The sequence below is a fragment of the Anopheles marshallii genome, chromosome 3 (genome assembly GCF_943734725.1).
Source record: "Anopheles marshallii chromosome 3, idAnoMarsDA_429_01, whole genome shotgun sequence".
NCBI classification, from domain to species: domain Eukaryota; kingdom Metazoa; phylum Arthropoda; class Insecta; order Diptera; family Culicidae; genus Anopheles; species Anopheles marshallii.
The window spans coordinates 1,174-136,436 of record NC_071327.1 but is presented as its reverse complement, the minus strand read 5'-3'; the positions used below and the strand labels follow the sequence as shown (position 1 = coordinate 136,436).

Sequence of the window (135,263 nt, the reverse complement as noted above, 5' to 3'; positions counted from 1 at the left end):
GACCACAGCGATCCCCACAGTGCGCATCAGGCGCACGTTGAAAAGTGCCAACGACTCACAAAAAGGAGCACGGAGAAGTTTTGTACCCTTGTTTCGCCTACCGTCGGTCTGATGCTTGTTGCTTGTGTGGCGGGAGCTACTCTGGCAGTGGTGTTTGCCACGAGTTCACGGTGCTGCGAATCGAGTTGACGCTTGTTTTGCTTCAATTTCCATCGCCAACCAATTATCCCGCCTGTCTGCTTGCCTTTTTTTCATGCACTTTCCAACCATCCTGCAACGGTTTATGCGCCCCTCCATCCCGCTTTCAACGCTATCACATAAAGCAAAAAAAGGACGATGCCAACGTCGCTTCTAATTCTCTCCCAACTCATCCCATACTTTCAAAACCCCAGCTTTACTGTATACTTGGCTAACCTTCAACACGAGCAACCGACGAAGCTCGGTCCGTGGTAGCGCTCGGTCTCGTCGGTTTCCTGCACGGATGATGATAATAATAATAAAGTGAAGAAAGTGTTGGTCCCGTTTCCCATCCACCAACTCCGCTTGGCTTTCTGCGTTCGGGCTCGAACGTACGGTCTGGCAGTCTTTTCCTTCCGGCACGCAATTCTGGGAAGACACAGACCGAACGCAAACCGTTTGCTCGGGAGCGTGGAAAATATATTATCACTACCTCTGCTTCCCAAGCGCACACGCGCGTTCCTTCCTGTCCACCCGACGGAGCAGCGCACATTTAGCTCGTCGTCGTCTTTCGGTTCTGAGTCATTTATATTCCTCCACCCTGGTTCACCTCGAGCTGGCAGGAAAACCGTTCCGGTGCCACTTTTGCGGCACGATACGAAAAGGATTCGCGTGTCCCGTCCCACCATTTGCAGCGTCCGTTGATGAGCGACCCTTCGGTACCCTGCACTCACTTCGGTGCCAGTCCTTCTCGGAGCACGCTTTATACTTGCTTGGGAGGAAAGCATTTTCCTGCGAAGAGAAAAAGTTGTGAATTGAAGCAAACAGTACTGCCGCAGGAAGCGGATGGCGCGCTGCAGATACTGCCGCTTCCGCGTCTTGTTGCTCGTTTTTCTTCGTCTGAAGGTTCCTTTTGCACGTTGGTGGGTTGGTTTGAAAAAAATCCAACCCGGCAAATGCCGTGAGGATGGTGCCGAGGTTGGTCGAATAATATGTTGCCAAGATCATGGCATTTTGATTGCGGCGTCTGGGATGCCTTGCGGGTGTGTGGTATTTACGGTGGCCTCAGCTTTCGAGCTACTTCCCAATTCCATAACCCCCCAAAACGAGCAGATTGGCTGTCGGAATTGGCCTGCATGCTTACCGCTGTTGGGTGGGGCAGAAAATTGAAATTTCACCTAACAAGTCGTATGCGAACGGGCGAAAAGTGTGGCCAGTATCATCGCTGTGCTCTGGATGAGTCAGAAGCACCATGCGAATGTTCATCGAGAGTGCAAATGGGTCCAGTAATTAGTTCATTGCTACTCGACTTGATGGAAGGAGTAAGAAACTAGAGAACAGTTTGTTGAAAGACTGATGAGAAACATGGAGGAACGTATAAGCGGTTTGCTGTAAAATGATTTGTATGCGAGCGAAATGAGATGAATGTGAGTAAGTTGTTTGTTGATAATACATTTAGCTGAATCTGGCGCATAGAATTAAAAAAAAAATCATGTTTTGCGACAAAAAAATTTTAGGTAATCCAATTAGCATATTCTTTAAACACTATTAGAACTGGCTCTAGAACATCGGTCCATAAACGGAAATGGTGCGCTGCAATTTTTTCCTTAGAGATGTTGTTTTGTTTTAATTTGGTTAAATTTCAATTTAATTTTTGTAGATAAAGCTCCAAATCTATTTCAAATGAAAGTTCCTTGAACAGCAGGAGATAAATAGCACTAAAGTCTGTTGAAACCAACTACTGTGCTTGGTTATCTCACAGTTTGCGTAGCTTTATGTTGTTGATGTTTACGTGTGACAAACTATCAATATGACTATTGCGGTAAGTTCAGATCCGTCCTACTTGTTGAAACGTTGAGGTTGAGGCATCACCTAAAAGCAACATCGTAAAATACCAACTGGTGGAATTTCTACTATACACAAAAAAAGAGAATAATTATCACTCACGTGCAAGGTAAGCGTGCAAACAAGCTGAGCAAGTAAAATGAACGCACCCATGTACCGTGACCAGCAAAACAGTTCACTAACAATATATCCACCGGGTTCACACTGACAGCGAGCCCGTTACAATGTCGTTCTTACGTGGCCTTTCGCCATTGTAAGCGTTGAAATAAATGGCAAAAATGACAATGAAATGTCAACGGCAATAAATTATCGCCTTCGTCGCTGGATAGAAGAACTCGACCGGCGTTTCTACCATTGGTACGGATGCGGTTTTTCGCATGACGTGGGAATCCTATAATCCAAGTGAAATGTCCCGTTAGGCGCCACCCCTCTTCGTCGCGAGATAAAAACCACAGCTGGATGTGGCCGAAGTGGCGCACGGCTGCCATGCGATCGAGACAGAAATGTATCACAATTTTATTGCTTTGGATATAAAAGTTCCATCGATGGGGGGATAGGAACTAGAACATTCGCTAGGGTGTGAATGGAAGAAGTAGAGAAAAAAAGCAATAGAGCCAAATTACGATTAGTGAAGGAGCACGAAGCGAAGTCTTCGTTCTTATCTACAACGATCGACCTAGCCCGGTAGCGGTTGACAGTAATCTTACTACATATCGTTTCGTTTCCTCGGGGACTATCCGTTAAATTGACGGTTGCAAAGGAAGTTGCAAATAATTTATTGAGCACCTGGGTAGGGTACACTAGTGAGGTAACATGGTGGAATCATTTGCCTGCAGGCTAAAGGGCATATCATATCCTTCCGAATGGAACGGAGCGAAAAAGGAAAATAAGTACAGGAAAAAAGAAAATTTATGGGAGACCGTGCGCCTCCATCGACCATGTGGTGAGACGCACGTGTGAAGGGACAAGCTGCACGAACGGCATCCCTTAACGACAGGGGTAACGAATTATTGTGGGTGAACGTATGATAAAGTGGGTTCGGATATTTTATGGATTGAGGTCTGGTTGTGGGTAGGAAGGAATATTTTTTTCTTTGCAAACATTTCCAGTTTTACACGTTATTTTTTAATCTAAGAAGAGAATAAAGAACAAAAAAAAAAACTGTTATGAAAATTAAACAAATTCTTCATGATTTAAGTCGGTATGTTTTAGGGCAGCCCTGTGGACTTCACAAGACAGGACCGGTCCAAAATCCCATCCGGATCAATCCTACGTACACAGTACTGACCATACGGCTACGGGTAAATAAAGTCAACGAAAGCCAGAAATGGCATGCCTAGACCTCTTGAGGTTGTTGTGCTGAAAACAATTGTTTTGTTTTGTTCTGGTACATGCAAGTCATGCTTTTATATAAATTATGTTATGGTCATGGTTTGATATTTTTATTACAAACCGGTTTGAATCGTAACATATTTTGTTGCGTAATGCCAATAGTTTTAATACGTTTCAGAAGCAAAACATGGCTAGGTTAATCAGGTTAGTATTTATAATAATATAGCAACTATAAGACAAATGGTGCCAGCTGGGCCAAGAAAGCAAATTTATTAGATTCACTCCTTACGCAAGCCGTGCGTTTTCCTGGTTTTTCGATCGACCAGTAATGGCTCTGCTATCCGCTTTTCCCCTTTCTCGCTATTGTTGTGATTTTTTTACAAAGTCCTAACCTTCTCCCACATTTGTAACCGTCATGGAGTGTAGGGTAACGTTGCGTAAATCGAAATTTAATCGATCAAAGAAGCATGATCGAGAAAGTCATCAGCCACCGAAATTTTCCCTACGGCAAACGTCGAAAGTCGTCTGTACTTCGTTTTGGTGAAGTGGTTTTTCATAGCAGATAGCGAACCTAACAGCAGAAACCAAAACAACATCAACGACAACAAAAAACTCTCTCGTCATCAACAGCCCGACGCGTATACACGTAACGCAAACACGCACACAGATACGTGTTTTCGACAGAAGTGTGCCGGTGCCGTTGGCCACCTGTTGCCGACCGAAAAACCGCATCGCGCATCAAAATGGAGGCATCATTTTCTCCGCACGTGTCAGTTGGCGATTGGAACAACGAGGATGGTAAAGCAAAAAAACGGCAAGGCTACAAACGGTAAACAAACACATAACGTGTGTGAGAGCGTGAAACAGAAGTGAGTGTGAGTATTCGGTAAGGGTGAATGACAGTGAATGGTACAGAAGGGTGAAAAAAGGTGGCTCATCAAACAAGAGTAGCGGAAAAGCCTCCTTGTGTGAGCCCACCAGAAGAGAAGTGTTAATGTGGAACCGTTTTTCATTGCATGCGTGCTAGGAATAAGAAAAATAGTAAATATGAAGGATTTGGATTATGGTTGGATTTGGTTCTAATTAGCTTTTTTTTTTACTTGATTTGGTAATTGGTGTCTCTTGATAAACTGAAGGTCCCCATGCGCTTGTGAACGTAATAATGACATGAAAAGTGAACATTCAACCATGCTCTAGAAGAGTGTAAGTTAATAATGTAAGTGAAGAGTGTGCAATAGGCTGAATGGGCTTTAATGGTAGTTTAATGGGCAAACCATTATTTTTAAAAACAGATGCAAGAAGATGCAGCGTTAATCTTCTACCGCTAAAAGCGCATGTTTAGTTTGTTTCATTTAATGATCAAATGTTTAGTTGAGAATTGTATGGCTACGTAAGTTTCGGGATTTATGATGTTCATATAATTTTTTTTTCGGACCTAAAAAATCCCGATTCTCTTCTCGTTTTCTTACCTATCTTCGCCTTACAACCATTCCGTGAAGATGTTTATCTTTGCACCATTGCCTAGACTTTCCAAAGGGTCGTCTTGTGATTGAGAGTTTAATATTTAATGAAGCGCATCGCGGTATCACACAAACTTCGGTCCGCTTCAGCGGGATCGTTACAGGGTTAGAGATGCGCCCCCTCGCAAAAAGCGTTGAAGTCGGTATGATATTTTGCTGGAAATGAACGGAATATGCCACGGCTAGAAAGTTAATCCTTCCTTCGCCGTTCAGATTCTTATTAGCATTTGGGGGGAAGAATTTGATGGTTGGTTTTTTGTTTTAGTCCCATAGCTCAATTTCTTGCTTTCATCCGTATCAAATTGTCTCACTTTTGGGATGGGTTTCTTTACAAAAGTTTTGGTTTTACGCTTTGCATCTTGAGTAGTTTTGTTGTTGTTATTATTATTCACCGCAAGTAGGTTTGTGGTTTTTGTATAACTTGGAAAAAAACATCTTACTTTACTTGGGAAGTTTTTATTCTCTATTTGATGTGTGCTACACGCGTCTCTAATCGAATTGAAGAGACTGCTGTAAAACAAAACAAAGGGAAATTTCTTGAGAAAGAAAGGAATCTAAGGGTTTTGAAATAGTAAGCAACAGTAAGCAGTTTTGAAATAGTAGTAACAAAATAGTAACATAAGAACAGGGTTTTGATTAAAGACTCTAGGGCCAAGAATACCTGGGGAGTAAGGTCCCCTTTCACGATTTGGCGGAGAAAATGTCTTCCAACCAGCTTGAATTTCAAAAACTAAACTGCTTAGTGAAAGGCAACGTTGCTAGACTATGGTGAGTAGCATACTTAATGAAGTAAAAAGAATTAAAAATCATAGTTCAATTGCATGCTTTAATAAAAAAAATCAAATATTCACTTTTACTAGGAATGACTCAATATGGCACATATACCAAAGTTGCTGCTTGATGCTCGTGAATTTTGGTTAATGGCTACGTCCAGGGTGTCGATGTGCTTTCAAAGGGATAAGACCATTCCCTAGCAAAGCCCTGAACTGGTCTGTGAAAAGGTACAGCAGTGACGGAAACTCTATACAAAATGAACAAAATAATAAAAAATGGTGAATAAAATCACAAACGAAGGGACAGATCGAACAGGGAGACTGAAATGTAGGAGGCATCAATCCCCGGATTGCTTGCCGACAGCAACGTGGGATGCCTTTTATGTAGTGCCCTTCTTCACTACTTCACAGGAGCTGTTTCCACTTTCAATTGCCTCAGGGAAGGATAAATACTTTAACCTTTTCTGAACCGTATCCTTCCTTCCGTCCGCTTTTTTATATTGTTCCAACATGAACCGTAGCAGGAAGGAACATAGGCAACAGTAAGGAAATAGGAGCGGTCTGTTTTCTGTTGTGTGTGTCCCTGGTCTCCCTGGCCTCCTTACTCGGTCATGCAACGGATGGCATAACTTTTCTTCATTTGGATCCCCGGTTACGGATGTTCGCCCCCTCGACAATCCTTCGATTGGCGTATATTTTTCTTGCCTTTCGTTTTTTCCTGTTTTCATTCAGCATCGATTCCGACGGAAGTGACGGAATGGTGCATCAGTACCATAGCTCAGAAGGTTTCTGTAACGACGAGAAAAAAGGAAAAGTGATGATACATGAAGGCAGTTGGAGTTGAGGAACGGAAGCATTCTCATTCCGAGAAGGTTGGTCGGCTATCGCATGCCAGCAAAAGGTGGCTTAAAGCAAATGGGTATAGATTGCTGCCAGAAGCACCACTACTATCACTGTGATGAAAAACTTTCTCCCTTTCTCGACGAGAGCCGGTCGAGTGTTACGTTGGTCGCTCTTTTTCTACATCCGCTTCTTGCCTTTGTTTTTGCACTGCTTCATTGCTTCCCGGGACCTATGACCGGGGCTCTAGAGTTTCTGTGCAGTGTGTCGAACTTTTTACCCCAACCGATGAAGCGTGCTACGGAACGAGCAGATGAGACACAGTGGAACTGATTTACGGTTTTGCTATCGCATGCCAACATTTGGAGTATAATGAGCAGAATAATTGAGAAAAATGTACTATTTCTTATCATTTTATTGGAAAGTTTTAGCTAGTTTTTCAATTTTTGAAAACGTTCGCAAATTATCAACTGGCAAAAACTATTTTGTTTACATATGATTTTGGTAAGAGTGTTGAAAGAAAAAACATACTGAATCAAAATGAATCAGTGTGTTATTGGATAGCTCTATTTGAAGTAATGTAGTGTAATCGTTTATTATTCCTTCATTACTTTTGACGCAAATATGCAAATACCGATGAAATTATGGTTATTCAAAAACAATATCATATCGTCAAAAATAACGATCAATAAATTGTACTGATTTCATGTGCAAATTTAAAAGAATTTTTAAGTATAAAATTCGTTTTTATACCATAAAATAACTTCATATCATTAGCTACAACACAACCGAAACAAAAATAGAACAAAAAAACACAACCCAGTAGAGACAAAAAACTGCTAACGATGTGCGTTGTTTATGAAGTTAAACTTTTGCCCGCACTACTTGCATTAATTACCCACAGTGGTTTCCGTTCCATGACGCGCGGACCCAGTACCAATGGTTCAATGTGCTGCGGGACGTGCGAATATCCGAACGCAAACAACGGTCGCTCACCATCACCAACAAACAGCCTGCAGCCTGTAGGGATGCCAGCTTCGGGTTAGGCAGCCGTAGCAAGTCATCGCATCAATATTTTTCCCTTCTCACAACGCACCCATTACGCCATCCAATTCCACCATCATCACTGAAGCCCATCTGTCATGCTCATGATTCTGGTCCCGACCGACGGTCCCTCGAGCACTATGGTTCGGTCGTCGTCGTCACCGTACGAAAAAAACAAAAAGAGCGTGGTGGTCCGTTTTCCTGGCGGAACGCTTTTGCCACACATATATCACTGGAGCGAACGAAGCAAGACGAGAAAGAATGAGATAGACAGATATGTGGGTAACAGCAACAACAACAAAATAGTAACCTTATACAACGAGAAAGGAGAGAAAAAAATCGACATTCCCTTCCTAGGCGAGGAAAAATAACTCGGGCCCAACCTTCACACAGTTGCTCGCTCAACAATCAACCCTGTCGTCCGTATCCTTCCCAACGTTTCCTAACCCCAACTCCGCATCAAACCGTGCGCCATCAATGACGGCTGGTTGCGATCGCTATCTACCCGCTCGATGCTTGAACCTTTTTCTTCCTTTAGTTCCTTTTTTTGGGTGGTAAAATGGTTCCCTTCTCAACCCGGCACTTGTTTTTCTTTTTACCACAAACCTCCACCACTAGCGACACTCCACTTTCCTCCTCCGGGGTCATGATGATGGGCGACCACCAGAAAGCATCACACCACACGCTCGCGTTGAGGCCCCAACAATCGCTCATTCGCATTCGACCAATCCTCTTTTTATGCTCGCTTTTTTCTATCTTTTTCTGTTTTCGGGCTTCGAGCACGCCACCACTGCCCTACGATCCGTTCGTGTTGCTCCTAGCGACACCTTGCTGCCCTTTCGCGTAGGCCAAACCTCCAACCTAGTCACCAGCAGTGCTGGCAGACAGTCCGCCCAGCCTAAGCTTGTCATCTGCACGATTCTCGTTCCCACCCGGAACTCCGAACGTTTTCTGTTACCCCCCCCCCCCCCCCCCTGTCCCCCCCCCCTCCCTTTCCACATGCCACATTAGTCTGCTGCTCCTTCCGGTCGTGCGAGTGTCCTGGACAAACTTCTCACTCGCTTTCCATCTTCTGCCGCTCCGTCCTATATATCGGTCGACACGATCCAACCGACAGTCAACCGCAATCCCTACCATTTCACTCGCATCCCCCCTCCGTCTCCTCCTCCGGTCGTATTCCTCACACCTTGAAAACTCTAACTTTCCCACTGGGACGAACTAATTCCCTCCCTGTTTTTCCACTCCATGGAAACCATTCGCTCTTGGCCGTACTCTGTTCGACGCAAAAAGGTTCGAGTTGTTTTTTTTTTGTTTCGTGCGTCCCTTTCTCATACCAGGACACTCTCTTATTTCCACAAATCGTCCTGCAAACCAAAACAGATCTAGCAGGACCCGACTTTTCCCAACACACCATCTATCAACGGACTGTTTTTGCTTTTCGTGCTCGCTCACTCTCTTTCTTTCTTTGTCTAGCTCACAGCTTTCTCTTTTTCGCTCTCGCTTCCAGGTCGATCTCTCGGTTGTGTGCCTATTTTTTCGAGCGTTCCGGTCCCTTTTGCGAACGATTTGCTTGATTTTTACCCACCCACCAACATTACCCCTCCCCATCTCCTCTCTCCTTAACCCTTACCTACCGCGTCCCTTCCATTCTTTTCCAAATTTTCCCCATCCCACCCATTATCATACTTCCGCCTCATGCTGGTTTCGTCCTCGTCGGTTTCTGCTCACCGAACCAGTTGGCGCGTGTGTTTTGCTTGCTGCTTTTATCATTGTGTGTGACGCTGTGCCTGTGTGGCGTTGTGTTGTGTTTGCTGCACGGGTGGAAATTGAATGTCCTTATCCGAAGCGTTGCGAACGTGCGCACAGGTTTTTTTTTTTTGGGTGAAGGTGTGGTGACGACATGTGGTGCCACGGGAAGGGAGTGAGAAAATTGACCCGAAGGGCTGGGGTGGAGGTGATTTGGGGTTTGGGAAAAGTTTGCGCTGCTTTCGGCACCGACTGCCGGCACTGGCAAGCAAAGAGGAGGTAACACAAAAAGACCAAGAGGAAGAGGAATTGGAGAGGGGGAAAACTCCACCAGGCTAAGCGGAAGCAGCAAAAAAAAAAAGGACAACCGACACCCGAAGGGCAAAAGAAACCAACACGTCGGTTAGAACGCAAAAGGAAAAGCGATTTGAGTGCGGGGTGAGGGGATTTTGGCAACTGACGTCGAATGCGAAACCGTGCCCGGATAAGGATGGCGTGCGACATCCGAAATGGAACGGAAAGCCAGACCCTGCTGGTGCCTTGCTTGCCGATAGAAACATAGAAGTGTAGTGGTGGGCGAGAAGGAAAAACGGATAGAGTTTGTGGGTCGTCCTGGGAGGATTTCAACTGTTGGGTGTTGAGCTGAGTTGTTTTTTTTCTGCCGGTGGTCTGTTCGTTTCATGCCACGCCACGTTTGCGTTCCTTTTTTCGTGGCAAGAATCCCACGGGGCGGAAATGGTTGGACTGTGAAAACTGTGTTCCACTCGTTTGTGTTCCCTTCTTTGCCATTCACCTTCCTGATTGCGTCTCTGCATGGGGGTGATTTTCCACGGCACGGCGCTGTCGCCGATGTGTTGTTGTGGGTGAACGTGAGATGACGCAGTTTTGCTCGAAGTTCAGTGCTGATACGCATTGACTGAAAAGTTTTTGGAATGGTACGAAAAGTAGTAACATATTGGATACTCATACCTAAAACGAGTGGTCAATTCTTATTATTCAAACTAGTGAAAACTAACTTGCGCCTTTTCTAACCAACTAGATATTAGAGTAATTGGTACTCGTTGCAGGGCTGGTCACATCATGAGAATGACACCGGACGACCCAACTCGTAAAATACTTTCAGGTCGTCGACAAAGACAGTAGAGGCTTGGCAGGCCCAAATTGAGCTCGAGTGACAACGTTGATGCGTCCGCCGGAAAGGCCGGGATAATAGTTCGACAGACTTCGGCGCTCACCCGTGAACAGTTTAGAGGACTCCTTTAAGCGGGCTAAAACCGAAAAGTGGTTATAGCGCCGGATAAGTAAGTAAGTAAAGGTGGTTGCTGGTTAAGTGCATTGCGGGTAGCCTACGAAAAGGTATTGAATAATAAACTATCAATTCTCTTAAATTTAACAAAAAAAAATTGAAATGATTATGAATTTGATCTTATGCATTTGTTTTTGCAATGGCTCGTGAGCTTCGAAATGGATTTTCTTTATGCGTTTTAATCAATCCTTCGTACAGGACAAGGAAGATGTAAATTCATTTGAGGGTTGGGTTGTTCTGTGTAATTCTTTTGGCATAACTATCCATGGCACAAAAAGAACTAAATATTGACGTTTGCCTCGTCATTCTTCTTTTGCTCATACAGAGAGGAAATAATTTTACTTTGTATATTTGTACATTAGGAGGAAACTAATAGATTTTAATAACCCTATTGACTTTTCTGATAAACTTATCATTTAATGCACGCTTGAAACACCTCCATACCTTTCGTAGTATAAACATTAAAAATGTAAGATGAAAAAGAAAACGGCTTCGGAACCGGTCGCTGCTTGCCGTGGCGACAATTTTATTTTTGCACCGAACGTTGGACCACGAAAAGCGAAGAGAACAATCAACAGAAAAAAAGAGAAGGAACAAACCGCGTACCATCGATGGCTGATGTGGCTGGAGTGGGTGGTTGGCTGGCTGGGTGCAATGCCAAGGCAGGCGGGAGGTAATGGTGTGGTAAACTTTTTCCTTCCAACTGGTCGCTTGCGGTGGTACGGAGTGCATGTGCCACTTCCCGGTATGAGAAGCTTTGTTTTGCTGGCTTTGCCGAAAGAAAAAAAGGGCATCGTAAGTAGCGAGAAAACCCGAGTGCCAACGATACGAACGCCAACCAAACACCGGTGCGCAAGATAAGAATAAAGCAGACGACAGTGGGTGGTCGTTGTGCTTACTGCCTCCCGGTGGAAATGAGACCCTCGGGCGCTGGCGATGTGAGATCTCACCCAACGTCAACACAAAGCAGAACTTCGCACGTGGCATACTCGTGGCATCGAGCGGAGATAAAAGGGATGCGAAACGAAGCAATCGGTATAAAGGGACTGAAATGCGCCAAAGTAGCTCTTCGTTCTTGCTGCCGTTACCCCTTATGCCAGATGGAGCAGAAACAGCACAGGCAGCAAACCTTTTTTCTATTGTTTTGTTTGTTTGTTCCCTCCACGAACAAACGCGCAAAGCGAAAGCCGAACGTTTGGCGCACCAAACGGGCGTTGATGGTTGAGATTCATCGCGAGTGTTTGGCGTACGCCCGCGGCCACTTTCGAACCGTAGCAGTGCAGAAGGTGAGCGCTTATATCGCGCCTGCATCGACCGGCTCCGGAGGTTGGGTTTTGATTCCACCTTCATTGTCTTCGTGGTTTTACGCACGCCTTGGCAGGATTTTCTATGTGCAATATTTTTTGTCCGCAATTTTACTACACGTTTGCTTCCGAACAGCGCATAGAGCAGTCAGGAAAGATGGATATGGAACGTGTCTGTATGTGTTACCTCGCGCTTTACTCATGCACCGTTCCAAATGCAAACTGACACAACTGAGCGGACTTTAAAAATGCGAAGCACGTGCGACATCGGGAGTACTTTTACGTTTTTATGCTTCTCGCAGCTACACAGATTTAAAGTGCAGAAGCACTTTTTAGGTGCCGTTTTTGTTTTGATTGTACGAAGTGTGAATGCGGTGTGAAATTTTTTGCATGCAGTTTTAGAACTTCCTAGGTTCAAAATAGCTGCGACAGTGCATCTGCTGTTGAGATTGCTGCATAAACCTACATATGAATTTTCTTTTATTACTTTTCCGTTTAGCTTTCAACTCATTCTGCCAGTCGGGTTTTAGTCGAGATTTTACCCCAAACCGGTCGTGTTGCTGATACACACATAACCATTGCTCTTCCACATTCCATTCGTTTTTGTACAGTTATCGATGGTCGTAGAAAGTAAGAAAATGAGACTGGGCAAACTTGAAAGTGCATTCGAAATGAGGCGATGAATAGATGTAGAGAAAACGACAAGAAAAAATAATCTTCGGAACAAAATCCTCGTTATATCGATGGTTTATGGTAGCCAGGTTAAACAAGACGGTGAGCTAAATGTTGCAGTGTGTGTGTCAGCGCATGATTACGAAAGGAAATAGGTAAAGAAACTGAACAAAACGGCAGGATTATACGAGCGGTAAAACATTCAAAGAAAAATGTCCCTCCTTTGCGGCTCTCCAACCGATCGACGATCTATTGAAAATTGGCACAAACCTCACTTGTGAATGTGAGTTGCCTCTGTTCAGTTCCTTCTCGTGTTCAACGACCTTCATTCCTTCCAAGCCACCAAGATGAAGTTTTTCTTTCTAACCGTGCAAAGGGTCTGCGTTTATTGGTTCAGATAGCACTTCCGAAGGGCTGAGGAATTTTTCAAAAGTTTTGTTCTATTTTCACCTTTCTCTTTGGTACTAAATTTTTCTCGCTTCGAAAAGCTTCGACGTTCCACACCGTTGCAGCCATGATTCGGCCTTTGGATTGGTGGTAGGGAGTAAAACGATAACAGGAAAAGGTCATCCATTTGCTACAATCGCCCTTTGCTTTTGCAGATCAGTGCGGAAGGGGTTTTTCCTTTTTGTCACTGGTAGTAAAACCCATTAGGTGCCTTCCTTTCGGTGAGTGCAGTGAAGGGCGTGCACGAGTGTCCTTACAACCATGGTGCCCCACATTCGCGCTGGCACGCCGCTTAGTTGCTATCGTGGGAAATCCATCTTATTCGATTAGAGCCAACCAGATAAAGGTGCGAGGCGTCGGACGAACAATGGATGGTTCTGTTGCGTGAAACGACACGGCAAACTTTTTCTTGGTTGATTTTTTACCTTTGAAAAAGGAAAGAGAAATTGTTTATGGTTTTTAGTATGTAAATCAGCCATTGTTCTTGGTGAGGTGTGGCGCTGTTTGTTTGCAGCTTTTAGCAGCTCCAAATTTTGGGATAAGATTTTGTCAATTTTTAAGAAAAAGTGTCTATATTTTTGTTTTTACTTTACTGCTGACAGATATTTGCCAACTGATTTCTAATATATAAGAAGAACAAACTTGGAGCAACACCAATTTCTTATTACTGCAAACGCTATCGATAAATTCGACCAGCTCGCATAAGCATTTCTATCGCCGGCGTGAAAAACAAACTGCTCCACAGTCTAACCACAGCAACCACAATCTGGCTGTGCAATCGATTCCCTTGCTCGGACGATACGCCTTTGTCCTCAAGCTGGTTGTCCACTGTCTTCTTTTTTCCTGGGATAGACGGACGGTGGTTGGACGAGTAATTTGTACAAAAACAAAATCAATGAAATTTACCATAGCAGCGGTCGTAGTCCCTAACAGCATTTCGATCAATTATGTTCCATCGACTATGGGAGAGTGAATGAGTGAACGGGGTGAGATTGCAATACGCACCCACACACTCACATACTCGCGCAACTCGCGTTCATAAACGTCAGCACGGGAATAGTGTCCATTTTCGCACTCCACCATGCTGGGTAGCCCATAATTTCCATCAATGAAAATGCACTGCCATCCCCTGCGGTATTGTAGTATCGTGAACGTGGGCAAGCTATAGCAAATTTGCATAAACGGTCGTACCGGTCGGTTGGTTCGTGAATTGGAACAGAATAACTAACACCCTTTTTTAGATTCGTGCTTCGCTCGGCAGGGTTTTTTGCGTACCGTTAACTAGTGAGGCGTGTCGTAGTTTTTATATTGCTACGTAAATTGATTCTGTCCGATCAGATAGATGATTCTATTAGTGTGCGATGCCAGGACAAACGGGTGATAATTTTATAATGAATCCTTTGCATCGTGTGCCTCATGTGCATGAACGAATGATGAATGGTTCGAATTTGTGTATGATGAATGTTCGAATTCGAATGGACGAGCTCGTATCTGTTCGTAGTTCGTATATACAACCGTTTCTCTTTTTAGTCAATCTTCCCGCATGCTTGTTGTATGAGTTAAAAGTAAAACGTTTGATTTTATTTACATTTTTCATTTTGTTACTTAAGGTGCCGCTTTGCCTATTATATGTATGTTTATGTTAATGTTTAATAACCGTCATTCATAAACTTATCCCTAATTTCATTTCAATTAGTGTTTTAAATGATGATCGTTCCTTCGGTAAAAATCTCATTGTTGCTAGATTCGATTTTTTATTCAATTGGCTACTTAATTACGTTAAATATGATAATATGTTCTCATAATTTTTGAAAAAATAAAGCACTGATCATGTCCATCAATCCCTTCTGTGGATATCAACTAAAAGGAGCAAAATAAATATTTGAAAAACCTTGCACCGATTTTATTTGTATTTACTATAGTTGATTTTTTGGCAATCCGTTGCATAAACAAACTGTGTCCAAAAGTGAAAAAAGAATAAAATGTACGGAGAAGAGAGAAGTATAAAAACGCACACACAAAAACAGACCGGAAATTTTCAACAACACGCCCCAATCGATAGCTACGCCGTGTGCTGGTATTATTTCATCCTTCTGTTACGATTTTCCACTCTACTGCTGGCTAGGACGCAACTACATATCGATTATAAAAACTGTTGACGATATTTTGGAGGGCTTTTTCCCCTCTCTCCAGGGTTGCTCTTACTCACACTATCTGATCCACTGTACCGTGTGCGGTTGTTTGCTGTTATACCGATCGCAATTTTTTATCATCCCAAGAGCCCTTCGGTTGCTTGACCAACGTGGTGTTCTCGGCAAAGGTTATTCCTTTTGTGACGGTATTGTTGTGGTATTGTGTTAAATGTTGGGTTTTTCTTTGGCCTTGATCAGACTAATTTTCTTTGCATGTTTTTCATGCGTCTTTGCCGTTCCGTGGTGTTGTTGGATATTGTTTTGAAGCTGCGATCTCATAGTCGTGATATAAGTTGTGAAAAAAGTCATATGAATTCATACCTTGTGTACCAATTCCGATTGTTGTTTCATTCTTCTCTAACGATGTGTTATGTGTGTTTTGTCCTTTTTCAAAATAATTTTCAATAGATACATAGAGGTTTTATCGGATCTCGGGCAAATCGGATCGGTAAAAGAGGTAAAAGGTAGACTGAACGCAACGATTTTGACTAATGAAGTCAACAGTACCACTGGGCGCATCATAAGCATAATTTTTATTCTTTTAAAAAAGGAATGACTTCCGATAAATTTTCTAAAAGGGATTTTCACCCAGGAAGTAGAGTTAAGATGTTTTCTTTTGCAGTTTGCCTCCAAACCATCTTTAAAAACTTCCTTTTACTCTCACCATTCTCTAAGAACTATCAAGCATACGGAATGTGCCTTGCTGTGAGTTATTTTTATGAGGTTGATTCCATTCGCATGCCCACAAACAACAAAAGCTACCAGCCATGCCGTCGAGTTTCCTTTTTTTTGGATAGATGGTTGTTTATGGGATGGGAATGATGGGAGAAGGGGATGAGTGAGAGAAAAATAGAAAATTCAGAATCACAACATCCACCATGCGGCTCCATCGCCTGTGATGCGGCAGCGAACCCGTTCGGGCGTTCGGTCTAGCCAATCAATCCTCACCCTCGCTCTTCCCCAGAAGCACGGAAACCTCTTTGCTCGCAAGAAACCATGATGAGCCGCAGGTGGTAACCCATTGCGATTTGGAGCGTGCTGGAAAAATAAATCCTTGTTCCATCGGGTTGGGTGGAAAAGGATCAGAAAAAATGTAGTCCCATTCGTACATTTTGCCATCAGGTTAGCTTGATTTTGTCGCTTCGTCCGGATTGGGCTTCATTCGTAGGCAGAATTTTGAACTAGGTGGAAAGCTACATTACGCCCTTACTGCCGAATGTGAGCCACGAAATGGTTAGAAGGCCGTTTTGGGTTGTTTTTTTCTCATATTTTTTTCTCCACATTTCAAGGGTTGCATTCCAACCGACCGGAACCCGGTGCCCAACGAACGGATTCTAAGCACGCAAGCACGGAATCGGTAAGGATTTAACACGAGGAATGGTAAAACTTATTGGATTGTGAGTGCAGAAAGGATAGAAAATGAAGGACTTTTTTCGACCTTTTCGATCTCCTTTCCGATTTCGACTATCCCTTGGTTCATCAAAGGATTTTTTGGGGAAAATTATAGCTATACACGCATACAGTAGCCATTAGAAGCGTGAATACTTAAAACTGCGTGAGGTGCGTGAATCTGAGTGTTATGTGTTTGTTGAGCTGAGAGTGCTGTGTGATTATGAGACTCGATATATATGGACTTAAAATAGGTGTCTATATTGTGCATATTTGCAATAGCAGTATATTTATTTAAAATATTAAAATTTATTATTGCCGTTAAGTGCATTGAAATTTAGAATCGCAATCAATGGGAGATAAATTATTTCTCAACAAAAGGAATCGCCAATGAATTCGATTTTTTCAATCCCATGGAATGCATTTTACAGACTGTAGTCAACATTATAAGAGGACTGACATACATGCACGGTGTTTCTCACTGATGTGCGTAAATCATTTACAGGACACCTGGCGCCTCCATTCCAAGTCCCATCACTACAGCAACAAAGTTCCATCCACCGAACAGCGGGAATTTTGGTCATTTGATTTATTTCACCTGTCACCAGCCGGGTACAGCATTGGCCGAGAATGGCAACGCGCAGACGGGTTGGCATGATGACTTCCGTTTCATTCGCGGAGACTGTGCATGTCCGATTACAGTGTGTTCCTCCTTCCGTTCCGTTCTGGCTTCCGTTGCTGTAAAGCGCGTCCAAACCGATCATGCTCCGTTCCTTCTCGACAGTACGTAGCGCATTCCATATTACCTGTGAAGAGTGCGATCAATTGATGGATTGTAGAATTAAGTGAGAAAAAATGGGTGGGGAAAGAGCAACCAGGTAGAAAACAAACCCGAATTCATACACATGATCGCAATATCGCATGACGAAAATTTTCATCCGTAGAGGAATTAGAAATGAATATTGTATTGCTTTGTGCTTGATTTTGTAGTTAGTGGTAGCTTCGTGAACTGCTCTTCTGGTACTGACTGATTTTTTGTTATTTCATAGGATCCGCTTCCACCTCCATGCACTCTGGCGACGGCATGCGGCATGCCAGTTGATGCGACTGCCAGAAAGGTGATAGAAAGGGGATAATGGATTGGCAGATGAAGGCCGGTCGAGCGCCGGTGAGCGGTTTAGAGGACTTTTGCAGCAGGCCAAGGCCGCGAAACGGTTGTAGCAGCGGATAAGTAAGTAAGCACTCTGACCACACAAATGCATTCCATTAATTGATAACACTTTGAGAAGTATAGCACCAAGTGTAGACTCTGTAGTTCCACGTTCGGAACACTATTTGCTTAATATACAGGAGCATTATGCACCTACTGATCAATACTTTTTAAATACAAACAGAAAATCGTTCACGAGCACGAGAAATAAGGCTTTCCTATGAGAAAGGCTTAACATCTGGAAATCTTTGCAACAGCGTTACTTAAGATTCGAGGGAGTCATTCCTTTCACCTCGTTTCTCTCGTCTATTGCCAAGTCGTGTGCCCCAAAATATGTTTCGAAAAGGTTCGTTAAGATGCATCTTAGCCACTGTCTTGGACCAAGCAGAACCTACCAGTTCCTGGTTCAAATGACGTTAGCGAGATATATCATAAACCGTAATCTTCGTTGGAGTACAGCATGAGTCTCTTCCTGCATGGTTCTCTTTATCCTGGGCGACGTAAGGCACAATGCGATGGCGTAGTCATTGAAGAGATTTTACCGGCATCCTTCTCATCGCTAGGATTGGGGTTGAGTGAACAAAGGGATTCCATTTTGCTGCCCACTAAGCATTGTGCAAACAACTGCACACATCGATGAAAAGGAGTGTCCGGCGCTTATACTTTGCTTGTCTTGAAACAAAACCTTTCGTCGCGTGTGTACCAATCCCCTTGGATGAAATTCTACGAAATCAGTTAGACTTGCCGCTTGAAAATTCCAGGAAATGAGACTTATTGTCTAGCTCCATTTATCCGTGTACGATTCTTCTTGTGTCTTTTCGGCTCCCTATGTCCATTGAACCTTGAAAGTCTGCTGCCATTTTCTTCGAGACGCTCCAGTCGGCTTAGACGTGTCGCAAGGTTTTCCTCTCGTAGCGTTGGCACATTCTTCGCAAGTGCAAACTTTCTCTTCCAACAATCATCGCACAAATCCTCGCCCCAGGGGCAAGGCATGCCGGCTAACGGCAAGCCGTTTGGCATGCCGCGTAGGTTGGCATCGTCGTGTCGGTTTCGGATTTCCCAGAAACTTTCCGAGCTGGCCTGAGGCAGAGTTTCTCGGTGGTGGTGGTGGTGAACGTGGATACTGGGGTTTAAATGTTTAATTAACTTGTGAGGCTTTTAGCACGTACCCGAGACCGTAATCAGGCTCCCATCCCGTCCCATTCTCTATCTTTCTTGCTTGCTCTGTGTCATGTCGTTTCACTCGATTTCGAACATTAGTCGCGTTTGCTTCTCGCGTCCTAACTACATCAGATGGGGCAATGGATGAACATGTTAGTATGGGCCAGAAATGAGGTGGGTTGGCTGGATTTAACTTTTGTCAGTTTGTGCCACACGCTGAAGGCGATATCGGTTCCCTTTTGGCGTAACGACTATCCCAACCGCTTGCTCCCATCTCCCCAACCATCCAATGAGTTGATGTTGGCGCAGCTTAATTAAAAATCATCTTTCAATTACGAAGGTTGGCATCGGGGACGAGATTTCAGTTCCTCATTTATTATAGTTATCATTCGATTGGTATTGTCACATTTTAAAACATGTTAATTTTTAAAGCTAAATTAAATTGAAAGAATAAAATCATTCATGAAAAAACAAAGAAAATGTAAATGTAATCGACGCAAGAAAAAATACCAAATTTCAAATACACACATGAACAAATATTCAAATACAACATTACAACATTCAAATACATTTTTTTCTTTATGTGACTACCTACTACTTACACAACCTACTGGTAGGCTTATTTTACCTCGCAGTCGGATAGTCAGCGTTTGCTACGGGGAATTGGTTCGAATGTAATTTTTGAACTGGTCCTGTCGTGAGAAGACTGCGGCCACTGCTAATACCGGCCAATCACGCAAGAATTTTTCAAGCTGTTTGAACGATGATCGTTATTAAACTGTGATGCTTGTTTTAACACGGTACCAAATATTACCAAAAACACAATACGACAACTAACTGGTTATGCTAACTACGCCATTAAACGTACTGCAGTTGAACATACAGTAGAGCAAAAGTTATTATTCGTGAAATATTTTAATTTATACTTTACTATCGTTATTTTTCCAATGCATGACTTTTCACTATTCTCGAATCATTTTTTCAAAATTTCGAGGTGACTAGACACTGATGCCCTCGGCGTATCCACGTTGACCCACGGCGACACATCAATCTCTACCTAACACTGACCTACCAAGGGAACAAAGGTGCATCGGGGGGCTTTATGTGCCCCACTGCTCATTTTCATGCAAATTGTTTCTGTGCTCCTTTTCCGTACGGCAGCACAGTCGTGTTCATTTTTTATCGTCACCTGCACCACCCGACGGTCACATTTATTCAATTTTATTTACCCATTAGTTTAAAAGCCAATTGAATTTCGCTTGCCAGCGCTCCCATTCCTGCGAGCGTAACTTTACCGGACATCGTTTGCCCAACGAGCACGAAACGGCGGTGGCTGGCGAGTGGATCATTTGGATCGTCGGAACGGCATTCGTACCGCTGGCTGGGCGCCTCCATCACTACCAATAAATTTCGCCACCATCGTGTTATGGTGGTTGTGGTGTGCGTGGGACGGGCGTGTGATTGTGTGGTCGTAGTCGTCGGGGCGATGAGCTCTGCCTCCCACCACCACTTCGATCGTTTGCGGACGATGGACAGTGCAATTTTACCCAGCGTCGTAGGTCGAGGCGTCATAAAACACCCTCCCCCCGACACGTTTGGCGAGCACCTTCCTCGTGTCGGTTCCCCTGGTTTTTCTCTTTTTTTCCGAATCTGTTTTCCCTCTTTTCAGTTTTTATCGCGCAACGAGCGTCATTCGTGGCGTGCTTTCGGTTTTTACCCTCGCAGGTCGCCACGCTTCTTTCATGTTGCGCTTGATGTCGTTATTATGTTCCGTCCACTGACAATCTTTTCCGGCGTTACTACCGGCTATCAGGCTACGAACTCTACGGATGGAGGCTGGAAAAAAGAGATGGTCTTCATGAAACCGTCTGCGGGGACATTTGAAAGCCCTGATTTGCTACTTTTTATAGCGGTTTGTTTTCCATTTATTTCACTCCCTCTCTCTCTCTCTCTCTATCGCTATTTTTCTTTTGCCCTCTCTTTCTTTCTCTCTTTCTCTCTCTCGCTCTTTCTATCTCTATCTGTCTCTGTTTCTCTTCATCTCTATCTCTCTCTATTTCGCACAACTGTTGGTGTGTTGGTGGACTGATGGTGTTGTAATCATCGCCGATCGTTACTGGTAACCGGTGACGTTTATCTCTTCTCGTCTTCTGCCCAGTCTGCACGCCGTTCTGTCGGCGGTTCGTTGGTTAACTGTCCCGATGAAGCAGTTCCGGCAATAATAATTGTAATAATATCCGATGCGACGTGTAGCACCTACATCAATGATCCCATCACGACCGTCTGTCGAACCATGAGAACATACATGCATGCCATGCACACAATGGTTGTCTGTTTTTTTTGTGAAATTAGTTTTAAATGGTTTACCTGGCAACATTACCGCTGCCTGCACGCCAAGCTACATTTAAAACAATATTCCTTGCTATTCATTGCTTGGGTGATGTGTGTGCAAAATAGGGAGATGAAAAGCCAAACCGTGGGCACGAGCTCCGAGCACAATTGTTAATGAAAAGATGTTTTTGTTTAGTAACATGCGTTCAGGCTTAATTAATGGTGGTAAAACACGAGCGTGTGTGGGTGCGTCTTTATGGCAAACTATTATCCACATGGAGTGTGATTATATGTTTTAAATTACTACTAAACATGTTCACAGGATAATTTAAGTATTGAGTACAATTGCTCTTTGGATGGAAAATGTTAATGCTGTATTGGTAATAATTCGGCATTGAATGGCTATAAAGTGGCTATAATATTGTATGTTATTAAAGATTTTTTATTTAAGGTTGTGAATATTTTTTCCTTTTGTGCAACAATGTAATGTATATAATATACGACAAATGCAAACGCATATCCTCATTCGTTGGAACAAAACATTGTCTGGCCGGAGGCAAAATGTAAATAGACACCCAAAACAGAGAAGCAGTTTGTTATTATAATACTCGTTTAACAAACCTTCACGATACTATGCAGTACGAGTGAACAAGGGTATGCAATAGATGAGGACAATGGGAAAAATGAAGTTAGTAAACCAACAGGGAATATTGTGGACACCAGGAGGGCAACAAACCAGCAAATCTGCACGCCCCATAGCATAAAAGAATGGACACAATGTCAGTTCTCTTTCGTTTTCTTAACTAGACTTTAAGCATCAGACGCTTGCCATGTGACGGTTATTGCATTATACTTTAAACGAATGATGAGAGTAGATGTATTTTAATTACTTATTTATAAAAATATATATCTATTAATTTAGTAACCATCTGGACAACGTTGAAGTAAGGGTTTCAGTTTAGTAAAAACAAACAATTTGTATAACCTTTTGAATCAATCTTTTCGTGCTCCGATCTGCTGTTCAAAATCGCACTAAATGCTTACCTGTCTAAAACCCTTCATGACATTCGTGACAAAACTTTGCGTGACAAAAATCATTTAAACGCTAACCCTCGTGGTGCAGTTTGAAACGCATCGTTGGTATCCCGTGCATCACCCATCGACCGAAAAGAGCATCTCTTTCCCGGTATGCGGGGAAAAACTTTTCCTCTCGAACCACACACTCGATCGATAACTTATTGACGGTCTAAAAATAAGTTTAACCACCCGACGCCAGGGATTGTCACCACGGTCGCGATGGTACCGCTGGGGCAAGCGGCGTAAATCAGCGAATAAAGGCACCATTGCACGCGTGCTGCACTTCGTGGAACGAGGGACGAAATTTCAAAGCAATGTAAGTGTCGCACACTACTCCATTTCGTGCTCGTGCTTCCGAGTAAAGGGTCCCTGTTTGGGGACCATAGGAAGCATCCTTCTTGCGGGAATAACAGTTGCCCGAGTCAACGGTTTTCATCGTACCGTGCGACAAGCTGTCAGTTAACTTTCGACAGCCACTCGCAGCCAATCGATAGCCGGCGAGGTTGAGGTTGACTCGACTCTTCCGTTGCCAAAAACTCCGCCAAAGCAACAGTACGTACGTATCAAACGTCAAGCGAACAGAGTGTCACAAATAAATCTTAAACTACACCTCATTGTCGAACCTCCAAACCGCACCGCACTGGATCGAGTCTGGCCAGCTGTTACGAATCGTACGAAAGTCTTTCGCTTAGCGACAGCCTGTGCAGTCCTGACTTCTGGTTCACTCCACCTTAGTGAACGGCTCACGGCTGCCGGAAACTTGCTTCTGGAACATAGTAAGCCCACCTGCCTTTGCGATTGTTTCCCATGTGCTCACACCAAAGCAGAAGTATCGGTCCGTAGTCCGTTTCAACTGGCGCAACGGTGTCGCTTTGGTCCTGCATTCATTCGCATCGGAGGCACAGCAATCGTTGGCACAAATTTTCTACTCAGTTGGGAAACCGGGCACACATACCCAACACACTGGTACCGGTTGGAAAGAGTATCTTGAGACGACACGTAGACCGGGACGAACCAACCATGCACATATACACACAAAACTGCACACGGAGCGTGTCATAGTCGCATACATAATTTATGCACTTTATCCTTCCAGTCTCTTTCGTCGCCGTCCTACTGACGTACGGCTCGCTGATGCTCTTGGTTTGGGCATCGTCGTGTGCCTTGTTGTTCATAGTTCGAACAGTGAAGGTTGTTTCTTGTGCAAGATTCTAGAGTATTGGGGAAACGGTTGGCGGTGGTGATCTGCGCTGTTGATATTGTTGCCCGGTTTTGCTGATAGTCGGTCTCGAAGTTTATTCCAACACGCCATCGCCACTTATTCGAGCTTGATCAGGGAGCTTGAGACTGGCTACACCACGTAGATGTCGTCTCTTTTCTGCATTGTGGTAACAATGGGTCTTCGCCATCATTATGTTTGGTCACATCAGAGAGGATTGATAATTTCAAAAAAGGTAACAATGCATGCAAAAAATGTAATATGCAAAGATTGCACAGATGAAATACTTATACTGCGTTAACTGCGTTCTATGCTTCGTGTGTCTACACTAATCCAACATTTAAACCCTTAACTAATGTTTTAAAATATATATATCTACAAGAGCAATAGATTTTAGCTGGAAATGTGCTAATCACACCAAAGCTAGTCGAACGTTACTTGTCTGAACCAAGCCTCCAGTAACATTTGGCAAAAAGCGCAGTAGTTTTAATCATTCATTCGCAGACCTGATAAGTAAAGGAAAAGAATATACATTATCGAAAAGTAGACATTTTTAGTCTTGCCATAGTTTTTAGTCTTAGAACAATCTTGTTTGATGATTGTTATTTTAGATATTTGTAATAGTTTTCTAGCTTTACTTAGTTTTTAATTGTACAACTGTCATATTTGATGCAATATTAGTAAGTTGGTAATTGAATAAAGTTCAGTTTTGAGCATATTCCAAGTACAAAAATAACTGCTTAACGTTAACGAAATAGTAGTTTCGCTTCGATGTCACAAAAGCGCCAGCTTTCTAACACGACAAACCGTCAACCGTTCCAACGCGCAAACTATCTCCGTGGTAACGCACAGTGTATGCGGTCGTTACGTTGGATAGCTCTTGCGAGGGTTTCCTCAAAGCGTTGGGCTTGGCATTGCATACAGCTGAAAAACAATTCTTCTTCCTCGAGGAAAACTAAGGGGCCAGCATAGTGAAAAAGGAACAGCGACGAGGAACAGCTGTGGGATGGAATTCATAAACCGAAATGAAGGCACGAACGGACGGATACGGATCCGTACGGATGAAGCCTCATTTGTTGGATGCTTCCCGGATGTCCTACTCGGATGTTGCCTGATGTCGAGGACGCACAAGAGACGTTCAAGCACTCATCCCACGTCTCCGTTTATCTGCCATTCTGCTATCCGTGCCATGTGTGCCTCGAAGGCACGCATCTGGTACCACGAGAGGATTGCTAACCTCGGAAATAGGGCCGAGTCGGAGGACAAATGAGGTTAGAGAGCTCGACCAAGAAGTTCATTCTTGCAATCCGCAGGTATTACGGTTGCCCTCGGGTACGACCCGCTGGAAAAGGTGCTATGGAGTGGGCCATTTACGTCTTCGTTACGGACTAGCGTTGAAGCGGTTTTTGTTGACATGCCAAGCGAAGTGTATGTGTGTGTGTCTGTGGGAGGGAGGGGAATGGGGAGAGGGGCGGTGATTCTCTTCATCTGGAACTCATCCATCATAGTGGCAGAGCGACCGACACGACACAAAACGTGCGAATGTGGTTGCAATTGTTCGTCCTTCGTCCTCTACTCGTCACATCCCTACATCCCATAGCCCGTATGCAAGCTGTCCGATGGCATAGGCATAAATATTCGCACACATCACGGGGCGACCGTCTGTCAACGATGGAATGCACGGCCCGCTGAAACCTTCGCCACGGATGCGTGAGGCTGGAAATTATCGACGCACAGTCGCACAGCACTTCACTACATAGATAATGAGGCACGGCGATCTGGTGGCCACGGGAAAGGAGATGTGTACATAGAGATAGAAACCGACATCATGGAACGTGTCAGAATTAGAACGCTCTTGAGGCGACACACCGAGAGTTGGCATGATTTTATCCACCATCACCATTAACATCACCTATCCGGAAAGAGATCCGGACTACTTAGCCCCAACGCTAGTCTTCGGTAACCAATGGCATTTGCATTGCACCATACATGGTGTGGGCCACGGTTGATGGCTTCGCTTTCGTCACCAACCATTATCATGCCATACCTTGATTTATGCGATACGCCATCGTTAGTACGCCAATACCTGTACAGAGGAAGAATTTAAGCATCCAAGGATTCGTAATGTCTGGAAGATTTCTTGCTTGATTTGTCAAGAGAATAGTTTCCGGTCAACATGAAAAGCTTCCAAACTATGTGTTGTTTCGATTATATTTTACTTCATGTCAGTTGCCTTGGAGGGTCCGCATAGTTCATTATATTTGGCTTCAGATTGACAATTCCTGGGTAAAATCGATATCTACCATGTCGTGGACTCTTCCGATTAATTGACAGTTACAACGAGTTTCACTTGTCTTTTGGGCGGGTAGCTAGCATTTGGTCACGCTCAGATCAGTTCGTGGATCTTGAAGGTGCAAAGGGAATTATGAATTTATTGATTATTTTCAAGTAATACTATTTACCGATACTTGAGATAGACGAGGGAACGAAGATTTAAGTGATTCATGTGGTGCAAAAGGTACAAAAGGATTTATGAATTCAAGGAATTCATCTGCCACTTTCTGTTCCTTGAACAGGTTTTGCTATAAAATGATCATTATGATGGTGATAATATTGAAGCGGTAAATATGGAATACATTTTCTATGTGTTTCAAGCTTTAATTTGTGCTAGAAGTCATCGCCAAAACTATTATTCAAACACGAATAACCTCATTTTCCTTCGTCGGTAAATCCATTCGAAATATTTTCAAATGCTTTGACCGTTGATATCCGGGCACGTGTCAACCTGTCTTGTTAGCATTTCCCGACCGTTCTCAACGTTCCAATCCTTCTCGGTGAAAGAAGAGTTCTAGAAACTAACAATCATCAATAGCAATCGACCGATAGGAACCGATTATTCTTTCAAACCGACAGAAAAGAAACCAACACTAACACACACAGCATCGATACGGCACAGATTATTGGCCACAAAATTCTTAGCTATGCTCAGGAATCGGCGAGGAAACTACTTGTCTGACTGTCTGTGAGAATATTTGAGCCCCTTTTGCTTACAGGCCTGCAGACTGTTGTTAGCTTGCTTTTCACCAGCACGCTAAAGGCGCTGCGTGCGTCTCGATAGGTACTCCAACGTCCAATGGCAAGCGACAACGACGACAATAAGACCCAAAGCTGCTTAACTTCAGACTCGGGGTAAGTTTCCATTCCGTTCGCAGTTCGAATGTGCTGTAGGATACGCAACGGGGACCGTAACCGGAAGGTCAGCCCGGGGTCAGCAAGGGATAAAATGGGTGCAGGGAAATCTATAAGGATTTCCCACTCCATTCGTCGAAAACCGGAGCACGGTTGACGGTAGGTTGCGGTAGAAGGAACAGAAAAGCAGCAGCCTTTATTCCGGTCCGACCTTTAGCTCTCTCGCCAGGTCACCGGGTCGGTGCGGGTCGCATGTTGGAGCTCGTTTTTTATTCTTCTTGTCCGCTCGACGTGTGGTGGTGAGGAAATTCTTGGTGGGAAATTCAGCCGGAAGCAACAAACGGGATTGCGTGATGCGAACGCTCCACTATCCAAAAGCACGCTGAAAGGAGCCACAAATTTGACCGGTTGGGAAAAGGAAAATGAAGAAAGGGAAAGGGTCGGGGAAAACCACCCTTGCCGACATGAGCAGTGCCTCAGCATGGGTAGGAGGTTAACACGCTGATCGTGTAGAGAGTGAGCGAGAACCGATGATCCCGATGATAGCCTTGGGAAATGGAACGGGTTTCGGAAAAGTAGCTCCAACAGTGCCGTGTGTAAGGGAAAATCAACGGCAACCGGGATGAGTCGGGTACAGAAGTCAGTGGAAAAGTGTCGACGTAGCCTAACGCCGTCGTTGCCGTGCTGGTTGTCGGTTATGGTGGGATGTCATCGAGACGGGTGGAATTTACCCGGAAAAAGGTCGAGGGAAAACAGCAAACCAAACATACAACGTTCCCGAGAGCGTACGGATGCGGTGCCGGTGGTAAGCAAAAAAGAAATCTGCAGCCTGACGTTGCGCACGGAACTCCTAGCAGAACATGTGAAGAATTTCTCAGTGTAGATTAATATTATTTTCTGTTTTTATTATCATAGAATATTAAATACTTACGAATACGTTTTGAATGATATTCAAATAATGAGAAACTAAAGAAATATTGAGTGGAAGTTGCAAGCTTTTTAATGGTCGTACAACTCAAGTTAATTAGCTTGTTCACTACATATGTCCATGCTCTATAATACTAAAATAATACACTATAATAAGTACCGTTTCACATTCTAAAGTTTTACTTTTTATTTATTTAGCTTTATTTAAAAGTTTGATGTGGAATGAAAATACATTTTTACATTTCCAATGTAAAAGATACAGTGAGCATGCTCATATCTTAGCAAAATCGTGGTGTTAATAGTTTTACGCTTGAAATACTATACTATTCTTAAATACTATGATAATTTAATACAAACTATCAGAAGAAACCGATTACAATGATTTTCCATTGTGGCTACCGATGAACATTGGCGGAAAAACGTAAACACTAAACGAACAAACGTGCCTCGCAAACCACGAACCAGAAGATCTCACAGCATGGACCGGCACCGGAATGGAGCTAGTTGGACGTTTCCCAAGCAGCAGTAGCGCTCGGTTTCGAGCATCACACCATCGCTACGGTCGTCGGGTCATCCTTTTGCTACTGCTCCTACTTCCACCTCATGTCCTGGGTGAGCATTAGATCGTTCCGGATGCCACCATCCCTGTCGGCGTTGCTTGCTGGTGGGTGCTGAGCGACGACGTGCACGTTGTACGATATCCCCGGACTCAAACACGTGCACTTCACGAGCATATCTTCACCCAACCCCCAAGTGGCAAAGTGCTGGCAGCTTTATGCCGTTCGTTCACTTCCAAAGGGTATGTCCCGTACTGGCATTAGGGAATGAATCTGGTGTGCGGTTGTGATGGTTGTCCGTTCCAGAAATTGACTGACGCTGGTGCCACCCGACATGAACGACATTCGTCCCAGAAGGAAGGATCCCAAGAGTGGGAGAGAGAGGTAGAAGTAGAGGGAGGCATCCGACGCTCCCCTATTCATCGGTCGACGTTGTGTCTTTTTCCGTTGTTTCATCAGTCTTCGACGTCTACTGCCATGGGCGTTATGCGATGAAGGGGGCACCTCTGAACCTTCCGACGAGCCCGAAGCTTAATCCAGCAGGTCCAACACGTTAACGACATCAACGACTGGCCGTCGCAAGGACGAGCGTAGCCACGACACGAGGGCAGGCACCTGTCAACGTGCGAAGGAAACATCGCGGTACCGTTCTATTCGTCATTGGATCGTCCTGCTACTGGGCGTCCCTCATGCTGGCAGACTTACGACCATGGCCCGAAACACTTTGCCAATGGATCGTGGCAAGGATTTTTTTTCCATGCACTACATAGCCATAGAAAAGTTTGAACGGAAGCTACCTGCATCCGGAGCACTCACACTGGATGCTATCTGCCGGTAGTAGCCATCGGGACGCCCCGGAACGTCGGAAGGAATGAAATATAAGCACCACTAAAGTACGGCACCCTGGCACCGGATGGGTTAGCTCGGTGTTGTGTTTTCCCTCTTCCTTTCACTTCGTCCTCCTTAACGTTGCCTTGAGGTGGAAAAATGACCTTTCACAATATCCTATCCCGAGCTGGGTGGGGGAGGTGCAATTTTTCACTGCAGGTGGACGTCGCAGATCTTGACAGAGTTGTCCACCACCCAACAGTGCTCCATTTTCGTCCGATTTGGCAACGGGCATGAACGAAAGTCAATGAGTGTAAACGAGTGTGCGAGTAAATGCCACCTGGCCACCGTTTCCTGTGAAAAATTGTATGCTTTTACATGGAAAGATTTTTACATTTCTTTTTTCCATCATTTACCACTTATTTCTCCGGCAAGCCACTTGAACGGAATTTTCTCAATATCGAACCCCCGATCGAAACGTTCGCTTTCTCTCCTTTTTTTCTCTCCTTTTTTTCTCCTGTTGTTATTTTAGTCCATATCCTTATCGTATCGAGTCGTCCTTTACAATGGCGATGCTCTCGAAAATGTTCCTCAAACTGATTCGACAAACATACATGCACATAGATGCACCTATTTGCACACCATTTGAACAGTTCCTGTTCGATGGCGGGGTGGCCATTTTGCCTCGAGCTCGACTCCCCATCGTTGAGTCGGTAAACGGACAGATTTCCTCAATAATCAAATTAGTCTTGTGGAAAGCGATCGGTGCTGTGTCGTTGATGGTTACGTGCCCAGAAGAAAGGCCAGAAGAGAGGTGCATGTTTGAGTTAGATCGTTTCGTTAGCTGGCGAAACCATGCATTGAGGTTAATATGGTTATGGAGAACGTTTAAGCGAGTAAAGTTGTTTGTAAAGAGTTTGTAGAAACAAGGATGGTTTTTATATGAGTGTGGTAAGATTTCGAGCTGGGTGTCCTATCGGCGGTACGGTATAATACTTTCAGATAAATATTTAACAGCGATAGATTTTGAATCAAGAATTACACAAGAGAATGTAATTCCAAAAATATTGATAGGAAGCAATAAGTCCTTAAGTGTTGAAATAATGAAGGAAAATAGTAAGATAAAATAGACGCGGTTAAATGGAAGTATGGCGTTAGATTTAATCAACATAAGCAATGTTGACAGTAAAGCATACATTACATAAGGAATACATAACAGGCATAAGGAGTAACCATTGACTATTACTGGGAGATAAAAATCGTGTGTCTATTCACTTTACTGCCAAATATTTATGGCATGGACATTCTGCCGTAGAAATGACTAATGATTGTGCTTTAAGACGAAGATAAATCTGGCAAACAGCTTCCATATTCTGGTGTAATGTTTTTTCATTGTATTCACTTTTTAAACAACTTGTTCTTTCTCATCTACTTTCCTTCGTCATTATGCACCAATGGTTATCAATGGTCTGCATATTTGCCACACTCTGCACATAAACTACACCAAAAACATCAAAAATTGTATATTACTGACCGGTACACCTTTGATTGTTCTAAATTTAATCGAATTACTCATTTTAGCACCGAACCATCACAACTGCAAGCCGATGCAAACATTGAAACCTGCAATTTTATACAGCAAACCACTGCATCACCCTGGGGGAGGTGAACACCTCATCGAAAAAGAGAGGAAATTGGCCCCAAGATTGCAATTATTTCATCGCAAATTAATCATCCTAACGAGCACGGAAACCGTGCCGGTCGTAAATGCTACCGCAACACGGTAAGTGGTAATCATCATCCACAGTGCCATTCGGAAAGGTGAAGCGGTGAAGCTTCCCGGGACCAGGCCCACTTCCTTCGGAGTGCAAACTTGTTCCCGGTCCTTTATGTATGTGTATGTGCCTGTCGTCTTGGTTGCATGTTTCGCCCCGTAAACGTGGTAAAACCGTTTGGCATTCACGGACGGAGATGACAACGACATTGATGGTCGTGGGCGTTGCTTTGTCGCAGCCGCCCAGGATATCGAGTTTATTTTTGCACAACCGTAGCTGCAACCGTATCTTTCCAGTTCTGCATTAACAGCTACCATAGAAAAGTGTCGCGGGTAAAATGTTTTCTAATTATGCAAATCGATGCGACAAAAAGTTGAACTCTAGAGGAAAGTTTTGGTGGAATGGTAGATAGTGATGGTAGCACACTGTTCGAACCGCAAAGCATCAGCGCTAGTTGGCAGAAAATTGGTTCTTGGGTTTTCCACATCAATTGGAAGGCGTTCCCAAGGAAGAAAGTACAAAAAAACGCTCAAGCCGAAAGCGGAACACAAACGTTCGGCAGAAGGAAATACCATGTTCCATACGCTTTAGGGAAAGGGTAGTAGAAATATTGAATCCATTAACGCCAATAAAACGATCTCCCCAGCCTACGTTAGCGAATGATTCCTACGTAATTTGGCTTGGAATCGAAAGGGTCTCCTTATTCTGTCTCATTTCGCCCGAAGCGTTCGTATTGAAACGAATCGAGACCAGGTTAGCAAGCGGCGGTTTAGATTCATTGGTAAACTATTCCCGAGGATTGCACATTCTTGGGAGCTCGTGGGGATGTTTGAAATGAGTAGCAACAGTTGCAGGACCCATCGTGGGAAGGCAGAGTGACTAGCAGAGTGAGTACTGAACTCGGCCGGGTCAAAGGTTCATTAATTATGTAATGGAGGAACGGTTGGACAGCGGCAAAACCCCGGGAACCATACTGCCCGGAACATAATTAGAGTCCAAGGGAGCGTTTGCTTCGTGCTGTGCCTGGACGGAAGCGTTCATTTCCAGCTAAAGGACGAGCATGATACTCGCCAGCCGATAATCATCGGTCGGTCATGCCTTCATTCACTGTCGTGCTGGCCGGCGATACCATCACCACACTGGTGCAACTCCGGATAGCCATAACGCGTTTTGTAGGGAGTGTGCCACCCGGAAGTCGTGCACAGTTGATCAGCTGTTTAGATGGACGAGAAAAAGAAAATGTGGAAATAAGTGAAAAATCGAGCCAGGCATCATAAAAATTAACGAATCATCGGTGGATTGATTAAATGGCGCGATGAAACCAATGGCCAACCGGTTAGCAAGCTCCAGGGCTTCGCTCAAAAAAACCGATAAGCGTACGCAATGGAATTGGAGAAATGGACTGGATTTTAGCAAAGATACTCGTTTTTATACTCGTTTTGAAAGCAACACATTTTCGAAAAGCCTAAATTGGGCTGCATTTTGATCGACAAATATTCTACCAGGTGGTTTAGTGAAAGGTGCTTCAATATTCTCACGATAGCATCGGTATGAAATGTCGGATTAACTCAAAGAGAGCCATTAGTGGGTATTGTAAGGCCACAAAAAGTGACAAATTTTCCAAACATGAGTAACCTACTTCTTTTTGTATTGCTTTAGATAAGTAGTATAGAAAAAAAGTTCAACTTGCTTTAATGAACACTAACTGTGATTACCTGTAATAATAACTCGAATGAGTTGAACGGATGGTGTGAAATACCATTTAAATCCAATTACTACACGTTCTAATAGGACCAAAAATGAGACTTTTATCATGATATCCTTCATTACTTTTAAGCAAAGTCATCGATCGTTGATTCTCTACTGTTCAATCATTTAAAGCCACTCAGGCTTCTGTAAAAAACGCACATCATAGCCTTTTTAACGGTCCTTCGCTTATTGTCGGCGAATGTTTGCCTACCAATCACCAACGGTAAATGTTGAATTGAAACCCTAAATGAAGTGGAATGATCAGGGGGAAAAAAACAGCATAATATCCTGTAACCAAGGCCAACAAATCCCCACAGCTTCCCCGCAGCTGCGCGCAAATGTGTTGCAATGTGCTTTGTATGCACATCGGCTTAAAAAAACATACTGCATCATGCAAACATATTCTTGGTTGTGTGTGTATGTGCGTTTGCATCGTAACGAGAATACATAAAAATAAAATCAGGCACTCTGGGTAAAAGAAAAACATTTACAAAAGAAAAAAAAACAACACCAGCCCTGTCGCGAGCCTTACGCGCGGTGTCGGATGCACTTGCTGCAACCGGTTCAATTGCGTTTCAAACATATCATCAACCGATCGACCGCTACCACTAGACTCCCTTTTGCCCTTATCACAGCTCGATAGGCTAACAAGGCATCAAAAATGGGATGGAATTTCGCTTTCGTTCCTTTCCGACTACCCGGGGGCTATTTTACCGGTTCCATCCGGCTGCATCCTTCCACGTACATCCGAGGCTCCAATCAGTGTTTTCGTTTCCCTCGTTCGGTTTTTACCGCGAAAAAGGGAGCTGGTAAAAGTGGCAACTTCGCGTCAACGAATCAATCATCGTTTGCCCACGTCTCACGTGCTCGTTTCGGCCTTTTTTATTCTTGCGCCGCAACTACAACAACAACAAGCGCTCGTCGCTATCGATTTTGTTGTTACTGCCTCGCGGAAAAAGTACACAGCACAGCATCCTATCGCTCACATGCCGCGGTGCATAATTTATTAAGTTTAGGTCAAATTATTGCAAATGAGCTGCGCGTTCCCTGCAATTTGGTCCTTTTGAACCGACGACAACCGACAAGCGATCATACTTCTTTTCGCGTGTCTCTCGCGTTAGTGATTTGTGGCGTGCGGAATGCCACCAAAACGGTAGGGTGGAGATCTGCATCCGGCGGCTCTAATGCCTGTCCGTGTTGCTTTTTACACGCCAGCGATTGCAGAGCCCAGTCTCTCGGAGATATTATAATGGGGAAGTGCGAAAAGCGAATCATCGCGATCATTTGCTGTGCCAGTGGAAGGTAACGATAGGGGTCCGGTCGTTTCGATTATGTACGCTCCAGGTTGCTCCGGGTTTGGGTGCCGTATCATAAACAAGAGACAAACAAGCTCCCGTGTATGGCCGACAGCGGCACCTAAAAGGTGTCGGTAACGACTTGTAGTACGATCATTAGATTCGGGAAGCTCTGCACTGTACTTCGCGCAAGGATAGATGCAACTGTGGTACGAGAAATTGTGGTTGTCGAAAAGGTGGGTTGGGATTGGTCGTGAGTTGAAAATCAAGAAATACACTTGCTCTTTTCTGCTATAATACACGAACGTTGTCGTAGCTGAATGCACCACAGGATTGTTGAAATGATGGATGTTTACGCCTGTCTTTTGGACTGCAGTTGCGTTCAAAAAAGGAAGGAAATTTACAGTATTAAGTGAGTTGATGAGAATAACAAGGAACTCCTACACAAGATTGTAACCATAAGCTTAGTTCATTATTCGTTTGATAACAAATCAGCTAAGAAGCATCGTGGGTGAGCCACATCTTGCTAAAGCTATGCAATATGTTTGTTTTGAATATTTTTAATTAAATGTATTGTTTTTAATATATTACATATTTAAAAATATCTAAGAAAAACAAAAGTCGACAGATTTTAAGATGATGACATTCAATTGTTAACGACAACTAATGAAAGAGAGAGAGAGAGAGAGAGAGAGAGAGAGAGAGAGAGAGAGAACAGTGGTAAACAGCCCATATAAGAGTGGATTTGATTATTACACTGTGTTAGAATATGCTGAAGCCTTCCGCGTGTTCGACCGTCACCATAATTATTATCGTCATCTTCATCGATGCATCACACTCCATTCGTAACCTGATTCAAACGATGGAAAAAGGGCATTCAAAGGAGAATATAAGAAAATACCAGAATGCAACTACCGAAGCCTGTTCCGGGTACCCTTCCAAAACGACCCCACGGACACCATGGACTGCCTCGCTCATTGAACAGTAAATTATTTATTGATTAATCGCTACCGGCGTGCCCGTTTTTGCACACATTCTTCCTCATCGTATCGGTTTGCCGAATCCGAAGGATGTGCGTATCCGCTGTGAAAATTTGCGAGAAAAATCATCGTAATGCATGGTTTGTGCTTTGTCAGACACACACAACCATCATCTCGTGCGCTTTTAAGGAGATACATCTGTTCGGGCGATTTGTTCGTTTTCTTGCATTTTTATTGTTTTTCTCTGTCGAAAATCGGAACCTGTCCGGTAGGATCGCTTAGAGATACTTAGCGCTGTGATCTTTACGTACTGAATTTCAATCACAGGCACATCGGTCGTCCGCGTTACAGTTTAGGGCGCCTGAGCGGCTCTCTGTTGCTTTAACTCGTTGTGTGCAACGTTTAAGACCTTAGAACGCCGTAACTCGCAAGTGGTGCCATTTTGCTGAGGACAACGCGTGCTGCGGGGACCAATTTATAATGGGAATATCATTTTTTAAAAACGCATTATTACACATAATTGCCGGTGTAATAGACGTCATTTTGGATGGAACACGATTATTCTTCATTTTAGTCTAACGATCCGTTTTGCATCCTGCATCTTGCTTTTCGGTTAGGATGCTTCACCGTCTTTGGGATATCTGGATCCTCACACCAGGCAGTTGACTTTTGAAACATCTTTTGCGCAGTGCCACATACTTTCTCATTAACGTTGTGCAGATGTTTAGTTATTTAAGTAGATGTTTTATGCTCTTACTCTCGTCCGTTCATCATCCTAAAGTCATTTGGAGCGTTTGCATTAACACACAGCATCCATACGTGGTTGGTTTCTGCACCTGAACGTATCAAACGGCGTTTGCCGGATACTCATTAATAATTGATTAATGAGATTTGATTTCACAGCAATGGTACCGCCGGGTGGCGCGGGCAACCTACAAGCGTACGATAAATTCTGCCAAGTGCGTGATGTGAGGACATTTCCGTGCGAATGTGGTCTCAAGTGCGATCTTGTTACAGGTTACTGGTTCGGTTCGATGAGCGAAAAGGAAGTGATGAAGATCGGTAAATAAATTTGCGCGTAAACGTATTTTGGTGGAATGCGTAAAATAACAAGCCCTAAAATAACAAAAATTTGGTGAGCGCATGCACGCCTGAATAAAGACATTGGATTTATGATTATTTTTATTCCAGTTATTGCAAATGCATTTGTAATTTATTGCTCATATCGTATGTGCAAATAAAAAAAAAGAGCTAACATGCTTATGTACTTGCATGTTTTAATCGTGAATTTTCAGTGATCATTAAAAAAAAACGAAAAAATGACTTTCCAGATCATACTGAATTATTTTACACGATTGTTAAGTGTTGTAAATGAACTCGCTTTACTAGTGGTTGGTGTTGCTCGTTTTGGCTTCATACATAACAGGTACCATGCGGACAGCATCACAACCCTATCCAGTGTAACCGTTAGGTCTTCGCTGCTTCTTCCGGATACTTTTCACCAAGCAGTACATTCAGTAAAAAATGCACGCACACGCCCGGTTTGAGTGAGTTCAAATCTCAACTGTATTGGGCTATGGATAATCCAAGCTCAAAAGCAACAAAGACTGGGAATTAAGCTCAGCAAAAACAACTCAGCTTGCTGCTGTGTCAGAGCTCTCGCAGAAATTATTACACATCCGACTATTACCTGAAGATCGCAAGAAAGGCGCGTGCCGCTAGTGCATCCACCGACAATGGATTTGAAATATCTTTTTTTTTATTTTCCAGTAGGCTATGAAATATTCTCCAAACAAACTTTCATCGTATGCGATAGTAAATTAAAAATGTGTAATTATTACACCCGGAATCATTCAAGCCATCCATCAGTAGCAACGTTGAAGCGCAAGAGCATTTTAAGACGAAAAACTTTAAGGTTGATTCAAAACATTCCATTGTAGCTTAGGTTACCTCTTTATTGTTCATGAATTACACTAATTAATTTTTCATTTACAGAAATTGGATAAATGGTTCTTCCAAATTGCATCGTCTGTTAGAGCTCGAGAAACGTTTTCTCAAACAATTTATGATCTACTTCAATCTCTATCAACGCGGAATGAGTGTGCAGGAAATGAGGGACATGAAAATTGCTTTAGAAGATAGCCTTAATGTTAGAAGATTTTTTGCGTGTAGAAACGTAAAGGAAGAATGTTGGTGTGTTTGCCATGTGACGGCCAAATAAATTGAGCGTAACCAGGATTATTGCGCGGATATATATCTCAACGTAACGTATGCACGATGACACACAATGATTTTTTACACATTTGTTTTGCAAATCGTGGATAATTTTATTCAGTACATAAAGAAGAGATGATCACCTGCTAAAATTCGTAGTTTGAACACAAAATCCTTACTGTTTCCTCACTCAGTTCTCGAGGAAGGACACAAAGTCGGTCAATCTGTGCAATTGCGCTTCTGAGCTAACTACAATTGGTTTCTCATCGACGGTTCGCTTCGGTATTATTAATCGTGGATATGAGCCGGGCGTGATTTCCCAGTTTAGCGATTTGCAAGTGTCTTCAATCATGTCCGGCGTTTGGTTGGTCATTTCGGCAAACACATTTTCAAAGATGGAACTGTATGCTCGCCCGATGAGTGCGATCGTTTCCTGTTGGAATTTCTCTTTTAGCTCAAACATCAGTTCCGACACGTGTTTGGACCAATCGTGATTGATAGCCTTATAGAATCCTGCAGTATTGTTGTTCCACAGCGCTACATACACTTTGTACATCTGGTCGAGTTCCACATTCCCGGTTTTCATGTTCTGCGGGATCCGTTTCCATAAAAACCGAGCACTTGCACTGCAACCGAGGTGGGATGGGATTTCATTATCCTATTATAGGAGTTACAGAACGTTTTGAATAAAGTATACTTACAGATCATTTTGGTAAAGATAGGCAGCGAACAGTTCCGAATACAGCTGAATGGATACGATTCCACCCGGTGCCTAGAGCAAAGCAAACATCAATAGTTAATACGGTATGATCCACCCAGTCGCAGGTATACGCACCTCTAATTCATGTTTCTCTAGTACTAGGGTTAATTGTCTTATCTTTTCCGACAGCATTTTTGAACAATTCCTTTAATTACTAACTTATTTCCAAAAGATTTCTACAATATCCGGAGATAATTTTATTTGTTTGTTTACGTTCAGCGAAAGCGTTTCGATTTTGACAACTAATGTCAAACGTAGCCTATGCACCAAGACTGCAACGCTTCGTGTCGGCGGCTAATTGAATGCGATGGGAAATTCTATATTTGTCTACCCTGTTATTTCAGCATTGGTTGTAAAGAAATGAATTTAAAATCAATAAACCCTATGTCCATTTTCACGAAATCGGAATAAACTTTCAATTTCAAATGTTCGTATTTTTTCACTTTTTTATGCTGTCATTTCAGTGCAGGGCGAAAATCATCCAGGCGAAAATTAAACGTCATTGTGCGGCGTCTCGGTAGAGAACAGTGGTCAAAATTTATGGTCATAAAAACGTTCCAATTATTCCCCATAAAATCAATTCCGTTGGTTTAATTTGCTCTTTTAGTTGCTGATTTTATCCATAAAACTTAGCAACAAATTTTATATTGCTGATGCTTTCATTTACAGGCAAATTACCATACACTAGACTATTCGCAAATCGTGACACTTTGCAGTAATGGTTTGCCCATCACTACACACGGTCAACACAGCACTAGAAAAAAAACTTACAACACAAGAAAGCTTGTTCTGTTGAATTCAGAATTTTCTTTGGTAATTGCGATTGGATTCGCAAAACGTGCAGTTTTCCTTTTAAACTACAATTTGCCGCGTCGTTGGTGCAATAGAATGAACAATTGTGCTGGTGTAAAAGTGTGAAAAAGCTTAATAATAAAAGTTTGGTGCACAAGAAGAACGCATCCCCGGAGAGCATCACTGTTGTTGCCGCCGTCGCCGCCACCCTCAGTTGATGCTGTGGAAGAAGTTGGTGCAAAGAAAGCGAAAAGGAAATATTTCCTTTGAGCAAAGGACGCGTTTCTAATTGTAATCAACATTGCGGCTGTAGCAATTTTTCATACGTGCAATCGAACAAACGTGGGGAAGAAATAGACGAAAACCATTTGCAAAGCGTGTGCTTAGGTGGATGAGTAGGGAAGGGCTGTGGCGAGAAAGGGAGCATCAACAACCATGTCAACAAAAGCTAGTGAAGAGGAATCGTCCTCCCATCTGGACGAGAGTGATATTCCGGACGAGTTTATCGATGAAGTTAGTATTTGAATCATTGCGTCAGATGCACTAGCAAGTGCTGCATTACTTACCCTTTTCTGTTGATCGTTCCACAGGATACGGACAAATTGGGATACTTCCCGGGCAAAACGATCACACTGCAAATGTTGCTTGGAGCGAACGTTCTGCAGCCCGGCAAAGGTGCCATGACGATAGAGTATCTGGTATGGAATCTGAACACGGTGCATCAACCTGCAATACCTCCACCATTGTCGGTGTTTTATTTTCCTTTATTCACAGGGACAAAAGTTTGTCGGTGACCTAATGGCGGACGGAAAAATTAAATCCCAGGAAACGGAAACCATCTTCTGTTCACCGAGTGCCTGGGCCATCTACTGCAAGCGTATCATTAATCCGGATAAAAAGTCTGGCTGTGGATGGGCCTCGGTCAAGTACAAAGGCCGTAAGTTGGACGCGTACAAGGCGGCGTACTATAAAAAACAGCAGAAGGAGCGTGATCAGAAGGATGAAGTACCGAGTGATGGTGAGTGGCGTAGTATTTGATAACATACGGACTATATAGGGTTTCAAATATATTTTACATACAGACCCGGTGGAGGAGTTGGAGGAAGATAAAACGGCTATGGAGCCACCACCGGCTAGACGAAACATTGTTTCGCATAATACGATCAGCAATCGCAATATCATGCAGTAAGTGTGTTCTCTTACCCGTAAAATACTGCAAATTTATTGCATGAGTACTATTCTTAACTCCCAACAGTGACTCCAATACGCTCATTGAGGCGGTTCCATTTACCGCAATCGGTAAGATGCAACCGTTCCTAGTGACCGTGAGCACCTCGACGCTGCTCGTGATGGATTTTCATTGCCATCTAACCAACTACGAAGTGTGTGGATATCTCGGCGGAACTTGGGACATAAATGCGCACAATCTATCCATTACGCATGCCTTCCCGTGTCGGAACACGCGACATGATCGTGACAAGGCGGCTCTCTGTGAACTGCAAATCCAGAAATTGATGATAAAGAAAAACATCAATCTGGTCGGTTGGTACCATTCGCATCCACGCTTCCCGGTGCAGCCAACATTACGTGATTGTGATGCACAACTGGACTATCAGATACGAATGCGTGGGCCCACCGAAGCATCTTACATTCCCTGCATCGGATTTATCTGCTGTAAGTGGTTGGAATTGGTGACCAAAACCAGAATGCTTATTGATGTGAATTTCTCTTGCACATTGCAGCTCCGTATGATGACCAGAGTACTGCTCTAGAGTCGAATGTGATGTCGTTCTGGGTAATGCCGCCTCCCGAGAACCGTCCAGCAGAGTACGGTCGACCGATGCTGATGTCTTACACACTCGTACAGGATGAAACACTTTCCGAGGACGTAAAGGAAGAGATGATGCTTACCGTCGATTACTACAAACAGTTTAAGCGTGAACTGATCAACTTCCAATCGATCTACATCAACGATGTCCCGTATATCGAAAAGTTACGAAAATCTCTCGCGCCGCGCTTCCCACGCGATTCCACATCAGGTCACTTTTGGAACTGGATCCGAGAGTTGCTTGGGCTTGAACCGGAAGATATCCCGGAGGTGGTCATCATACCTGATCCTCAGCCACCTTCAGCAGTTTCTTTGTCGGGCTCGGAACTTCATCCGGATGGTTTGAAAGGAAACGACGATGTAACAATCGTCTCTACCACACCCGCCTCCATTGTGGCCCAACCCGTAGTAGTTAACCTGGTGCACAGTGCGGAGGAAAGTAGCATTACAACTGAGGCGAAAAATGACGACGATTTCGATGGTGCTTCAGAGATGGGAGATTCCGATGTGATCTCACTGAAGGACGATGATGGCAAACCGACCGGACCCTCGATCGTTGTTCCGAGCTTGCAAGCTCAGTTGAAACGTCCGTCCGGTTTAAATATGACACCTTCACCACTGTCCAGTTCGCTGGTAGTGCTCCCAACAAACCTAAGTCAAACCGGCAATAATAGTGGTCCGCCTGCTACCCAAACCACCGCCACAAATCTTACCATGAGCAGTGGTGCGGGTGTCGGTCTAGCGAACAATCACCATCACTCACAACAGCAGCATCCGTCAGGGCAGCCGGGACAGATGCTTCCGATGGGAGCCAACTCTCTGACTACCACCAACACTTCTTCGCCACGCGATAGTCCAATAACAATACCCTCGAACTCGGCAAGTCCGGCCAAGTTTGAAATGCCCGTCCGAGCTAGTCCGTCTCCGGCAAAATCGGACACTTCGTCGTGTCGCAGTCGCACGCGTAATTCTCCCGCTCCAAGCCCGGGTAAGCTTTCGATCGGTGACATTCTCGGTAGTGCGGCCGCTGTCGGAGGTAGTCGAGGAAGCCCTACTCTTAGTTCGCTTATCGGACCGGCTGGTGGTCCAGGTGGATCTGCCAGTATTGCAGCTGGTGTCGGTAACATTCACGATCTGTACGCAGCTACATTTGCTTCGCTCGGTAGTGCACTTCCTTCAAATTTATTGTCTCAGGACTATGCCGCACTGTTTGGACAGGCTTCGGGTGGACAGCAGGGTAGCAAGCAGCAGCGAGGAGACGAGTACGGACTGTCGGCTTTGACGGCACTAGCACAGGTAGCTGCAGCGTCCGGACTCTCCAATTCTCAGATCAACGAAACGTTGCTGCATAGTTTGAATCGTAGCATATCGTCGAAATCGGGAGGTGGCTCCAATGTTGCAACTTCCGCTGCGCAGGCGGCCTCTACCATCACATCTAACAGTAGCTCGTCTGCGGGCATGGGCGGCGGTGCTGGGGGTGCAAATTCCTCGTCTGGATTGCCTCCGATACCAAACATGAAAGAATTTATGCAGCAGCTCGAGAAAGGCAACCTTAGTCTGTTCATGCAATCACAATACGGTAATCCGCTGGTCGGTATGGCTGGGTTAACGTCCGGCGGTCCTGGCACCCCCGGAACCACCGGCACTGGAACTGGATCTGGTGCAAGTCCTAGCACAGGTAAATCGGGACGCTCCGGAGGAAAATCGCGCTCGAAGGCGAATCAACTACAACAGCAACAACAGGCAGCAGCGGCAGCAGCCGTAGCCGCCCAACAGCAATTACAGCAAGCTCAGCAAGCACTTCTACAGCACCAGTCGATGATGGAGTATGCCGATTTCTCGTCCAAATTTGATCAAGGTAAGCTGGCCGACCTGATGAAATCACCCGAATACTCCCAGATGTTGCTGCAGCAAGCGCAAGCTCTGGGGAATCTTGGTAGCGAAATTTCTATCATCAAGAAACCATCATCGGGCTCATCGAAAGGCAATTCAAATTCGAAAGATCACACCGGAGTCCAAATGGGTACGTGCACTAACTCGTCCGCTGGTTCGTCCCTGTCAACGCTAAATTCAGCCGCAAAGAAGGAGGCAGCGGCCAACGAACTTATCTCAAAGCTTCGGACTGTTTTCTCTACAGACGCCTATCTACCGCCCGTGCCGACCACGGCTGATATCAACCTGCTCGTAGAACAATCGCAAAAATATCCGGTGGTACAGCAGATCCTTAACTCCGGCAACGTGGACGATATTCAAGTGCTGCTCAAGGCCCAATCGCTCTCTAATAACCAGCTCGATTTTGCCGGCTTTTTGGGGCACAACACATCGGGTGGTTCGGGCACGAATGGGAACAGCGCATTGAGTCATGGTATGCTGGGTGGTGGTGGTGCGAGTGGTTCTTCCGATGGATCATCACCATCAGGTAAATCGTTGTCTTCTGGGACGAAAGGTGGAGGAACAGGTGCGGGAAGCGTTGCTGGTGGTCTAAAAGATGGTGATATGACAGCAGCAGCCACGATTAATCCGTACCTTGGCGTACCGAATTTGTCCGCCCTTTTCGAGCCGATTCAGCGCATGGGCGGTTCGGGTGGTGGGAAATCGGGCGGCAAAGGCGATAAAGCGTCGAAGGCAGCTGCTGCTGCAGCGGCAGCAGCGGCAGCGGCAGTTAGCAGTGGTTCCATCTCCAATCCGGCCGATATGCTTAACAGTCTGTTCGCGTCGGCGGTCGGAGTAGCTGGAGGCGCGCAACCTAGTGCTGCCGACATGAACGCATTGCTCTACAGCCAGGCGGCCGCAGCAGCCGCCGCCGCTGGTGGTAAGGGTGTGCCAGATTTGAATTTACTGTTCGGTGCTGGTGCTGGTGTCGGAATGCCTGGAGCTTCAGCTGCATCTTCATCGGGAGTCGGTGGTGGCTCGGGTACATCGGGACAAACTGGAACGAGTGGAACAGGTGGTTCTGTCGGGACTAATGCGAGTGGAAAATCTGCTTCATCAGCCGCCGCAGCTGCTGCAGCGGCCGGTCTGGACTATCTGTCCATGTTCCCGAACTTCTCAGCGGCTGCTGGTAAAATGCCTGACATGTCTGCTTTGTTTGCGCAGGATAAATACGAAATCCCGGACCCACTGTCGAAAGCAACACTCGAGGCAAACAACATGTATTTGGCACCATCTGCGTCGCTGCTAAAATTACACCAGGAAGCGTTCAACTCTATGCTGATGAAGCCACCTAAATCGTCCTCCTCGTCGACAGCTTCCTCGACCGGTAAAATTGAAACTCCACCACCGCCACCTCCACCTTCGGCGCAGGGCGCGGTAGCGTCGCTCATTCCGTCACCTGGGTCACGCCTAACACCGAGCAAGTCAGCTAGCAGCCGGGAAAGCCCATCACTCAACACCGGCGCAAGTGGTGGTGGTACTGGCGGAGGGGGTCAAAGTTCAAAATACAATTTTTCGGCCGTTGATCTGGCGGTTTCGAGTGTCGTACCGCTAGCAGCTAGCTCGCCCCTAGGTGCTGCAGCAGCAGATCTTTCACGGAAGTCGTCTTCCCAAACTCCACCGGTCGATATGTCACGATCATCACCGGCCATGCCGGGAACAACGGCGGGCAGTGGAACGGGAACGACATCACCCGGTAGTGGAAGTGGAAGCATGATATTGCCACCGTACAAGAAGCGTATGGAGTTCGCCTCAATTGCAGATCTCGTCGCAGCACCGCCTGCGAAGATACCGAAAATGTCTACCGAGAATCTGGACCCGTAATGTGGAACGAACCGTCAAAGCAGGGACGACATCTTTTAGCTGCAATCTCGAAAGAAGGACTCGATTGGTACACAATCCTGTTCCACACGAAAGGATCTTTGAAGGAGTCTCGTAGCCGCACGCTTCTCTCAAAAAACATTATTTATTACCCAGATTGGAAGGAAAGGCTTAGATGGGGTATGATTTTATATTATTTACTATTTTATCACAGAGACAAAGGCAGCGAACATCATGAATCGAAAGAGCAGAACGACGATACATCGTTACACATGCTTTCATGTTCGAAGTTTCAGTATGTCAGGATGATTAGTGGACGATGCAGCGGATGGTAAGATTCATACCGTTGAATGAAGCAATTTATTAGATGAAAGGAAAGGATGTGTGTCACTGATCTTGAATCTCATAGCGAAGAATAGCAATCATTTCGTGGCGAGTATTCAATCACACGTAGCGGTTAAACACAGATTTACTTGATATATAAGTAATTATATATTTAAAAAATCACACACTCACACACACACATTACATGTATTAGTAATATCAAGAAACAATGCAGTGGAAGAACGTGCGAAAGAAATTGATTTTGGAAAAACGGAACGGGAGTGCAGAGTAAAGGATAAGCATTACAAGTAGGTAGTCCCTGCAAGGGTCACATACAAACATACACACAAGTATATCTAGTAAGGAAAAAATGGTTCGGCTAGGGTTTGAAAACAATAATGTACGCTTCTTGAGGCAGTAGCGTATATTAGCGACAGGAGAAGTACCAGGGAATGATACTTTAACTTTTGACCTTTAAGTGAAAACACGTTCGAATGCAATTCCACCGTTGCCACCCAGCAGCCATCCGCTAGAGCGAAACAAGTATTAGAAGAATAACAATAAATACCTTAATAGTATTTTATGTGTGATCGTACATTTTGCAGGCGTTTTATCTGTTTCCTTGTTATGTGACATGAATAGTACGATTGGACAATTAGGTGTTACCGCTTGCTCTGGATGCTCCCCTCGTATTCGAAATTTGAAATCGGCTCGTTTGTATGGAGTTTCGCATCAGCCGGCGGGAAATCAGAGAGAGATGGAGGATGCTTTCCCTTTCATTTAGCTCACTGACACTAGCGATCGTACTCACGAGTTTGATAGTATGCGGTGGTGAAATTGCCCACCACTATCGTTTACTCTCAAACTATCACAAGATCTGCTATCACGCGCAATGATAACATGCGAGAGTGGTACAGCTACATGCACGCTGGAGGTGAGTCAATGTTTCCTCCTAGAAAGATGCTCTCCTAGTATCCGAAATCTGAAATCGGCTCGTTTGTATGGCGTTTCGCATCAGCCGACGGGAAATCAGAAAGAGATGGAGGATGCTTTCCCTTTCATCTAGCTTACTGACACTAGCGATCGTATTCACGAGTTTGATAGTATGCGGTGGTGAAATTGCCCACCACTATCGTTTACTCTCAAACTATCACAAGATCTGCTATCACGCGCAATGATAACATGCGAGAGTGGTACAGCTACATGCACGCTGGAGGTGAGTCAATGTTTCCTCCTAGAAAGATGCTCTCCTGGTATCCGAAATCTGAAATCGGCTCGTTTGTATGGCGTTTCGCATCAGCCGGCGGGAAATCAGAGAGAGATGGAGGATGCTTTCCCTTTCATCTAGCTTACTGACACTAGCGATCGTATTCACGAGTTTGATAGTATGCGGTGGTGAAATTGCCCACCACTATCGTTTACTCTCAAACTATCACAAGATCTGCTATCACGCGCAATGATAACATGCGAGAGTGGTACAGCTACATGCACGCTGGAGTTGAGTCAATGTTTCCTCCTAGAAAGATGCTCTCCTGGTATCCGAAATCTGAAATCGGCTCGTTTGTATGGCGTTTCGCATCAGCCGGCGGGAAATCAGAGAGAGAGATGGAGGATGCTTTCCCTTTCATCTAGCTTACTGACACTAGCGATTGTATTCACGAGTTTGATAGTATGCGGTGGTGAAATTGCCCACCACTATCGTTTACTCTCAAACTATCACAAGATCTGCTATCACGCGCAATGATAACATGCGAGAGTGGTACAGCTACATGCACGCTGGAGTTGAGTCAATGTTTCCTCCTAGAAAGATGCTCTCCTGGTATCCGAAATCTGAAATCGGCTCGTTTGTATGGCGTTTCGCATCAGCCGGCGGGAAATCAGAGAGAGAGATGGAGGATGCTTTCCCTTTCATCTAGCTTACTGACACTAGCGATTGTATTCACGAGTTTGATAGTATGCGGTGGTGAAATTGCCCACCACTATCGTTTACTCTCAAACTATCACAAGATCTGCTATCACGCGCAATGATAACATGCGAGAGTGGTACAGCTACATGCACGCTGGAGGTGAGTCAATGTTTCCTCCTAGAAAGATGCTCTCCTGGTATCCGAAATCTGAAATCGGCTCGTTTGTATGGCGTTTCGCATCAGCCGACAGGAAATCAGAGAGAGATGGAGAATGTTTTCCCTTTCATCTACACTAGCGATCGTATTCACGAGTTTGATAGTATGCGGTGGTGAAATTGCCCACCACTATCGTTTACTCTCAAACTATCACAAGATCTGCTATCACGCTCAATGATGGAAGCCGTGTGAATTTGATTGTCTCTAAAAAGAACGAACATACTTCAAAAGACGATCAAACACAATTAACGAGTTTCAACGAGGCCCTAATAAAACATTGTACATGCAAACTGAAAGGAAGGGAAGGGGAAACGGAAATGGAACAAAATTTGAACTAAAAAAATATACAGGCAGTCCCCGAGATAAGCGGTTCTTCTTATTATTCTGCTTGTTATATTGTTATTCTTATTATACTTCTTCTTTGCAATTATGAAAGCAATTATTAATTATTATTCAATTCAAATGCTTTCATAAGTTTACTGATCATCTGCATCTGGTGAATCTGCAATGCATGCAAAAACAAAATGCTCATAACGAAAGCTTTTGCATGGCTTCTTGATGGAAGCTTTGATGTGAGCTTTTGAAATTCTTTGAACCACGAACAGTCGATACCCGAGACACCCGAGATACCCGAGTTTCCTTTAAAACTTCGTTTATACGACGTATTAAGGGATCGAATACTTATTTCCACGTTACAAAGTACATCCAAAATTGTTATTTGTACGTTTATGTCAAGAATTATAATAAAATGTTATGAAATTTAAATTTCTATAATAATAAAATGTGGGACGGCCGGTGGTGCATTGGTAGCAGCGCCGGTTTTCACACGGCAGGACCGGTCCAAAATCCCATCCAGAGCAATCCCCCGAAGCAACAAGTTACTATCCTGATACGTGGTAAAATAAGGTCTACTGCGAAGATTTTAATGAAGTTTAAATCACGCCATATGCATTACTGTTTAGTCGTGGAAATCTACTCTGCTCAGATACATCATATTTATATAACGCATAGCGCAAAAGCCATATTTGAATATTAAAAGAAATATGTTCTCAAGCTTTTTAATACCAGATAGTCGAGTTTTTTCAGTTTGCTTAAGAACGACTGTTCATCAAACTAAAGCATATTGGGAATTTTTAACAGGAAAATATTATACACAGATATGGACAAATTTTTTTTATTTACTGTGACATGTTCATCGCATTCTCCATTACTGGCTATTGCTGAAATTCAAGTTAGGCGGATTGCTCTGGAATGCATTATCCGCGTAACTCCATGGAAAAAAACCCTGTACACATTATTGTCACGGTACGCATTTTCAATAAGGTTACCTGATTAGAATTTTAAACTTAAAACTCATCACATTGAACATATATATTCATAAAGATATTCATATAAACGAAATTCATATAAACTGATTTTTATAACTAATATTTCCGTTGACTATTTTCCAGAACAAATTATAACAATCATTAGATACCCATCATTTCCAATGAGGATTGCCTGATTCTTCATGACGAAGTCAAGCTATAAATCTTTAGGTTGATAGTACTATGATATGTTTTGATATTGAGAGACATGCGTTCAATGTACTGCACTTAATATGACACTTGCATTTTTGCGTTGTAGAAAAAATACAAACACACTCGCGTTAACTCAGTTAACAATATTGAACTATGCCTTAGTTGAGAAGTTGTTATTGAGCAAATTAAATGTTGCTTACCAGTGTCGAAAATATACCTATTTTAAAACATTATACGTCCGAGTAGACCCGGGATAAGGTTATCTTTCACTGTTTGGAGAAGGAAGGAATGTTTTCAAACCAATGTGGATTGTACCCTGGATTAAGTCACTCTTATACGCAATACTCTTGAATAAGAAAAAAAATCCGATGTAGCGAACGATAGTAATAGTAAGCTGTATATCCTTACTCACACAGAATACTCAAATTTTAAAACTAGCAATACATCAATAACAATACTGAATGATGCCCTAGATGAGAGGCTGGTATTGAGCAAATTAAATGTAGTTTAGCAGGGTCAAAAACATACGTATTTTTTAATCCTAATTTCTGATGGAATGAACGACAGGAATAGAAAACTCCATCTTACTTAAACATAATACACAAACGTTGACTAAAAATTTGGAAACTATGTACAAAATAACACTTAAACTACTTAAATTACTTAAATAGAATAGAATAAACAAACGCATGCTCAACTTTTGAAATTAAAAATACATCAATAACAATACTGAACGATGCACTAGATGAGAGGTTGATATTGAGCAAATTATTTGTTGTTTACCTGTAGCGAAAATATATATATTCTTCAATTTTCTAATTTCCGATGCAACGAACGACAGGAATAGAAAATTCCATATCCTTACTCAAACAGAATACACAAATGAGGGCTCGAATTCTGTAACTGTTTTGTACAAATTTTTACGAATTTTGTACAAATTAACATTTCGTGTAGTTAGGTTAGGCGAAGCACTGACGCAAGCATTATTAATGTATATATGACCAGTATGATGAATGCATGAACAACTAGCACAAACAATGGGAAGCACGCGTCACACAAATTATATATTACAGCTTCAATCTAATTCAGGCTCCATTTACTCTAGCAATCACTATGGTATTAGCTTTCATAGATTGCATCACTGTTTGCACTGTTATTTAATTTAGAGCACCTAAATGTCCGAAATGGGACAGCTCGGTGGTGTATTGGTAGCGACAACGGTCTTCACAGACATAACCAATCCAAATCCCATCCGGACCCATTCCCCGTACACAGGATTGACTATCCAGCTACAGGTAAATGAAGTCAATGAAAGTTAGAAATGGCAGGCAGGGTTAGACCTCTTGTGGTTGTTGTACCGATAAAGATAAAGAAAATGTCCGAATACACTGTTCCTATCGTCTAATGAGGTATATGGGTCTAATGAAGACACAGACGTACATATTTAAATTAGTACCGGTCGATTGATAAGAGCACCTTGTCTATCTGAAAGCTTCGTCCAGCAACTACTTCTTAAGGTTTAACTAAATAACTAAGTATCTGTGTAAGTGATTTAGCGTTAGGTTCTTGGTTTTGATGTTGTTGGTGGTAAGATAAAGCTTGTTGGTGGTAAATCCCTGGTTTCCAAACGGAGATGGCCCGCTACTGCAATCACGCTGATCATATCACTAAACGATGAATATGGTTGGTATCGAACACAAAATCATCGCCATTCGTGTCACTGCGATTCATCGATACGATACTTTCATTTTTGGTGTTCCGAGTTAGCTGACGCTTAGGCTAGTGCAAAAGGATGGAATACAAGGTATTGGTAGGTTAGGTTGTGCTTGGATGTATTGGAAAGTTATAAACTTACCTGTCCGTTTTTATTAATCATCTTGCCTTGTTCAATCAGACGTTGAGGCACCAACCATAAGCAGTCTGTCATAGTTATCAACACGTTAGTTAGATGGCAACACTGGGCTGCCATGCGTACTTGCGCCCCAATATCATTCTTATCCGCTGGATGAACAAATCTTCAACAAAACATAAAAGTTGGTAGTTTGACAGAGGGGAATTAAATCTGGAACAGTTTCCTTGCTTACCTTGGAGGAAATAATGAAGGTGCAATGATCGTTGCCACGTTCTGTTGGGACATTTTGTTCAATGCTTGGAACTCGACAACTCGACGGAAGAAATTTAGCAGTTCACGCAATGTGTTGCGATTTTCGTGTGGTAATAGCTGACAAAGTACAGCTAGTGCCTTATACTGATCGTGTGGAGGTAAAACTAAAACGGAACAAAATAGCTCAATTTCCGGTGTGGACTTATTCGTGTTTAAATTCGCTAATACTTACCATTCGTTTGATAAAAAAGGTGTACCAGATCATTAGCCAACAGTGGCTGGGGTAGCTCTCTTAACCAACGCTTCAAGAGTGCACTGAGATCATGCACACCTGCCTTCTTGATCAGTGGATTGATCTTTTCTGGCTTGCAATAAAAATTATGTTCAATTTCATTGTACAGTGCTTCGATCTAGTGAAGAAAATATGTATTAAATTATTCTTGTTTTGCTCTGCCCAGCGCCACACCTACCTTCTGCTTGTGGCCTGGTACTCGTAAAATGCCTTCTTCTCTAGCACCACGCACACCTAGCTCAGCCAATATGGCCTGCAGTACTAGTGGCACCAAGGCTGTATCCTCTCCAGTGACCTGTTGATCACGCCGAACAAGTGCATTCAGCGATACGCCAAACACATTGCCTTCCTCTTTTCGCTTTCGTTTGAAAGGTTTCCGCTTGTCGAGTGACACGTGATTTTTGTCAAAAAGTGAGGCCAATTCGAGCCACAGCAGCGGTTGTAATCGCTTCTGCTCACCTTCCGATATCTGGTCGATGTCGAGGCAAGGTTCACGGGAACTTTCCGGCAGCTGTTGCCACTGGTCCGCGGCCGAAGGGATCGTTTGCTTAATCATGCTCTCGAAGCTGACCGGTTCGTATGACGAGCGAAGCGGTGAGTTCTCCACTGAGTTTAGTAGACTGTTGCGTGGCGGCGAGCTCGGCGGGCTCTGTTCAGAGGACGAGTTGCCAGAGTCGTCATTGTCCCGACGGACAACGGACGTGCCGTTGTATAGGTTGGAGTGGCTTCGCGTGCCGGAAATGTGTTGACCAGCGTGGGGTCTTTGCATGCAAATAGTAGAAGTTTGTTAAGTATGGAGAAATGTATTATGATTGAGAAATTTGTCATACCCGATCGTAAATGATGGATCCGAACCGGATCGAATCCTTGGTATGTGAATCGTTCCCAGTCTTTGGAAGTTAAGCAATTCAATGCCCTCTGCAAATGTAATCAAAGAAAAAGATTATATCAACATTATATATCTTGATTCTACAACAACACCTTAGCTAGTCTCAACCCACCGTTGTGAATTGGGATGTCGCATCGAATGTGCGAGCCACGGAACAGTTCCGCGGAACCACGTAATGGTGCACTGGGTGTGCGGCGGAGATTTTGTTTGCCACGGATAGGGGTCGGGCGAACAACACCATAACCATCAAATATGGAAACAAAGCCTGGTATGTGAGGGTGATGCCCATTGCTCGATGGCGTATTCCAAGTATCGTCTCCTGGTAACGAGTCAAGCGAGTCGGGTGTGGCACTGCGTGAACGGGTGCCCGTGCTGGAAGAATCTTGATCCCGAAATACGTCCCGAATGTCCGGCTTCTTCGTCGATCGGTTGCGTGTGCGTCCACGTACCGTGCGATTGAGCGCCTTCACGCGCTGCTTTACCGCTTCCGCGTGCATGCTCGATAGACCACAGATGACCGGAGCTAATTCTGTCGCTGGCAGCTCGCGACCCTGTCATAGATTAAGAGAGAGAAATGAAGATAATATTAGCAAACGCTGACAAGAGTGGTAGTTTTATATATTTTTAATTAAGACGGATCTTCGAAGTCTTATCAGCTGCATAATATAAATTTCTTAAGGAATTTCCTCCTTGTCTTTTGCCTTAGCCCGGCCATGTTCGGTTGTGATTGTGGGTTGTGTCATTGTTGGAGTTGTTGCTGCTATTGTTGATCTTGAGGTTCTAGATGTTCTAGATGCTATTTTTTATGTGGGTCGACCATTTCGGTGCTAAAGCTAAAGCATGTAAAACCATCTATGATTGCTTTATTAAAGTAAATAATAAATAGAAAAGGGTCGTACACACTTACTTCTTCAAATGCTTTGGTTAGCTGTGGAAATCCTGCCGAATTAAGCCATTCTGCTTCGAGTTCTCCATCTAGAGGCGGAGAAAAAGGAGAGAAATGAGGAAATGTTTACTGCTGCTGGTAAAACAGTTTAAGCTTCTACTTAATTACATCGCGCTTTTGACGGCCTTGTCCTTTATGACCTTGCGCTTGGCCAAGAACGTGTAAGCCTTTAGCCGATTGTTGGTTTATTTTATCACTGTGCTTGTGCGACGACTTTCTTACCGAACCGGTTTCAATGTGATAATTTTTATACCTTTTGTCCACATACGGCTGGTGTGCGGGTTCTACGGTGAAGTTAGGTTTCTTTATTTTATTTATGAACAAACTGAACGCTTGTTCTTTGCTATCAACCCTTTACTGATCAATTATGCAGTATTAATAGACAGACTCTGGTAAAACATAGCTCATTAGATGAGCGACTATGTTTTTAAATATTTTCCTGTTCACATAAGTCGCTTTTTTAAAGAAGAACACCATTCGGACGGAAGAGTAAAAAAACAGTATGGAAATTCATTGTTTGTTCGCATTGCAAACACTAGTATTTATATGCTTGCGAAGTATAGCCCCTTTCTTGAAGGTAACTTAATGGACATACATTGGTCATTTGTTTTGTCCCTTTTTTGTGATAGCGGATTCACAAGGTTAGCTTTGTCGTAACAACCATAGCCTCTTCACATATTGTGTCAAGTCTCTTTCGCACACTGAGACATTTTTGAATGTTGAAATCTTGAATGACCCCTAACAGAGTTCTGAGTTACTGAGACAAAAATTTTGTCTCCATGCTGGTGGGTGCTTGATTTGTTTATGAGCGAAAAGCGCGGAAAAGCATGTAAGCTTTACCAAACAAATTGGCATCAGGTAGCATAAAAGAATACAAACGTTAACTATATGTTATGTAAGAAAATGAAACTGACAAGGTTTGTTTGTATAAACCACACTGGTAATGGAAAGGGTAAATGGTTTTAACTAAACACAGCTTTTTACGCATGGTACGTTTTACAGCTCCATGGTATACTATCCAATAGGGCAGCTGAAACATACCTGAGCATACCCCACCATACCCCACCGGACAGAATAATAAAATAAAATTAACCACTTTTGTAACGCCGTTCAATTTGCGTAGTTTATCTTAAACGTAACGTACGATCGGCCGGTGTGTTGGATGATCTTGTAACCAATTTCGATTATAAAAAAAACTAATTACGAGGCAGTCGTTTATAACGGATAAGCTTATGTTTTTTTTTCTTGTAAGGAAACAATCGAACTAATATCTAGGAAAAGATCAATGTATCGAAACATGAGTTTATTTCAAAGTAATGTAAAATGTAAATTTTCATCGTTTCTACATTAAACTACATTAAAAATTAGATTTAGAGAAGTTGTACGTATACATCCATTTAAACCAAAAAAAAAAACTTATAACTCGCGGTGGTTTGCGATCGACTCAAAAAGACAAGCAAAAGCATATTTTTACAACCCTGTTGGCGACCTGTTTGCACTACTAACCCATAAAATGAAAAGGTATACAGAGCAAGCATAAATTAATAATTAATTAACAAGCGCTCACGATGGCCGACATGGCTGATGTTCCATGATCTACGTGAAGCTCCGCATTTTTGCTCGTGATGACATTATCCACCGTTTTTCAGTGCCTTAAAAGGCAAACAAAGGAGGTATTATGCGCTTACCATGGTTTTCCATCAACATCCATGGTTCAGAAACGAGAGAGCCAAAAGTGGTAACTGTATGGTTAAGTTTTATATTTGGCGCACTTTTTAAGCGTTCCGGTATCACAACAAGGCTACGATTTCAATAAAAAAAATAATCCTTATCTTCCACGTGTTTCATCTCTGCACAATTGATTACGTCTAAAATATTCCCCGCTCAATTGAAGTTTTTTCTCTCGTGTCTGAGTAGTGGAGCGCGCTATAATTGAGTTTCATAACTCATATCCTGAAATATATTTGTATTGATTGCTGATACAATATTTTTATCACGTCTTGTGCTTAAAGGGCTCAATATCTTTTAAAATTAATACAATAACTACTTGGGAGTGTTTCGATAATGAGAAAATTTTGCGTGCGTTCCTTCATTAACAAAAACTCGCGTGTCATACGTTCAAACATTAGTTTACAGCTTTTCATTTTAACATTTACAGCCGGAGTTTGTGGGAAACGAACTATGAACGACGTTTTTAAAACGGTTTCCGGATGATTTTTATGCCGGAAGACCAACCCAAACCGACTTGGTGGGAATTTGGTCTAGCAACAAGTGATGGAAAGAGCTGATGGAAATGAAGAGAAAAGGTAAATGATGACATAGAAATGTGCGTTTATGTAAAAAAATATTTACATAATTGGGGTGTTAAATGCTAAATTTCATCTATTTATCATCTCCAAATCTCTTATCTCGTCTAAATCTATTTTTATACAAAAAGGAAAAATTTCCTCGTATTATTTTCGTCCCACAAGTTTAATAGGTTTAACGGAACGGTGGTGTATTGGTAGTGACGCGGGTCTTCACACGATAGGATCGGTATAAAATTCCAGGTGGACCAATCTTCCGTGCACAGGCCTGGCAATATCGCAAAAAAAGAAGGCCAGAAATGGCCAGAAAAAAAGTCAAATAATAGCCAGAAATGGCAGGCTTAGTCCTCTTGAGGTTGTTATGCTTGTAAAGAAGAGAAGATGAAGAATGTTAACAGCAACTTGATCCCCTTGCCGAATAGCTCATATCCGTGTGCCAAAATCATACAACATCGGAAATCGTGAGAGCGGCACTGTATCGAAAACTTTAAATTGAAGTTCACAGTTAACATTGCACAGCTATTAGATGCCCGTTTGGTTGGGTTATAACATTGGAATATCTTTCGAGTCAGGTATTATAATCGGTACAATTGCACGTTAGAGCCCGGGTACCAGGGCTAAGCATTGCTTAATTTCGCACATCATTTGAACTGTGTTCCATTCGTAACAGTTTATGTGTTGAGTTAACTCATGGAATACCTTCTACTAAAAAAGAAAAAAAAAACGAGAACGAGTAACTGCATTTACTCATTCACTACTGCACTCCGCAATTGTAGGTACCTTCCTGCCCTAGATGCTCGTACATCGTCTTTTACGATTTCGGTTTTCTGATGCAAAAAAAAACAAAGAAGCCTCGCCCAAACCAAAAAACAAAATAAAACATATTCGTACAGCAGAAGGAGTGTAACGTGTGTAATGTTGTTGGAGATCATTTCAAATCGATGGCATTGGATTTCAAATATCTACTTTTTGATACACATTAATACTCAATCGATGGCATTGGATTTCAAATATCTGCTTTTTGATACACACTAGCTAATCGGCCCGGTTGCAGGGCTACGCAAAGCAAATTTCATGGCATACGCAAATTCGGAGGTTCACGCCATGTACCATGAACTGTAGAATTGTTGTCCCGGCGGCGACGACGGTATTCTGCTTGTCGCTTGCGGTTCAACCGAGCCTTCCGGGCTGCGGGCGTCTCTTCGGGTGGGGTGGCCTATCTTGCCGTCCATTCTAAGTTTGACCGTACCGGTTCTGACATTGACTAAAACCAACAGCAAAGCTGATTAATTCGTTTAAGTATGAATGTGAATTTCTCTAGCAAACTTACCTGTTTTTGAATTGAGCAGAAATATGTAACAACGAATGAAAATATCTATGTACTATACGTTTCACAGCAAACAATTGAATTCGCCAATAATCGATTGAATTTCGAAGAATTATTACTGAGCAGAATAGTCTAACTCGCTTGTCGCTATGAATGATTCGTGAAAATATACCATCGTTCCTTATCGTATAGCACTGCCTATGCGATTCATTCATTTTGTATATCCACCATGTATTATGGTGTAAATTATGGTATGAATTATGTAGTTTAAAGTTTTGACATGAATTAAACAATTTTCTAAAATATTGTAGAATTTCAAGGCAGTATTTACTTTAGGCAGTATTAAAATTAGAATCGGCATATTCTTCCACGAAAGCTTTTGTTCGAGCCTGTTGCAGAACATTTAGCAATAAACGTAAATTTATCTTAAACCAAATCATATTCATATCATCCAAGTAAGCTTAGATTTGTACGACCACCAAAAACGACAACAATCTAGTTTGTATGCAGAGTTTGACGACCGAGCTAACGTAGCACAAATGCATTGGAAGTTTTTTTTTTTTTAACTTTCTCATTGAAAAAAACCTATACCTACCCTGCAGTAACGCTCCGTTACTCACGAGTAGAATTTATATAGCGATTACGAAAAGTTTGGATTTGCTGAGTACCCCCGAGATAAGATGTCCTTTCACTGTTTGCAGAAGGAAATGTCTTCAAACGAATGTGAATTGTATATTACATTAAGCTACCATTAGTTATAAGCAATACAACCTGGCCCTTTAGCCTTAGCCAATAACAATAACTTTCGAATAAAAAAAGAGGTGTGGGAAGTTACTTGCAATACACGTGGTTTCAATAACAATTGCATCGATTTTGATTTTGTGAAATCGATCTCCCACCCAATGCGATCGGCACCCCTTGGGAAAGCGTACGCGCGAAAACCGATCGACCTGAAATGTCGAGGTAAATTTGTGCGACTCGTGGTGGTGGGATTCTTTTATTTGCTTTCCTATAGCACTTCGGCACGCACAAACTTCAAGGCCCAAGGCTGATTCATGTAATTAGGAGAAACAGGTTGTATATTGAAAGGAATGACATTGAGATTGGCTTCGGAGTGCATTGTAAAGCGCGTTACGTCGCCAAATTAGATGATCGATTCACCCATTTCCGGCGCTCATTCAGTTTGACCATTTTAATTTAAAAAATGAGCAAATGTATATTACGAAATACTGTATGCACAGTATTTTTAAATGAGTTTGTTATATTGAAATGGAAATACATACCGGACTCAATGAAAACCTATTTAAGTTTTTAGTGGGTATATAAAAAAATTTGTAAACCACAATCATCTCGAACAGCTTAATGCCCTGGGTATTTACAAAGTCATATGGAATTATAAATCGCAGCCTATGTATAGTGATATTACACATTGAAACGATCCTATAGAAAACATAATAGCCACCATAAATCGAACATCAGCAACAATCAACTTCGTAATCACTCCATAATTGTTAAGCACTGACATTACCTTGCCGTTCGTGCCGTACATTCCCGTCAGCGCGCATCCATTAGCAAATCTACGACTAGTTGAAAAAGTAAATAACTACAAAAACCATCACCCTAAGTACAATTGGCATCAATCAATTGTGTCAGGAAGCGTATTCACACTTTTTGTGGATTGCTCCTGGTTCCTTCTCCCATCTAAACCCATTCGCCTCGAACGGAACTGTCATAAAATGGCAATTTGGGCAGATGAAAAAATCATTGCGAAAACTGCTAATGATATAAATCGTCGAAAGGAACATTTAAATTAACTGAAAATGCAGCAGAAACCTTTAGGGATCTGCTTCAGTCACATATAACACTCATCGAAAAACTGATGAGAGCACACTGTAAGGATCTGCATTTCCGAATGACAAAACTCCATTTGTATACAATTATGCACGACGGGTCGTCGCAACAGAATTAGACAGTAAGGCATATGATCAACTAAATTATGGTTCTGTTTGATCGTTCCATTATTACAATTGCTTATCCAGCAATAACGAAAGCGAAAAGGTGAACTATACTACTTACTAAGACTGAACTAAGACAGTTCAGTATTGTATGGTACTTGGTATGTTATGCGAATATTGTTTTAATGACCACAATAGTTTTTAGGTGTAATAATTGAATTTTATTTTATGTTGAGTTATGAGAATACAACAATCCCTCACCTCGCCCTACCAATTACCAATTTCTGATAACGCTCGCTTTGCTACTTGGACCTTTTTGTCAAACACTGATAACCCATAAAGTCACATTAATAACCCATAAAGTCAAAGTCCACTCATTAGCGAAAGAGTGTGAGCAAAGATTGGCAAATTTATGCTTCGGCCCGTATTCATTTTTTATGTGGCGTGAATTTACGATGATAAGCCCAGTGGGCGGACGTGGCTTGGCTGGCAGCAGTTTGTACGAATAACATAACGCCTTTTGTTGATTTGTTGTTGTGATCAACTATCGGCTCCTTATGCATACAATGTTGGGCACATATTTCGAATGACGACAGAATGCAACCCTCGAGACTGGATGCGAACGGCATTTCCGCTTGATTGCTATTTCTCTCTATACATGCATCACTGCACAAAATATACGACAGCATCACCGACCAGTAGAGAACATAATATTGAACTCACTTCATATTATATGTCGGAGATACTTAGATATGTTGCTAGTATCGCTCAATAGACACAACAAAACGCCTTGAAAAATGTCCGGCGCGTGACAAACAATGTGTCACTTGTTTCTTTGCACTTTTTCGCATTTCACCATATCGGGTTGCCCGAACAGAAACGATCATTTACGACAAAATTCTTGGCGGAACTGCAATACACAGGGATCGTATGATCTCTGGCTTGCTATCATGTATCGGAAGAAAAACTATACTTTATTTTGAGTACATTAAAGTATACAACACGGCAATTCCATCGGTCTGTCTAGACAATCGAAGCGCTGTGTGGCATGATGACTTATGCAATAAGGTCATTTTTACGGTCCAAAGAAATTTTAACCTTGAGCAAAAGTACGATAGCAATGACCAAAAAGAGATTTTATTTACTCTTTGAAGAACGGCCGGGCAGTCATGTTATTTATGAAACAACAACATAAAGTGATCTTAAGTTACGATATGAATACTATAAGGATCTTATATATCTGTCAAAAATGTTATTTATTTAAATTCATTTCCTTTATACCTTAAAAATAAAAAAATAACAAGAATTATATTAATGCTTTAATACTGTTCATTATTCAAACACCATGAAGGCAAAGTTTGTACAGGTAAATACTACGTTTAGTCATCAGTGTCGCATCTAGCAAGCCTTATTTGAAATGCATACCGTACACGGCTAGTAAACATGGTCACGTTCAATGATCAGTCCTCTGCATACCGAAAGTGAACGCACAAGGCATAAGAATTAGAATTTATTTGTAAACACAAGAAGTCAAATTTGTACGTTTAGGCTGATGTTTAATCAACGATATAACGCGGCTTTCAACACATTGCGATCGTGCCCATGGTTCGTGCCCAAAATCGTAACTGGGAACCAAGGAAGTTGTTGAAAAATGGTTGAACATTATTGAAAATCGAAAACCACGTCTCATTATTTGTTATTTGTTATTTATTTTTTTAAATTCTTTAAAAAAAATATTGTCTCAACGAGGTTTTATTGAGTTATTTCCAACATTATGATTACTGTTGAACAATCCCGTACAAAATTTAAATAGATCGCATTTAAATTTAATTATTAATATCCTCGATTGCAATGGAAAAAGCGATCCTTACACAATATATAAATCACCAAGGAACACGTTCGATGCTCGCACATCTTTTCGAAACCTATACTCTCCCCTTTCATGAAACATTGCGCGGCACAATAATAACTTCATTAAATAAATCAATAGAAATCAAATATCAAATCAAAAGTAATCAAAATCAAAGGGAAGGAAAAGAAATATGTTGCTTAATTGCTTCAAGATATCTTTTTTCGGTATTATTGGTCGACGGCAAGATTTTCATTGATCCCTATCCTCGGTGCTACTGTTCTGGTCCTCTTGTAAAGTACACAAGGCAATTGCCGATTTCTGGACGGTTGGCTACGCTTCAGACGGAACTCTTACGCATCGACCAATAAGAAAGATCCAGCACCAGGAAACTTTAATAGGAACACCATACGCCACTTTGAACCATTGGAGAGAGGGAATGTACCAACCGAAGAGTGCACATCTCGTTTATCAATAAAAATAATGCCAAATTGTAAATTTGTTCAGTTATGCGTTCATTTGCTCGCATGTACGATCATTTAGTCTCACCGTTTTCGAACCGATCGTATCTCTTCTTCATCGTTCAACTATCACAGACAAATGCTTATACTATTACTTAATGTACTTGCGTTAAATTAACAGCACGTTTGCACCCACCTTTGCCCGGTAAGTAGAATGGAGTGGACAATTGGAATGTAGCGACAAGACAGGCTATCGATTGTTGTGGATAGATCGGAGAAATTACCCCCTTCATACAGTGCCTCCTTGAACCGTTTTTTTTTTTCTTCATTTACGATTTACGAAAGTAAGAGGCCAAGGAAGTGACGACCCACTAGGTAGTCAAAGGCCTAGGTCTGGGTCTGCCATTTCTTGCTTTCTTTGACTTTAATTACTCGTATTTTCCGATCCAATTCCCGGCACCTGGTCCTGCCGTCCCTGATTTTGTCCCGGTCCTGCCATCTGAAAAACTGAAAATCTAATTTACCGATTCGCGCGATGAAATCCACTCATCAAATTATAGTCCACGGGTATCGAAATCTTCGCCCCCTGAATTCACTGCAGAATTCGCACTTTTCACTTATTACAACGTGCGATTAAAGAAGATATTGCCTCGCATGTTGGGTAATAATACACTACACTACCAGAGGATCATCTTCAGTATCGTCCACCTGATGAAACCGTTCTAGCAATGAAGCTAATAGTACAGGAAAAAAGGAAGTAGTAAGAAAAAAAAATTCAATCATATTGAATCAACGAAATCCAATATATTTTTGCAACAAGCAAAAGCAAAAGTATGGCCAAACGATCCAATCATTTTTGTGTATGATTCTTACATTGTGTAACTATTTACTTCATCCTGTTCCCTGTATTTACCATGTTTGATTCTATGTTTTGATATACCTACCATGACCTGAAAGCAGGCACTTTCGATTGCAGATGAAATGAATAAAAAGGAAATCCCACATCGACTGTTCATGGAGTTGCGTCAGTGCTTCGTGGCTAGTGATAGAGGGGCGACTTATTATTTGAATGACTGTCGATTCGGTCGACGATCGCACAAGATGATCACATATCGAATCCGTGCGGTGACCAACCTATTTGACTGTATCATAGACCCGATCGAACGTACCGATGATGTAATAATAAAGGATGTATTAAACATTCAACTTCCCAAGCCTTTAAACGAGACAATCATCCGTATCGCATGCACCATGTGTGGTAATTTTGCAGTTTAATAAGCTCCAAGCACAACTGAATGTGGCCAGCAAACTTGAAAACTTTGTGAACGCATAATACGCGACTTGTCCAGATGTCCTCAGTTTAATCAACGGCCCATCTATTAGAGTGTAGATCATCATCCATCATCCATTTTAAACGATAATGACGCATGATAATTGACAGGTGGACGATACTAAAGATGATCACTAAAATGGTAGTGTAGTGTATTATCACCCAACATGCGAGGCGGCATCTTCTTAAATCGTACGTTATAATAAGTGGAATAGTGTGAATTTAATTCAATTTACTCTAGTCAGTCACGTTTTGAGTCCTATCACATTGACTTAACAGATAATTCAGAATTACAACGTTGCCAATGAGCATTCACTATTTTCAAGCATTTCGCTAATTAAATTAATTAATGTTTTTCTGCTCTGAAGTACTCCTCTTCCTCGTAATGAAAAGACGTAAATACTCCGTATCTAAACCCACGTGATCTATTAGATGTGTGTTTTTTTTGTGTTTGCAATATTGCAGCAATCTTATCGTCTTTTTTTAACGATGATAAGATTCACAATAGGTGCTTCGGTGATTCGCATACTTCAAGCGGCCGCATACCAAAGGTCACTTGATTTGTACCAGTTTTCTTAACATTATATTATTATTTAATAGACTCATTATGATTGATCTCCAAATCTTTTCACTGAGTTTTAAAGTTTACATTTTTCATTCTTTATTGTTGGAATGACAGGACAATAAATGCACAACGCTGTTCTTTATTCACCTCGGGCCTCACGTATATTTATAAACAACGAGGGATAAAACAGCTGATGAAGGGCTATCAAATATGGTCCGTAGAGTTATCATTACCACAGCAGACACTCCTTGTTTGTAGATGCAAGCAGATATATTACAGCCTTGATTCGTTGGCATACAAATTACACAAATATACTACAGTCGTAATTCGGGCGTGCGAAATTTAGATAACCAACTGTTGCTTGTATTTCTAGTTGAATCCGAATTACGATGTAGGATACGATGAGACAATAACACTGTTTAGATAGGAAACTGAGACTCGATAATACGACAAACATTTCTTTAAGATGAATGTCTACAACGTCTTGTCGCTTGGCGCAAATGCATCTTCGAGTGAAGATCACGTAAAATGGGTGATGCATTCGTTGCAGCCCGTTTATTGCACTTACCGGCATAATGGATGATGGGTTCAATCGGTGCCTGCAGCTTGTACTCGGATAAATACTCATCCAAATCGTCCACCACATGTGACACTTTGTGATGATTACTTGCCATCATTATGGCCAGAGGTGGCGGTGGCGCCGACGAAGGTTGCTGCACCTGATGACCACCCCCGATGCGCGATAGCATTATCAGCAGGTTTGTGTCGTTTGCTCCTACGTCAGTGCACTTCACTCTATTCAACACACACACACCCTTGTTCCGTCACTATTGCAAATTGCAGATCTTCATGTGATTTACAGCATTGAAGTAGTTAGCGGACGATCTATTGCGCGCTTTGATACTGTTATCTTCTTCTTACTTTCACTCTACAGCACTATACTGCACTACACCAACACAGACCACTGCGTTTTTTTGCACGATATCGATGAGTTTCCGTATTGATATTTTCTCGTATTATTTGTTGCTACATTGAAAACAGACAAAACACAAATATAACGTAAAGAAACAATTAACACTGCAGTGTGGTGATAGCAAGATAGAGCCACGAAACTCATAGGGATGCTACAAGAGGGGAGAAATCATTTTTCAAACAAAAACTCTCTTTTTATGTTTCTATATATATCATAACACAGAAATGACACATTAAGTTTTGCGGGATAAGCATAGACCTCAATCGAACCATATTGATGACCGATGTAGTTGTGTGCTGTGTTTGCAGCTTTTTATTTCTTTTACACTCCTTAATTCACTTCCTGTTCCGCCTTCAAAGTGGTTGCAATCAGCGCATCGTGCAGATGAAAATGATCCATCCGATAGAGGTGGAAAATCGAATGCTACTGGTTTGCTCTCACAAGCGGTTTGTTGTGTCGTTTCGTGAAATTATTGGACGGTCTATGGCGGCTTTTTTTTTTATTTTGAAAATGATTACATGGTCGCTATTATTTACCAAGTAGCTTTGTTTTATATCTTGATATATTACTTTATGCTATAGTGGCAATCACATGTGGAGGCATTGATTATAGAGGCTAGAGAGGTCACTATTATTTACATGGTCGCTATTATTTACCAAGTAGCTTTGTTTTATATCTTGATATATTACTTTATGCTATAGTGGCAATCACATGTGGAGGCATTGATTATAGAGGCTAGAGAGGCTCATATTTTCAACACCAATTAAATGGAGAGAGAAAGATAGTTGTAAGCTGCAAATGATAAAAAAAACTAGTTAAATGTTATTGTTTTCGTAGGGGTTGTGCTGAAGACATCAGTCAGTCAATTTACAAAGAGCGATATTAAAATTATAAATGAATGAATGTTATTCCGAACTTTATGGTTCCAACCTTAAGGCTGAGAAGAGATGATGGTTTCAAATTTAATAAAATAGTAATTGTGTTATAATATTTGTATTTGTCCTTTTCATATTTTTAACCCTTTTTTATATCATCTTGTTGTCTTAAAAAAATAATTGAAAAATGAGGTATCTTTCATACATTAGCATTTATCGTGAAAACAATTTAGGAAAACAAAAATTGATAAAAAATGCCAAAAAAAAAATAAAATAATGCCAAAGTAGCACCCAAACTGTAACCATCATCAATCATCCCACACATGTTGAAAGCCGGCCAGCCAGCAATAAATATTTACGAAGCTTTTGCAGAAATTGTTGTCCAAAAAATCCATTAAATTTTTAATTGTGCACTTGAAGCTCGTTCAACTTTTTTCCAGTTAGCAACTCGTCTTGTTGGAATGTGATGAGACCACTTAGTCTTCTAAGCTTTGTTTATAACCATGTAGCTAGCGAATCGAGGTATTGATTTTACTCTACCAACATACCGAATCATCGGACGTTAATAAAATTCGCTTCTGGTTTCGAACTGCTTCTGATTATGTTAGTGGTTGTTGGCATATTATCTCGGAAGCAACTACGCAAAAACAGCGTTCACCAGAGTCAAAATTGTTTCACATTTTTCCTAAACCAACATTCATGCACCAGAGCCAGAGGTCAACATACCAACACAGCAGGGTGGTTTTATACACTCGGAATACTTAAAAAAAAAGTTGAATATGAGTCAATAACCGCAGATTCACTTACTGAATACAAGTCAAATGGATTGGCTCCTCTTTCTACCGATGAATTTATGTTTGTATTTTGCCTCACGAAACATGTTGAAGAAATGTTCATAGATGACGAAAGTAACTGCGACTAGTTTCCACCAGGCGAGCGTGCTACCAGCTCGAGGAACATGGTCGAGACGCGTACCCAGGATGATAAGTTTGCGTAGCTAACCAAATACGGTAAAACGCCATCTGTTATTACCGGTGCATGTGTTTGAGCGCATCTTTGTGTTATAGAAAGCAAAAGTGATCCCAAGTATGACCTCTAGGACGACGTTGCGGACATTAGAGATTGCTGATGTACAGACGAAATGGTCGGACGTAGTTTGACAGCAGCCACCCGTTTTAGCCAGCGCCATTATTTTTCTTCGGTACCCATTGGTTGGCAGCATCCAAGCTTGAATGAGAAGCCAGCCCAGCCCTGCCGTAGAGATTTGTGATTAAATTCTCGTTTTGAATCGAACAGGTTGACCTCTACGGGACGAGGTAGAGCGTATGAAAGAGAAAGAAATTTGCGCTAGAGTGACAACACAGACAAAAAACAATGCTGCGACCGCAAAGCCTCCAGATGGCTTACGGTTCAAGTCTCTATGATTTTGCCCGGGTCGACTCTGAATACTTCATTATAGAACCCCTTCCTTCGAACTGAAGAAACCTGAGCTTACCACGTAAGCAGGTTCCATCTTTGAGGCTGGTTTAACTTTGAGGCAGCAATTAGCTGAAGTCACGTTCAAAACACAGTCAGTGTACGATACTATCGGGTGGAGTAGCATACTTCATCAGCAACTACACTATAGCGGAACTCTTGTCCGGTTCGGAAATAGATGTCAAACAATTTTGAAATTGAACCTCGGGTGTTTGAGGGCAAGTACGATACATGGTTTGGATGGATGGTAAGTAGCAGCAGTCCAATGCCGCTTTTGTCGCTTGGTTATTTTCTGGGAGCGTTTTCGCATGAAAGAAAGTTAAACTTCAACTGACGTCAGCGATGATTTGTGCCGTTTCCTCTGCTTCCAAAGGTGTAACATAACTTTCGCATGGATACCGTATGTGTCAGTACAAATCACATTTATTGATCAGCGTCTCAAAAAGCAGAATTTAAGGTAAGCTTTAAAGCATGATTATGCATCTGCTAGCAATGTTTTGTGTACGTTTTTATTATCATTAAAACCTTGTTGTCTTTTAAGAAAATATGTTTTTAGTGCTACCATAACTTTACCGATTGTTGATGTTTTATCAAGCTTAACAACCAAATTCCTTCTCTCGCAGTAAACAAGAAGATAGTGCAGAAATAATCATAAGAAAACGACTAATATTGCATGAAGATTAAATGGATGTGTTTTAATCGCACAGTTGTTCAGGACAAAAAACTTCTGCCAAACCACCAGTAAAATCGCTCCACTGCACAAGAACTAGAATTTATTGTGTTTCATCTGTTCGATTTATTTTTCATTCGAATTAAGTTCATGCCAAAAACTATAATGCTTTTTTCTCTATTTTCCATTTTCTCAGAGTGCCATAGTTAGAAATTGTCCAAATTCAAACATTCTATACCCATTTACACTAAAACGCATCAATCACAACTGCAGGTCAAAGTGCTAGCCCTATTCTCACAGGAATCTAGAACCATCTAGATCCACTTGCATCGTTCAGCATTATATGAAGCGTGGGCAATTTCGTCTTTGTACATTTTAATACTGAACGAGATGTTTGTGGCTTCACAAAATCAAATATGGACCATTCGTGTCCATACGTACGCGGCATCGAATGCTGTGTCATTATCGATTTTCCAACTCCGTTTTCTCCCAGTTCGAGGTCTAGGCTCGATATACACTGTTCCAATTCCAGGTCGGATTTCGGATTTATAGACGATTGGTGGCTGAAGTAGCCCCAATCAGTTACTTTGAAAGTGATCGCCCCACGAGCGTATGCAATAGCGAAAGTGAGATGGAAGCGATTAATTGTCGATTAAAACCAAATATTGTCTTAGTAGTCTGCTATTTTTACTATTTGAAAATTTACTTTATTTTTAATTCACTGATTTAAAATTTAGATGTTCACCTCGCTGTACCCCCAGTGCCCCATGTACCCTCCTATCCGCTTCTTTGCAAACTTTCTTTCCTTTCAAACTGGTATCTTCAACTTCGTTTCAGCTTATCGGCAAGACGCTGCCACAAATCTTCACCATGCGAGCCAATCACAGCATTTCCTTCAATATGCATTTACCTTCCTTTTTCAACGGTACAAAGTGTAGTTCCACGCGATTGATTCACGCCATGCCTTAACGTGAGAAACGCAATTTCTGAGAAATCTCCTTATGCCGTCGTTGACACGGGCAAAATTATGGAGTTACAATCCCGGTGAGTTTGTACACATTTCATTCATGAAACCCGGTACCCACTGTGTGTATATGTATACGTTGGACCCGTTGAAAAGCTCGGCAGCTGGAACATCTTACTGGTACCGGATCATGTGATGCTCAGAAGGATAGCATAATAACGATCTCGCATGGTGCTCTTCCAAACCGGCATGAACTAGCCCGCATATCTTGCGGTTCACTGATCTAGAGAAACTCGGTTGCGTGTACACATGAATGGCCAAAGCATTGACTCTCCAAACGCGCACGAGATGTTTTTTTAAGTTGTAATAGCGCCTTGCCTAACGTAGGGTCACACAAACACAACCACAAAAAAGACAAAAACCACACTTAATTGAAGCATAAGCTATTTGTCTTGTATCTTTTCAGTTGTGTGCCATGACTCCTTCATCTTCATATATTTATGACACTAGTACAAACCATGGAACGAAGAACGTCCTATGATTTTAAAAGGGTGTCTTATTTACAAAGCATATCGAAAATAAGCACTTTTCAACCAATAAGTATTTAAACTATTAATTATTACACATAATTGATGCGTTTTTATTGCCAAACTTTATTGAATTCAGGATTTATTGAAGATAAATGGGTTCAGGAGGCAAAAATTATTTTGGCCTTAATGGTTGATCAAGGACTAGATTTGACAGAAAGCTTTACGAAAAATCTCATACATTGCGTATAGTTCAAATCGACAATAATAATCGTCTAATAATACGCGCGACGCGCACAATACAAATATATTTATACCACATTCATGTTTTTAAAAGTTATTTTTAAAGTTCGGGACAATTTATTGGCAATTTTAAAAACATAACATAATTTCATTTATGTGATTTTAATGTTTAAGCTTTGTTTGGCAAATAGAGATATTTGATCGTAATGTACATAAAGACTCCTCATATATTCTTATTCTGTGCCAGCAAAACAACCAGAACAGGTTTAGTCCATGCCTGCCAATTCTGGCTTCCTTTGACTTTATTTACGCGTTGCTGGATCGTCAGTCTTGTGTATGTGGAATTGGTGCGCTTGGGATTTTCGATCGGTCCAGTCGAGTCGTGTTTGGAGACTTTCCAAAAAAGTCTCTAAAGTTGGAGAATACATTACAGTTTTGATAAACGATCTGAATGTTCTACTGATAAGGCGTAGGGCACCGTTTGTTTGTCAATAAAATTCAAATAGCACATGAGAGTTGAACCTTCAACCCATCGCACAGAAGTGCCAACATGAAGCGATACTGTGTCCATTGGTGTTTACTTTTTTTTAATCGAGAGCATTCAATTCGGACCGGGATAATGTTTATTTTTCGGAGTTATAAAATGTAGGAGTTGAAAACTATCTCATTTACGCTTCTGCACGCAACACATTCCACGAAAGAAGTGATTATATAATAGATGATGCAAAATTACGCACAAAGCGTGTTGCGAAAGTAAAGTCAACTTCCTTTTCCGATTGTACATCCCTTGTGGCAAGGGATTTACGGAATCTTTAAGCATTTAACGATGATTACACATTTTTGCAATTTAGTTGGAATCATAAATGATTTGATGAAACTTATGCAAATATGTGTACGTTCATTTTCTTCTTCTTCATCGGCACAACAACCTCAAGAGGTCGAGCCATGCCATTTCTGGATTTCTTTGACTTTATTTACCCTGAGCTGGATAGTCAGTACTGGGTACGTCCTGCGCGTACGCATCATACGTTCATTATACACATATATTTCCGGAAAAAACTTCAATACCATGAAAACGATCAATATGGTTTCTTTCATTGTTACTGTTGTGCAATTAACTTGTAGGCCATATGCTGCGAATCATTCGCTTGACTGACGAAAATTGCACACTTAGCACTTAAGAAATACTGCAAACGCTCACTGTTTAGGCAGTGATTAAAGTGACTCTGATGGTGCTAAAAATTCGGTCTGCATAAACATATCACCCATAACCCAAACCCTACTAAATCCTACTATGACTGAGCTTGTTCCACCAGTTCTCAGTGTGAAGTTGATGTTTTTTGCTCCAACATAGGAAAATAAAACCGGTCCAAGAATCTGGAACCGGAAGTGCGATGTGGTCACTACACGAACAAACAACAGTACAGTGGATCATTTACTAAGCCTAACGGTGCCCACGATGTGTGCATACTTCATCCCACGGATTCAACTTGTATAGCGAATCTATAGCGACGGTGATGATCTATCACATCTACACATGCTGCTCAACCAGCCACACTGTACCATGTCATTCTTCGTATCGCTATCAACACTGGATTGCTAAACCATCTCCTCAATTGTACACTTGTGCACAGTTTACAAATAAAGCAAATCTATAAGATGAAGAAGACCGGGTAATTAATGGGTAAAATATTCGGTGCACTGCACATGGAACACACACACACATGGAAAAGATTTATATATTTTATAATATAATATCTATAACTATGAATTCTTCCCTAGAGGCAGATAGATGTTTTTATGTTGATGTTGCAAAGATAAAGTTAAACTTTTTGATTAATGCAGGACTTTATTCGTTTCCGTAGCAGAAAATTGACAGTAGCATAGTATATTTTTTTAGCATCCAGCTCTTCAATTATACACTAGTACTTTTGTTACTAAAATTAACTTCTGCATAAGCACAATAGAGCTTACTATCGCATATTCCTAAATGTCATTGACTGGTATGACAGGTACTTAAACTGTTCCCAGTGCATAACAGAAACATTTTTCACAGCCATTTTGCACTGGTATGGTTATTTCGCAATATATGTGTGTTTACTTTAGTCATCCCAGTTAAAGCTGCTCACTGTCCAAGGTGACATAAATGCGCGAATGTAAATGAGCAGCACCACTGAAATGACACCTGAAAACTTTAGGTCTATGAAACAAAATATGCTAGCAGATGATGAGATATAAGACGAACAAAATTTTAAAAAAAGCAAAAACACCACAACGCCGAAGTTGTCGTGGTAGTAGTCTTCTGATTGGAATGTGTCACATTTGCATACCGGTTTTCTGCCGTAACGATCGTTTTAAACACAGTAAAAGAAGTCACAACCGAAGAGGATCTTCGGCCATTCGAAACGGATCACGATCATCCAACGTCCTAAGCCTCAGCGTGAGGTGAATCTCATTAATTTCTTCAACACCACTTACCACCCACTACATCTGTCTTATATCGTGGAGGAAGGTCAGCCAGTGCGTAAAACAGCGCAGAACACAACAACGCTATATTCGAAAGCATCAGTAGAAGAAAGATCATCAGGCATGCTGGGAAATTAAAACCATACTCGGTTGCCAACTGCCTAACATCGGAATCTATTGGGATAATTCCGTAGATCAAGATCGATTCCACAAAAAATGCATTTGCCATGTAACTAAATCATGAGCCATACTCTCAATAGAAGGTTCTTAAACTCAAACAATTTTTTTAAAACAACAATTTTACATGTTCTGCAAAGTGCAAATAAACAATAACATCTTTAGAGAGCAAATCCCTTATAAAATCATGACATATCGAACTGATTGCAATTGCTTATGATCGTTAGCGGTTTGCGTTAAAAATATTCTGCTGTCAAAAGATACAATATTCTTTACATCTTTGTTATGTGTTATGTGTTATGATCTTTGGTGGAAGCTATCGGTAATATTCAAAATATAACGCATAGAGTGGATTAGCTACAAAAACACTACTAAACCCCTCTATTGCGGTTTAATGGGAGAATCCATCCATCTTATCTTTGAGGCTTATTTCATACAGACATCCTGCTAATATTTCAGTTTTATGAAAAGCATAAATACTTTTTCACAGTACTTAAAAATGTTATGTTAATTGATACAACCAAACAGCAAGTGTTAATGAACCTCAGAATTGACTGCATGAAAAAACATTAGAATCATTGGGTATCCCTCGTATATCCACTTCTACGCACGCGTGTCTTAAATTATGGTAAGTCATACGCAGTGTGAGTCTTTCGCTTAACCATAGTTGTCACACGCTTGTTCAAATCGCTTATAACTAATTTTAGAAGCTCTAAACGCGACGTAAATAATAAACTTTTCTTAGCGCCACTGTCAATTCGTTTAATCAAACCGGGCCGTTAATTATTTCACTACTGTGTAACTTTTTTGACAGTTCGTGCAAGTTATTGTTGACTAAATGTTGCATCCATGTAAAACAGCTTAATGTAATCTTTAGTTACAACCATTACTGCCAAGCCTTACTTGAGCGAAAAAACAAAATTGCACCACATTGTCATTACAGCATTCTTACCACAGTTATTTGCATTATTGTGTTAACAATTTCTTTAATTATTTATTCCTACTTATCCCTTCCGAACTTCTGCTACATTTAACCTACATAGTACATCAATGTGATACTCTATGCACTTTTTTAGTGAGAATTCCAACATGCGTAAAAGTGTGTCTTACCACACCATCTACCAAACCATACCTCAGATCAACCTGTTTGATTTCACTTTCGCTCCATAACTTTCCTCCCTCCAATGTGCACGATCAAAATAATCCAATGGAGATGACAAGAGTCTCAGGAAAATAAAAAACGAAGAAGTCGAATTGGACGTGCACAGAACCACGTCCCAGTTACACCCGCAAATTGCGCGAGACAAAAGCTCCACAAAAAAGTGAAAATTAATTAAAATCAATGCCAAATCAAATCACCGACATGCGTCTTCCGGCAATTAAATCAACAAACTAGGAAGGCAACCGAATTCATTATCAAAACACGGTTGTATTAAACTCAGCGGTTTGATTTTCTCGAAGTTACTACACCTGCCCTGTTTAACAGCGGTTAAGGATTGGATTGTACAGCAGTAAAATATAGCGAATATAACTCCAGTATCTACAGCATTTGGACCGTGAATGAAAACACACATTTTTTTATCCTCGCTCACAATGTAAAAGAGAAACTCTTTTACGGGGTTGGCATTTGAGAAACTGAAATATTTGACCATTAGGGCAGAATGCAAAGAGAAAATAGCAAAATATCATATCTTGGTGAAAAGGGTCATTTACCGGATTGACTGGTTCGTTGGATGCGCTGCCATTGAGAAGATCATCAGAAAATTTCAACTCCGACGAAAAACGAAGTTGCTGGTCTAGTTATATTAACAAAACATTGAATAATTCATCAGCCCACGTTCGGCAAACAGTGCTTCTGCCCACTCAAGGGGAAGTTACCGCACATGGCGCCAGGTTCCTTTTGTTCGCCATTTCGCAGGTCACTTTTAATCAATTTCGCTTTTCTTATTCAACTTTCAACAAAGTTTTCCACCTTTACTCGCGCCTTTAAGTCCATTGTATATTCAGTTGCAAACATTTTGCGCCCGATTCTTTCGAGCAGTGTACATTGTGATTTTGTAAATTTTGTAGGTTTACTTCCAGTGGCGGGTTGTTGCAAGAAAACTTTTTTTTATCGCCATCATGCGCCACTGTGGTCGTGCAAAAGCGAGAAAACTCTAAAAGGCGTTGATCGAACGGAAAAGTGCTTTTCCGACCGATTGCATCGTCTATCGTTGTTGAGCTGTTCTTTGCATATATGTTACTAGCTACTTCGTAAAGGAAATTTGGCGTGGAGGATCAAAAGATTCAGCGGGATTCGAATTAGTAAATAACGCAAATTAACATAAGGTTAAAACAGTTTAGAGATACAACTTACCATTGTCTCTATCATCAATGTGCCAATTCTACTCAATTCAGCAATATTTTAATGTAATTTTATGCCGAACCGCTTAAATAAAAATTCTTGTTATTATTGCTCCTCCACAAGAACCACAAGGCATACATTTTTAAAAGTAAAATAAAGCGCATTGGATCGTAATTTGCCAGGTTAAGCTATTTTAGCATAAATTAGAAACCTCAACCTTAAATTCGGTTATGGATCGGATTCACATTCAGATTTGATTTCCCTCTGCGTCCATATGCGCTCTCTTCACGGCATCTAATGATTAAAGTTGCGTTTCGCCAGGCACTCGTAAAAACATCAAAACGAAAATGCGAAAATGCACTTCTAGCGCGAGCTCGCACGCAACTTGAGGCCAATTTATTTGGGAATCGATTTTTTGACTCAAAAGCTTTCCAAACTTTCACGCAAAATCATCGAACGAAAACACGCATAACAGTAACACTATTTCAAAACCTTCAAAGCCAAAGCCTTTGCTGCATCGGACACAAAAAAAAATAAAACAAAACAAGTGCATCATTTATATTCAGCTACACTTTCTCCTTCATATACACTGCATACATGAGGATGGCGCTTCCGTCCAAGTGGACCAGGATATTCACGAAATGGTTTTGCAAACTGACCGCGTTCGAACTTATCGCAGCGCGAAAGTCATACCAATTTTTTATTGCTTTACAAACCGTGATATGCCTGCATCAAGTGCGTTTTACTTGCGCCTTCCCGAAAATACGTTAGGAACATAAAGCGCTCCCTCTCTCTCTCTCTCTCTCTCTTCTTGACGTAACGACCTTCTAGGTCATGCCTGCGATATCTGGCTTACCAGATTGAATTCTACTACGTAGCTGAGTGGAACGAAACAGTAAAACTATATCAGTCAGTCCTACGTACGGGGGATTGTTCCGGATGGAGTTGGTGCATGGTTCTGTCGTGTAAAGACCGGCGCCGCTACCAATACACCGTCGGCCGCACCGTAAAACGCAACCACGTTAACTATTTGCAACCGCGTTGCATTTTAAAAATTGTATAAGGAAAAGTGCAGTTTTTGTTGCCAAGCCGGAACTTGACACAAATGCATCACTTTTCCGTTGGGCAATAAACTAATTACAATTACAATTAAAACAAGTCAACTAGAGTGAGGAATTAGAAAGGATAACTTTTTATCTAAAAGTTGTATTAACAATCTAGTGAGTCCACCATTTAGTAAATCTTTATAATCCATGGTTATACGTGGCTTCATAAATATCACATATTCAATACCCCCTTCGTCCAGATGGAATGTGCAAAAACCAGTTCCGACGAAGAAAGCGTCCAACATTGCGATCAAGATGAAAGCGATTGCGTGAATGCATTAGCCAGGTGGGTATTGTTTTATTTGCTGCCTTAACGCACCTCTTCGTAATGCACTAATTAATCTGTACTTGCCTTTGATGTCTCTGTGCCGGTTTTGCGGTATTTGATGATGACTTTTGAAATTTTGATTAGGCAAATCGAAGTATTTTAATTATTTTTGCACTACACAGATGTTGGTGGCACACAACACATTTTTATTGTTGTAGGAAGGTTTGCTTATAAAGACCTGAAATTACCTTAATTTGAACCTTAAAGACTTTAAAGACCTTAGTTTGAACATAATGCAACATCCGGGGCGGCCAGATGATGTATCAGTGGAGGCGGCAGTTTTCACACGACTTGACCAGTCCAAAATTCCTTTCGGATCAATGTTCAATATCAAAGACTGACTTTCCGTGGTAAAATAAGTCTAGTAAGTCAGAAGAAGCCTCTCAATTGGTAAACATTTGAGTGTCATTATTTGCAGTGACGCATTCACAGAGTGTTTTATTTGCAGGCCAATTGCAAACTTATCGCCCCACGAATGTGGTGACCGTGATGATTAAGAGCTTATTGATAATCACGTAAGTAAATGTGTACACAAAACGACTCGAATCCACCCAAGGTATAACATCTACAAGGAATGAAGCGCAATTGTACTTTAATAAAAAAAAAAACAATAATCTGCAGAATGGTTTGGGAACGAACTTTACCATTTCTACATATACTCAATTCAGACGCTACCGCTGTACAAACTGTAGTCCAATTTGTCAGATTACTGAATATGTAATAAATAAACCATTCCATTCCTTTTACATATCTACCTACAATTGTAGTAATGTCTCCAAACATATTGCTGTGCTATGATCGAATCACTCGTACGCATGCAAGATACAATCCTCGCATATTTTGAAGAAAATAATTAATTCGGTTTGAAACTACAAAAAAAAATAACCTTTACCATACCACGACGATAAACACACACGACATCACAAACTACCGAAGCGAAACAGGTTTTTGACAACTCCGATGATGATGAAAAATAAATGGAACAAGGAACAGGTTTGTGAATAGTTTTTTTTTTTTATACAGTGCAGCTCATTCTTTCCAAAATAAAAAATCAGGCCCTTTTCTGGAGATTTTTCTCCCCAACGAGTGAGCTTTCTTGAAAGAGCTAATTGTTGTGGTAAGAGAGGATGGCGACAAGTTGCTCAAAATGAATGGATGCTGAAAATGTGCCATTTAACCGGGTGTCTGTTTATCCGCACAGCTCGAAAACGACAGTTTTTCGATAAATACCGATACCGACAGACGGAAATTTGAAATACCGATTCCGATGGACAATACCGATCACGGAAGAATTAAAGACCAAGTTTTATAAGATAAAATGAGCCCCAATTTTAAAATAAAACAACTGCAATTTATTTTGCAACAGTAAAACACATAGGAAAAATACATTACACACTAATAATAAACTAACCATCATATATTAAGTGATAATTTCATGATTAAACGGAGATGTGCAAAGCTGGTTACTATTGAGTTTAATATAAATTAAATTTGAAGGACACAATTATGACAAATGAAATCTCAAATCGGGATTGGGCAATTATTTTTTAAATCGTCACATTAGTAAAATATTTCAACACACCGTTGCCGCAACAGCCAACTGTTTCAATCGGGAATGGAATCTGTTCAAAATTTTAAATTTGAAAAAAATGTCCAGGCAGCTTGCACATCCTCTACCAAGACTAGCATAATTTAACGCAGAACCCCAATGCTCTCCTTTCTATTCATCATTCCTAATCGAACAAGTGGCATGTACACTTGCACGGATAAGAAAAGATAAGTATTACCGAAAATGATCTAACAATCCTTGAAGATTATGATGAGGAAAGATGAGGAATGATTATGTACGCTATAGTGGCTTCCGCTTTGATCGCACTGTGAGCACTTGCAACACAGTGCAGTTTTTGCACACTGTGTGTATTTTAGACACTTTTACAACGTTGGCTGCCGTGGCTATCCTTTTTTATATCCACAAGTATGCAATTTCAATGTAACACATATGGAGATGACTTGCATGCACGAATCGCGTGGCAGCCAACGTGAAATTAGTGACCATTACGCGTATCACATACAGTACTTTTGTCTCGTACCGATTATGCATTATGCGTGTGTTATCACAGACGCGCGTTTGTTTGTTCAGGGTATATATCTCTCGGGAGAGATATATAGATAATATTTTGACAGTTCATGTAGTTTTGTACGTGGAATTAATTTTTTTACATGCCAAATTTCAAATTTTCTAAAAGAAGGTTTCATTTTAATATTAAAAACATTATTTTGTTATTTGTTTCCATTATGACGGCTAAAGGCCGTATGGTCTATTCAAAACATTAATTTTGGTAAAAAATTACTGGCCATTCTTGTTGAATAAAAAAAAAACATACAAACCCACTAATGAAATCTGCTCGAAACCAACACACGCAATACGTGGCTTAACATCACGGAACAAAGGAAAAAGACCTTTGTGATCAAATCTTAAAGCAACCCATACTAGTATAGAGTAACAACACAACAACAACACACCGTTTCTACTAAAAATCAAAAATTTGAATTAAACACACTTCTTACTTTTCCTTCAACCAGTAAAAAAAACAATGTAGAAAATTAAAAGCAACCCCCAGCCAGCAAAACTTCATTAAATTAAGCATAATTCATCCTTAATTTACCAAATAATTTAAGGGTGAGTAAAGGTAAAATTAGCAGTCGTCAATTTACTCTGCCACGCAGTTTTGGCATGTATGCATTGGTTCTTTGAGGCATGCTGATTTTCCCTTTTATTTAACGCTTAACTCGACGGTAAATCAACGGAACATTTTTCCCTGAACATGCACCACGGCAAAAGTATACGTAATGAAATGTTTGTAAATTTTTTTCACGGCATAATTTGCATAAAACACTGTTCTAGCTGTTTCATTCTGTAAATCCTGCAGCATTCAGCGACCCAATACTTATTTTCACGATAGAACATTCATAATTGAAAATTGTAGCTTTTTTTCGACAATTACATCCAGACTTTACCAAAATTTATTTTTATAATAGTAAAATGTAACGTATTTAAAAAAAAAAGTAAAATCTGGCAAGTACAGCAACTCCCCGCTTTAAGCTAATGTTTGAGACTTAACGTTTTTCGAATTTTCGCGTATACCGAATTTCTTTAGCCACATCGTTTATACTTCATATTGAAGAATTGCAATATAACCATGTATAACGGATCAGAAAAAAAATCGTATTTCAATTAAATGGAACTAAGAGGAATTAGCATAATTTTTTATATCTTCTATATTACAGCTTTTTCAATTAGACAATTTCCTAAAATGGTAACAGCAATAGCGTCGCGGGCCGCACTGGAGGCTCTCCAGGGCCGTAGTTTGGAGATCTCTGCTATAAACAAAGTGTAGCGCTTGTAGTGTAGCGATAGTGCTTACAACGCAGTACTACTACACTACGCGCCGAATAGGCTTGTTCATTCGACACTCGAATGGTGCACGAGTTTTTATTGCTTGTTAATATTTCTCAATGTATTAGTGTTTTCGAGCAGTAAACATTATCCAGTGTGGTCTTTAGCGGGAAACAAAAGTACGAAACGATGGCACAATCCCCACAAATATTGTGCCCTTCTCCATTGAAAAGGGTAGTTCTACCTTATAAGGTAGCTCACTACCATTGGAATGGGTGTTCACTTAACTCACATGACGTTTCCGCTTTGTCAAAACTGCGCGATCAACAACATTCCATTGCTTGAACGGGTACTTTCACAAATGCATGCACAAATGAACCAACACACAAGTACGAAACGATGGCACAATCCCCACAAATATTGTGCCCTTCTCCATTGAAAAGGGTAGTTCTACCTTATAAGGTAGCTCACTACCATTGGAATGGGTGTTCACTTAACTCACATGACGTTTCCGCTTTGTCAAAACTGCGCGATCAACAACATTCCATTGCTTGAACGGGTACTTTCACAAATGCATGCACAAATGAACCAACACACCTGCAATATCACAAAGCAAGCAGCATACGCACTACTCAACGAAACAAAATGAATTGTACAACGCGCATCGCTGTTGAGATTGGTTTAAGCAGCAACGAAACCGTTCCCTCGAACCTGATTGTCACTTTGACCGGCATCCGGACCTGGATATGGTTGAAGGTGAAATTTATGTGATTTTCACTTTCACGCAGTGGCAACTGCTGCGCAATGTTTCGAGTTCCGCTCGGTTTAATTCACGCACGAACTCATAACTGACAATGCAACGTTTGAAATTAGCCACAACCACCTTGTTTAAGTTAAAGGAATTGCTAAGTTCAACCCCTTCAGAGTTACGACTTTTTGTAAAATTGGGTAAAAAAATTGTCACCTGTTTTTATTACTTTTCATGAAAGGTTTTGCTGTAAAATAACAGATAAAATTACGCTTTACCCTACTTTTCTTTTATCTTGCTTTAATTTAAAATACGCAACATCATATAAGGCAAAAGAGTTTAGCAAAAAAGAGAAGAGAAATTTTTTTTTTGTTATTCTGTTTTTTTTTTCTTCGGTAATCAACACACAAATACTATCAAACATACATCATAACCTCTATTGACACACACATACTGAGAATCGTCTATATGTGGATAAGACTAACACATAGTGAAGCATGAATAAGCAATGAAAAGAAGAGCCCGAGCAGTGCTTAGGCTTGACAAAAAACGCGATCAGCTACCTCGAGCACTGCTCGGACTAGACTGTCTGAGGGTTAAGAGCTTGCAGACACCTAACATAAGGTCATGTCGACCTTAAGTAATTGGCGCTTTCCTATGTAATACGCAATGACATCAGATCACTAGCACAACGACACACCTCTGGCGTACAGAACCGATCATCCTACGAAGGGATTATAGGTCTGGACTCGACACATACACACACGCGCGCGCACACACACAATCAAAATAATCCGTCATCAAACCAAAACAAAACTGAGGAAACAAAAGTGAATAACACACGCACTAACGATAGCGGCCAAACACGCACCTCTCGCTGTGGGTAGACGTGGAAAGAATAAAATAAACGTAAACACAGCCACGTTTACATGAAAATAGCGCGCGCGAAGCAAAAATGCGACCTATCCCGTTGAAAGCTTCAAACTCTTCTGAGAGGCGCAGCGCCAAGCGCAAACACTTGACGCATTCCACGAGCGAAGGAATCGTTGATGTTTGCTTTTGAATAAAGGAAACAACAGTGGGCGAATAGATTAGGACCAACTGGACAAAATCAATTAATTTATTAAAATAAAAAAAAAAATCTTCAATTTGCATTGTTCGTATATGCATGCAATTGCATATTGCACGTTCGCATATGCAGCATATGCTCTTGTTCGAGCTAAAAACTTACAATGCTTCCTTTCTTGTGAAGTGTAGCACGTTCGTAATGAAGGCAGTTTTGTTTAAGAGTTGTTAAAATATGTATGTCATTTGCTTATCTAACCATGCTAGAGCCATGCTCCACAAATCGGCGCTATATTTATTTTAATCATAGTTGTCTTATCTTATGTTAATGAAGATGTTATTACTTGCTATGTAGTAACAGTAAAGTAAAATACAATAACTTAACGATACGTTTATGTCCCACAGAAAAAATGCGATAATCCAGAAATGAATTATTTTGCCCTACATTTCGGCACTTGATGCACTATGCTTTAGTGGATCATAGCAGTTGATCAAATTCACCTTGAATAGCACGTGATACCTCACGCATACGTTCACAGCTACGCAAGCCAACAAAGCAGATAAAACCTAGAGGAATTTTATTTTAAGAAAGAGAGAGTAATATGAATTCAACATCATTCTCACAAACCTAACTTCTCTTACCGTGTCTACACCTGTACGGTTTGATTATCGCATCTATATCACTGCTACTGCCACAATCTGCTGTTCAGTTGTGGTGCGTCAATGGTTCATGGTTTTCTTTTCTTTCCTACATTCCTTCTACCCTGTTGCGAGGGCTACCGTCTTAACTACATTCATTTCTATCACTGAAAATCATTCTACTTTTGTTTTTATTCCCCCTTCTTCTATAAACATCATAACAAACGACAGTCTATAGCTTTTCCACACGATGTGGGTTATATTCGTCGCAAGGAAACAAAAACATAAACATTCTAAAGCCGAGATCCACCAGTAAAGGAAAAGCTGTGAAAAAGCAGCTTAAGTGCTTTCAGAGAAGAGCTAAGAAAACATAAATGCAAAAGAACGCATTTTGAACAAATTTAATTCCAACGACCAATGCTGAGATACGTTATAACAGCGGCAGGACTCTGACTCTCCTCTGACCACCTGTATCCATTGGAGCTTGAATTCAAACTTTGTTTATTTCCCAAATTTATTTATGATGCAGCATGTAGAGGACCGATAATATGATAAAGAGTACAGTAATGTGGCAACATAATAGCTGCTACGGACGAACAAAGACAAAGGTAGTCGGGAACACTTGCGGCAGGTAAGAAGTTGTACCATGTTTGATTTATTTATTTTTTATTTATTTAATATCCAGTCCAGGTGGGACCGCATATACAAGCAATAATAAAAAATCCGCAATAATTTGAAACAAGGTAGTTTGCTTTCAATACATTTAATGTAAGCAACGCAATACGACAACAAAATATAAGTATGTATTGGAGCATGCAGTGGAAATGTAGCAACAATGTTTTAATACTATCTTTGTATGTCAATAGGTCAAGGGATAGTAAAAATGTCGTGCAATAGCATTTCTAATAAGCGGCGAAGCGTTACTTACTTATCTATCGCTCATTTTTACTGCACTCATTGTAACATATGACGAGCTTGCAAGTAAGCGGGTGGAATTCGTATCGATAAGCTTTAATAGTACATTTTTATCTATTTTCAAATGCTTCAATAATTTCTGGAATGTCGCATTCCATTTGCTATCAATTTTCGGTTGTAAACTATGACGTAACTATTGAGAAAACTGATGAACACTCTCCAGCCGTCATTCACGCCGCACTTGGTGCAATCATGTAATTCGTTCGTTCATTCATGTGCATTCTTTTTTGTTCCCCACAATTCGTGCTTATTTAAGAGAATCCGATCTACTGGTGAAGGCTTATAACAAGCTCCAATGTTTTACACGTCGGCGTTCAGTTCAGTTTCTATTATTGGTTTAAAAAGATTCTGTCATTTATAGCTATCCGGCATGCGGCCGCTCCGCAGTTGCCCGGATAATCGACTGTACTTATAACTGAGATTCTACTGTACTTATAACTGGAGCGTAACCTCCAAATTACTCTGCAACGATTTGATGCAACTAATTTGAGGCTACATAACGATTGCACTGAGGAAAACATGCATCTTCGCAACAACAATGTTTTTAGTTCACAAAAATTAAACTATAATTGCACGATACAAAAGACAAACCAACCACCAAACTCTCTGCATAGCGAAACGCAAACTCTCTGCATCCCGTTGTCGTTCGATAGAATGTCCTCAACAATAAGAAATTGCAAAATGATTGAAGCAAAACGAGAGCAACCGATGTAAAAATGTGACTGAAAATAGTTGCAATAGTAGTGCACCATCGTATATTGGTAATCAGTATAGCAGGGCTAGGTTTATTGCGTGTGCTTATGTTATATTTATTGATCAGATTATAAAATGGTTGCTTTTTCTTCTTCTTGGCGTAACAATCTACTAGGTCATGCCTGCCATATCTGGCAAACTATACTGATTTTACCACGTAGCCGGATAGTCAGTCTCTGCTACGGGAGTTTGGTCCGGAATGTTTTTTGCACCGGTTCAGTCGTATGGAGACCGGCGGCGCTACGAATACACTGGTTGGTTGGTTGATCTCAAAAGGTTGCTTACAGGTTATAAGTTATAAGTTATAGCGCTTCTCTAGGCTTTTGGAATATTTTCCTGTATATATATAAAAAAAATTTTTTGACTGAATTACACTTCACATGTAGAGTGAAGATCTTCTTTTATTCCAAAAACTTACTTAGAAGTTTGTACATTAGCAATTCAAGTTTATCCAAAAATTAATAATAGAGCTGGGAATGCAAAATGAAACCAAAATTGTTCTTTATATCTTAAAAAACAATACCACTTTTAACAGTTATTATTTACTCGTTTTATTATTTATTCAAATGAATCAATTATTTTATTGTGTAGCCAACGCGAAAAGAATGAAACATAATTAGTACCTAAACAATAGGCATACTCCAGTTTTTTTTTAATCTGACAAACGATTTCCTCCTTCAAATACCCACGAAATGGTAAAATTAGTACTTCATTACTTAAGAACACAAAACTAAGTCTCACGATAAACAGTTCATCAAAATTGTCGGTAATTTTTTCATTTACGTCAGTTATATGATGTTAACAACAAAGTGCACACACTCCATTCCATCATTGTCTAAATCAATGGATGCGTAACGAACTTTCTTCAAACAAACTTCTGCTACGCCTTCATCTTGATGTGATTGTTTTTTTCCGTATATACAAACCTCCTTGAAAGAAGCATCACATACAATCGTTCAACACAGCGCAACATTCTGAGCTAAATGAGATTATATCCACGATGAACCAACTGGAATAAGCAAGAAACAATCAGCTGCACTATACGTAGGCAAGAGATTATTCAACCGGCAACCGCATCATCATTATTATTGGTACATTGTTATCACAGAACTGTTTAATCACTGTTCCCATTGGTTGGAATCGGTATGACATAAGAGAAACATTTAGCACGCGTAATGCACCGCAAATGCCGGGAGTAAACAACACGAAATTAAATCACTTTCCCGAGTACGATGCACCATTGTGTCAACGTAAATACATCGTGAAAGCGCATGGTAACCCGACACACACTAAAGATCGATGTGAACTGAGAGAATCCCAGGAAAGACTGCATCGTTTACTGTCGTGCAGGAAACAATCTACGGATGGTATGAGCTCATTATGTAGTCGTTTAGTTTTAGTTTGTAATAACATTTAATTTTATCTTTATTGTGTATTTCACATGACACATGGCTATTAGAAAAAATGGTTAACAAAGATCTTACTGAAACTCCAAATTATATTTACTTTCCTAGCTAGATATACGGCCCGGCCGTTCTTCAGATAATTAAATAAAAAAATTACTTTCCTAGCTATATCGAACCGGTTACACGAATGCGCAAGAGAACTATGCGGTGTAGTTAAACATCTGGTTTAACAGGATTTTTGACCTCAAGATTTTTATGTGTTGTCAACTTATATGGATTGAAACCTTAAGACAATGACGTCACTTTCTGTTGTGTACATGTGTTGTAGGTGGAATACTTCTCGGCTCTACGGTCACCCTTGATCTGCTTACTAATAATTTTGATAATAATTGTTTAGGATAGATATAACGTCTAGAGGGTAGGCAATAAAAGCGAGACAGCTAGCGCTATCTAGGCATGAAAATAAGCACTATGCGTTAGGAAAAAAGGACATGATTGGTTTTGGTATCTAAGCAACAAGGCAGATTCAACCATGTAAAATCTAAATATCGCTAATGCAGCAACACCATGGGTGGTCACTATTCATAGTGTTCAATAAACCAGTCAGTCAACAGCATGATTATGGAGATGATCCTATAACCACTCAGCTGTCAGCTCTATTGCGTGTCCTGTGGTAACGGGTAGCAAACAGTAGACACCTGGCAGCGCTGTCCAGTATGTTAAAATCAAAGTTGTTAATTTTGGCTTCATAGAGAATGCATCACGAATTCTAAAACAAATCAGTTTAGGGTGCAATCCTAAACAATAATAATAATAATAATAACGTGTATTTTAGTCTTTATCTACCGTACACAATACTTTTTTTTAAGTACTTCAGTTAAATTTTACAAAAAATTGTGTAATTTCAATAATCCTTTCAGTAATAGAATGGCTTACTGTATTATTCAGTAATGCAAATGACAGGACAGTTTACTGAAACCGTAGTAACCGGAATCTCAGATTACTCCAATACCTTTGGTTATAAAAATGATCAACGTCAATGTGTGTTGTTATATAAACAAAGTTATCTCTAACATATTATCTGAAGACTACCAATTTAAAATCCTCTTCTAATTCTAGAAATCGAAATACACACATTAGATCGTAGTTCAATAGTTCATTTAAGTTAAGGTTTCAACATGCGCTTTTTGGTATCCTATTTATTATGTTATGGCATAAAGAAGTATTCATAGCCATGGAACCTTATTGAATTTAAATGAAATTGAGGTGATCAGACAAAATTAATAATGGCCACAGCTGTACGTAAGTATCCGAATTGCATCATTCCAAAATTCATCTCTTGTTCTTGTTGTTTCGTCGAAAATTAAAAATAAAAACATTAAAAACACACGCGATACCATAAAATGAAATATTTGAACTTCCATGAACATTTGCTAAATTTTTCTCTCTTTACTCTTATCTTTTCGAAGTTTTTTTCCGTTATATTTCACTGTCTGCTAGTTCGCGCACTCCAATCAAGAGCAGCATTAAATGTCATTTACCAATTAACGGGTAATCAACAGCGAACTAGGGAATGTACATGTTTGCGATGAACGAAGCTTACAAGAACTGAAATATTCACGTATGCCGCTGAAGCATGAACTTTGTCCAAACTGACGAAAACCCGTAAGCCGCATTCAAGAGGAAAATGCTCATAAGTATGCTCTACGAGCTGCATAATTAACTCATTGTCGTACATCGGGAACGGGTCCGTTGGGTTTGCCGAGTCATTAGAATAACATCAGGCAGTCCTTTTTGGTCGTCTGCGTGGACAGGGGAGACGGGGTAGGCCCGTCTTGGCGTACAGTGATGGAGTTAATACAACCACCAGAAAGACGACGGCGATCCACCGTGAGTAGTTTACAAAAGTTGAAGATCACGTTGGAGGGACGAATCGTTTGTAGCGTCAGATAAATAAGTACGCCAGTGTTACTTGTTTCCAGTTTTATGTTATCGTTACAAAAATAAACAAACCATACTATGTCGAATATTCAACATACGTTAAATAAAATACCCAGTTTTAAACTTTTCTTTTCTCTTGAGATCACCTTATTGTTAGTGTTCCTGTTACTCGAAATTATTTATAAATCTGAGCCCAGTGAAAATACAGCTCAACCTTCAATTGCTCAGTGATGCTCACTGAGATGCTCATTCATGCGGTGTACAAAGAACGGCCTGGTAGGCACATGCTGATGACGAACGCTATTCCGTTTTTGCTGGATATCATCCACAGCTTCTGTGGCATGAGTCATTGTGGAGGAATTGATTCGTTCTAATTTACTCGCCACAGAGGTTCCACTAGATCGTTTCGTATGGACTCCGGGATTTGCTGCGTCGCGACTTCCATTATCACCAGATCCACCTTTCGCTGTTTCATCGCCTTGCGGTCGTAAGGCTCCTGGTATCATTTTTTCACGTATCTGAATCACGGATGTGTTCATCACTTCGCAGTCAATCTGCATGAGTGTTATCTTGTCTGAACGATTTGTTCCGTTGCTCATTGGTGTACTGGAGGCTGTCACAGTTGGTAGCATCAATGACATTCTTGGTCGATTTGTTTTATTGTACGCCAGAGCAGGCAACAACAAATGTTCCTCGCTAAATGATACTAAATAAAATGTATCATCACGACGACCAATTTCTTCAAAAAACTCTGCATATTTTACGTGTATTTTAGGATAGTACAAATCTACATCGTGCTGGTTAGGTATTTTCTTGCGGTATGTCATCATTTGTCGTTGTCCTGGTGCTTTACGTTGTCGATTGCGTGATAATTTCTTTCCGCTCTGGGCTTGCATTTGCTGACGCTCGTATGATTTCAACTGCATGCTAATGTCTTTCATGTGTTGGTACATGGAATCGATCGTATCCTTCAAACGGAACATTTTATCAAATGTATCGATTGAAACTTCCGCCTGACCCATACCATTTGTAAGATTTTTGTAACCATTCTCTCCAATCCACCGGCGGAGTTCACTCGCCAAACGTATGTTTTCCGTTTGATTTACGTAGAATGGACATTCGGTTACAGGTAAAGTTTCGATTGAATCTTCGTTTGTAAGTTCGTTGAACACCGTTAGGTTGTCTCTGTACGACCGAGGCCGACTGCGGTCGTTGAGATTGCTCGAATCATTCATCCACAGTAGCCCACGAGAATGATACGTCACCACTTTATCTGATAATTGGTTCATTTCCACAGGATCGGAGTTAGTGAGAAGATTGCTGCGAATGGTTGAACAAACGATTGCGCATCAGTCTCATATTTGACACACTTCTCACATTTTTGACTTACCCGATAGGATAAAAATTAAGTGAAACCATAAACAACATTGCCAAAACGATCGCTGTATTTTTACGAGCAGTTGGTGACACTTGTTTCATGGTTGAGTGTCCCTGTGGTTGATTAACAGCTGCACAAGTACATTGCATTTTCAACTTTTCCAGAAGATTTAAATTTTCCTGTCGATTAGATAATGCGGAGCCGTTAATAATTTAGAAACGAATCGCTAAGAGTACTGTACATACCACCTTTAGTTGTTGATTCTCTTGAGATAACTGTTCGAGCCGCTTTTCCAATGAGGTGACGTACTCTTTCTTCTTCTGTCTCGACTCGTATGCTGATTGGCGGTTTTTAATCATACGTTGATGTTTTTTGAGCAACTTTTCGTCGATAGTGTGTTCAGAAAGAGTGGTACCAGCGGCTAGCATCATAGGGACGGTAAATTGGCTAAAAGTCTTCGTATTACGATCCTTTTTAATAGCTGCCAGTGATTCACTTTCATATTTTGTTTCTACTTCCGTTGCAGAAACTGATGTTGGTTTCGGTAAAACAAAGGGGATTTCCTGCTTTTCTAAAAGCGAAGCCGTTTGCACTGATTTCACAACCGATCGAATGGGTAGTTTGTTTGTTGGTGTTGCCTTTAAAATTATAGTATTACTCGATGGTTGCTGTTGCATGTTCGCTAACAGAGCGCGATAATCTTTCACCGACAGAACGATCGTTTTCTTCGTGATTGTTTTAGTCCTGTTAATTGTGGTATAGAGACTTTTGGGGACGATTTTTAAATGACACATCCCGCTGTTAGGTTTCACTGCATTCGTACCATTCGTGGGACTACACGCTGTTTGCGAAGAGTTGGGCAGACTGACCATACGCATGGGCACTACGTGGGATCCTTCAAAGCCACCTGACGTAGGTGACGAATCGTAACTCTTTTGACTATTAGAAGGTGAAGGTGTATCACGATTGCACAACGAATGTGCTGAATCACATGAAACATCGTTCAAAAAATCGTCGGGATTGATGATTCCACTATCGCATTTATCCATTCCGTTACTGGCTGTAATGCATTCATCGTTCACAGTATCCCAAAAGGATTGGTGCGTTTGTTGCGGTACGCGATTGTCCGGTAAAAAATCATTCAGTCCAGCACAGAAAGGAATAACATCTTGCATCCCTGAAGAGAGGTATTCTCCTTCCAACGACAGGTCGAAATCATCACGCCCTGAAATAATGAAAATAATAAGTCAACTTTCGTTTGCTAACAACATCACAATTAACCTTCAAATGGTGGCTCCATCGTACAGCTGATTGATTCCATCAGGCAAGCTTGTGTTATACAACAATCATTTTCCAGAATTGCGTATTTTAATCAACAAAATCGTTCTTCGATTTAGAAACTTTCTTCGGTTCTTGATAACTATTTTGATATGCTTCCTCACCCCCTCATGCTGCCCAAAATATGGCAATGTCAAAAATGCAAACTTTTGTAGGGTTCTAATATCAACCGTCAACCTGTTAGCAAGAAGAAGAAGACGAAATAATAGCAAATAAAATAAAATAAGCTAATTTCGAATAGAAAATAAGATTGACCATTTTTCAATTGTTTGATTTCTAGATTGAATAAATTAATTTAATACACATGATACATGATATTAAAAATGTCTAATAAACTGCTCTAGCCTGGAAAAAAACACATCTACCCAAACGCTGTTAAACGTCAAGCTACCAAACATGGTGGTTAATGTTGTTTTTTATTTAGCTGGTTGTTACGGTATCGTGCTTTTTAAGAAAATTTTAAGTGTAGCTGGTAAACATTCAAAATCAACCAAAAATGAAACAATGTTCTCTGCAGGGTTGTGAATTCATGCATTACTAGCACCAAATCTATAATAATGGAAAAAAACGGCAACAACAAAAAATCCGACAGTCCAGTGCAATCTACCCCAGGATAAACGAATGCATATAATATAGTTCGGACCATGCGTCGCGAATATGGTTCTTGAAGCTATCAGTTCGAACATAGTAACTGGGTTCGTATTGCGTGCATTAAATATTTTCCACAAAACCACCTCCGGAACGCGTACCCATTGAATCCTAAAATTGGGAGCTAGATCACCATGGGGGCTAAACTTAGATAATCAAGCAAGGTAGTGCGCCACAAAAGTATGTTTCGCAGCATCCGTAATCGAATTCTACTGCGTGTTCGATGAAAAGTGGATACAAACCACTATAGGCTTAACAGGTACGCACACGTTTGGTCCTCGTTAGTTCCCTAATAACGATCTGTACCTGTATTACTTACAGCATGGCGACATACAACAATGCTCACTGGTTGCTGTCGCACATCCGGAACTCCTTCATCTCCACAGATGATACAGGCGTCAGTGAGACAATAATGGCAATGGAAGACATTCCGCTACAATTCGCAAAACAGTTTCGAGAAGCGCAGGCTTGCAATTTTGAACGAATTTCCATGCCGGAAACAACAATGGAAGATGAAGATATTGATGCGTCTTGTGTCGGTAGGATGCAAGATGAACGGTTCGGCGTAGACTTTAAATACTTCTATTCGTACCCTGGTCTAGATGACACGGATGATGAAGATGCAGACACTTTGTCACAATCGTACGAAATACAAATGGATCAGGATAGCGGGTTCCACCGGCAGCGATCAAATACTGCTCAGAAACTGGAAAAGCTAGAACTTGCTCGCCGTAAATCGTCGCAAATTAGATGCATAAAACTGGACGATATTTCGGTTCAACAAACAGAGGAAAAACATAACATCGATCAATTGTTCGTCGATCGTCGATCCACATCAATGTTAGAACACTTGTCATCATCACTAAAACGATTAAGCTCAACGCTAACGGAGCAGTTGAGTGTATTACCCAACTTACCACAGAATATTTTTCTCGAGTACGGCAAATTCGACGGCACCGGTCATATCGAGGTGCCAGTTCGCTCATTTAAAGTGTTCGTTCCAGTCCTCCCAGAGGAGCAACGTGCTTTTCCGTTGAATGTGTGTGTACTAGCCACTGCCAAGATACAGGATTTTATAGGACTGATTTGCTACAAATGCACTATCGCGAATCCTGCGCTGGAACTGCGTTCGGTTCGACATTACGGTCTCTATATGGCTGAGGAAGATGGTGAATTAGATCTAGATTTTCCTCCACTGGATATCAACGAGCCGTGTTCAAAGTTTCGGTTTTCACACCTCGTAATGGCAGAACGACAGTTCTCGACAAACGTAAGCCATCAGTCAGTATCCGTTACCTCAAGAGACACGCTCCATTTTGCGACATTCAGTACAGAACGAAGCACGAGCATAACAACACCAAGATCCGCCACAGCCCCAACCACAACGGTGGTAACCTCAATGAAGCCAGTAAAACTTTCGCAAGCGGTTGATTCGGCAATGCAACAACGATCACAAGTAAGCGAAGATGTACGCAGTTCACCACGCATCAGCAACCAACAAAAAGAAGATCTCGATCGCATTAAAGGACATACGTCAAAAATAGAAGCGCCACTATACCGAACGTTTCAGGTGCACATTCTACACAAATCACGGCTCAAGACAGAAATTCAGCTGGGCATCTCCGGCGACCGGTTCGAAATCGATCCGATACCGCACAACCCCAGCAAATTCTGGAGCCGCCAAAAACCAGCCTGTCACCCAATGGATTCCGTTGCCGCTTGTACCATAGTCGATCGGAAACATTCGAGGGCGATACTTCGGTTGGTGTACTGTGCCGTGAACGTCGTTAGCGGTGAGGCCGACGGTCCGGTAAGTTTTAAGCATTACGATATCGAAACAACCCCAGATACTGCAGAACAGATTACGGAGAAGGTAAACAATATTCTCGAAGTGCGATTGAGCCCGATACGACGCGAATATATGCGGCGACGGGGGAAATTAAAGCCACCATCTAGTGCGTAAAAATGGTTTAAGTGCAAACGCTTAGATAGAAATCATATTCAGCCATTACTGCCAATTTGTGCGTAGGAACAAAAACAACAGAACAGAACAAGCTAAATGTTTAAATCATTCCTCCTAGGAACACATTGTCTTCGTTCTGTAGAGACATGGTCGAAAAGGTGACTGATAGAGTTCGAACATATGCTTTACAGGATGCACAAATTCCCGCACTATAATTTTAGTATCTACAGAATACGATCATACAAGCTTTAATATTCAATATTTTATAAATCTTTCCCGTTGGAGTTACTTACGCGCGCAGTTAAGCCGGCTTGTTATGGATTGTTTAATTATCGAATTATGTTTTTAACCTTTTTGTGCTTAATATCGAATCATCCATGGTTCAGGATTATGTACATCTTACACGATCATCGATTTCTAACATCTTTGTATACACACACAAAAGCACACACTAGCAAAACCCAATAGACTAAAGTCTTTTCCCGAGTTACGCGAATAATGCGTGCTAGAGAAGTTTGCGTAACTCGGATTCCCTTAATAATATCGTTTATAGTTCGTATTCAGTGATCGATTGCTTCTTTTCGCGTTACGAAACACACATATAATTGATATTTTTACGATTATTTCGACAATCAGGGTACATTTTTACCAAAATTAATGTTCTTAATATCAAAATGTAACGTATTTTTGGAAAAAATTGAAATTTAACAAATACAAACTTCAATTTCATAAACAAAATTTCATGAATTGTCAAATTTTTGGGATTCGCGTTACTCGAATGCCGCGTAACTCGGGAAAAGACTGTATACTGAAGATAGCCAATTCACAGTCAGCGTGTTAGATGCGACATATAATATTCAACAACAGCGCTAAGTAATAGTCCGATCGTTGTGGATGATGAAACCGTTCAATAACGATGGCATAGACAATGTACGTGCAATTTAGATTTCCTGTCTTCTTCTCTAAAATATCTTTTTTTATTAATTTTCAATTATACATTGCTTACGTACAATCAATAGCTAACGATGAAAACAAAAGTCATTTATAACTACATAAATGCAAACAAGATAGCTGTTAAACAATGCGTACAACAATGCAGCAAATCAAATGCAGCTAAACGTGTTCAGCTTGTAGCGTGTGTTGCCTTTAATCACACGCGCAATCGCGTTACTATGGAGCCAACGGAGCTAATACGCTTAAGGTAATGAGATAAGTTTTATGTTGCTTTTTTATAATCGTATCAATGCGAGAGTCTCCTTTCGCGAAAGAGAAAGTGGAAAAGGTTATTAAAAAGCTTCATTAGACAGTAGAGTAAGGAGTTTGGAGTGAGTAGTAGGCGCCACGCGTCGCTAAGACCATAATCGGAGATTCTAGTAACACCTGAACCCAGAACTCCAGTTACTGATTGTCCTCTAGATGTATACTATTATGCAGGAAGCAAATGGATAATATATAAATGTGAAAAAATGTGTTCCTTTAGCCGTTAGACAGAGAATTGAGCAAGATTAAAACATAGCATTAAACTTTAGGGTTTTCAGGAAGAGATATTACTCATGCACATACAAGTGCCTACTTATATAATCCTATCACTTATACTACAAAGCGTAAATACTAAGCTTATATCTAAACTGACCGGCTTCACGATAAGTAATACGCTCTTAACGACATAATTATGCTCCCAATATATGATTTTGAATAATGTTTGTACAGGCGAACAGGGAGCTTAACGTTACTACGGAGCTAATACGCTTAGGATAATTGGACGTGTTTTATGTTGCTTTAAAAAAAAATGTTCGAACCCATTTAGTAACTGCAGCTCTAAACACATAAATTCACATATCAGGTACGTTGAACCACTCATCGTATTTTCTGATAAGCTGGAGAACGAATAACCGAGGGCGGATCTTCCACTATGCAAAAAAAAGCGGCCACAGAAGCCGCTAGCAGTAAGGAGCCTGAGCAACCTAATACCTGAAGAACCCGTCCCTAGTTCCAAGTCCTTAGATATCCAACTGCCATTCCGCTTCCGTGGGTCTCCGAGGACATAGAACCGCTTCTGTGGATAACATTATGGAAGTGCGCACGCACTACCATGCAGTTTAGTAGATCTCATTGCCCCTCGCATGTACATTCAATGCAGCAAAGGACGGTATGAAAAAATATACGCTACGAGCCGCAAGCTTTGATGAGTAAGTGTTCTAGTATAGATTACTGTGAATTATAATTAATGAGAAAATTGTGAATGGTGTTAAATTCAAATCTTATAAAAACTTCCTTTAAATAATCTCGTTGTGTAGTTTTGTGCATCTCTTCTGTCAATGTCCGAATCAGTAAAGCAGTATTTAGGTATACTTTAAAGGAGTGTTGAACTGTCGCTTCTGTTGATGGTCTACCGGTAGATCTTGAATAACAATTGCAAAAAAAAAAAACTTAATCAAAACTACGCCTATGTTAATAAAGTAGCATGTTTTCGTTGCACACGGTGATAAATACATCAGCTCCCCACCCCCTTTACAGGCAAACAGGCAGTCCCCGAGATACGCTATTATAGCGGACCGCTATAACCCGGGAAAAATCCGCGGCAAAAGATTTTTGTAGTCCCCCCCTATAGGGTTTGAAGCAACCCTGGACAATCATTTGACATGACACTATGGGCTGAACGTAGTCATGAAGGAAAACAAGATAAAAATGAAAGTGTTTTTATTTTTTAGTTCTCGTTGCAGTGGTGGTTTTAAACGGTGATTTAAGGGAAGTAAGGTGTAAGTTAAAAAAAAAAGTTAAAACATGTATTTTATTATTAATCAAAAGCATTACTGCTTAAAGATTTTACTCCCGTGAAGCATGAAATTTTTGTTAAAATTTATCTAAAGATGTAGTAAACATTTATGCAAAGGAATATTCCTAATAAATTTAGCAAAGTTACATAAATATATGTTTTAACAAAGTTTTTTTCATTAAAGATATTAAGTTAAATATTTAAAAATTGTTATGTTGTTAACTATATGACAACCATCCTGAAATCATAAATATATTATAAGTTATTCGCTGATAGTTGTATGTTTTTTTGAAGATTTCCTTATTTTGTCATAATTTTCATAACCACCATTGGTTTTAACTATTACAGCCACGGAAACAAAAATTAAAACATACCTCATAAAATTTTAATGTTTACCTATCAATTACCAACTCAAGCCCATAGTGCAACAAATATGTCCAGGGTAGCTTCAAACCCTGTAGGAGGGGAATACAAAAATCTTTTACCCAAATTTCAAAAATCGCGTGTCACCGAATTCGCATATAAGAGGAACCGCGTATCACGGGGACTGCCTTTAATCAGAAAATAAGAGGCGAATGAAGCTGCCCAGCTCAAAGTCTCTATAAAAATAATAAACAACAACATTAATCAGAAAACATTGATAAAAGCAGACAGATATACGACACCCCAAGCCAAATTTATCTTTTGCTAAGGATTTCGTGTTTTTCAACCACGAATCTGTTTAATAATCCGAAACGGAAGAGTACTTTTTTTTTCAAATGATTTGATTGTAGTTTTAGTAAATGCCGTATACGTATGGCATAATATGTCCAGCTAGTCATTACTTTTGCTCGTTGTGCAGTTGTGTCGGCCGATTCTAGGTGAGTTTAGCTGTTTATGCCAACGAACACACGCACCCAACACTGTGTAGTAGTCACGACACAGCATATTGCGCTCCACAAACAATAGTTGAACAGCAGTGGCAATCAGTACCTATTCAGTACCGGAAGAAGGTAAACGGGACGAAGAATTGTTGCATTGCATTGCACACTGTGACCGTGATTGAAGTTTGAGCAGTATTTTTCATATACCTTTTTACCTCTACATATAAGTGTGTTTTCTATGATAGTGTGCGTTGTCGTCTTTTCACGCCTGCTTTTCGCGATTTAAAGGGAAAAAAGCAGTGAAACGAATTTGTTCAACACATCTCATTATAAATAGCGCCCTTCGAAGCTGGAGCTTTCGCACTTTCTACGTGATTTTATGAAAAGTTTTGCTTCTGCGTGTGCGAGAAAGTGTATTAGAGAGAGTGTGACGAAACGGACGAAACAAGCGAATTTTAGTGGTGTGAAAATTGTGATTATCTCTCCCATCTGTGAACGATTGTCGGAGGGGCATCTAACGTGTCCTTGAATATTTTGGTTAATCCTTTACACACATTTTACCCCTACGGCTCCAACCCGGTGCAGCGATGGATGCTGACAGTGTGCAATCAATGAGTGGCTTTAAACAACAAGTAGCCGCCGTGCCACAGTACGGATTAAAACTCAAGTTCAACCATGTCTTTAGCGACAACCGTAACCAAAACTTACGCCCATCGATCCGTCAGCTGCTTTCCATCGTCCCGATGGCTTTAAGGTAATAGTTACTTGAGTTCCTCTTATTGCTTAACAAACAAAAAGCATAGCTACGAGACACAACACAACTTTCTCTTGTGTCCGAAATGGTAAAATCCTCCGAAATTAGCTATTCACACACTACACATGTTCGCAGAAAACAGAAATAAGAATAAAGAAAAGCAAATTACCACCCCAAGTATCACTATATGAAGATATTAGTATCACTTTCAACTACACCCCAAACAAAACAATCCAGAGGATTAAGACCCGGCGAGTTGGGAGGCCACTAATTCGGCGCGGTGAAGTCGTGAAAATTGTCAGCCAACCATTTCATGCTTTTCGTAGCTGAATGGCCAGATGCGGAATCTTGCAGGAACACATACGGCCTACCATTGGCCACGCTAGTAATCCTTCACTATCGTTTGCAGCATCCTAATGTAGCCATAGGAATTGAGCCGGAGGCCTTGTTCAAAGAAGAACGGTGGCATATCGGTCAAGAAACCGGCGGTGCGAACGCAATCTTATTGTCGATAATGTTTTCTTCTTCTTACTACTATCTCGTAATCGCCGTTGCTTGCTTCCATCTCGCTCCGGATGGTTTTAACAGTGTTCAGAGAACACTACGCACACTCTATGATGTCCCGGTGTTGCTTTCCGGCGCAGATCATCATGATGCACGTGATTCGTTTACACAATTTGGGCGGGTTAAACATTTATGCTGTTCTTGAAAATTCATACTACTGAATCATATTTGTGAATCAGAATCATATTATGAAAAGTTTACCTGTTAGTACACAGCGTTAGCTTTCGATTGACGTACCGCTTGTATTGATGTGTCAAGACAATCACGAATTACCCCTGTTGCCACCTACGTTCGAATCGTATATTCTATTCCATTCATACATAGATTAAAATAAACTAAAAACAAATATTTTATAAGACAGAGGAAGTTATTTTAGACCAATTTTTCATCGTTTTGCTTAGATTTTGTGCTATAAATTACACGTATTACATGAAGGCTTTTTGGCTGGTTATTTTCTGTCAAAATCCGCACTTTGACGCAAAGATCCACTTGGACCGTGTAAGGTAGCGGTAATCGCTCGAGCGTGAAACACGGTGTATTCTGAATATGTATGGATTTCGCAATGAGAACGAATTTGATGATAAGAAAGGCGATACAACCCTAATGACGATCAAGACCATCGCAAGAAAAAGGACCACTCTACTGGATGACGGAATATCACGCAGCAACACGGCCGAGTACACCCGGGATAAGGTGGCCTTCCACTGTTTGGAGAAGGAAATGTCTTCAAACTAATGTGAATTGAATCTTAGATTAAGCTACCTCTTCAGTTGTAAGCAATACGGCCTGGCCGTACTAGTTGAATAAAAAAAACGATTTGATGATATTTTGTTTGCATTAAAAAAAAGTTTTCAGGTAAATGATTTTATGCAAGATACGTTTTGGTTACCATTTATCAGTTTGAATAGAATAGTTGAATAGTTTGACAATTAAAAGACACAGTGTTTTACGCTTGTGCGATTACCACCTCAGCGTGCGTAGAGGCGTGGGTATTTTTACATAGGCGTGGGCAGAGGCGTGGGCTTACGCGAAATATTTGAGGTACGCGGATTTCTCTGGGACGCAGTATTCGCGTATCTCGACTGTACATATAACAACAAAGCCGGCGATCAGTTGCGTGTAATAAGCGCCCGTCAACAAATTACAACAAATATTAGGAGCACAATTTGAATTATATGTCGAAATGTTTTTTAAATGCTTCGAAAAAAATCACTCATATGTACAGTAATTCTAATAAACTTTAGAAGGAAAAGATCAATGAAAAAAACACAATATAAAAACTAATTAATAATCGAGCATTGCTGGGATAAGGCAAAAGACAAGGAGGAAATGCCTTAAAGAATTCCTCAGTCAATGTATGGCTGATGGTACAGTTAAGAGTCGTTATAAATGTCGCTATCCCTTCCCATGAAGTTTAATGTATCAATAAATTAATATTCTACCTTTCATTCACAGATACATTCCATACTATTGGAGGGTTTCTCGCGAGGGTCGCCAAGTACTAATGGACTACTGGTACACGGAGAACGGCAAGCAGATCTACGGCGCTCCGCTCGGTGGCATTGGCGCCGGTACGATTGGACGCGGGTTCGCTGGCGAGTTCTGCCGCTACCAGATGAAGCCGGGCCTATACGAGTACAACACCGTACACGCCAACCAGTTCATCGTAACCATTAAGGACGAAGTTGGCGCCACTATATTTCATAGTCTGCTATCGACCTACAGGTAAGTGTGTGCGTCAGTGTACTTGTGAGTAATATATTGCTGTATTCATAAGCGAGTCCTTCGTCGACGACAACGACCATTAGTTCCAGGATTTTCTCCACCATGTATACCCCCTTAACCGCTTTAGCACCCACCCTTAGTATTACATTAGAGATCAAGCGAGCTAGCTCCAGGTTTATCAGAATCTTACTGATTGAAAATGTCACGCGACACAGGATTCAGTAGGAAATATGTTTGAGTACATGCTTTCCATCTTTCATCCTTCTATGAGCAGTTTGGTTTGATGTCGTTGTATACGAACTGATATATATGGTTTATCGAAACAGTTAAATGATGTCTTCACCATGTTTGCTTCTGTGATTGGCCGGAATCATACTCTAAGCCAGTTTTTTTGTATGCGTTTTGAAATTTTCAGGCTTATCCGCTTTCAGCTTCCTTATACAAATGGCAAGCCAAGTTAAGCCTATAAAAAAGGATTATATTGTTTCACTAATCAAATCTTCTGTCAGCTGCTCGAAAATTCAAAACAAACCATTTGGCTAGCTGGTTTGAACCAAGATTAGGGCATGTTTCCCGTATGCTAAAAATGTAAACAAAAATTGTTAAGAAAAAATCAAATCAGCTTATCATATTAAACCGATTTATGTATTATTTTGGTAAATGATATTTGTTGTACCGTTCGTTCGTTCTTTTCCAAGAATAACAAGAGCCTCAACCTCAACCTGAGGAGGTGCCTTAGGGATGACAAAAGTCCATCCAGTTTTTTTCTTTCTTTCTAGTGTGTGCACCTCACTTGCGGAAATCGATTCATTTAAAATTCTGTTTATTGTGCTTTGCAATGAAATCAAACGTACTTCGCCAGTTTGTATATTTTCTAGTTGACGCCATACCCTTAACTAAAACATTCCACTTTTGCTAAATTCTGCTTCATTTTACTTCTATTCATAACATATGAAACTCACATAAACCACTCGCTTGCACCCGTTGAAAACCTGTTCCACTAACGAGCACATGTCATCGTACCGTGGTTCTGCCAAACCGCGTTATTACAGCCGCCCAAAGAATCCACTCGGAAGCTGGGAAAGTGCGCTGGATGCTTCTAAGTGTAACTACACCGCACTGTACCCACGCGCCTGGTCTGAGTATGACCTGAGCGAACACGGTATTAGACTGGTACAGCGGCAAATATCACCTATCATTCCGCATGATTACAAGGAAAGCTCCTTGCCTTGTGGTGTTTTCGTTTGGATGATTGAGAACTTGTGCGACAAGGATCGTCAGGTAACACTGACTTTTTCCTTCAAGAATGGTACAGGTACGAAAAAACAAGATGCTGATGGAGGCAGTGAAACCAGCGTGTTTACACAGGGGAATGCTCGAGGCGTATCTATACGGCAAACAATTGCCGATATGCCATGTACATATTGTGTAAGCTGCCGTGGTTCATCAGAAATCAATCTGACTCGTTCCGTGCGGTTCGATCCGACTACCAATGGTGAAAATCTATGGAACGATCTGAAAGAGCATGGCCATTTGACTGAAAAATCCAACGATGAAACGCTTAAGTGTGAGTTCGATGTTTCGATTTTTTACCGGGGATCGCATACACAGTAATGAAACTTTTTTTTCTCGATTATTGCAGCAAAAGATGTTGCTGTTGCGGTGAGTGGGCAGATTCTAGTACAACCTGGAACCACATCTCAGCTGGAATTTGCCCTCGTGTGGGATATGCCAAAGGTCCACTTCCAGAAGCGTGGCAAAGAATATTATCGTTATTATACGAAATACTTCGGGAAAAGTGGTGATGCAGGGCCGATGATATCGGAGTATGCGCTTAACAATTACGGAAAATGGGAGCGATTAATCGATGAATGGCAGCGGCCAATACTGGACGATGCGTAAGTACGTATAACAACATACTGGACATTAGATATTTGACTAGAATTTCTCTAATCACTCGATATGTAGTGACCTGCCTGGTTGGTATAAAAGTGCAATCTTCAACGAATTGTACTTTATAGCGGACGGTGGCAGTGTGTGGTTCACGATGGACGACCAAACCGACCTTCCGTACGATGATCCTCGACTAGCGTATGGGCGTTACTCCTACCTTGAAGGTCACGAATATCGTATGTACACAACGTATGATGTGCACTTCTATGCGTCGCATGCAATAGCAAGTCTGTGGCCAAATTTGCAGGTAAGAGAATAATCTTTTATTAAGCATTGGAATGGTCTGATAAGCTTAGATTACTACAGGTTAGCATTCAGTACGACTATAAGGATAGTATAGAGCGTGAAATTACCGAGGGACGGAAGCATCTGTATGATGGGAAGGTGATTCCACGGAAGATTAAAAACTCTGTACCGCATGATCTCGGTGATCCTGGTAAGAAAACAATGGTTACAGTAACATGATAAAAGGAACGGGTTTAAAATGTTACCAATGTTATTCTATTTTAGCGGAAGAACCGTTCGATCTTATCAATGCTTATCCAATCCATGACGTGTCGGAATGGCGTGACTTAAATATCAAATTCATTCTGCAAGTGTATCGTGACTACTATACACTCAATAACTACGCGCAGCTGAGCGCGGAAAATGCAAGCAAATTCAGTTCGATTGAATTCATCGACAAGGAAAGCATATATGATACGTACATTCAAGATAATAGGAACAAACAAAATAGAGGCAACTCACCGGACGAAAATAAGGCCGAAAATCGTAAGTCGGCTTCGATGTACATCAATGAAACGAACGGCAAAGTGTATCTGATGGATGCACTCACTTATCTGAAAGTGATGTATCCTGCGTGTCGTTCGGTGCTTGAACGCTCTCTTGAATGGGACAAGGACGACGATGGATTGATTGAGAACAGTAAATCGCCCGATCAAACATACGACACATGGGTAATGGATGGTCCAAGCGCCTACTGTGGCGGATTATGGCTGGCTAGCTTACATTGTATGTCTGCTATGGCCGATTTGCTCGATCAAAGCGAAGATAGTGATCGATACAAGACAATCCTCAACAAGGGGCGTGTGTCGTTCGAGGAAAAGCTTTGGAATGGAACGTACTATCGATTCGATGCTCAAAGCGGTTCAAAAAATAGCATTATGTCGGATCAACTGTGCGGACACTGGTATCTTCGGGCCTGCGGATTTGACTATGATGTGTTTCCAAAGGAAAACGTTCGCCTAACGATGCGTACTATTTACGAGAATAATGTGATGCGATTTTGTGGTGGACAGCTAGGTGCGGTCAATGGGTACGTACCAAGTGGGCAACCAAACAAGGATGGACGCCCCGATACGTCCACCATCCAGGGTGAGGAAGTGTGGACTGGTGTAACTTATGCTCTTGCTTCGACAATGATACACGAGGGTATGTACGAGGAAGCATTTCAGACGGCTGGTGGACTTTATCAGGCGCTTTCGGAGCGGATCGGCATGAACTTTGAAACTCCCGAAGCATTGTACGCGGAACGACACTACCGTGCGATCGGTTACATGCGCCCACTCAGCATATGGTCTATGCAGACAGCGTGGGAAATGAAGAAGCTGCGTCGTGATTAAATTATTGCCATACGGCTGGTAGAATTGCATGCTTAGCACATGCATGAGTTGTCGCTAGACCTTATAATTGCTATTTTTTTATGAATGATTTATCGGAAGTTTACTTTCTTCGTATTAACGCTAAATGACGTGTATTGGTTTATATTCACCACTGTGGGGGTGTTCTATGTTTATCATTTGTAGGGATTTTTGAATATAGCGATTTCATCTAAAATAAGCATCGATTTAAGTTTTTACCCCTGACATTGTGAACAGTATACTACATAAATCTCTAGTCATTAGGTTTCCCGTATATCGTTAGCTTCATAGAAGTGAAAAATTTTACTGAAAACTATTGCGGAGGCCTGTAAGTTCGTGTACAATGTGTCTTAATGGGCTGCTTGCAATCGCCAAAAGTTTTGCGCTTGCACCGTTGTATGTATTAGACAGACAGAAAACATACATACATCATCAACAAAAATATAGCGTTTTGTTTTTCTTACTCAATTACGGTTATCCTTATGAACAATGCATAAGTAGCCATACGGCCTGACCTATCTTCAAGAAATAAAAAAACCATGTATGGTGTCTAAGCAGAAAAACCCTCTGCGTACTTCTCCTTTTGTGTTGATATTGTTGAAACCTTTCCTCACTCCAATGTAAAATTCGTGGTTTCTAACTCTAACCTAATAGCACATTTCTTTCATACCTGTTAACCATTACCTTGAGATTACCAAATCGATATAACAATGTACGATCCACTGATTCAGGTGTCAAATTCCTGATAGAATCAGCAAAGCAGAATACTATATGTTTGGCCTTGCGCACAGAATTACAACACGTTATAGCTAAGCTAGGTTTGTGCCGCAAATAAACCATATAGACATACATATATTTATCACCGCGAATGATAATGATGTGTTAATAGCTCTCATATATAGTGCACTACAGCTGTGAATGTTGTACAAATTGAAGATGTGGCCTAAATAGGTAACTTACATCACAACGTCTAATAAATACAAAAAAACTAATATTTACCAGCTTGAAATTTAATGTGCTCTTATTTTCACATTGCATAATTGAAGGGACATAATTTTTTAAAGATTTTGTTACAGCGACATTGTGTTTACCACATCAGTGTATTGGTCAAATACTTTTTATAAATTGCGATTTAAGACAGTCATTTTTGTAACTAGCTCCTAGCTCGGTTAAGCTCTTCCCTTGCACGGGGTTCGAACGGGTGGGCGGGGGCCAAGCGGGGTCCTTCCCTTCGCTTCCTAGCTCGGCTGAGCTCTTCCCTTGCACAGGGCTCTGTAATATTGTAACCTTTGAACTACCTTAGTCAAGTGATCTTGGCTTGTTAGTTGGGAATGAGAATGAAGGAAGAGAACAATAAAGAGGAGTCAGTCGTGTGAAGACCACGAGGAGTAACGGTCTATGTTGTGTGAGTCTACGATACTACAGGCTCCAACGGGTGGACGGCACAAACAGATAACACTCTTTTTAACACAGGTTGCCCTTAGCCAGGGTCCCTCTTCCGGTGTACTAAAAAAATATTCCGATAATCGTCCTTCTCGTTTTTCCTCTCTGGGGCCACCAGATTGTCGAGACTAGCATGACGAGAAGGAGACACAACACGGTATTTTGGATGTATCCCTGGGGATTAGACCTTGCTTTATTTGAAACCTTCTTAGTGTACACATTTCTTAGGATCATGCTGCTCTAGCGATTGCTGGCGTTTGTTTTGTTGAGCTTTCGTCCTATCCTAATGAGGAGCTTTTATCCGCCTGACGATATGCAATCTGCCCAACTCCTCTGCTGTCAGCGACAAGACAATACAATCGCTTTGCGGTCTTGGCCTACTACAAGAGTCCTCTAAACCGATCACGGTCGAGCGCCTACGTCTGCCAATCCATTATCCCGGCCTTTCTGGCGGACGCACCAACTTCTCAATTTGGGCATACAACTCTGTCCATGTGGACGATCTAAAAGAATATTACGGGCTGGATCGTCCAATGTCATTCTCATGATTGGATCAGCCCACCGGAGCCTGGTGAGTCGAATCCGTTGTACGACAGTGAGTTCGTCGTACAGATCGTAGAACTCGTCATCGTAGTTGCTCCTGCATGGTTCTTCCATACATGCGATGATGATGTTCTGCAAAGTTGTACAGAATAAAAGTCTACAATGTTTTTATAGGGTGCGCATATTTTTACGCCACTATTACATACTTTTTACCAAGATCGAGAAACGCTCCATAGAACAACAATTATTACAAACAGTAGAACGTCCATTCCATTGTATATCAGGTAGGTCAAGGCTATGCGAGAGGTCAACGTTTTTTATACTAAAAGCTATTGTTTATTATCATTATGCAACATTTTCCAAGGAGTTTTACAAGATAAATTCATTATGAAAGAAACTCTCGAGCACGGTATAAACACATCGAACTAGAAACTGTCATTTTTGAACTCACGGATAATACGCCCGCCAGTTAATCAAGCCCAGATAATCGGCGTTCTACTTCAACATTATATTTGGCAACCTTGTTTCTTTTTCATTTAGATGTGTCAAAAATTCGATGTTGGGTAGGAAATTAGCAGATCATTCTCTACTCAAATGCAAAAGTTTCAAAGTAAACAAACGGGACAAACGTTACGGAACAACGTAAAAGCTAACATTCTCAACAAAAAAAAAAAATGATTTTTAAAAGCTCAACGCGTGTTTTAACTGTACATCATCGATCTGTTTGGCAATGGGTAAGTGCGACTACCAGAATGTTGTGTTCGAAACCGAACCAACGGCAAACAGAGTTAATGGCTAGGAGCTTACCGAAACGAATGCCGCTGCCTGGTGTACAACACATTGTCGTAGTTTCGTCCGGAAAGGGCGGAGTGGGTAAGACAACAACAGCTGTGAATCTGGCCGTCACACTTTCTCAACATGGCAAGTCGGTGGGGTTGTTGGATGGGGACATATTTGGCCCATCCGTTCCTCGGATGATGAACGTTTCTGAAGAACCGCTAGTAGATGAACAAAACAGAATGGTTCCATTGCTTAATTACGGTGTTAAATGGTAAGTGGTATAGTGTAACGCAACAAAATATCCGGTAACAGTGTATTTTATCATTCTTTGTTAGCTTATCTATTGGATTGCTGGTCGACTCGGGACCCGTAGTTTGGCGTGGCCCACTTGTAATGTCTGCCATTCAGCGGCTACTGAAAGGTGCCCTTTGGGGACCACTAGATATCTTAATCGTAGACACACCACCCGGAACTGGCGATGTACATCTTTCTCTCAGTCAGAACGTACCCATCGACGGAGTGGTGTTGATCAGCTCTCCCCAAGCAGCAGCCCTAGATATTACCAAAAAAGGAGCTCAAATGTATCGAATGCTTCAGGTACCGTTGATCGGTTTGGTGGAGAACATGAGCCACGTCGTGTGTGATAAGTGTTCGAACCGAATTGAGTTGGCAGAAAATGTGATCGACATGTACGTAAAGGAACTTTCGATCGATGTCCTTGCGCGTGTTCCGATCGAAAAGGACGTTATGAAGTGTAGCGACGCTGGGACGCCCGTTTGTTTAAAATTCCCCAACTCCCAGCTAGCAAAAGCGTACAGCTCAATCGCAACTAAAGTGATCCAATTTTTAGCTATTAAACAGAAACCATAAGATACTTTATTTTTTCTTACTCTTCTTTTTTTCCTTCTTCATCTTCATCACTGCCTTATGGTAGGCCTTTTTCTTCTGCTTTTCCAACGATTCGACGTATTTGCGCTTGTTGAACTTCTGGAACTCTGCATCCGCCAACAGTTCGTCGACAAGTGATTTCGACTTGAGCCTCTTGACGCCTCGTTCGTTGAAGTGATCCAATGGGGAATCGATTATCTTGCCGATTTCGAAATATTTCGGCGTTTTTCGTTTATCAAGACGTTTGAAGGATTGTTTCGGGTCTAATATGGAGCGCATCTTCATCAACGTTAGTTCGTTTTGAAGTTCAGGCGTGATTTGCGGGGCAGCCATACCGAACCAATTTCTGCCTTTTGTTTTTTTACGTTCCAGCTGCAATTTTCAAACAAAAAGCATAATATTAGTAAAACTTAAATTCCAGTTTGATATTTGGCGGATAGATATTGATATCACATATCATTAATCAGATTACTAAAGAAGGCATCAACCGGTAGAACGATCTCACACAAACTTAACTAGACCTGCATCCATTCGAATCCCTTGTTTAAAAGGATCATGTGGAACCATGGCACCCAGTACATTGTTATGCTCTTTAAACGATGTTTCTCTGTACCAGGTCCGAGCGATACATTCGAAACAATCGCCTCATTTAACATGAAACAACCGTTTCACTTATATCAAGTATTCTTTCCCATTGGCCTTACGGCGGAATGCAAACCTACAAGCAAAATGAATCACGTTCATTCCACCAAGATTACAATGAGCGTACAGTATTAGATGGATACGGGTTTAGCCTGGATAAGCTAGCGGAGTATCAAGGTGACCGTTTCAGCTGTCGAATATATCATCAAATGAAATTGTGGAAGATTAATCACCCAACTTCCAACGTATCTTACTCTGTTCAGCTTCCTGAAAGCTTTGTCCGACAAAGCTAAGTTTGCAATATCTTCTTTCTTTTCAATGCTCGGTGTTAAAACAGCTCCTTTTAGCTGTTTCACGACGTCTGTTCGACACAAATCATAGTCACGATGCTTTGTTTTAGCCCTCGAAGAGGTACTTGGTTGGGCAGCAGCGGTCGTAGTCGTTTCCCTGTTCTCATGCTTTCGCTTCCACGAAACACGGTCCAATTCGCTGCCAACATCTTCATTCAGTATTTTTAAAATACTTTGACCGGGTGAAGGAAGCCCTATAAAATATCGTTATGAATATTTCGTTCATAAAACCTTCGGAACGTTTTGCCTACCTGCATAATCTTCGTCGTCGCTTTCTTTCGTTGCTGCCGAACCAGAATCCCCACTATGCGTTGTACCATCGAATGCGTTAATGAATGTTTCCGGTAATCGGGGAACTGATACAGTATTTGAACATCCATTTGCCGTACTGTCCCCTACCGAATCAATTACAAAAAGATCCATTTTTGTTATGGCGTTCCAAACTATCCAAGTACCAAGCGCATTCTACAACTAGTGATGACAGATCATGATTATTGGGACAGCACATGGCTTGCGACTTGTCAAACCTTGGAAAACATCGTAAAACCATCGATTGACTGTACAGCCCATACCCGAGATACGCGGATAATACGGTCCAGAAAAATCCGCTTATCTCGCATATCCGCGTATCTCGAGTTTCCTCTAAAATATCGTTTATAAGTCGTATTAAGGAATCGAATTCTTTTCCCACGTTGCGAAACACATTCAAATTTATACTTATACGTTTATTTCAAGGATTACAATAAAATGTAAGGTCGCCTCCACACGGACCGCGGTCGCCGCGGTACACGGATTTTCCCGAGTTACGCTAATTTGAGATACGCGAATCCCAAAATTTGGCAAAAGATTTGGTAGTCGCCCCTTTAGGGTTTGAAGCTACCCTGGACATATTTGTTGCACTACGGGCTCGAGTTGGTAATTGATAGGTAAACATTAAAATTTTATGAGGTATGTTTTAATTTTTGTTTCCGTGACTGTAATAGTTAAAAACAATGGTGGTTATGAAAATTATGACAAAATAAGGAAATATAAAAAAACATAAAACCATCAGCGATTAACTTCTAATATATTTATGATTTCAGGATGGTTATCATATAGTTAACAACATAACAATTTTTAAATATTTAACTTAATATCTTTAACGAAAAAAACTTTGTTGAAACATATTTTTATTGAATTTTGCTCAATTTATTAGGATTATTCCCTTGCATAAATATTTACTACATCTTAAGATAAATTTTAACAAAAATTTCATGCTTCACGGGAGTAAAATCTTTAAGTAGTAATTCTTCAAATTAATAATAAAATACATGTATAACATTTTTTTCTTAACTTACACCTTACTTCCCTTTAATCACAGTTTAAAACTACCATTGCAACAAGAACCAAAAAATAAAAACACTTTCATTTTTATTTTATTTTCCTTCATGACTACGCTCAGCCCATAGTCTCATGTCAAATTTTTGTCCAGGGTAGCTTCAAACCCTATAGGGGGGGACTACAAAAATCTTTTACCCAAAAATCTTTTACCAAAACATTGATTGTGGTAAAAATTTACGTGATAAAAATAACAATTATAAATGTGCTTCGTAACGCGAAAAGAAGAAATCGAGCACTGAATATTAACTATAAATGATATTATAAAGGGAATCCGAGCTACGCGAATTTATCTGGCACACATTATTCGCGTAACTCGGTAAATTACTGTACAACAAATCTCCGCAGATTTTATTTCCGGATTCGACTTACGCGGATTTTCCCGGGTTATAGCGGGTCGCTATAATAGCCTATCTCGCAGACTGCCTGTACATGATTTTCTTCTTTCAGATTTTGTGAAAGAATTATGATAACCGTACCCCAATAAGAGTTTTTGATCTGTGCGAATCTGACTAAAGCAAGTAAATTTTTCCAATTGCAAAATCAAATTTTTAAGTAGGGAGATTTCTTCAATAATTTAAAATTCATTTTAAAAAAACTACAACGATTTTAAATAGTCAAAAAAAAAAATTAAAAATTATATCAATCTTCCGGGACAAAATACTCTTCGCATACAGCCTTGAGTTTGCATACATCCCGAAGTTATGTTGCGTAGCTATGTAACCAGCCCGATATAGCTAGTAAAATAACATATTAATACAACTACTATACTACTTTCAATCTTCTTTAAATTGTTTATTTGCCTTAATCGCGCGTGTAGTCGATGTGAATTTTACATCATCATTATTGAATGTAATGTCTACTTCTCGTTCGAGAAATTTTGTTTTACTGTTTGTTTAGGATCATGGAAACTTTTATGTTTTATTTCGCAACGTGGCAATATACAAGTAAAGTGCTTGTGTAACCTCAATGTATGTACAATGATTGAGGTTGTGACATTTAAGTCTATTTACATGTATCGATTAAGAAAAGCTCGGTATCGTAATCTGCCGATTATTCTAATGGATGACAATTGGAAAGGATACCAGGTGACACTATCGCTTCTTTGCTACTAACTTACTCATGTTGTTACTATTTAAACCATCGGTTCACCTCAAACGAGGTAATAGTTGCTCTTCGCATTTTGAAATATCTACTATTGTTTGGAGAATCCTGTGGTGCAAGGTGAATACTCTTTTTAACTCAATAATGAATTATTGGCAGGGTGTATCTACGCGTGAGATTTGTCGGCTTCAGAGTTCCGCTATGTGTTGTTATGTGTGTCATCACTTAAATATGTTTGTAACGCCTTATAATGAGGAGTGTATAAATTGATGTAGAATATTAGAATTGCCATAATTTTTTTTACATACTATCTTGTGTTTTTTACTTTTCCTATTATTATGTTCCATCAACCTTGTCGACATGATCTGTTTGCCCTCAATACTTGGTAGCAGAGCCTTACTGATTGAAAATAAAATCATGGTACCAAATGCGAGTCGGTCAACAACAAACAAAGCATGAAAGGAAACATGAAATTACATTAATCATACTTGCATACGCTGATGAAATGCACCTATTTCTTAATCGCCATTAATTTAATAATACCTACCGCTGTACCACAAATTCTGCGGCTAAATTTTGTTAATCGCATGTTTAAATTTATTTTCGAAATGTTCACTTTTGTTACGATTTCCTTTTAAACGAAAGCATTGAACATAAAATGTAAGTAAAAAACCTATTTAAAGCTATTAGCTCTAACTGAACCAATTCTATTCAGTGGGACAGGAGAGTTTTACAAATTATGTGTTGAAATTCATTGTACAATATTTTCAAACGAATGGTGTTGACATCATCGCAATATAACTATTCACGGTCCAAAAATATTGAAAATAGATTATTTGTAGAACGAGCATAACTATGTGTTTACAGTTGCTTATACCATACGTTTCTATATGAGTTTCGTTCAAGACCTTTTCTTTGAGTCTTATGACCTATTTGCTGGACAGAGAAGCACAGGTGGCACCGGATTATGTATTTTTATGAATCAAGGATGATGAACAATTCAGCCCACAGTATAGCCAAAATGAAGTAGCTTTATCAACGAATCATGAAAACATTGACAAAGTAAAGGAATTTTTAACAATGTGCAGCCAAGAACTGCCCTAATACTACTACACTATTATTACCTTACAAATCTTACATAAAGTAATGCATTTACCATAATTCCATGGGTGCCCAGTCCATGCTTTCCGCCGTAAATGAAATTTTCTCCCTTTGTGTAAGTGTATGTGTCTGTGTGTGGGAGGGGTGTTACACGTTCTCTTCTAATCGATCGCGGTCGCTTAAATGAATTTGCATTCGATTGGACATTCTACATTCCGATGATAACGTCTCGAGGTTTTTCCTCCATCTCGATTACTTCCTCTTTATGGACAACCTGTTGGGTGACTACTTGCTGAGTTGCTTGTTGTTGCTGCTGGTTTTGATGCAATGGAGTGGTTTGACCTAAATCAGATGTTTTTGTTATTTGCAAAAAACAACTTACACATTAATAGAAATATGCATAACGTTGGGGGGGAGGGGGGGGGGATAATCTTTACAAAACGTACCATATTTTTCATGAATACCTCGATGCCTCTTTAGTGCGAAACGATCAGCAAAAGAGGCCGAACAGATGTCACACTTGAAAGGTTTTAAACCGGAGTGCACCTGTAAGTAAGCGTCCACAAACCACAAATGTTAGTCATAGCTGGAAGTTTATTCTAAACCACACTCATCTACGTACTTTTTCGTGATTCTTTAAATGAGCAGCCTGGCTGAATGCAGACTGACAGCGGTTGCATTTGTACGGTTTTTCTCCGGTGTGTATACGGCGATGATTCCAAAGTGTGGCATGACGAGCAAAACCTTTGTCACATACCTGCAATAACATACCGATAACATAAAAGGTCGATGTAAGTGTTTAATTAACTGTGTCTTATTTTAACCATCCTCAATCAATGCGCTAAACGCACATACCTCACAAACGTATGGTTTCTCTCCGCTGTGAGTTCGCTCGTGGTTCTTTAAGTGTGGCGACTGTGAGAACTGCATTCCGCAGGTTCCGCATCTAATATGACGAATAAAGTAAAGCAAAATAATCTGTATTAGTCGTCAAGTCATGATAAACCCTTTTCCATAGCAAATCTTTCATCTACACTTACTTGTACGGTTTTTCGCCGGTATGTATGCGCATGTGATTCTTCAAATAAACCGCCTTTGCGAATGCTATACCACACACGTTACACTTGTAATTTTTCTCACCCGTGTGCAACTTCTTGTGCGACCACAAACTGGAATAGCGCGAGAACCTTCCTCCACACGTGTTGCAAGTGAACGGCTTTTCAGGTCTAAAAAACACTCACGCAAAATAAAAGACAACATAAATCAAATATTAATAGCATTCATTGTCTCAAATGGGTAAACTCGCCCGGATTTTGGACGTTTGTTAGTACGATTGAATGGAATACCCACTGCTGGTGGATTTGTGATGAATGCATTAGCTTCTTCTGGGCAGCACCAACAATAATTACACCAGAACCGTTACATTTGTTACATTTTGTTACAGTGGCGGCGTTTCGTTTTTTCACCGGGTGGGCATTCTGTTGTGTTATGAGCGAATGCTCTGCCTTGATCGTGTTCATCTGTCCCGGCATCAGTGAATCCATCGACGAGTTACTATTGGATGCGTTCGGTATTTCGCCGATTTCGAACTTTATGTCACCGTCCGGTGCAACGAAGATTTGTGTCGCTAAAACATATGTATATAATTCGATAAAATTGATCAGCAGAACAACAAACATATGGTCATGCTAATGCATACAAACACTTACTTCTGGCCACAGGTTGTGCACCATCATTGTTGATGCAGGTTTCGCAACGGATCAGCTTCGGCCCCTTTCGCTTTGGGTTGCTATGGATGGGCCCGTTGCAGGAGATACACTTCTGCGATTTGTCAGCCTTGGTCGTATGTGTTGCAACCTGTTGCTGTTGCTGCGCTTGCTGTTGTTGTTGTTGTTGCTGCTGTTGAGCTTGCTGTTGGGCCTGCTGCTGCTGTTGCACTTGCTGTTGCGCTTGTGCTTGAGCCTGTGCCTGGGCTTGCTGTTGCTGAGCGTCCTGGGCATGCTGCAGCTGTTGCTGTGGTGCCGGATCAAGCGCCTCCGTGGCGACAATCTGAATCTGACCAAGGTTTTGACCCGTTTCGGAGATGAGATTTTGTGCCTGCACTAAATTCTGAGCTTGCGTTACTACCGTTATGGCATCCGATGTCGTTTCGCCATCCTGGTTGTGGGTACGCTTGTGGTGGTTCAGCAACGTAAGGTGATTAAACATCAAACCGCACACATCGCACTTGAAACTGATGTTGGAGATGGTGTTCTGGAATTGCATGCACCACAACGGAGTAAATCTTTTATTATCATAAAATTGCCATCAATGCTTACCGTGATGGGTTTGTTGACGACAAGCTGTCTGCCATCCACAGTAATCCCGGTAACGCCATTCGGAATCGGCATCTGGTTAACCAGCGCACAGTTTGCATAACTGAATGGTTGTAAATATTGTACCGTCTTTGTCTCATCGGAAAGCTGCGCCAGGTTCACGGTGCTCAATGCCTGTTGGAGATTCAACCAATTAAAAAAACACATTAGGGAAGTTTCGTCTGTTAGTTGGTGTTGGATGAATATAAACGCTATGCCAACCGTCAGCCACGGTTTACCTGCGACGTTGGCGTTAGCTTTTGTATCATATTCACATTGGCGTAGAACGTCGAAAATTCCGGCGCCTGCTGATTCGTCTTTTGGCCCTCCAGCTTGTTGCCTTTGTTGATGTCGGCAGTGGTCGTTTGATACTGTATACCGATCGGAGTGCCCGTTGCTGCTTGGATGTTGTTTGTAGTAAACATGACTTCTAGTGCGCACGCAGTGCTGCGAAAATTTCTACACCCGTCCGTGCGATGTAGATAGTTTAAGCATAATTTCTGGACACTCGATTATAACCTGCAATTGTCAAAAAAAAAAAAAAACAAACCATGATCAGCTCTTAGAAATGGATGGAAAATCTATTACAACTCTAATGTATCTGCTCACGAAAGCTTTAATTTGCAGATGAAGCGAGCAAATAACAAGTTAGAGGGCTTGCTTTTGTAATTCGGTTTCCCATGCATCTTCCGCTTATCGTATTTGAATAATTTGAATTTTTTCAGCAGTGTTCCCTCTGACGAGATAAGATGCATCATATAAATCGTAAATAAACTGTAAACGGGACGACCATCAATGAAGTTGTGCCAAAGCGCGCAAGCACACACATGCAAACAAGGCATAGCACGCACGAAAGAACAGGAGAGAAGAGGTCATGATCCTCGTTTGCTTCAGTTCCCATTTGCTCGTTTCTTACTCATGCACACCATATACGCAGTTTCGGCGTATTTTTGACATTCTTTTATGTGACATTCTCACAGAATTTAGTGCGCCAAAAAACCATACCGTGTTTTTGCTTAGATGCACTTAAAAAAAGGACGGCAGTGAATGCACATCTTCCTGTTAATGGGTAACAAGTTCGTGATCTGTCTTCTTCAGACGTGGGTTTTCACTTAAACAGAGTAAGAGAGGCAACAGAAACATAATACTTCTCTAGAATAGCATTTTTCTTTGCACCGAACAACTGACTCGAATGAAAATGCAATACCACTTATTCAAAGGAGAAGACAAGACGAGACGAGGCAAGCCCAAGACAAAACGGCGCACGCGTGAGAAGCACCACATCACTCCCGCTCTATAGCTTACTTTGTCTCTAAGTAGAGCGAAGAGTTCGCACAACACCACTAACGAAACAATCACACTATCCGTTGCGAGGTGAGTGACGAAGACAAATCGCTAACACGCACACTAACGTACGCCGCGACATGTCCGTCGATTCCGTTTGTATTCGTTCCTTCCCTTTTCTTTGCAAAATTGCTTTTCTTCGAAAGGAGACAAAAGTAGAACGCGCGCTTCGCAATGCGAACATTGGCAAAAATATGTCCGCTCAAACACAGAACCATACCATAGCACGTTGACCAAAACAGCGAAATCGCGCCTAACGCTGGGATTTGATAGCATCAAATAGGGATGGAGAGTATGCTTGGTGGCATCGCATCACCCGATTTCGTCGATGACGCTGATGCACTGATGATTGAGCGACACTAGTTTTCTAGTGCTTTCGATTTGCTTGTTCTAAGCTATGAGATGGAAAATTTGCGCCCTGAGCGAGCTTCGGAACATTTCAAATCACCACTAATCGCACGGTCACACGCGAAACAAGTCAGGCGTGAGTTAAGATCCAGTAACACTGAAAATTGTGGACTACCTAATAAAGATACACTGGTGACGGAGATGCGCCTTCCAGAAAACACACACAATATTATCAACATTTACTCCTCATAGTGGCAGAACGCGCGCGTTCGGCCATTTGCTAACTCGCTCTCGCGGCTTTGTACCGTGTTTCGCTTGAGTGTGAAACCGCACACGCACACTATCTAAATGGTCCCGTTTTTTCCTGCCATCTCATGCGCGTCAACCGTGCACACGTGTATGAGTGCGTCTCTCTCACTTCATTTGGCTGCTCTGCCGCATCATGGCGTATCCGTGTTCCGGAATGGGGCAAAACCTATGACGAAATATGACCCATCTTTGAAGGTGTTCACAGCTCCTTAGCATTGATGTTCATGTTTATTGCGCTGCCCAAAAGATACATTTGTATCGGTAGTGAATTAATGGGCGCATTATGAATAATCGAATTTTCACTGTTAATTTACCCATACTGCCATTATCGCTGTAAGTCGAGTAACCACCATTTCAATGGCTTGCGCCTGTCCCATACCGTACCTACCAGTGGCTTGGTGCCACTCGGGACACTTGCAGGAATTGATGGGATTCGGGATTTTATCGTGTCGCCTCAAAACAAATCCTCACAAAAACGCGATGCGTCCCCGTTCTAATTTTCGCCCTTTTCGCACGGTGAACACAAAAGTAAGATTCTTTTTGTCTCACTTTAATATGGCGGCGCAGTTCACTCACGGGAAAAGAAGCAAGCACACACAACCAGCACATATGAAAGGGAAAAAGCGTATGTTTAGCGTTGTCGTTTTTCTCACTTTTCGACGACGTTGGCTATGCTGTTTCGAACGGAACGACGAAAGTGAGAGCGCACGAAAGCAGCGCAGAGAGAGACAGAGAGCGAGAAAACTGCTGGAGAGAAGAAAATGCTGGCGTGTGCGTGTGGAAGCTATGTATAGATGGCGTTATAGGGTAGAAAACGGCATGCAGCGAACGCCGTAGTGGGTGCGAGATACAACATTCCCGTTTAATTCTAGCAAGCCATTAGAGAACAATGGAGTGCAACATGGGTAGAAGGAGAAGGCTAGCTGCTAGTGTTGGTGATATCTGTATCGTTTGTTGCTCTTTGAAGCAAGGCGTGAGAATGAGTGAGAGATAAGGGTGACGACGAATGTTCTCTCCCAGCTTTTTTCGCTCAATTACGCTGAATGTTTTTCGCCCTGAGGATAAAACACGTATATTCCGAGCAAAGTGTATAAAGACCAGGTGATCTCATAGCCTGATTTTTGTAAATCAAAGTTCAATGTCACATTTGACAGAACGGGTGAAAACATTGCCAAACTTCCACGCACCCTAATGCGACATGACGGTAAAATATATGACTAAAACGTACAGTAAGGGAACGAATGCTTGTTTAAGAATGTACAAATATCGGTTTTTGGCAAAAGATTTTTGTAGTCCCCCTCTATAGGGTTTGAAGCTACCCTGGACAAAAATTTGACATGAGACTATGGGCTGAGCGTAGTCATGAAGGAAAACGAAATAAAAATGAAAGTGTTTTTATTGTTTGGTTCTCGTTGCAGTGGTGTTTTTAAACGGTGATTTAAAGGGAAGTAAGGTGTAAGTTAAGAAAAAAATGTTATACATGTTTTTTATTATAAATTTAAAGAATTACTACTTAAAGATTTTACTCCCGTGAAGCATGAAATTTTTGTTAAAATTTATCTAAAGATGTAGTAAACATTTATGCAAAGGAATGTTGCTAATAAATTGAGCAAAGTTAAATAAATATATGTTTCAACATAGGTTGTTAACTATATGATAACCATCCTGAAATCATAAATATATTAGAAGTTAATCGCTGATAGTTTTATGTTTTTTTTATATTTCCTTATTTTGTTATAATTTTTATAACCACCATTGTGTTTAACTATTACAGCCACGGAAACAAAAATTAAAACATACCCCATAAAATGTTATTTTTTACCTTTCCATTACCAACTCGAGCCCATAGTGCAACAAATATGTCCAGGGTAGCTTCAAACCCTATAGGGGGGGGACTACAAAAATCTTTTGCCCAATTTGCACCAGTATTGTTTTCACTCGTCCTGTCAACATTTGAAATTTTGTTTCTGGGTTAGGTGTCAATTTACATGGGATAAGACCACCTGCTCTTCATACACTTTGATCCCCAGTATGAAACAAATTTCGCCTATACTTTTATATAATTTAATGGCAAAAGATTTTTAACTAATTTACATAACTATTTTAGCGTTTAATAATAACTTTTGAATATGAATGAATCTCAAATGTTAAACTGTAACTATTGATGGGCAGCCTAAGAATATTTTAATGTATGTATTTAATTTCAAGTATGATGGTTTTTGCCGTATTATCATCACCGCATGTTATCCGTCACATCTTGGCCCGTTCTGTGACAATACAACCCACCCGTCTTACTCTGACCCGGTTCGCGACCTGTTGCGATTCCTGCGTATAGATCGTCTCTTCCGGTGTCTTCTTCCGACGGATTATTCTCGTGTTGATGCGTGTGTCCCGCCTTACTTTGTTGCACCCGCGCGTATGATACCCTTTCTCCTGGGATAGGGTTGTAGGTCGGGGTGAGTCCTTCCAACGGGTCGGTAGCTTCGCGTAATGTGCCCGGGGTGAGTACTTCCGACGGGTCGGTAGCTTCGCGTAATGTGCCCGGGCTGAGTCCTTCTGACGGGTCGGTAGATGCTCCACTGGGGCCGCTGGGAATGTTCTCGGACTCCGCATCCTGGCTTGTCCTTGAAGTAACTTCTTCCGCCCCTGGCATACGATGGGTACTCTGATCCATCAATGTCTCACACACCGGTACCATGCGCCACATACCACGTCTTCTACGATCATCACCGCATGTTATCCGTCACATCTTGGCCCGTTCTGTGACAATACAACCCACCCGTCTTACTCTGACCCGGTTCGCGACCTGTTGCGATTCCTGCGTATAGATCGTCTCTTCCGGTGTCTTCTTCCGACGGATTATTCTCGTGTTGATGCGTGTGTCCCGCCTTACTTTGTTGCACCCGCGCGTATGATACCTTTTCTCCTGGGATAGGGTTGTAGCTCGGGGTGAGTCCTTCCAACGGGTCGGTAGCTTCGCGTAATGTGCCCGGGGTGAGTCCTTCCGACGAGTCGGTAGATGCTCCACTGGGGCCGCTGGGAATGTTCTCGGACTCCGCATCCTGGCTTGTCCTTGAAGTAACTTCTTCCGCTCCTGCTATACGATGGGTACTCTGATCCATCAATGTCTCACACACCGGTACCATGCGCCACATACCACGTCTTCCACGACGACGTTCCTCGTACGCCGTCCGCGCTTTCTCCGACTCAATCCACTCATCATATTGGCTCGTTCCGTGGCGATACAACTCACCCGTCTTACTCTGACCCGGTTCGCGACCTGTTGCGATTCCTGCGTGTAGATCGCTAAAGACTGTAAGCTAACGACAATGTTGGCGAACGAACACGGTACACGTTCGAATCCTTTCTATCTCGCACTGAATTGCAAATGTGAGTGAAAGTAAGGTGAGTGTATAAAAATGATAATTTATGCTATTATAACCCAAATAGCAAGTGCATTTCGTATCCAAAATTACGCATGAAACGATTGCTTTCCTAGCTGCGTCCGGTCTGCGCTGGCAATGCTGTAGAAGTCGGTCTACTGATGCCGGCAAGACTGTAGACTGTTGCAAGCATTCTGCTGCAATCGCAGTAGTGTGTTTTATGTTACAAAATGGGCAATTATAGTCCGGTGAGCACACATCGATCGTTGGTGGATCGGGGACAGAGCCGTTCGTCTGGTACGCAACGTCCGGTTTGTGTGATGGTGGTTGGATAGTGACGCATTCTTGCCGTAAACACTCAACATGAGGCACCGCCTGTCGTTGCACTGTTGATGATAGTGTTGCATCCAGTTGGCCGGAAGAAGTTTTCCTTAGAATTGAAGTATGAATGTTATTGACCTACCAGTTATCCTTCTCATTTATTCAACATCGAAGGATATATTACATGTTCCTGCAGGAAATTTTATGTTCGCTAAGTTGCATACATTATTCACGTGACGTATTCAGTGTGACCCACCGGATGGGAGGCAACAAAAACCATTCGGCTGAGACATTCCACTTTGTTTCTACCAATCCTAGCATTCTAATACTTTAACCTTTTCGCAAACCTTCCCGGCATCCTTCAGCAACATTTCCTGCGTGGTTTCCGTTTACCAGTATGATATTCTTTCAACTAAATAGCTCATATGGCCTAAATCAACGCGATAAAGCTTTGGTACATGGCATTGTTAATCATTAGAGGTCGTCTTTATAACAATAGAAGTATTTCTTTAGCACACTGCCTTTCTTAGATGTTAGCAACAAGCAGATATTATTATCGATTTTATTCGATGCATTTCATCGAAACAGTATACTTCTTGGCAATTGTTATTGCGTCATGTTGCTTGCTGCTACGAGACACGTTGAAATGTTGCAAATGATCAATCCGCGTTACATCGCTCTTAAAAATATGCCTTCCAGTCACCGATTTCACCACCTAAATTGTTATGATCAGTAGTAAGCTGCAATTAAAATGATTTTTCTTAATTTCTTTTTGTTTTTTTGTAGAATGGAATCAGATGACGAACTGGAGCCACAAACCATTCATTTCTCCAGAAGAATGAATGATGGGAACTCTCAGGTATGTGTTGTTATTACTTACAATTATAATTATTACAAAATTGTGTTCACTCAAACAAAGTTCACTAACGAACACAATAGTCTTTACTCTTGGGGATTTAAAATGAAAATTTTTATTAATCTCGTTACGTCAATATGATTGTTTTATATCGCATCGATCAGCTTCGCCGTTTAGTTGTAGTCCATAGTTACATTAATAAATGCTACTTTTTGGCTTAACAACTAGCTCCGTAAATCATGTTGATTACAAAATGGCTTTCTACGGTCTGAGACATTCGGTGAGCAAAAATTCAGCCCTATGTAATTGCCTATGGACTCTAAATCCAGGCCTATATAATTGCTTTTCAACTTAGACAAACTTAGGTTTATAGGAACATACTGTTATGTTTATTAAATATTTGTTCTTAACAGCTTGTTTTTGGTGAAGCACTGTTGGTCCGTATTTCTGTAGTTACTTATCAGGCACCATAACCATTTGCTAACCAACACAGTAGTAACTGAAACAATAAAATATTAATATCTCGAGCAAATGATGAATTTATTATTCTCATTTTGATATCAGCGAAGGTTAGGAGGGTCACAAAAAATGGCGGATCATTGTTTCCGAAGGTGGTCAAGTCGGAATAGATGCTGGGTCCGCAAAATTGGCAGACATCAGTGAGGTGAATCTTCTAGTTATGGATCAAACTCCCCACAATCAACCTTGTTTTGAATACAGATTTGTGCATTCATTGTGGTGCTTTTTTTTCGAGTGCGTGTTGTTTTTTTTTGTACTCTAAGCATGCAGCGCATTCTTTGGTGTGGGCTTTAATGCAGCATGCAGAATCGAAGAAAAAAAAAATCAATGCATCTTGTGTTTATAACGGTGCAATATTTCGTGTAGAGTGTGTGATGTTCTAGGGATGTCACCTTTATTATTTCACGATCGAGAATGATCTCGTGCAGATGCTGGAGCACCTTTTACAGTACAAGGTATGGTGGTGTTAGTGACTTCAATATATCTTATTAAGATTGGTATGCGTGCTTGTGTTACAATACATTATACTTCTCCCAGTTTTAAATGAGATTTTAGATAACCTAACAAAACAATATGTATTGCATTAACAAGCAACTAAATAACCAGTTAGTTTTTTCTGTCCCTGACGCGTATTCTTTTAGATATTCCTAGTTTAGGAGATGTAGATTCACTTCGTCTTCTTTTCGAACTAACCGTTTGTTTGTCTGTCACGTTTACAGTTGTTTTATTTTTCCCTACTGGCGTACTGACCGTGGGTACTGACGGATGGAATTCTTCCGATAGATCAGATGTCCGAATCTGATTCGTATGAATCATTCTAACATTACCGTGCACATTTATTAAACATCGATTGGAACTTATTTTTTTCTAATACTAACGCAGGAATCCATTTAACATATTCATCGTGATGATTCCGTGATGACAAAACTTTATCTCCTTTCTCATAAGACACGAAACATACTTGTTCAGATACTGGAGAAGATTTTGTTGGTTTGTCTACGTATGTTTTATCGTTCTGGATAGATAGTTTAACGGGATTGCTCGTGTTTAATAGTGTTCGTGGTACGTAACAAAAGATTAAAGACGATGGTGTTTTACTTGTAGAAGTAGATGGAGTGTTACGATAATTAAATAAAATTTGATTTAACTTGCGCTGTAATGGTATTGGTCTCAATCGTTCATCAAACAAATTCTTCTTCAACATTTTTTTGATCGTCCGAACTCCCCTCTCCGCTAATCCATTCGACTGCGGATGATATGGCGGTGATTTCAACACTTTGATATTATTTGCCTTGCATCCTTCGATAAACCCCGACGAATTGAACGGTGGACCGTTATCCGAACAAACTTCCGTAGGTAGACCAAAATAATTATACATTTCTTCTAGCTCAACACTTTGAGATTACTTGTATTACAATATTATTTGCCTTGCATCCTTCGAGAAATCCCGACGAATTGAACGGTGGACCGTTATCCGAACAAACTTCCGTAGGTAGACCAAAATAATTATAAATTTCTTAAATAATTATAAATTTCTTATCCCGACGAATTGAACGGTGGACAGTAATCCGAACAAACTTCCGTAGGTAGACCAAAATAATTATAAATTTCTTCTAACTTTTCTAACACACTCTCAGTACACGTTTTTTTTAGAAGACATCTTTCTTGATATCTATAAATTTGGAATAAGCGTCAACAATTATCAAAAAAGTATAATCTGCAAAATGAAACTAATCTTAATGAAGACGCTGAAAAGCATGACTGGCTGAAGGCCAAGTATACGTAACTATTCCTTTCGGAATTGTTTGTGGTTTTGACAAGTAAAACACGCCTTAACCCACTCTATTACGTCTTTATCAAATCTCTTCCACCAACAATAAGATCTACCGATCAGCTTCATTCTTATGACACCGTCATGATTTTCATGCTATTTTTCTAACATCTGACGCTGTCGTGATTTTGGCACTACTCCACGGTCGTCAAAGTAAAGACAATTATTTGTGTGATGGTGGTTGGGTAGTGACGCATTCACCCTCCACCCTCTTTTAGCCACCCACCCATTACCTACCAGCCACCTTTCCTCCTACCTACCACCCACTACCCCCTATCAGCCACCCATTACCTACCACCCACCCTACCTCCTACCTACCACCCACTACCCCCTATCAGCCACCCTACCTACCAGTCACCCATTATTTACCACCTACCCAACACCACCTACCTCCTACCTACCACCCCCTATCAGCCGCCCACCTATAACCTACCAGTCACCCATTACCTACCACCCACCACCCCCTATCAGCCGCCCACCCACAACCTACCAATCACCCATTACTTATCACCCACCCAACACCACCTACCACCCACCCACAACCTACCAGTCACCCATTACTTATCACCCACCCAACACCACCTACCACCCACCACCCCCTATCAGCCACCCACCCACAACCTACCAGTCACCCATTACTTACCACCCACCCAAAACCACTTACCGGCTGCTCACCACCCCCTTCCACCCACCCACCCACCCACAACCTACCAGTCTCCCATTACCTACCACCCACCCAAAACCACTTACCGGCTGCTCACCACCCCCTACCACCCACCCACCCACAACCTACCAGTCACCCATTACTTACCACCCACCCAACACCACCTACCGGATACTCACCACCCCCTGTCAGCCACCCACCCACAACCTACCACCCACCCATTACCTACAATCCAACACCTCCACCCACCCACTTCCTACCTACCCTACCAACTAACCATCACCCGCCCACCCTTTACCTACCACCCAACACCTCCTACCACCCGCCCACCCTTTACCTACTACCCAACACCTCCTACCAGCCGCCCACTCTTCACCAACCACCCAACACCTCCTACAACCCACCCATTGCCTAACACCAACCACCTCCTACCGCCCACTTCCCATTACCTACCACTCACCCTACCTCCTACCTTCCGCCCACCCATTACCTACCACCCACCCAAAACCACTTACCGGCTGCTCACCACCCCCTACCACCCACCCACCCACAACCTACCAGTCACCCATTACTTACCACCCACCCACAACCTACCACCCACCCATTACCTACAACCCAACAACTCCACCCACCCACTTCCTACCTACCCTACCAACTAACCATCACCCGCCCACCATTTACCTACCACCCAACACCTCCTACCACCCGCCCACCCTTTACCTACTACCCAACACCTCCTACCAGCCGCCCACCCTTCACCAACCACCCAACACCTCCTACCAACCACCCATTGCCTAACACCAACCACCTCCTACCGCCCACTTCCCATTACCTACCACCCACCCTACCTCCTACCTACCGCCCACTTCCTACCTACACTACCAACTAGCCACCACCCGCCCACCCTTTACCTACCACCCAGCACCTCCTACCACCCGCCCACCCATTACCTACCACCCAACACCTCCTACCGCCCACTTCCTACCTACACTACCACCCGCCCACCCATCTCCTCCTACCGCCTACTTCCTACCTACACCACCACCAAAAACCACCACCCGCCAACAAACCCACCCACCCACCCCACGCCCACTTCCTACCTACACCACCACCCGCCCACCCACTACCTACCACCCACCCATCACCTCCTACCACCCACTTCCTACCTACACCACCACCCACCCACCCATACCGCCTACCACCCACTTCCTACCGACACCACCACCCGCCCAACAAAACCCACCCACCCACCCCACGCCCACTTCCTACCTACACTACCATCCGCCCACCCACTACCTACCACCCAGCACCTCCTACCACCCACCCACCCACTACCTACCACCCAGCACCTCCTACCACCCACCCATCACCTCCTACCGCCCACTTCCTACCTACAACCACCCACCCACCCACTACCTACCACCACCTACCGCCCACTACCTACCACCTAGCACCTCCTACCACCCACCCACCCACTACCTACCACCCAGCACCTCCTACCACCCACCCATCACCTCCTACCGCCCACTTCCTACCTACACCACCACCCGCCCACCCATACCTCCTACCACCCACCCATCACCTCCTACCGACCACTTCCTACCTACACCACCACCCGCCCACCCATACCGCCCACTTCCTACCGACACCACCACCCGCCCACCCATACCTCCTACCACCCACCCATCACCTCCTACCGCCCACTTCCTACCTACACCACCACCCGCCCACCCATACCGCCTACCACCCACTTCCTACCGACACCACCACCCGCCCAACACACCCACCCCACGCCCACTTCCTACCTACACCACCACCCGCCCACTTCATACCTACACCACCACCCGCCCAACAAAACCACCACCCACCCACCCACCAACTTCGTACCACCCACCCAACACCTCCTCCCATCCTCCAACTACCACCTACCTGCCATCCACCACCTCTCACTAGCTAGCTCACACTGATCCCACAGCAGTTCGCGTTTTGCTTAAGTACAATTTTAGATCCCCACGGGAAAATTGAGCCAATTTTAACCCGAGGGGATCAAAAAATGTACTTATGCTCAACTTGTGCTTAGGTAGATTTTGAGATCCCCACGGGAAAATTAAGCCAATTTTTACCCGAGGGGATCAAAAAATGTACTTAAGCTCAACTTGTGCTTAGGTAGATTTTGAGATCCCCACGGGAAAATTGAGCCAATTTTTACCCGAGGGGATCAAAAAATGTACTTAAGCTCAACCGATTTTTACCCGAGGGGATCACAAAATGTAGTTAAGCTAAACCGATGTGCTGTGGGATCAGTGTGAGCTAGCTAGTGCGAGGTGTTGGATGGGCGGTGGATGACATGCAGCTGGTAGTGAGTGATAGGTAGGAAATGGGTGGCTGTTAGGAGTGGGTAGCAGGTAAGAGCTGTTGGGTGGGTGGTTGGCAATGGGTGAGTGGTAGGTAGAAAGCAGGTGGGTGGGTGGCTGGTAGGTTGTGGGTGAGTGGTAGGTAGAAAGCAGGTGGTGGGCGGTAGGAGGTGGTAGGTAATGGGCGGGTGGTAGGTGGTGGGTGGTTTTTAGGTGATAGAGTAGGTAGGCTGGTAAGAGGTGTTGGGTGGGTGGCTGGTAGGTTGTGGGTTAGTGATAGGTAGAAAGCAGGTGGGTGGGTGGCTGGTAAATTGTGGGTGGGTGGGTGGCTGGTAGGTAGAAAGCAGGTGGTGGGCGGTAGGAGGTGGTTGGTGGTAGGTAATGGGCGGGTGGTAGGTAATGCGTGGGCGGGTGGTGGCTAGGTAATAGTGTAGGTAAGAAGTGGTCGGTAGGAAGTGGGCGGTACTAAGTGGTGGTAGTAGGTATAAGGTAGTAGGTAGTAGGTCGGTAGGAAGTGGGCGGTACTAAGTGGTAGTAGTAGGTATAGGTGCATGGGGTCGGAAGTGGTCGGTAGGAAGTGGGCGGTACTAAGTGGTGGTAGTAGGTATAGGTGCATGGGGTCGGAAGTGGTCGGTAGGAAGTGGGCGGTACTAAGTGGTGGTAGTAGGTATAGGTGCATGGGGTCGGAAGTGGTCGGTAGGAAGTGGGCGGTACTAAGTGGTGGTAGTAGGTATAGGTGCATGGGGTCGGAAGTGGTCGGTAGGAAGTGGGCGGTACTAAGTGGTGGTAGTAGGTATAGGTGCATGGGGTGTTGGGGGCCATAGGGCCTATAGGTATAGGGGTGTCCGGGTGGTCGGGGCCAAAGGGCCTATAGGTGCATGGGGTGTTGGGGGCCATAGGGCCTATAGGTATAGGGGTGTCCGGGTGGTCGGGGCCAAAGGGCCTATAGGTGCATGGGGTGTTGGGGGCCATAGGGCCTATAGGTATAGGGGTGTCCGGGTGGTCGGGGCCAAAGGGCCTATAGGTGCATGGGGTGTTGGGGGCCATAGGGCCTATAGGTATAGGGGTGTCCGGGTGGTCGGGGCCAAAGGGCCTATAGGTGCATGGGGTGTTGGGGGCCATAGGGCCTATAGGTATAGGGGTGTCCGGGTGGTCGGGGCCAAAGGGCCTATAGGTGCATGGGGTGTTGGGGGCCATAGGGCCTATAGGTATAGGGGTGTCCGGGTGGTCGGGGCCAAAGGGCCTATAGGTGCATGGGGTGTTGGGGGCCATAGGGCCTATAGGTATAGGGGTGTCCGGGTGGTCGGGGCCAAAGGGCCTATAGGTGCATGGGGTGTTGGGGGCCATAGGGCCTATAGGTATAGGGGTGTCCGGGTGGTCGGGGCCAAAGGGCCTATAGGTGCATGGGGTGTTGGGGGCCATAGGGCCTATAGGTATAGGGGTGTCCGGGTGGTCGGGGCCAAAGGGCCTATAGGTGCATGGGGTGTTGGGGGCCATAGGGCCTATAGGTATAGGGGTGTCCGGGTGGTCGGGGCCAAAGGGCCTATAGGTGCATGGGGTGTTGGGGGCCATAGGGCCTATAGGTATAGGGGTGTCCGGGTGGTCGGGGCCAAAGGGCCTATAGGTGCATGGGGTGTTGGGGGCCATAGGGCCTATAGGTATAGGGGTGTCCGGGTGGTCGGGGCCAAAGGGCCTATAGGTGCATGGGGTGTTGGGGGCCATAGGGCCTATAGGTATAGGGGTGTCCGGGTGGTCGGGGCCAAAGGGCCTATAGGTGCATGGGGTGTTGGGGGCCATAGGGCCTATAGGTATAGGGGTGTCCGGGTGGTCGGGGCCAAAGGGCCTATAGGTGCATGGGGTGTTGGGGGCCATAGGGCCTATAGGTATAGGGGTGTCCGGGTGGTCGGGGCCAAAGGGCCTATAGGTGCATGGGGTGTTGGGGGCCATAGGGCCTATAGGTATAGGGGTGTCCGGGTGGTCGGGGCCAAAGGGCCTATAGGTGCATGGGGTGTTGGGGGCCATAGGGCCTATAGGTATAGGGGTGTCCGGGTGGTCGGGGCCAAAGGGCCTATAGGTGCATGGGGTGTTGGGGGCCATAGGGCCTATAGGTATAGGGGTGTCCGGGTGGTCGGGGCCAAAGGGCCTATCGGTGCATGGGGTGTTGGGGGCCATAGGGCCTATAGGTATAGGGGTGTCCGGGTGGTCGGGGCCAAAGGGCCTATAGGTGCATGGGGTGTTGGGGGCCATAGGGCCTATAGGTATAGGGGTGTCCGGGTGGTCGGGGCCAAAGGGCCTATAGGTGCATGGGGTGTTGGGGGCCATAGGGCCTATAGGTATAGGGGTGTCCGGGTGGTCGGGGCCAAAGGGCCTATAGGTGCATGGGGTGTTGGGGGCCATAGGGCCTATAGGTATAGGGGTGTCCGGGTGGTCGGGGCCAAAGGGCCTATAGGTGCATGGGGTGTTGGGGGCCATAGGGCCTATAGGTATAGGGGTGTCCGGGTGGTCGGGGCCAAAGGGCCTATAGGTGCATGGGGTGTTGGGGGCCATAGGGCCTATAGGTATAGGGGTGTCCGGGTGGTCGGGGCCAAAGGGCCTATAGGTGCATGGGGTGTTGGGGGCCATAGGGCCTATAGGTATAGGGGTGTCCGGGTGGTCGGGGCCAAAGGGCCTATAGGTGCATGGGGTGTTGGGGGCCATAGGGCCTATAGGTATAGGGGTGTCCGGGTGGTCGGGGCCAAAGGGCCTATAGGTGCATGGGGTGTTGGGGGCCATAGGGCCTATAGGTATAGGGGTGTCCGGGTGGTCGGGGCCAAAGGGCCTATAGGTGCATGGGGTGTTGGGGGCCATAGGGCCTATAGGTATAGGGGTGTCCGGGTGGTCGGGGCCAAAGGGCCTATAGGTGCATGGGGTGTTGGGGGCCATAGGGCCTATAGGTATAGGGGTGTCCGGGTGGTCGGGGCCAAAGGGCCTATAGGTGCATGGGGTGTTGGGGGCCATAGGGCCTATAGGTATAGGGGTGTCCGGGTGGTCGGGGCCAAAGGGCCTATAGGTGCATGGGGTGTTGGGGGCCATAGGGCCTATAGGTATAGGGGTGTCCGGGTGGTCGGGGCCAAAGGGCCTATAGGTGCATGGGGTGTTGGGGGCCATAGGGCCTATAGGTATAGGGGTGTCCGGGTGGTCGGGGCCAAAGGGCCTTTAGGTGCATGGGGTGTTGGGGGCCATAGGGCCTATAGGTATAGGGGTGTCCGGGTGGTCGGGGCCAAAGGGCCTATAGGTGCATGGGGTGTTGGGGGCCATAGGGCCTATAGGTATAGGGGTGTCCGGGTGGTCGGGGCCAAAGGGCCTATAGGTGCATGGGGTGTTGGGGGCCATAGGGCCTATAGGTATAGGGGTGTCCGGGTGGTCGGGGCCAAAGGGCCTATAGGTGCATGGGGTGTTGGGGGCCATAGGGCCTATAGGTATAGGGGTGTCCGGGTGGTCGGGGCCAAAGGGCCTATAGGTGCATGGGGTGTTGGGGGCCATAGGGCCTATAGGTATAGGGGTGTCCGGGTGGTCGGGGCCAAAGGGCCTATAGGTGCATGGGGTGTTGGGGGCCATAGGGCCTATAGGTATAGGGGTGTCCGGGTGGTCGGGGCCAAAGGGCCTATAGGTGCATGGGGTGTTGGGGGCCATAGGGCCTATAGGTATAGGGGTGTCCGGGTGGTCGGGGCCAAAGGGCCTATAGGTGCATGGGGTGTTGGGGGCCATAGGGCCTATAGGTATAGGGGTGTCCGGGTGGTCGGGGCCAAAGGGCCTATAGGTGCATGGGGTGTTGGGGGCCATAGGGCCTATAGGTATAGGGGTGTCCGGGTGGTCGGGGCCAAAGGGCCTATAGGTGCATGGGGTGTTGGGGGCCATAGGGCCTATAGGTATAGGGGTGTCCGGGTGGTCGGGGCCAAAGGGCCTATAGGTGCATGGGGTGTTGGGGGCCATAGGGCCTATAGGTATAGGGGTGTCCGGGTGGTCGGGGCCAAAGGGCCTATAGGTGCATGGGGTGTTGGGGGCCATAGGGCCTATAGGTATAGGGGTGTCCGGGTGGTCGGGGCCAAAGGGCCTATAGGTGCATGGGGTGTTGGGGGCCATAGGGCCTATAGGTATAGGGGTGTCCGGGTGGTCGGGGCCAAAGGGCCTATAGGTGCATGGGGTGTTGGGGGCCATAGGGCCTATAGGTATAGGGGTGTCCGGGTGGTCGGGGCCAAAGGGCCTATAGGTGCATGGGGTGTTGGGGGCCATAGGGCCTATAGGTATAGGGGTGTCCGGGTGGTCGGGGCCAAAGGGCCTATAGGTGCATGGGGTGTTGGGGGCCATAGGGCCTATAGGTATAGGGGTGTCCGGGTGGTCGGGGCCAAAGGGCCTATAGGTGCATGGGGTGTTGGGGGCCATAGGGCCTATAGGTATAGGGGTGTCCGGGTGGTCGGGGCCAAAGGGCCTATAGGTGCATGGGGTGTTGGGGGCCATAGGGCCTATAGGTATAGGGGTGTCCGGGTGGTCGGGGCCAAAGGGCCTATAGGTGCATGGGGTGTTGGGGGCCATAGGGCCTATAGGTATAGGGGTGTCCGGGTGGTCGGGGCCAAAGGGCCTATAGGTGCATGGGGTGTTGGGGGCCATAGGGCCTATAGGTATAGGGGTGTCCGGGTGGTCGGGGCCAAAGGGCCTATAGGTGCATGGGGTGTTGGGGGCCATAGGGCCTATAGGTATAGGGGTGTCCGGGTGGTCGGGGCCAAAGGGCCTATAGGTGCATGGGGTGTTGGGGGCCATAGGGCCTATAGGTATAGGGGTGTCCGGGTGGTCGGGGCCAAAGGGCCTATAGGTGCATGGGGTGTTGGGGGCCATAGGGCCTATAGGTATAGGGGTGTCCGGGTGGTCGGGGCCAAAGGGCCTATAGGTGCATGGGGTGTTGGGGGCCATAGGGCCTATAGGTATAGGGGTGTCCGGGTGGTCGGGGCCAAAGGGCCTATAGGTGCATGGGGTGTTGGGGGCCATAGGGCCTATAGGTATAGGGGTGTCCGGGTGGTCGGGGCCAAAGGGCCTATAGGTGCATGGGGTGTTGGGGGCCATAGGGCCTATAGGTATAGGGGTGTCCGGGTGGTCGGGGCCAAAGGGCCTATAGGTGCATGGGGTGTTGGGGGCCATAGGGCCTATAGGTATAGGGGTGTCCGGGTGGTCGGGGCCAAAGGGCCTATAGGTGCATGGGGTGTTGGGGGCCATAGGGCCTATAGGTATAGGGGTGTCCGGGTGGTCGGGGCCAAAGGGCCTATAGGTGCATGGGGTGTTGGGGGCCATAGGGCCTATAGGTATAGGGGTGTCCGGGTGGTCGGGGCCAAAGGGCCTATAGGTGCATGGGGTGTTGGGGGCCATAGGGCCTATAGGTATAGGGGTGTCCGGGTGGTCGGGGCCAAAGGGCCTATAGGTGCATGGGGTGTTGGGGGCCATAGGGCCTATAGGTATAGGGGTGTCCGGGTGGTCGGGGCCAAAGGGCCTATAGGTGCATGGGGTGTTGGGGGCCATAGGGCCTATAGGTATTGGGGTGTCCGGGTGGTCGGGGCCAAAGGGCCTATAGGTGCATGGGGTGTTGGGGGCCATAGGGCCTATAGGTATAGGGGTGTCCGGGTGGTCGGGGCCAAAGGGCCTATAGGTGCATGGGGTGTTGGGGGCCATAGGGCCTATAGGTATAGGGGTGTCCGGGTGGTCGGGGCCAAAGGGCCTATAGGTGCATGGGGTGTTGGGGGCCATAGGGCCTATAGGTATAGGGGTGTCCGGGTGGTCGGGGCCAAAGGGCCTATAGGTGCATGGGGTGTTGGGGGCCATAGGGCCTATAGGTATAGGGGTGTCCGGGTGGTCGGGGCCAAAGGGCCTATAGGTGCTTGGGGTGTTGGGGGCCATAGGGCCTATAGGTATAGGGGTGTCCGGGTGGTCGGGGCCAAAGGGCCTATAGGTGCATGGGGTGTTGGGGGCCATAGGGCCTATAGGTATAGGGGTGTCCGGGTGGTCGGGGCCAAAGGGCCTATAGGTGCATGGGGTGTTGGGGGCCATAGGGCCTATAGGTATAGGGGTGTCCGGGTGGTCGGGGCCAAAGGGCCTATAGGTGCATGGGGTGTTGGGGGCCATAGGGCCTATAGGTATAGGGGTGTCCGGGTGGTCGGGGCCAAAGGGCCTATAGGTGCATGGGGTGTTGGGGGCCATAGGGCCTATAGGTATAGGGGTGTCCGGGTGGTCGGGGCCAAAGGGCCTATAGGTGCATGGGGTGTTGGGGGCCATAGGGCCTATAGGTATAGGGGTGTCCGGGTGGTCGGGGCCAAAGGGCCTATAGGTGCATGGGGTGTTGGGGGCCATAGGGCCTATAGGTATAGGGGTGTCCGGGTGGTCGGGGCCAAAGGGCCTATAGGTGCATGGGGTGTTGGGGGCCATAGGGCCTATAGGTATAGGGGTGTCCGGGTGGTCGGGGCCAAAGGGCCTATAGGTGCATGGGGTGTTGGGGGCCATAGGGCCTATAGGTATAGGGGTGTCCGGGTGGTCGGGGCCAAAGGGCCTATAGGTGCATGGGGTGTTGGGGGCCATAGGGCCTATAGGTATAGGGGTGTCCGGGTGGTCGGGGCCAAAGGGCCTATAGGTGCATGGGGTGTTGGGGGCCATAGGGCCTATAGGTATAGGGGTGTCCGGGTGGTCGGGGCCAAAGGGCCTATAGGTGCATGGGGTGTTGGGGGCCATAGGGCCTATAGGTATAGGGGTGTCCGGGTGGTCGGGGCCAAAGGGCCTATAGGTGCATGGGGTGTTGGGGGCCATAGGGCCTATAGGTATAGGGGTGTCCGGGTGGTCGGGGCCAAAGGGCCTATAGGTGCATGGGGTGTTGGGGGCCATAGGGCCTATAGGTATAGGGGTGTCCGGGTGGTCGGGGCCAAAGGGCCTATAGGTGCATGGGGTGTTGGGGGCCATAGGGCCTATAGGTATAGGGGTGTCCGGGTGGTCGGGGCCAAAGGGCCTATAGGTGCATGGGGTGTTGGGGGCCATAGGGCCTATAGGTATAGGGGTGTCCGGGTGGTCGGGGCCAAAGGGCCTATAGGTGCATGGGGTGTTGGGGGCCATAGGGCCTATAGGTATAGGGGTGTCCGGGTGGTCGGGGCCAAAGGGCCTATAGGTGCATGGGGTGTTGGGGGCCATAGGGCCTATAGGTATAGGGGTGTCCGGGTGGTCGGGGCCAAAGGGCCTATAGGTGCATGGGGTGTTGGGGGCCATAGGGCCTATAGGTATAGGGGTGTCCGGGTGGTCGGGGCCAAAGGGCCTATAGGTGCATGGGGTGTTGGGGGCCATAGGGCCTATAGGTATAGGGGTGTCCGGGTGGTCGGGGCCAAAGGGCCTATAGGTGCATGGGGTGTTGGGGGCCATAGGGCCTATAGGTATAGGGGTGTCCGGGTGGTCGGGGCCAAAGGGCCTATAGGTGCATGGGGTGTTGGGGGCCATAGGGCCTATAGGTATAGGGGTGTCCGGGTGGTCGGGGCCAAAGGGCCTATAGGTGCATGGGGTGTTGGGGGCCATAGGGCCTATAGGTATAGGGGTGTCCGGGTGGTCGGGGCCAAAGGGCCTATAGGTGCATGGGGTGTTGGGGGCCATAGGGCCTATAGGTATAGGGGTGTCCGGGTGGTCGGGGCCAAAGGGCCTATAGGTGCATGGGGTGTTGGGGGCCATAGGGCCTATAGGTATAGGGGTGTCCGGGTGGTCGGGGCCAAAGGGCCTATAGGTGCATGGGGTGTTGGGGGCCATAGGGCCTATAGGTATAGGGGTGTCCGGGTGGTCGGGGCCAAAGGGCCTATAGGTGCATGGGGTGTTGGGGGCCATAGGGCCTATAGGTATAGGGGTGTCCGGGTGGTCGGGGCCAAAGGGCCTATAGGTGCATGGGGTGTTGGGGGCCATAGGGCCTATAGGTATAGGGGTGTCCGGGTGGTCGGGGCCAAAGGGCCTATAGGTGCATGGGGTGTTGGGGGCCATAGGGCCTATAGGTATAGGGGTGTCCGGGTGGTCGGGGCCAAAGGGCCTATAGGTGCATGGGGTGTTGGGGGCCATAGGGCCTATAGGTATAGGGGTGTCCGGGTGGTCGGGGCCAAAGGGCCTATAGGTGCATGGGGTGTTGGGGGCCATAGGGCCTATAGGTATAGGGGTGTCCGGGTGGTCGGGGCCAAAGGGCCTATAGGTGCATGGGGTGTTGGGGGCCATAGGGCCTATAGGTATAGGGGTGTCCGGGTGGTCGGGGCCAAAGGGCCTATAGGTGCATGGGGTGTTGGGGGCCATAGGGCCTATAGGTATAGGGGTGTCCGGGTGGTCGGGGCCAAAGGGCCTATAGGTGCATGGGGTGTTGGGGGCCATAGGGCCTATAGGTATAGGGGTGTCCGGGTGGTCGGGGCCAAAGGGCCTATAGGTGCATGGGGTGTTGGGGGCCATAGGGCCTATAGGTATAGGGGTGTCCGGGTGGTCGGGGCCAAAGGGCCTATAGGTGCATGGGGTGTTGGGGGCCATAGGGCCTATAGGTATAGGGGTGTCCGGGTGGTCGGGGCCAAAGGGCCTATAGGTGCATGGGGTGTTGGGGGCCATAGGGCCTATAGGTATAGGGGTGTCCGGGTGGTCGGGGCCAAAGGGCCTATAGGTGCATGGGGTGTTGGGGGCCATAGGGCCTATAGGTATAGGGGTGTCCGGGTGGTCGGGGCCAAAGGGCCTATAGGTGCATGGGGTGTTGGGGGCCATAGGGCCTATAGGTATAGGGGTGTCCGGGTGGTCGGGGCCAAAGGGCCTATAGGTGCATGGGGTGTTGGGGGCCATAGGGCCTATAGGTATAGGGGTGTCCGGGTGGTCGGGGCCAAAGGGCCTATAGGTGCATGGGGTGTTGGGGGCCATAGGGCCTATAGGTATAGGGGTGTCCGGGTGGTCGGGGCCAAAGGGCCTATAGGTGCATGGGGTGTTGGGGGCCATAGGGCCTATAGGTATAGGGGTGTCCGGGTGGTCGGGGCCAAAGGGCCTATAGGTGCATGGGGTGTTGGGGGCCATAGGGCCTATAGGTATAGGGGTGTCCGGGTGGTCGGGGCCAAAGGGCCTATAGGTGCATGGGGTGTTGGGGGCCATAGGGCCTATAGGTATAGGGGTGTCCGGGTGGTCGGGGCCAAAGGGCCTATAGGTGCATGGGGTGTTGGGGGCCATAGGGCCTATAGGTATAGGGGTGTCCGGGTGGTCGGGGCCAAAGGGCCTATAGGTGCATGGGGTGTTGGGGGCCATAGGGCCTATAGGTATAGGGGTGTCCGGGTGGTCGGGGCCAAAGGGCCTATAGGTGCATGGGGTGTTGGGGGCCATAGGGCCTATAGGTATAGGGGTGTCCGGGTGGTCGGGGCCAAAGGGCCTATAGGTGCATGGGGTGTTGGGGGCCATAGGGCCTATAGGTATAGGGGTGTCCGGGTGGTCGGGGCCAAAGGGCCTATAGGTGCATGGGGTGTTGGGGGCCATAGGGCCTATAGGTATAGGGGTGTCCGGGTGGTCGGGGCCAAAGGGCCTATAGGTGCATGGGGTGTTGGGGGCCATAGGGCCTATAGGTATAGGGGTGTCCGGGTGGTCGGGGCCAAAGGGCCTATAGGTGCATGGGGTGTTGGGGGCCATAGGGCCTATAGGTATAGGGGTGTCCGGGTGGTGGGGGCCAAAGGGCCTATAGGTGCATGGGGTGTTGGGGGCCATAGGGCCTATAGGTATAGGGGTGTCCGGGTGGTCGGGGCCAAAGGGCCTATAGGTGCATGGGGTGTTGGGGGCCATAGGGCCTATAGGTATAGGGGTGTCCGGGTGGTCGGGGCCAAAGGGCCTATAGGTGCATGGGGTGTTGGGGGCCATAGGGCCTATAGGTATAGGGGTGTCCGGGTGGTCGGGGCCAAAGGGCCTATAGGTGCATGGGGTGTTGGGGGCCATAGGGCCTATAGGTATAGGGGTGTCCGGGTGGTCGGGGCCAAAGGGCCTATAGGTGCATGGGGTGTTGGGGGCCATAGGGCCTATAGGTATAGGGGTGTCCGGGTGGTCGGGGCCAAAGGGCCTATAGGTGCATGGGGTGTTGGGGGCCATAGGGCCTATAGGTATAGGGGTGTCCGGGTGGTCGGGGCCAAAGGGCCTATAGGTGCATGGGGTGTTGGGGGCCATAGGGCCTATAGGTATAGGGGTGTCCGGGTGGTCGGGGCCAAAGGGCCTATAGGTGCATGGGGTGTTGGGGGCCATAGGGCCTATAGGTATAGGGGTGTCCGGGTGGTCGGGGCCAAAGGGCCTATAGGTGCATGGGGTGTTGGGGGCCATAGGGCCTATAGGTATAGGGGTGTCCGGGTGGTCGGGGCCAAAGGGCCTATAGGTGCATGGGGTGTTGGGGGCCATAGGGCCTATAGGTATAGGGGTGTCCGGGTGGTCGGGGCCAAAGGGCCTATAGGTGCATGGGGTGTTGGGGGCCATAGGGCCTATAGGTATAGGGGGGTCCGGGTGGTCGGGGCCAACGGGCCTATAGGTGCTTGGGGTGTTGGGGGCCATTGGGCCTATAGGTATAGGGGTGTCCGGGTGGTCGGGGCCAAAGGGCCTATAGGTGCATGGGGTGTTGGGGGCCATAGGGCCTATAGGTATAGGGGTGTCCGGGTGGTCGGGGCCAAAGGGCCTATAGGTGCATGGGGTGTTGGGGGCCATAGGGCCTATAGGTATAGGGGTGTCCGGGTGGTCGGGGCCAAAGGGCCTATAGGTGCATGGGGTGTTGGGGGCCATAGGGCCTATAGGTATAGGGGTGTCCGGGTGGTCGGGGCCAAAGGGCCTATAGGTGCATGGGGTGTTGGGGGCCATAGGGCCTATAGGTATAGGGGTGTCCGGGTGGTCGGGGCCAAAGGGCCTATAGGTGCATGGGGTGTTGGGGGCCATAGGGCCTATAGGTATAGGGGTGTCCGGGTGGTCGGGGCCAAAGGGCCTATAGGTGCATGGGGTGTTGGGGGCCATAGGGCCTATAGGTATAGGGGTGTCCGGGTGGTCGGGGCCAAAGGGCCTATAGGTGCATGGGGTGTTGGGGGCCATAGGGCCTATAGGTATAGGGGTGTCCGGGTGGTCGGGGCCAAAGGGCCTATAGGTGCATGGGGTGTTGGGGGCCATAGGGCCTATAGGTATAGGGGTGTCCGGGTGGTCGGGGCCAAAGGGCCTATAGGTGCATGGGGTGTTGGGGGCCATAGGGCCTATAGGTATAGGGGTGTCCGGGTGGTCGGGGCCAAAGGGCCTATAGGTGCATGGGGTGTTGGGGGCCATAGGGCCTATAGGTATAGGGGTGTCCGGGTGGTCGGGGCCAAAGGGCCTATAGGTGCATGGGGTGTTGGGGGCCATAGGGCCTATAGGTATAGGGGTGTCCGGGTGGTCGGGGCCAAAGGGCCTATAGGTGCATGGGGTGTTGGGGGCCATAGGGCCTATAGGTATAGGGGTGTCCGGGTGGTCGGGGCCAAAGGGCCTATAGGTGCATGGGGTGTTGGGGGCCATAGGGCCTATAGGTATAGGGGTGTCCGGGTGGTCGGGGCCAAAGGGCCTATAGGTGCATGGGGTGTTGGGGGCCATAGGGCCTATAGGTATAGGGGTGTCCGGGTGGTCGGGGCCAAAGGGCCTATAGGTGCATGGGGTGTTGGGGGCCATAGGGCCTATAGGTATAGGGGTGTCCGGGTGGTCGGGGCCAAAGGGCCTATAGGTGCATGGGGTGTTGGGGGCCATAGGGCCTATAGGTATAGGGGTGTCCGGGTGGTCGGGGCCAAAGGGCCTATAGGTGCATGGGGTGTTGGGGGCCATAGGGCCT

The 135,263-nt window shown here is 43.3% G+C and overlaps 9 protein-coding genes and 1 non-coding gene across 11 annotated transcripts; 4 read left to right on the top strand and 6 right to left on the bottom strand.

The window, feature by feature from the left end:
* Positions 1-37,289: 37,289 nt before the first annotated feature.
* LOC128714801 (COP9 signalosome complex subunit 8) lies at positions 37,290-37,991 on the bottom strand. Its single transcript, XM_053809681.1, has 3 exons — positions 37,935-37,991; positions 37,801-37,871; positions 37,290-37,725 (listed from the first exon to the last, which is right to left on the bottom strand). Exons 1-3 carry the CDS (start codon positions 37,989-37,991, stop codon positions 37,290-37,292), a joined length of 564 nt encoding a protein of 187 aa, XP_053665656.1.
* Positions 37,992-39,086: 1,095 nt separating this feature from the next.
* On the top strand, positions 39,087-44,235 carry LOC128713420 (MPN domain-containing protein CG4751). The gene is made up of 6 exons (XM_053808280.1): positions 39,087-39,164; positions 39,242-39,349; positions 39,426-39,669; positions 39,734-39,836; positions 39,907-40,325; positions 40,394-44,235. The coding sequence occupies exons 1-6, from the start codon at positions 39,087-39,089 to the stop codon at positions 44,233-44,235; spliced, it is 4,794 nt and encodes a 1,597-aa protein (XP_053664255.1).
* A 5,623-nt stretch (positions 44,236-49,858) lies between these two features.
* LOC128711452 (rho GTPase-activating protein conundrum) lies at positions 49,859-62,972 on the bottom strand. The gene is made up of 9 exons (XM_053806328.1): positions 62,792-62,972; positions 52,392-52,459; positions 51,597-52,035; positions 51,426-51,513; positions 50,774-51,356; positions 50,536-50,713; positions 50,284-50,467; positions 50,055-50,214; positions 49,859-49,978 (listed from the first exon to the last, which is right to left on the bottom strand). Exons 1-9 carry the CDS (start codon positions 62,970-62,972, stop codon positions 49,859-49,861), a joined length of 2,001 nt encoding a protein of 666 aa, XP_053662303.1.
* A 22,548-nt stretch (positions 62,973-85,520) lies between these two features.
* LOC128714354 (cyclic AMP-dependent transcription factor ATF-6 alpha) lies at positions 85,521-87,974 on the bottom strand. Its single transcript, XM_053809228.1, has 4 exons — positions 87,956-87,974; positions 86,920-87,899; positions 86,687-86,853; positions 85,521-86,616 (listed from the first exon to the last, which is right to left on the bottom strand). The coding sequence occupies exons 1-4, from the start codon at positions 87,972-87,974 to the stop codon at positions 85,521-85,523; spliced, it is 2,262 nt and encodes a 753-aa protein (XP_053665203.1).
* Positions 87,975-88,982: 1,008 nt separating this feature from the next.
* LOC128713873 (stress-activated map kinase-interacting protein 1) lies at positions 88,983-90,623 on the top strand. Its single transcript, XM_053808743.1, has one exon. It carries the CDS (start codon positions 88,983-88,985, stop codon positions 90,621-90,623), a length of 1,641 nt encoding a protein of 546 aa, XP_053664718.1.
* Positions 90,624-94,849: 4,226 nt separating this feature from the next.
* Positions 94,850-100,880, top strand: LOC128711267 (non-lysosomal glucosylceramidase). Of its 2 annotated transcripts, none has more exons than XM_053806133.1 (7): positions 94,850-95,016; positions 97,036-97,303; positions 98,293-98,872; positions 98,948-99,203; positions 99,274-99,505; positions 99,565-99,694; positions 99,769-100,880. In XM_053806133.1, exons 1-7 carry the CDS (start codon positions 94,850-94,852, stop codon positions 100,878-100,880), a joined length of 2,745 nt encoding a protein of 914 aa, XP_053662108.1. The 2 variants fall into 2 exon arrangements, with proteins under 2 accessions (XP_053662108.1, XP_053662110.1); XM_053806135.1 differs by having other exon boundaries at positions 97,036-97,305; positions 98,358-98,872.
* Positions 100,881-103,558: 2,678 nt separating this feature from the next.
* Positions 103,559-104,534, top strand: LOC128716073 (iron-sulfur protein NUBPL). Its single transcript, XM_053810995.1, has 2 exons — positions 103,559-103,935; positions 104,000-104,534. Exons 1-2 carry the CDS (start codon positions 103,559-103,561, stop codon positions 104,532-104,534), a joined length of 912 nt encoding a protein of 303 aa, XP_053666970.1.
* A 6-nt stretch (positions 104,535-104,540) lies between these two features.
* On the bottom strand, positions 104,541-105,989 carry LOC128711284 (deoxynucleotidyltransferase terminal-interacting protein 2). Its single transcript, XM_053806151.1, has 3 exons — positions 105,796-105,989; positions 105,449-105,738; positions 104,541-104,924 (listed from the first exon to the last, which is right to left on the bottom strand). The coding sequence occupies exons 1-3, from the start codon at positions 105,965-105,967 to the stop codon at positions 104,541-104,543; spliced, it is 846 nt and encodes a 281-aa protein (XP_053662126.1). The 5' UTR covers positions 105,968-105,989.
* Positions 105,011-105,408, bottom strand: LOC128716570 (small nucleolar RNA U85). The gene has a single exon (XR_008410053.1). It is a non-coding gene; the product is annotated as a small nucleolar RNA U85 (small nucleolar RNA).
* Positions 105,990-109,334: 3,345 nt separating the features above from the next.
* On the bottom strand, positions 109,335-111,905 carry LOC128711139 (zinc finger protein 83). Its single transcript, XM_053806002.1, has 9 exons — positions 111,720-111,905; positions 111,445-111,615; positions 110,836-111,379; positions 110,477-110,753; positions 110,167-110,352; positions 109,982-110,072; positions 109,749-109,883; positions 109,573-109,672; positions 109,335-109,468 (listed from the first exon to the last, which is right to left on the bottom strand). The coding sequence occupies exons 1-9, from the start codon at positions 111,903-111,905 to the stop codon at positions 109,335-109,337; spliced, it is 1,824 nt and encodes a 607-aa protein (XP_053661977.1).
* Between the last annotated feature and the right edge of the window lie 23,358 nt (positions 111,906-135,263).

Bases quoted from the DNA above. Each gene is read 5' to 3' on its own strand.
- LOC128714801 (XM_053809681.1), bottom strand. From the start codon at position 37,991: ATGCTGTCGGAAAAGATAAGACAATTAACCCTAGTACTAGAGAAACAT. The intron at 37,872-37,934 runs GTGCGTATACCT...GCTTTGCTCTAG, and splicing joins TAGAGAAACATGAATTAGAG to GCACCGGGTGGAATCGTATC. The intron at 37,726-37,800 runs GTAAGTATACTT...CCTCGGTTGCAG, and splicing joins TATCTTTACCAAAATGATCT to TGCAAGTGCTCGGTTTTTAT.
- LOC128713420 (XM_053808280.1), top strand. From the start codon at position 39,087: ATGTCAACAAAAGCTAGTGAAGAGGAATCGTCCTCCCATCTGGACGAG. The intron at 39,350-39,425 runs GTATGGAATCTG...CTTTATTCACAG, and splicing joins CCATGACGATAGAGTATCTG to GGACAAAAGTTTGTCGGTGA. The intron at 39,837-39,906 runs GTAAGTGTGTTC...AACTCCCAACAG, and splicing joins AGCAATCGCAATATCATGCA to TGACTCCAATACGCTCATTG.
- LOC128711452 (XM_053806328.1), bottom strand. From the start codon at position 62,972: ATGCTATCGCGCATCGGGGGTGGTCATCAGGTGCAGCAACCTTCGTCG. The intron at 52,036-52,391 runs GTAAGTGTGTAC...AATCTATGACAG, and splicing joins TAACCAAAGCATTTGAAGAA to GGTCGCGAGCTGCCAGCGAC. The intron at 51,514-51,596 runs GTGGGTTGAGAC...TTACATTTGCAG, and splicing joins CGACATCCCAATTCACAACG to AGGGCATTGAATTGCTTAAC.
- LOC128714354 (XM_053809228.1), bottom strand. The intron at 86,854-86,919 runs GTATGTACAGTA...TCTAATCGACAG, and splicing joins AGAATCAACAACTAAAGGTG to GAAAATTTAAATCTTCTGGA. The intron at 86,617-86,686 runs GTAAGTCAAAAA...AACCATTCGCAG, and splicing joins CTTAATTTTTATCCTATCGG to CAATCTTCTCACTAACTCCG.
- LOC128713873 (XM_053808743.1), top strand. From the start codon at position 88,983: ATGGCGACATACAACAATGCTCACTGGTTGCTGTCGCACATCCGGAAC.
- LOC128711267 (XM_053806133.1), top strand. From the start codon at position 94,850: ATGGATGCTGACAGTGTGCAATCAATGAGTGGCTTTAAACAACAAGTA. The intron at 98,873-98,947 runs GTGAGTTCGATG...CGATTATTGCAG, and splicing joins CAACGATGAAACGCTTAAGT to CAAAAGATGTTGCTGTTGCG. The intron at 99,695-99,768 runs GTAAGAAAACAA...ATTCTATTTTAG, and splicing joins GCATGATCTCGGTGATCCTG to CGGAAGAACCGTTCGATCTT.
- LOC128716073 (XM_053810995.1), top strand. From the start codon at position 103,559: ATGATTTTTAAAAGCTCAACGCGTGTTTTAACTGTACATCATCGATCT. The intron at 103,936-103,999 runs GTAAGTGGTATA...ATTCTTTGTTAG, and splicing joins CTTAATTACGGTGTTAAATG to CTTATCTATTGGATTGCTGG.
- LOC128711284 (XM_053806151.1), bottom strand. From the start codon at position 105,967: ATGGATCTTTTTGTAATTGATTCGGTAGGGGACAGTACGGCAAATGGA. The intron at 105,739-105,795 runs GTAGGCAAAACG...GATATTTTATAG, and splicing joins CGACGACGAAGATTATGCAG to GGCTTCCTTCACCCGGTCAA. The intron at 104,925-105,448 runs GTAAGATACGTT...TGAAAATTGCAG, and splicing joins CTTTCAGGAAGCTGAACAGA to CTGGAACGTAAAAAAACAAA.
- LOC128711139 (XM_053806002.1), bottom strand. From the start codon at position 111,905: ATGTTTACTACAAACAACATCCAAGCAGCAACGGGCACTCCGATCGGT. The intron at 111,616-111,719 runs GTAAACCGTGGC...AATCTCCAACAG, and splicing joins AGCTAACGCCAACGTCGCAG to GCATTGAGCACCGTGAACCT. The intron at 110,073-110,166 runs GTAAGTGTAGAT...TCGTCATATTAG, and splicing joins ACCGGCGAAAAACCGTACAA to ATGCGGAACCTGCGGAATGC.